The sequence below is a fragment of the Ostrea edulis genome, chromosome 5, assembly GCF_947568905.1.
Source record: "Ostrea edulis chromosome 5, xbOstEdul1.1, whole genome shotgun sequence".
Taxonomy (NCBI): domain Eukaryota; kingdom Metazoa; phylum Mollusca; class Bivalvia; order Ostreida; family Ostreidae; genus Ostrea; species Ostrea edulis.
In genome coordinates, this window is record NC_079168.1 from 94,012,691 (window position 1) to 94,156,869 (window position 144,179).

The following is a 144,179-nucleotide window of genomic DNA, read 5'->3' on the forward strand; positions in this document are numbered from 1 at the left end:
AGTCGTATCAGACAATCCATCTTATTTTCAATGGCAAAAAGGTTTCCCAAATCGTACTCTCAGGACATATGTGTCTCAGCTATGGATGGCAAATGGATATTACCTAAGCATCTCACCTTTAAAATGTCTATGCACCATCTGACGAGAAGTACTAAGTTAATTACACTATCAAACATGTTATGTTACTGTAGATTTGATTGATTGTATCTTGCTTAACATCCCTCTCAAGAATTTTTCACTCATATGGAGATGTCACCAAGACCGGTGAAGGCCTTCAAATTTAGGCCTTTACTCGGCGCATACGGCCATTGAGCAGTGAGGGTTCTTTAGCGTGACACACCTACTGCGACACGGGACATCTGTTTTTAAGGTCATCTCTGAGGACTCGTGACATTCACACCTGATGCCGAGCGTTTGGCGATGCAACTGTCACTACCTGTTTTAACAACTTAGTTTGTCGCGGCCGGTTGTAGAAGTTACTCACAGACTCAAGAGTTTGAAACTTCTATTTGCAATGCGATTACAAATTCTGGATTAATATTGCATGCAAGAATATTTCTTACTAATAACTCAGTAATTCATATACCTCGCCTTAATGTCAAACAACTTGATATATAAACAAAGGGTTAAGTTCTTTTTTTTTGCAAATGTCCCCATCGTGTTTGTAAGATTCTCGAAGTTTTTCCATTTTTAAACAATATTTTAATTACTTTCATGAGTTTGCCCCAAAACTTGAAAAGGCCTCCTTGCATTAATGTCAAACAATCTTTCTCAGAATTCGGGGGTTACATACTTTCAAAAAATAATTGTTTTCAAAGGTCCATATTATTTATAAATGATCTGAAGAACGTTTCCATTTTTCGTCGATATTTAAAGAAGAAAAAATCATGTTTTAGCCTCAAAAGTCGTAAACATCCCCAATTATTTATGTCAAACATCTTGTCAATCAAAGGGTTACATAAGTTCACATAATACTTGTTTGTAAATGTCAATGACATTTATATCGGATGTGAAGAGTTTTTACCAGTTTTCGGCTATTATTTTTACGAATTTTTGGTTTTTGCACCCAAAAATCTAAAAGGTCTCAGTGTTAACAATCTGATTTATTGTTAAAGGGTTACAGACTTTCAGAAAATAATTGTTTTCAAATGTCCATGTCATCTATATAGGATCTGAAGGAATTTTCTATTTTTCGTCGATTTTTAATGAAAAAAATCATGTTTTAGCCCCAGAACTCGTAAATGCCCTCACATATTTATGCCAAACAACTTTATATATAAAGAAAGGGTTATATTCGTTCAAAAATACTTGTTTGCAAATGTCATTGACATCTATATCGGATCTGAAGAGTTTTTCCAGTTTTTGGCTATCATTTTTACAAATTTCATGTTTCTTGCCCCAAAACTCGTAAACGCCCCCACGTAGAAATGTCAAACAACTTAATTTATAATCTACTGACAATGTACTTTCAAAAAATACTTGTTTACAAAAATCCCTAGGGGGGTACCCCATTACCTTTACTAGCCCATGGTCTATAACCTTTAATCTATTATGACCTACATTTTGATTGGTTAATTTGGATTTTGAATTTCGAAATTCGAATGTCGTATTTTGAATTTCAAATCTCTTATTTTGAATTTCGAATCTCGATGAGCCTTCTGGGCTTTCGTAGATATGTCTTAGAATTGTGTCGATACGGGTGGACCCATAGTGTACTATTTTTGCATACCAATCAATGAAACTATTGGGAGATGTTTCTTGCAAGTCTCCTGAAACAGCTAAAGAGACTTAGTAATACATACAGATAGACAGACAGTTTGACAGATATATATTTTATTTTAGTATTTCATATAATTCATAACTAAATAAACATTAAATTCATAACGAAATAGATAATAAATTATGTTTCAAAAAGAGTTGTGGAAGGAAGATATTTGTTTTTAAAGAAGTCCCTATACTATCACCACAAATATATATTCTTGTTGCAGATGACGTAATGCACTGAGCACCAGGTCTTTGTTCGCTGTTTTCCACCCACCGCTTTTGACCCTCAAGGTGAAAAAAACTCTCGAAAACTAATTGCTCATCTAAAGGGCACCACCAATCATCTCCCAAAAGATGATTTGGCTTTTCATAAAATGAAAACCCCAATTGATCCCAGGGTGAAAACGAAAATTTTGAAACCTTATTGCACATGTATATGAAACCACCAATCATCTTCGAAAAGATGATTTGGCTAGTACGTAAAACTGGGAACCAGAGTTATTTTTGTCGAAAAAATTTCAGTTTGTTTTACCCCATTTGGGTCCCACTGTAAAAATAAAAATTCCGAAACCTTATCGCACTTTTATAAAACACCACCAATCATCTTCCAAAAGATGATTTAGCAATTACATAAAATATATGAAATCTGGGAACTAGGTTTTTTTTTTCATAAAAACCCCATCATTTTTTAACCCCATTTTGTTCCCATTAGTATCTCGTTCGCACGACATAATATCTCGTTTGCACGACTTTTAAAATATCTCGTTCGCACGAGATAATTACATGTATCTCGAACGACATAATTTCCCTTTTTTAAAAACCTTTTATATTTGTGCAGTCATTTTTTATTACCAATCAGGACTGTATATTTCTTTAATATGAAATTTCACTCTGGAAATGTTTCGTTAATCATGAAAACTCAAACTGAAATATTAATAAAGAAGGTCTTAATTCATTTAACGGCTATAGCAACATTCAACTTTCTATAATTGTGTTTAGAATTTAAATATTTACATATGTTTTGCAGTATGCACCATGCTTTCTGAATGACTGATACCTTTTTTATGTTATTATGTATCATTGGTTTAAAGTCTTCAATACCCAGGTCCGTAGAAAATCCTAGCTTAGGGGATTTTGCATTAGGGGGGAGGGGGTACAAATAATTTCATATTCAAACAAGGTTAGGTTTAATCATGAGTGAGGGGTGCAAAAACTCAAGCATAGTTTGTGACTCGTTTTAAATTAGTTACCATTGTGTATATTCCTGTTGTGTTGGCTTCCAAAATATGAAATACAGAAAATATGTTGTTTTGTGTGAAATAATATTACATGGAACATAAACTATAACCAATCAATTGATCAATCATGATGTTCAAGACGAAAGTGCAAGTGAATTCATGCACATCTTTTATGCAGAGAATTAATATAAGGACAATTCAAGTTGCAGAATTTACACTCTCATGACTTTTTTTTACTTTGACACCACCATCTTCGTTCAATGAAATCAAAAAACGTATTTTTGATAGATAACTGAAGGGATGTGTCTTTTCTGGTAAAAGAGGAAAACATTTGAAAAATATCTATTTAAAATAAACTCTAACAAATTAAACGTGTACATGTAGTTCATTTCTTTTGTTTTGCAATGGTCCTTCTGTTTTTCGAAGAATTAACTAGTTAATTCCATTTACACAAAGAGTACTATTAAAGGCACATAATCAAATATTACAACTTTTCCCTCATCCATAATATATACTGTTCAAAGTCAACTTCTGAATATCATAGACTTTGGTCAGTTAAGTATATAGTAAGCACAAAGTAAAAAAAAAAGTACAAAAACTTATCTCGTGCGAACAACATAATAAGTCATGCGAACGAGATATTATGTCGTGCGAACGAGATAATAAGTCGTGCGAACAAGATATTATGTCGTGCAAACGAGGTATCATCTCGTGCGAACGATATATTATCTCGTGCGAACGAGAAATTATGTCGTTCGAACTACATAATATTTTCAAACATAAGAAGGGAAAAAAATAGTTGCATGTCCTAAATATACCACCGTATTGTGGCGTTAGTAAACCTAAATATACCACCGTATTGTGGCGTTAGTAAACATTGGCAGAAAATTGTTCAATTTTGAAAAGATGTTGGTTATTTAACACATAACATTTAAACAACCAGAAACGAAGTTGCAGTAGGAAAAAATGTGGTAGATCTTCCAATCAAGCCAAGAATTCAATATTCAGTTTGTTTGGAAAAGGTGTATGTTTATTTGACTAAGTATTCATGTTGATATTATTTTGTAAAAGCTGGAGTCCATTTGGAGTCATATAGATATTAGTATATTATCTATTTATGTAAGGGTAACTAAGTCCTACTTCTTGAACCGTTCCTAATCGTGAATTGTTTCTTCTGTCTTCACATTATACAAGTTTACATCATCGCTAAAAATAGACCGTTCTTCATCGCTTCAGTTAAAGGTCATAGGAGACGGTTTTTAACAATACGTTTTCTCTCCATAATTATCAACTTTGTTTCATAGACTCCTCATAAAAATACTTTTTAAAGATTAAAAACGATATTAACTCGAAGAAATTGAAGTGCAAAGGTAGTCGGAATAGAAAATCGTTACACGATTATCGTTCCTGATTTCCTGAATTTGTGACGTCATAAGAGACCATACTCGGATTTGCGAATCAAAACAAAAGCACATCCATAGACGATTTATTCGCAACTGGAGGAGTTTTTGAATGGGGAACCATAGTTTGTTATACAAGGATATCACTTTGAACTCATAATTAATGTAAATGCCAGCCACATCGACGATTTTTCTTCGGAGGACGAAGAAGAAGATCGATCAAGATCCTATTTATTCTGAATCGGTTGAAACAATACTCCACCCCGACTCGGATATATTTTATAGCCAGATCGAAATTTCCTTTACACACATCGTGAGCGCCGTTTTTTAAATTTATTTTCATAGGATTTTTACAAGTATCGTGTACAGCTATTTTAGTTTAACAGGTGAATCTAATAAATATGAATGGCTTTAACATTCTTTTACAATACAATTTGCGACATTAGGGCCTATATGAAGAATAATTTACCATAACATTAGACGCTATAAGGGCTCTTTCTTGCGTATAATGGTTGGAACTGGAAGCCAGAGGAAGAACGAATTCTAAGACTTCGTCTGGACCAGTTATTGAAGGAACTGTCGAAAAATTCGAATTGTAGGCCATGCGTTATGGACGAGTCACACAGACAACTTTAGGTAGCCAAAGAATTCTGGAATATATTGAGTCATCGTGGGGTGTGGGACGATGATCGGTTCATAAGCTGTACATAGCCAGAAAATCTGCACAGTATGCAGGAACTCAGGTCGGAAACTGTATGTTTGGCTGTTATACATCGTCGGATACTGGGTATCCGAAGAAGGCAGTCAAATGGATACAAGAAAACGTAGAAAAAAGAATAATCTGCCTAATTTATCAATGGCTAACGTTCTCATTTATACAAAATAAATTTATCGAGCTTTAATTCTTACATGTTGATTCATTCAACTGACCGGTTGTTCAAAACCCTCGGCCTTAAATAACGTTATTATTTGTTTAATTTTTTGACCCTAATAAGGAAACCAACGTGCAAAGTGCTTCATTTAAAGGGGGGGGGGGGGAATCATCCCACAACTCTTGCATGACCGTAAAATTGGTTTATTTCACCCGATATAAAAACTTGTAATTTCAATATGTTCCACCATTTGCTTTAAACATTCTTTTTCAAACAGAAAAGAGGGGGGGGGGTCTGATAATGCAACTTTCAACATATAAAATTAGACCTATTCATCTTCAATTTATTTACTTATGTATTCAGAGAGACAAATTCTGATCAGAAGAGCTTCATATAACTATTTCATAGTCAGATTTCATTTCTAAACTAATCAGATTATGCATGTTTATACTAAATTATGAATATCTGTACTACATGTAGTCTACCGTCATTATATACAGTCAACGTTTTGCAGGATTTTCTCGTCTTCGCCGTGCCTGCCGTTGGTTTGTAGCCTAGTCGAAAATAGTTAGAACTGCATCTGGTCGAAGATTTCATTTCATAAATCCATTAGTTTTTGCCAAAGTAGAGTTAATACAATAACGAAACTGATCCTCATCAACCCACGTAATCGCGTAAAATGATTGTCAAACAACTTCGAGTTCTGTGTTCTCGGTGAAGATTTCACACCCAAGTCTTTCTGAACGTTGGATCATTTAGACAAAAGTATATAGAAATACCTGACTTGCTAAATTACAGTTGAATGTAAGCACATTGAACATTTTGACGGCTAAAACCCGCAGTTGTTAGTATAAACAAATACACATTTGCGCCAGGCTGGTCTCTTTTGACGTCATCAAGCAAGGGAGATAAGTCATCTTACTATTTTGATACTTCACACCACGGCAACATTTGACGGTCTGTAGCGCCTGTTACCTTACGATTTTTTCTGAATGACTTCTTTACATATGTTAAGTAATTAAAGAAGAACACATTTTCGTGCAAAACAAATATTTTTTGAAAATCGTCTCCTATGACCTTTAAGTTTATTTGGAATAGTACATGAGGTACATAAAAGACGTAGTATATACAATAACATGGTAATGATCAAACAGAGAGTACATTTAAGTGGGTAGAGCAGACAATTTTCTCCAGTTTTGAGAATCTGTTGGCGCAAATCAGTTTATAATAGATACAATAAAATGGTTATACTATTCCCCATGATTCCGTATGTTACAATGCCTCAACGTATAAAAATGAAAAATAACAAATGTTCTATGAAAAGCGAACAGTTTGTAGATCAGTCTATTTCAGATCTGTTATAAAGCGGCTGAGTGGAGGAAATCCCTTCCTAGCCTTATGTGGTTAGTCCACTCGGTGTTGTCTTCCTAGCCTTATGTGGTTAGTCCACTCGGTGTTGTCTTCCTAGCCTTATGTGGTTAGTCCACTCGATGTTGTCGAAAATAAACAGACTTATCCTGGACCTGTTATTTTTGTACAAAATGACTTTAAAGTTGCTTCCTGGTATAATTCAACTGAAACGTGGCCGTAAAATTAAATATGGTAAAATTTTAATAAATTTCAACAATAATTCCAAATCACTGTTGTATCCCCCAGTACCCAGACTCCGTCACCATAAGCGGAAAACATCCGGCCCGTATTACTTTTTTTGCTAACACTCATTATCCAATATCTACAGACCGATAAACTCGCTTGTTTTGAATTTTCTGCCATCCGGCAGCCAGGTTGACCTACTGACAAGATCTCGCTAAAAGGTCACGTAGGGCCGACTATAAAGGGTAAGGAGGTTGATAAGATATACAGGTTGGTAAAACAATATGTTTAGAATTAGGGAATGGAAGGTAGTTGGTTGACCAATGCTGGAAAGTGGAAACGTGCACAGAAAATATTGCGCTGTAAATTGCACAAAGACAAAAATATAAAACTATAGTGCTACAGTTCTGCAGCGAAGTCCGTGTTATGCATGAAAGAATGAAATCATGTGTTAAATTTGCAGGTACATGTATGCTGTCAGAATTTTTTTTGAAGTAATGTACGACTTTTACAAGGAGAAATGTCATCAAACTTGTTTCTCTCTATGTGAATGATCTAGAAGACGAATTTAAAAATAATAATGATGGTATACCTTTACATTTATGAGAACTGAATCTGTACTGATGTATGCAGATGATGTGGTAATTTTTGCTGAGAATATACACGAGTTTTAAAATATGTTACATGTGTTACATATGGACGAATACATGGGATCTTTCTATTAATGTATAGAAAACAAAAGTAGTTATTTTTAGGACTGGAGCTAACATTAAACCGACAGAAAAATGGAATCTGAACTTGAGATTGTTGACAAATTTGTATATCTTTGTGTTTTACTTAACTTTAATGGTACCTACAATTGTACACTAAAACAATTAGCCTGTCAAAGTAGAAAAGCCAAGTTTTCATTGACATCTAAGGTTAGAAATATGTGTTTGAACACAGAAATACTACTTTCACTTTTAAATTCATATGTAGCAAGTATTCTGAACTATGGTTAAGTTTAAGGTGGTCACGGTGTATTTTGAAACTGGGAGGCTACCTATGAAAATTATTCGCTTTTTAGGGTGTTCAAATTTTGGTTTAAAGTGTTAGGTAGTGAAAATTGTATAATAAGAAATTGTTATGATGAATTATATGTTAACTGTGATAGAACGGGGAAAAAAAGGAGGGGGGGGGGGGGGGCTTATTGTATTAAACAAAAATCGTATGTTACGGGTCTAGGATATATTTGGTGTGAACAAGACGGTGCTAGATGTAAAAAAAAAAATCCAGTTATAAAACAGAGATTAGTTTAGTTGAGCAAACTAGCTGTTCCTCGAAACATATTGTTTATAAGCATGTTATTGATCACCTTTCCTTTGTATATTACCTTTGTAAGCCTATACCTATTATGTACAAAAAAGCAAATTAGTCGTATTAGACTATCTTCTCACAATCTTGAAATTGAGAGAGGACGTTACAACAATGCACTTAGGGAAAATATAGAGTATGTAAATTTTGCAAAAATGACTTGGAGGAAGAATACCTCTTTGTGTTAATCTGTCCTCACTTTGAAGAACTTAGTAAAATATATCGGCATAAACCATCTGTATTCATTTTATGCAAAGCATTATTGTTTTCAAAGTTTTAAAATTCAAACTCGGTACCTATTCATGGTCTCACAAGTGTGGGGGACCAAACGTTTCTCACATCACCCATATTTTCTTCTCTCTCTTAAAGCTGGCTTGTTTTTAAAGCGATAAGTTTTGAAATGTCGTGATTATTGATAGAAGAAAAGACCGAAATACATGTTTGTGCAAACCATTTTTGTTTGTTAATTTTTTAAAAGTTGAAACAGAAATTTTTCAGAGTCCCGCGAGTATGAGGGACCAAATATTTTTTGCGTACCCTAATGTTTTTTGTTCCTCTCTTCAAGCTGGTTTGTTTAATTGATAAGTTTATTATATTTTGATAACTCAATAGAATAAAGGAACGGAGTACATTAAAGTGGCAACTATTTTTGGTTTGTTCAGTTTTTAAAGTTGAAACACAATACATTTTTATTGTCCCGCGAGTATGAAGGACCAAACGTTTCTCGCGCCCCTCATATGTTTTTCTCTCTTCAAGCTGATTTGTAGATGTGATTGGTTTGGCAATTTCATGATAAATCATAAGGACAAAAGATCGGAGAACATTGCTAATCAAACCCTTTTTGTTTGGTTTTTAAAGAATTCTTTGACAGTTGAAGCAAAGTTCTTTTTCAGAGTCCCGCGATTATGGAGGACCAAAAGTTTCGTACGTCCCTTATAAATTTTTCTCTCTTCCGGCTGATTTTCTAACAGTGATGTTTGGGCATTTTACGATAATTCAATACCTTAGAAGAAGGGTATTAACATTTATGTGCAAGTAATTTTTGTTTTGTTGAGTTTTTAAAGTCGAAGCACAGTACTTTATTATAGTCCCACAAATGTGGGGGACCAACATTTTCTCGCGCCCCTTGTTTTCTTCTCTCTTCGTGCACACTTTCAAAAGTGTATTTTTTTTTATTATCACGCTGTTTTATTATTTTCGTAAAAGACTGCGATGGCTGTGTATATAATTTTTAAAAGTATTTTTGTTTCCTTTAGTTGTTTACAGCAGATTCTACTTATATCTCCATTGTCCAGTGAGCAGGGGGACACATAGTCTCTCTATGTCCCCCATAAAACAACTCTCATCTCAAAAACTAATCAGATTTAAACATCCACAATATGTGTACAGATTCAAGAGGTGGAGTGTAATTTTTCTGTGATCTTGTTTTTAGTGTGGGTACCTTTTTCTTTTGTCCCCCAAAGTACATACGGTTTTTATGTCCCCCAAATTTCACCTCAACCAGAGAGAGAGAGAGAGAGAGAGAGAGAGAGAGAGAGAGAGAGAGAGAGAGAAAATGTCCTGCTTCGATGTACAATTTTTCTTTTCACAGAAGGAAATGAAATCAATCATTGATATATATATATATATATATATATATATATATATATATATCCTCTTCGTGCCCGGTGGTACATAAGACTGATACCAGATCCCTCCATTTGTTTCTATCCATAGCCATCTTTTCTACTTCCTTCCAGGTTTTCCCCATCTTCTTTATATCACTTTCTATAGTCCTTCTCCATGTCTCTCTAGGTCTTCCTCTGCTTCTCTTTCCTTCTGCTGGAGTCCATTTAAGTGCTGTTTTTGTGATGGATTCATTTCCTTTTCTGATGACATGACCAAGCCATCTAAACTGTCTTTGTTTAATCATTGTGATTAGATCTTTCTGCCTATATATATTAAAAGAAATAGAATAAACAGTACACAAAGTTAAAATTTTAACGCAAGCGCTTTCATTTTATAATCCTCAGGCGTTACATTATATATATGTGTGTGTAAATGTATATATATATATATATATATATAAAGCACAAACAAACAATTATAACACCCAACCTTACGTTTACCCCTAGGATCTAAACGATACATGTGAAAATCAATTAATTAATATATAAAGCACTAAATAATCACAACTAGGTACTGAAAATTTTCGCCCTAGCCCGGGGTCGAACCAGCGACCTACGGCACCCACCACCTAGCAAGATTGTCAAACCAGTGCGTAAGTCCACTCGGCCACAACGACTTCCCTAAAAAGGAAGCTTTGTTATGCTCCTAAAGCGCTACTTATACACACTGATGCAATCCCACACAGTCGCTGTGTCATTCAGTGTTTAAGATATTTTATAAGGAGAGTGGATCTCTCGATGCAATTGTATAGAATATTTAATATAAAGCACAAACAAACAATTATAACACCCAACCTTACGTTTACCCCTAGGATCTAAACGATACATGTGAAAATCAATTAATTAATATATAAAGCACTAAATAATCACAACTAGGTACTGAAAATTTTCGCCCCAGCCCGGGGTCGAACCAGAGACCTACGGCACCCACCGCCTAGCAAGATTGTCAAACCAGTGCGACTGTGTGGGATTGCATCAGTGTGTATAAGTAGCGCTTTAGGAGCATAACAAAGCTTCCTTTTTTATCAATCAAAATTTCTTGATTAAATAACTAAAAATGTATAAAGTTTGTACATATAATTTTGAAATCTGTTAATAGAATGCATGTTCAGTGGGAGTACAATGTACTGGACGGAAACCTCATCAAAGGTCCAAGAAAATACAAACTAAAATAAAGCAATGAGAGAAAGGTTAGTATCTTTGTATTTCGAGTCTTTATTGTTCATTGTAAAGAAATAAGTATAGATTAAAAATATCACCTCATTTGCTCCTCAGCTGTGCAGTGTGACTTTCGAGGTGATAAACGTGTCTTTTTTTAAATATTCATAACTGCTCGTTGAGACAGCAGGTACATAAATTATTCAAATTCATATTACTTTCAGATACTATAAAGCCTTGCAGAGTTGTGAGTACATCTACAATTAAGCAAGGCGATTTCTCTGTTCCCTCCAGTGAGGATGAAAATGAGGACAAAGGAACAGACAGAGAATACTGCCCGGAGTCAGCTGATGAACTTGAATCATCAGAAATGTCCTCCAATGATGGATCCGACCAGTTAGTTAAATTATTGCTTAATTCTTTTTTTCATTTGGCATATTGATTTATGTGATATATATGATATAAAAATATATTCATTTAGAGATGACAATCCATGCCAAAAAACAGATAGGAAGTACATAGTATCTGAATCCAAGTTAGTACAATTGTTTTCAATTTGTACAATTTGTGCATCTGCCACACGTTGCCAAATTAAACAAGTTTTAGGCACAATGATCAAGATAGACCAGTTCTGTGGTATGTGCGGATTTCAAAGAACATGGGACAGTCAGGAAATGATTGGAGCCCTACCGTCTGGAAATCTGTCCTTGTCGGCAGCCATTTTATTTTCAGGTATGTTACTTGTATGAATATGATCATTCCTGGTAAGTAAAAGAAAATATGCTTAAACAATGTATTATTATTCCTTATTCATTAGGCCTCATACCAAGCAAAGCTCTTCGTTTTATGGATCATATGAATGTTGCTACCATAGCATTAAGTACCTTCCATCAACACCAGAAATATTATCTACAACCAGCTGTGTCAACATTATGGGAAGATTTCCAAAATAATTATTTTAGTCAAAAGACAGAGCAAGGTGACTCCTTAATACTGGGTGGAGATGGCAGGACTGATACTCTAGGACACTCTACTAAATATGGCAGTTATGCTATGCTCGACATGGATCTAATGCTGGTCATATATATTCAACTTGTGCAGGTTTGAGTTTGATGAAGAGAAAATTGTATTATGATTTTGTTTAGTGAAAAAAGCTATATTCATCTATCATTTTTATTATATGTTTTTATAGAGCAATGAAGTTCAAGGTAGCTACCACATGGAAAAGGAGGGGTTTATTAGAAGCATCAATAACATCGAGGGGAAAGGATTGAAGATAGAGAAATTAATAACAGACCGTCATCTTCAGATCCAGAAGCATGTCAGAGAAAACATGCCGAATACAACCCATAACTATGATGTGTGGCATGTTGCCAAAGGTACGATTTATAATATCTAATTTTGTCTTAAATGATATTGATATACATTTATGCCATTGTATTTAAATACACTGTAGTAATAAGAAATACAAACAATAACTAATATACCATAGAATTATTTGTTATCAGGTTTTAAGAAGAAATTTACCGCTCTATCTAATATTAGGGATTGTGAGTCCCTGCAGCCTTGGATCAAGAGCTTATGTGACCATCTTTACTGGGTTCCAGCATCAACTCCAAATGGTCATAGGCAATTGATGCTGGAGAAGTGGCAGTCTGTCTGTAATCATGTTCAGAATATCCATGAGCATGATGTTGACATTTTTCAATCTTGTGAACATGGACCGTTGGATGAGCAAGAAAGGCGAAAGAAATGGTTAGAAAAAGGCAAGTATTTAAAGAAATATTTCAAATCATAATCCTGCAAAACTAAACTATGCAAAACCCAAATGATAATTAAATTTTCTGTAGGAAGCAAAGCCTGTGTTAAGCTAGAGGAGCTTGCAATGTCCAAACAAATGCAGAAAGACATTCCAAAACTCTCCCCAGGAGCCCAAACAGCAAGTCTGGAAGGCTTTCATTCCGTAATCAATCACTTTGCTCCAAAAATGTTTGTATTTTCATATCATGGGATGTTAAGCAGGTAAATTGTGAATTCACATCTGCTTGGGAATTGTGAAATATACTAAATTCAGTCAGTAATTATAAATAACTAGGGAATAAACAAACATCTTATTTATGATTTTATTTCAGATTAAAAATTGCTGCCCTTCATTACAATGAAAATGCTATGCGATAGCAAGCATTTACCAAAGATGGACAAGCACAATATAATATTGTGTATCCAAAGTTCAAAAAGGGTGGATTCACAGTTCGCGAGGTGAAAATAGGTTGCACATGTGGTAAGTATTATTAACAGAGTTATTTATCTAATTAATCTTCAAATTTATAGTACATTGTATTTATCATTATCAACGTAAATCTTATGTGTATATCTTGTAGGTTATGTCAGCAAGCTTATGGACATTGTGTTTTCCAATGCCAGAGAAACTAAATTAAGTCATGTAGAAGTGGACGGAATTGCAGCGCCTCCTTCTCTCTGCAGTTCATTTGAAAAACCTGACAAAGCGTCAGCGATTCTAGAGATGACATCGCGTTATACTAATAATAGACAGGCCGAAAATCATGAAATGGCTGATGATGGTTGCTGTTGATGGTTAATCGTGATCCTGAAAACCAACATAAGCATCTTGGGGTGAAGGAAAACGACTTGGTATTTGGTTAACAGCACATGCTGGCAAAACCACCCTCACATGCTTCACAAGGTATCCCCATGTCCATCTCACGAGCTGCCTGTAGCTAGTATACCTATATCGTCTGAAAAGGACATTAATTATTCAATTTTATTCATGTTTGCTAAAACGATTTAATTAATATTTTTACTATTATTTATCATAGCAACTTACTCTGGAGCATTCAGGATTTCGTTATTGTATTGTTGCTTATACTGGTTGTATGCTGTGGCCAGTACATATGTGTTCAAGCATACTGGGTCGAATCCCTGATGATCTGTTATGCACTGGACACCATCATTTTCCATAAGGTCAGATATAGCCTTCACTTCTGTGCAACATATACATTCCTTGGCTGAAGGCATTGGAACACACTGACCACAACTGCACCTGCCATATCATATGTGTTTAAAATGTTTGATATATTTTGTGGCATTGTACATATTTGGTATTTCATATGCAATGATGCATTCATTGTATTTATACTTAGTCATATTGCCCATGTCTTTCATGTTGTTAACTCATCTGACATAAATTGAAATACAATACGTATATGTGTATAATAGGAGGGGGTTGCATGTCTTCGTGAACAAACTGTCAGTAAGGTATATGTTATATATAATTAAATTCTAAAACTAAAATGTTCATAATTCATGGTGATTACGTATTCCTTTAGCATATAAACTTGAAAAAGAAAAAGAAAAGAACAGTACCAGTCTGTGTTGTTAAGCCGACTATCGGCAGAATTTCCGTCATCCTGGCCATGCTGAGTAGGACTTTCTAAATCATTTTCATCAGAGTCCGATAAATATGGCTCAAACTGATATGGAGTCACCGCAGGTTTCTCCAAAACAGTTTCTAATTCCTCTTCAAAGCTTGAAGATTCACAGGAAAGCGATAATGATAACTTTGAAGTTTCAGAGCAATTAGAATCACTGGGCGATTCAGTCATTCTCACTAATGTGACGTCACAGAAGGGGTTTCCCAAAATACCGGAAGTCGTACTTGACCGAGTTATTGATTTTTCAACAGGTGTGAATGCGTAAGTTAGATGACCCAATACTCGGGTTTGCACGCGTTTTTTGAAATCGGGTTTTCGACTACGTCTTTTCAGACACCTAATAATATCATTCACGTTCATATCTAAAAATGATGGATAAGCTCTTTAAAGAGAAGCAAATCAGGGTTACGGTTAGATGTACACACCACATGAAGAAGATAATGGTATATTGCTACATAAATATGGGAAGTTGACGACGGAGAAGTTGAAATCACCGAGTTTGTCATAAAGTTGAGGTGTGAGTTTGTCGTTAATATATACTTTCAATAAAATATCTAAGTATGAAGCAGAAGTGGACGACTCTGTGCTGTCTTTTATTTCGAGTTCACTGGGATATATAACTGAAAATTGTTATTGTTAATAGATAACATATCGTCGATATATATAAATGTCGATTTGAAGGCAGCAGCAAGAAATGTTTTCTTCTCAAATAGAAATTTTTGAATAAATTCTGCTTCATACGAATTTAAAAACAGGTCAGCTAACAAAGTAGCACAATTCGTGCCCACGGGGACTCCAACAGACAGTTGGAAGACCTGATCACCAAACACCACGAATATATTGTCAATGAGGAACTCCAGCATATTTTAAATTATAACTTCAAAGTACTTGTGCGTGGAATCAGAGTGGTGTTGGACAAAGTAATGTTTTGGATGACTGATCACTAGATATGAATATTTCCGTTTTCCATTTTTGCTGACGAGACAACCCTAACCTTATGTTGTTGAATTGAGAAAAATGTCTAAAGTCAAGAATTTATAACAACAACAAAAGCTACATAAAGTTAGTTACCTTTATCATAATTTGTTAAATCATACGATCCACACAAAGAACATTACCGAGATACGCCTACAATATCGTCAAATTAGCGTAAATTAAACAACCACTCATGCATGCATATTAACAAATGAACACACACACACACACACACACACACACACACACACACACACACACACATATATATATATATATATATATATATATACAACAAGCACACATGTTGGACATTATATTCAAGTAATTATAAAAAAAGCATGCTCCAAAATCGTCAAATGTGACGCTGCATGCTGGTATACTTCACGTAGCGCTTTTGAGCTTCATGAAAAATATACTGGCGTGAAACGTATATTTATATTTTTTCACCTTGGGCTCCTGATCCCAACTCCGACATGTTGAGGGATCTGTGATTGTCCTACTCTTAATATGATCGATGGAATGCTCCAGCGATCTTTCAGTGAATGATTCATTCCCATTTACATGACCTTCAGAGATGTGAAGCTTACATTGATGATACTATCATCTACAGCGACAAGAGAGGAAATTCTCCGAATCATGCGTGCATTGTTTGACATTCTGGCAAGAGAAAGCGTAACAGTGAACCTTTAGTGAGTATTTAGGTCATAAAGTAGGTCAGAGTTGTGTTACCCGAATTATGGCGAAAGTGGAGGGTATATCAAAGTTCCAGATTCTTACAAAGAAGGCAGAGTTTTTGGGCATGATAGGTTTTTACAAAAGATTTTATCAAAATTTTTCTTCAACAGTTGGTCCACTTAACAACTTATTGCAAAAGAGAGCTAAATATCCCTCAACTGATTTGATACACAGGGGATTGTTTTGCGTAACTCAGTTCTTAAACTGCGACAGGCTACTTAAAAATGTTAATTGTGCAGCGGTTTCAACAGTCTCGTTTAAAGTCAGCATTTTGAAAATTCTATGGTCATTATAACGATCTAGTTTATCAATACAACCTATCATTGGGCCAAATGCTGTCTGACGTGTTTTATACCGATTGTTAAGCCGTTCTTGGCATGCTGATCTTGACTACGGATAACTCCTTTTACCTGATCGGGATATATGACTCACGGCAGGTGTGACCGGTCGATAAGGAATGCTTACTCCTCCTAGGCAACTGATCCCACCGCTGGTATATCCAGGGATCCGTGTTTGTCAAACTTTCTAATTTGTATTGCATATAGGAGTTATGAGATTTGATCACTGTTCGATATCTTTACGTTTCCTTTCTCAAAATTATCAAACACAAAGGTTGAATTTGTCACATTGAAATCCAAGCATACTCAAGTTGTACGGGTATTCGAACTATGACCCCAATATGAAGTATAGGGGAATAGGAGTGATATGTAGCTAAAGTTAATCAATTTTGGAGAACTTCTAAAGTACGTATAGTGAATTTAAAATCAAAAACATTCCCAAAATCAACAGCAATACGTATTATCATTATTTTATTCATTTATAAAGCACAAAATTACACAATTTATATAGTTTCTATGCGCTGTAAATGTTTGTGTAAATAATCAATAATAATATACCAAACAAAACCTGCAAGAGGTATAAAGTAAATGATAAAACAATAGAAGGACATGTTTGTGATAGTCAAGGTGGGAAATTTCTGTTGCATTGAAGACCTTCGCACACGTTTCCTGGTTGAGATGGTGTTTCATCTTGGAGTTCTCCTGATGTTGAAGTACATCTTTCTTACTTTGAAGCTGACTTGTATTTCCATTGATAAGGTGGCGTCTAGGGCAGCACCGATACTTGGAACAGTAGACTTAGGTGTCAATATTGCCCCACCTATCTTCAGACGGACGGACCATTATCTCAGTATTACTTTTCAAACGTATGACACGAACATTCCGCACGATGAAATGAAGACTGTTTTTTTTTTAAATATCACAGCCAGCTACTTCTTCAACAAATACGAAACATAGAAATATTCATATCTTCTGATCAGCCTTTCAAAAATTACTTTGTTAAACACTGCTCTGGTTCTTCGGACAAGTACTCTGACATTAATGTTAAAAAGAGTTCCTCACTGACAATATGTACTTGGTATTTAAAGATTAAACCATTCATCAGTCTGTTGGAATTCCCATGGGCACGAATTATGCTCCTATATTAGCCGACGTGTTTTTGTATTCTTATTAGGCATAATGTATTCAAAAGCTTCTACAAAAGACGAAAACAATCTCTAATTTTCTTGGCCTTCATCGCAACATTTTGGTAGCTCGACGACGTTTCATCTATCAAGTCTGCTCATTTTCATTCATATTTGATTCGATATAGCCATGTGAAAATTCCGAGAATCCCATATCTGCATCATGTATGGTTAATTTATTGAACATATATGTTAACGACACAATGATAACTCAACTTTATGAGAAACGGGGTGATTTCAACTTCTCCATCGTCAACTCCCATATCTATGTAGCAATCCATGTGGTGTTCATATCTAGACTGATTCGAAATGCGAGAGCATGTTATGCCTATGATCAATTTTTAAATCGAGGCAAACTACTGACAAGTTGATGTTACATAGGGTGTCAAAAGTCTTAGGATATATCGAATCGTGATATGAATGAAAATGAGGATTGTTTGTAGGTAATGTTATAAAGAAGAATATTTCAAAAGATGTTTCCTACGTTGATCCCCCTATTGTGGTCCATCCTACTCATGTGGGTCACGATTCTAACACACGTGAATACACTGTATGTCAAGAAGCTTTCACGTAACTTTAAACCTTAAGCTCATGTGTGGTAAAATTGAAAGCGAGACAATGCACTGCATGTATTCGTTTTTATACTGGTGGGCCTCAACGATAAGCACTCCCCCAATGTCTGGTATAGTGTTGAGACGAGAACTACAATAATATGGGTTGGTTGCATATAGTTTAACATCCTGCTCGAGCAATTTACTGAAAATTACATGTACTACATAGAACTAATAATAGATGATATTGTTTACTTTCGTGATGTCCAAATTTATTTGTGTGTGGCATGGCACGTGAAGGTACAACATATTGGGAATGTTAACGCAAACTGCTACAAATTCCTGTTTTAAAGTTTGAACTTCCGGATGTCAATAGAGATTTGTTTTACCAATATTCCATATAAATAGTTTATATAACGAGTTTAATCCTAGGTCATAATTATTGCAGTCTTAGATTACCACATACGATGGATATTCGATAAATGCTATTGAAGCTGAGTTCTGGAATTTTTGTGTGGAATTGTTTCAACCAATCCATTCTAAGCTACACGGAACATTACCAAGTCAATATAATTTCCTGTGTCGTCCCCATTCTGTTATTCAACCCTCACACACAATCAGAGGAGTCATATCAGGAAAGATGAGATTTATTTTCTACCTCGTCTGTGTTCTTGGTGAGATGTAAATCTAACTTACAAAAATGAACTGACTTAAATGATTTAAGAGTCTTTTAAAAATGTATTTCTTGTTCCCTTAGCAAAGAACAAATCAAGCAATGTTTATATCATTAGATATTATGTACGCTGCTTTACGTAATAAGTTTCAACTATTATCATTCAAATTGTAGATTATTTTACATCAATATTTTTTTGTTTTTTTTATTATTTCATTATCTCCTTATTGATTCAGACATGTTTTGTTTGATTCGAAATGCTTTTGGAGGATTATAAAACTATCAGCATTTCACATATTTGATCTAAATTAATTGTCATTCAGCACATTCCCTATGTTTTATCAAGATATTCTATTTTTGATGACTTTCAGTATCCGTGTTTTCGTATGAATCAATGCAGGCCTCTTACAACAGTTGGCAGAATGGTTTACAGAACTGCTTGGACAATGACAATGGCATGCCTGTAACTGCTGAAGATGTCTCGCTATTACAGAATAACTCGTGGGTGTATGCTGCTGAGTTTAGGATTAACACAGGTTGGTGTCCGAATCCATTCCATATATATATACTGTATAGACAAAGCAGGTTAATATCTGAATCCAGTCCATACGTACATTGTATTAACACAGGGTAATGTGTGAATCCATTCGATGCATGCATTGTATAGACAGAACAGGTCAATGTCTGAATCCATTCCATGCATGCATTGTATAGACAGAACAGGTCAATGTCTGAATCCATTCCATGCATGCATTGTATAGATAGAACAGGTCAATGTCTGAATCCATTCCATGCATGCATTGTATAGACAGAACAGGTCAATGTCTGAATCCATTCCATGCATGCATTGTATAGACAAAACAGATCAATGTCTGAATCCATTCCATGCATGCATTGTATAGACAAAACAGATCAATGTCTGAATCCATTCCATGCATGCATTGTATAGACAGAACAGCTATGTCTGAATCCATTCCATGCATACACTGTATAAACAGAACAGGTTGATATATGAATCCAGTCCATGCATACACTGCATATTCAGAAGTGAATTCATGTACATGTCGACAGGGGATGCTTTCGATTCCTAGGCACCTGATCCCACCTCTGGTCAAGGTTTGCCGAACTCTCTATTTTGTATTGTTTATAGGAGTTATGAGATTAGTCACTGTTCGTTATCTTCACCTTTCATTTATTTATGTGCAGTTTTACATTCAGTAAGTCATCGCTCATGAGGTTTTCTAAATGTCATTGTTGATAATCAAAGTTGTATCGGTGTTATCAATAAACATAGGGAGTATATCTCAAGCACGAGGGGTGTGTAGTATACATGTGTGGACGTTGAGTGTATATTATATAAGCATGCTGCTTTTTAAGATATGATACGTCCTATATTTTGTTGTGAGATACATATTGCTTGTCGTCGATATGATACATATGTCATCAGATGACCATTTTTCAGAATTACTGTACTAGTAGAGTCCTCCCGTGAATATCAACTTTCCAACGCAAATTCTTCATTAATATAAAACCAAATTATAAATACTATAAAACGTTAGGAAATCAAAGCTGAAAGGTACTACCTGAGGTAAGTGACATTTTTGGTTTTGTCCAATCTAAATGAATATTTTGCAGTAACGTATGCAACAAAGGGTGGTGGGTGCTGTAAGGGGAAGGTGACGCATGATTCCCTTTTTGTGCGCAGAACATAGAAACAGGTGTATTTATAATATGTCATACAAAATATATATATAAATAATCAACTGTCAGACTTCATAACTTTATTAATGGAGAGTTTTGAATCGCCAGTTCGCGAAATTTAGCAATCTATCCCTGCATATCTGTACACACCGCCCTCTCTATTAGAGCTCCACCCCTAGGAGTATCTGTACACACCACCCTCTCTATTAGAGCTCCACCCCTAGGGGCATTCAGTGAAACCATTTACATATCTGTACACACCGCCCTCTCTATTAGAGCTCCACCCCTAGGGGTATTCAATGAAACCATTTACATATCTGTACACACCGCCCTCTCTATTAGAGCTCCACCCCTAGGGGCATTCAATGAAACCATTTACATATCTGTACACACCGCCCTCTCTATTAGAGCTCCACCCCTAGGGGTATTCAATGAAACCATTTACATATCTGTACACACCGCCCTCTCTATTAGAGCTCCACCCCTAGGGGTATTCAATGAAACCATTTACATATCTGTACACACCGCCCTCTCTATTAGAGCTCCACCCCTAGGGGCATTCAATGAAACCATTTACATATCTGTACACACCGCCCTCTCTATTAGAGCTCCACCCCTAGGGGTATTCAATGAAACCATTTACATATCTGTACACACCGCCCTCTCTATTAGAGCTCCACCCCTAGGGGCATTCAATGAAACCATTTACATATCTGTACACACCGCCCTCTCTATTAGAGCTCCGCCCCTAGGGGCATTCAATGAAACCATTTGCAGGGATTATACAGAATGCAAAACAATATGACAAAAAATAAATTTAATTTTCAAAAGGACATGTGTCATGTTTGTTGCCAGTGAATACAACTTTAAAATTCATTTTCCGTTACAAACTTGTATAAAATGTCAGTTGTGCTCATCTTTTCCTGTAATTTTACCAGGAAATATGATGTATAAGTTATCTTCCAAAAGAGTTCAACCTCTACTTAAATAATTCAGCCAATACTTTTATCTGGGTAACGTTATTAACAAGTACAGTCATTTAATGTTTTGCTTACTTCTCTATACTATGGTTTATGATCTTTGTGGTAACTTTATTGTGTGATATTTGTATAGTATGGTGTGATGTAACTTTAGATGATTAAAAAGAGAACATGAGGAAATGTTAAGTTGTTGGTTGCATATTATTTAACACCCCCGCTCGAGAACTTTTCACTCATGTGGAAACGTCACCATTTCCGGTGAAGGGCTGCACAATTTTGGCCTATGCTCAGCGCTTACGGTCTCTGAGCAGGGAGGGGTCTTTATAGTGTCACACCCACTATGATATGGGGGATCGGTTTTTTGATATCATCCGAATGAGGATCCCATTTAGTCGTCTCTTGCAAGCAATGTTCTATTCTAACGTTGATCCCTACGAGACTGAAATCTTGGCCTAATTTCTGAAGTAACTGTTAATTAACTAAATCTTTAAATTGCCCCGTCAAAATTGTATATATGAAAGGCGACGATAGCAAAGATTGACAATTCTCATAATTTCTGTAAGCAATACAAAATACAGAGTTGGGCAAACACGGACCTTAGATGAAAGGTTGGATGGAGTGCCTAGGTGAAGTAGGCACCCCTTATCGACCGGTCACACCCACCGTAAGTACTATACCTTGATCAGGTAAACGGAGTTATCCATAGTCAAAATCAATGTACCGCGAGCGGCCTAACAATCGGTATGAAAAACGTTAGACAGCATATGGCCCTATGCTGGGTTGTATTGGCAAATTAGATCGTTATAACGACCATGAAATTTGAGAAATGCTGACTTTAAACGAAACTGTTAAAATCCCTGAACCATCGACATATTTGTCAGTAGCCTGTCTCGGTTTAATAACTAATCATCTGTAGAACAAACTCTTTCGTATCGAATCAGTTGACATATATACACACCATATGCAGGTGATAATGGAATATTGCTACATAAATATGGAAAGTTGACGAAGGAGAAGCTGAAATCATCCTGTTTGACAGAACGTAGAATTGTTAGATTGCCGTTAATATCTATTTGCAATAAAATATTTAAGTATGAAGCAGAAGTGGATGAATCTGTGTGTCTTACTTCGAGTTCACTGGGATATATCGAATCGTCATATGAATGAAAAATATTATTATGTCGAATTGAAGGCCACAGCAAGAGATTTTATTCTTCTCACATAGACGTTTTTGAATAAATGTTGCTTCATAAGAATATAAAAACAGGCCAGCTAACAATGGAGCACTATCCACGCCAATGGTAATTCTGACATACATAAGATGAATTTGACTCGCACACGGGTGTGGCCGATCGATAGTGGATGCTTACTCCTCCTATATACCCGATTCCACCTCTGATATAATCAGGAGTCCGTGTTTACCCAACTCTCTATTTTTGTATTCCTCGTGGGATTTTTTATTACTGTTCGCTATCTTCGCCTTACATGTAAGTATAATAGATAATACTTTCATTTGACAATGCTGTGGTATGGTAAATCACGCGTTTTCTGCGATAGGTATTTATAGTATTATTTATGTTGTAAAAGGTTAGCATGAAATGATTGTACGTATAGAAATTGCTTTGCATAAACTATTTGCGTTGATGATGTGACGATCCTTTTCTTTCTCAATACGCAATCATGCTACATTGCAGTATGGATTATAGTAAAAGTATCATCCAATATCGACATACTAAATGCATTGCAATGTGTTAAAAACTTCATACATTTGTTTGACCTACGACCATAAAATATAACGTGCGGTTTTTGAAAAGATTAAAACCAAATCCGGTCTAACATTTTTTCTTTTGTTTTCCTGAATTGATTCTTTACGTAGATGATATAATAATATGTGCCTTTTTACAGTCTTTTATAACTAGAGCATGAGAATTTTGAATTAAATATTTTAAATGCAGTTTTAAATTTTAAAAATATTTGACAAATGTTGTTTTCAATGAACATTACAATGGATAAACAACCACGTGAAAAATTTATAACCGGTCACTATATATTGAAATCTACTGACTCTTACTTGCAGGTGGTATTATCATAGTTCAGATGAGGAAGGTGGAAGATAACAAGATATGTAAGATTTCGTCATTTTTATCAGTTTCGCATGTCGTGGTAATTTGACAGTGCAATGCTTCGTACGCGGCTATGTGTAAAAATTAAGTCATGATCCTGTTTCCATTCAGTTTAATTTCAACATCAAATATTTACTACCCTTATTCATAAATCATAACAACATATCTATAGATAAATGTTCCAAAACTTGCGTATTCATTCTAATAAAGTATATATCACGCCAAAACTGTCTTGCTGTATTTAAAAAAAAACAAACGACAGAAATATATCTGCAATGACCTCCATTCCGCATCTAAATAAATGATAACACACTGATAATAACACAATGAAAATACAACGCGTGTGCGTGTAATAAGCTAAATGGGTTAACGGGTGGATGAAAAACGGTGGGCCGTCTTGAGCTTGAACGACGAGAAACCGAACCTGCTAGTCATGTCGTATATATAACCCGCTGTACATGTATCGATACGCATAACTTAAGTATATAAACTATAAATAGAAAACCACGTGTTCAAAGACAATAGTGAGATTTTATTAATCTGGAATGAATTTAAACGTTTAACATAGGAGAGTGACTGTTCCTTCGTCAAACATGAAACTTTAGAAGCGAAGTACACGAGTCTGTCGGACATTATACGATAAAGGACACTGTTATATATTTAACACGATGCATTAATTTGTTCAAGATTTGAGTCATTTCACCTACAACTGGTCATATATTTAACGGTGAAACATTCTGGTCATATATGTAACAGTGAAACATTCTGGTCATATATGTAACAATGAAACATTCTGGAATGGGACGTAAATATCTCCGTTTTTCGTTATTTCACAAAGAATATAGTTTGAACGTGTTTTATTGACATCAACTATCAACAAAAGAATTAGGATAAAAGTTAAACCACCTTACTAATGCATTCTCCAGTTAGTAATTAGTACAAGTATCACGATGACATATAAAATGTATTGAAATATAGTAACAGTTTCCTATTATGATACAATAAAGATATGTTGGAGGTGGAGGGCAAGTGAATTGGGTTGGAGACACTCGAATCCTGTATTTCGTCCGTATAAATGAAGCTCACTGTATGCGTGCAGCTATTTTTTGTAAAGATATATCTTTATATGTGAATCGTTTGGTATTTGTAATGTATTTGAAAAGAAGCAGTTCTAGGAGATGCCCTGCTACTCCAAACGACATTAGTGTTACTAACAGACTTTTATGCCAAACTCTTATCAAACGCTTTTGAAATGTCGCAATAGACTAAACATTTGTTTTCACCATTTTCCCTGTTTGCAAATATATTGTGATATATTTCTATTAGTTGATGGATAGTTGAATGATTAAGCAAGAACCCAATTGCATATTATGTAAGAGAGAATTGTCTAAGGCAAAATTATGTTAAAAGATGATTTTTTTTCAAATGATTTCCACATGGTGCTTAAAAGTGATTTTGGCCTATAATAATATGGTATATGTGTATTTTCTTTCTTGTATATTGGTATTATAGAATACAGTATTAATTATAGTTCGTAGAAGGCCTTGCAACATTACATGTACTGGTACATAATTTACATAGCTTTCCGTATCAGGCAAAGGCCACTTAATGTCACTTAAAAAACAACAGGATCGACGGTTGATCCACTTTACATCACTTCAACAGCCATTTAGATCGGTGGCTGATCCACTTAATATCTCTTGAACGGCTATTAGGATCGACAGCTGATATAAGGTCATCAATAACTTGATGCTTAGTCATGCTGTTTACATAAACCAATATTTCGTTGATAATAAATTTACGTTGTTTCTGTGTATTTTGTTTTAAAAATAAGGTATTTAGGGCTTTATGGAAAATTTGATCGCGTATCAGCGCGTCCCAATAGAAATTTTAAAATGATATCTTATAACTAATATTTACATTTTTGATCGATAGTCAAATGTTGCCCACTTGTGTGAACAGCAAGTTTTTGTACATTTCACATTGTTGACCTACATAACGCTTCGTTCAAAATGACGAAAACACAAAACAAAGTTCCATCAAATGAAGAACTATTTTAATCATCAAGACACTGAAAAGCAATTATATCAACACCGACATATGCATTAACCCAGGAGCATATAATTAAAAGCTACCTTGTCTAATTTGGTAATTTTGGAAAACTGATAAAAAAGTAGGCCAACTGTGAAATGGAGTGCGCAACGTTACAGTTTTGATGCACCCTTTCACCTAACCCTAACCCTGAAAGTTGAAGACGCAGCTGTTAAGACCGACTTTGAAAGACATTCTACGGACATTACGGAGTTAACAGAAGACTTAGGTTGAGAAACATGAATAATAGGGCGGTAGTCGTCATGTGTAGACAAATAATTTATAGACGGGACAGAGGACGCAGATGAATCTCCTTAAAGAACTGACATCTCAAAGAATGTGGAAGTGCAGGAAGGTAAGGAATGGTTTTTATTTGGATTTGTAATTGTTGACAAACATGAGATCACTGAACGCTTCTGTTGACTTGATAAATTTCTATTACAGGTTTTCAACGACGCCTCGAAATCGGTGCCTCGGCATAGCATGATTTGACGTGCTTAGAAACCGTTATCACTGTTGTTGCACGCAGGCGGTGCGGTGTGTAGGTCTAAATGCACGCTGACGACTTACAAATATTGGCCATAAACCCTGTGAATTACCTCTTTGCTAAAGGCCAAATGTCTTGTCTAACAGAAGGTACAATTCCGCACCACCCACATCAAACTTGCCAAATGTTTGCCATTGATTACATAAAGTTGACCAGAGGTCAGTGTAGTAGACAGCCATAAGGAGGACATTGTTTTACAGAAATGTTTTTATTATTGATGAAAGTCCACTGTTTGGAATAGAAATAAAATCATAAACACATCTTGTGATGTTGATTTCATCTATTGATAGATTTTCTGTAATAAGCAGAAGTAATGGCTAGATTTGTATTGCCTTAGTAAGAGTATTACCACTAACCCAATTTTAGCAAATGTTCATACGCATAGCCGTGACCTCTATTGACCCCATTTAGGCATTTATACAGTTATAAATACGTAATGCTCGTAATAGTGTTATATAAGAGAAAACAATTGAAAATGTAAATATATGAGAAATAAATTTTATGACGGGATGACCTGCAATGCTTCACGCCGGCGAAAAATTGCAGTTCAGCTCCTCAATGAAATTTATTTTTTTATTTACATTCTACTTTCGTTTATGTCGAATCCCAGTCGTTAAAACAGATATATTATATTTATCAAGATTCATTTAAGCATTGAATACAATGCAGCATATTCAAGACGAAATGACTATCATTACAATTTGCAAAGATGTCAAAGGCATGGAAATTCGAAATATACATATGTGACGATAAACACGCCTACCTTTTAACTTGAAATAACACCTACCTTTACAAAATGTATAGAATGAATCCTAGACAGCTTGTATTATGGAGAAAACTTGACATTTTCTGCACAATGGATGATCATGACAAGATGGGAGATGTGAGGAGCAAAGGGTTATGTTACAATGACATGGGTAACTACTGACAACTTAAAAAGAGAAGTGGGTGCTTAGTAACACGGAAGGATTGTATTGTATATTTCATAATAACTGATAAATTTGGCATATAATTTACAAGGCACTACATAGTACATACCCACCGTCTATAACTATAAGTTAATTTTGTGCAATTAAAATCACACCACAAAATTAACTAACAAATCAGAGATGGCTTATGTAACATACAATCTAAAATAGATAAATAGAAGTAGAACAAAGACGGTGGGTACTTGTATGCATGGAACACACAGACACATTTATCATGACACATAACCTCTTTTTCGTGCGGAGCCATAATATATCTATTCTCTTGATTATATGGACCCACAATATATATGTTTAATATGCATATAACTAGTGACTGTTGGACCGAGCGAAGTATGAAATGGTTATTGACTTGTCCCAAGTGATAATAATAATTCGGTAAAGTACGGTAAATTAGAATCCACTTAGAAATAAATAATATGCATGAAATCCCCTTTGCGCTTATCATACAGTAACATTTAAAGACAAATATATGAGGATAACAACAGGATCGACCTATGCATTTATTGCGGGGAATTTAACGCCAGCCGACGTAAACAGTGCATTGTAAGGTTACAATTACCCTCCACTTTTTTCCTTCCAAATCAAAAACAAATCATCCCGTATTTTTTAATTTAAAGGACATGAAAAACTAAACAATAATAATAAGCAAATTTACTTGGGTAAAAAAAAGTGTAAACATATGTCTATTTTGATTTAAAGAAACATATGATTTCGTTCATCTATTAAGTCGTATTACTGTTTTTCTATTTAATGATTTGCTTAAAACTATTACAATGATAATTATACCATTCATTTTCAACAAATTGAGTGTTTGAATTCCAAATAACACATCAGAGTATTGTATTTTTGGCATTCCAAATTAAAACACGAATAACCGTTAAAGTAACGGATGACACAATAATGGCGGCACCCATATGGATAACAAAATGTTCGGTGAACGTACGTAGATATTAGATCATTTCTTTTGCAGATTTTGTCATTTTTCATTTTACATACGTGTTACCTTTACAGCATTGTTTCGCGGACGGACCTTTGCCCGAGCTTTGCTCGGTATAACATGCACCTCTTGTTCAAGCGGGTCCACATCATATCTTTCTTACAAAACATGGATCATCTGCTTGTGTGAAACTACAATTTATTGTTTTAGAACACGTGGATTTCTTCGATTGATGAATCTATTAAATAAATCATAATATAGTTTGAAAGACCGTGGATTAATGTAGGTAAAATTTGTTGACTTGCATATCATTCTACATGCATGTTTTATATTGTTATGCAGTGATAACAAATAATTCAATCTATATGTATCTAAGGCAAAGAGAATTGCAACAAGACTTGTCAAGCCTGTGATACAGATTTTGTCTTTAACGGCAAGAACAGATCGTCCCTAAGAAGTCATCAAAATACCATGGATCATGGGATACATTACATTATGAAAGATTCTCATTTCGATGGTATGGATACATTATCTAATCTCGAAGCGTAAGATAGAACATCAGCTATAACTTTGTTTGATTTACAAATATCTATGTTCATTATCTGATTGAATAACTCTGCGCTTTCTGATTGACCGCGACCAACAATTAGAAACGAGACAAAAACCGACGCTTTGAACTACACGTGCCTTCAATGTAAATGTAACGTTTGATTTGTCTAACATCGGACCAACATAAAATTGGGAATATCCAAATTGATAAGATTGGTAAGACATATGCTTACTCCAACTAGGCACCTGATCCAATCTCTGATATGTCCAGGAGTCCGAGTTTGCCCAACTCTTTATTTTGTATTGCTTATAGGATTTATGAGATTGATCACTGTCCGTTATCTTTGCCTTTCAGGTTTTAATATTTTGTAGTTTAATGAAAACCAGCGTCTCTATTAATTTTAGCTAAGTCTTGCATCGTAATAATAACAATCTAGTTTGCCAATATAAGCTGTCATAGGGTAAAATGCTCTCTGACGTCTTACATCCTTGTGAGCTCGAAATAGAGGACACCATAGAGTCGTCCACTTCTGCTTCATACTTAGATATTTTATTGAAAGTACACATTAACGGCAAACTGACAACTCATCTGTATGACAAACGGGATGATTTCATCTTTCCCATAGTCAACTTCCCATATCTGTGTAGCAATATTCCATTATCACCTGCATATGGTGTTTATATATCTCAACTGATTTAATATGCAAGAGCTTGTTCTTCGTATGGTCAGTTTTTAAATCGAGGTAAGCTACCGACAACCAAGTTGATGGTACAGGGGTTTCAACAGTCTCGACTGAAGTAAGCATTTCGCAAATTCTATGGTCGTTATAACGATTTAGTTCGTCAATACAACCTCGCATTGAGTCAAATGCTGTCTGACGTGTTTCATACCGATTGTTAAGCCGTTCTTGGCACAGTGATTTTGACTGCAGATAACTTCGTTTACCTGATCAGGATATAGGGCTTACGGCGGGTGTGACCGGTCAACAGGGGATGCTTACTCCTCCTAGGCACCTGACTCCACCTCTGGTGTGTCCAGGAGTCCGTGTTTGCCCAACTATCTATTTTGTATTGCTTGTAGGAGTTATGAGATTGATCACTGTTCGTTATCTACACCTTGCATCCCGATTGTTAGACCGTTCTTGGCACACTGATATAGACCACAGCTTTCTAGGTTTACATGATCAAGATATAGGGCACACGGCGGTTGTAACCGTCGACGGAGGATGGTTACGCCTCCTAGGTGAATTCCACTTATGGTATATTCAGGTGTCCGCGTTTGCCCAACTTTTAGTTTTGTATTCTGTATAGGAGTTATTAGATTGACTATTGTTCATTACCTTCACATTTTCATTGTTACTAAAAAGATACGATTTCTATCGCAAAATTGAGGAACCATTGTTGAAGTACAGGAACATCGATCCCGATATAAATCTTACTAAAGGTATCGTTTGGTATATGCAATTTCTAGTAGCCGTTTTTATTTCTAAAATTATGTAATCATAAAATAGACAAAACCTTCTAATCAGTTTTGCCTAGATCGTACAACAATTTGTATCTGTATCACGTTAAATTATATAATATTCAGCTCAGAACAAATCAAAGTAAAGCGAGCCAACCAATCATTGACGTCTTATCCACCAATAAAGCTGACAACAGTTGATTAATTTAGTCTAGAAACATCCATACCTGTGGCGGGAATGTTTCCTTAATATAAAGTATCAGTCTTATTACAGATTATCCAGATCCTGATGAATGTTTAGAATACGAATTTGCTGTTAGAAAACTGGTAGCTAGAAACTGCAGTGACTTTCGTCAAGTTCAATGTATTAACGGTAAGGTATATCTCCCCCTATTCTTATAAAACTTTGTTTGCAATAACCGGAATCGTGAAATTATAATTATATGTTACTAGCTTGAAAATACGGATGTATATTTAATTGCTGTTATAAAATTTAGAAATCCATTTCAAAATTAAGGATTATCTCCCTCATGCATAGCTCTTATCCTTGGACGAATTTGGCTCCACTTTTTTGGGACGCTGTTTTTGGCTATATTTAGCTTTAGAACTTCATACTTATTTCGGATTTCAAACATTTCGGTTGAGCATCACTGAAGAGACATTATTTGTCGAAATGCGCATCTGGTGCATCAAAATTGGCACCGTATAAGTTTTACATGTATAGTTATTTTGTAAAATCAGTAACCGCTTTTTGTCTGTAAAAGGTCCCAGAGAAGCTTATGTAATGACGGCGTGTTATCAGGTCTCAGGGGAGGAATCATGCTTACCAAACATTGAGAGATTGATGACCACTGATAGCTACGGTAACAATGTGTTATATCACCTACGGAGAATTATTCTTCACTATTATGCACCATAATATTAAATTGACACTTTGCGATTAGGATGATATTGTCTAATAGCACGTCCCAAAAACTATTTAAATATTTCAATATTTCTAAAAGCCATATTGAACCCAAAAGTTTCCCATGAAACCATTTGGTTTTGCATTATTCGTAAATATTTAATTAGAAATTCAAGTAAAAAATGCTCAAAAATGCATTACATTAAAACCGATTTTTATTGGTACATTTCATGTATTCCTGACCATTTTATCTTATAGTTTCATCAAATGACAGAAAATGTCACGTAAAAAAAAGCAAAATGCTACTTCATTTGATGCTTAAAATATTTTGGGTATCTTATGATCTTAAGTCTGCATCGTAAGCAGATTTTATGATTAACATTGAATGACATCATACCATTGTAGGCCCACAGGAATGTAGATTTCCAGCCTCTTGTCTCGAGGGATCCTTTTGCCAGATCATTCTTACTGGAGGGATTTTGTTTATAAGTACCATATTCAGCATAGTTTGTACAAAATGGTAAAACTTTAATTCTGCGGACTAATTACTATTTCAAACACTGTAAAATTGATAAATGTAAAACAGATAATATTGGATATTTCAGCTGCATTAAGTACCAAGTTAGAAGAATGCTGAAGAACATAAGACACGAGGAAACCACAACAGATCAAATGGACCCCAAGATAAAAATATATACCTACAACTATACTGACGAGCATCACCGCGCCACCCACAGCACGAGTGTCTAATTACAGAAAACACGACAGATCGAGATCTCAAGATAAATATCTATACTAACGAGCATCACCACCCCGCCCACAGCACGAGTGTCTAATCATAGAAACCACGACAGATCGAGATCTCAAGATCAACTATACTGACGAGCATCACCGCCCCGCCCACAGCACGAGTGTCTAATTATAGAAAACATGACAGATTGAGATATCAAGATAAATATCTATACTAACGAGCATCACCGCCCCGCCCACAGCACGAGTGTCTAATCATAGAAACCACGACAGATCGAGATCTCAAGATCAACTATACTGACGAGCATCACCGCCCCGCCCACAGCACGAGTGTCTAATTATAGAAAACACGACAGATTGAGATATCAAGATAAATATCTATACTGACGAACTTCACCGCCCCGCCCACAGCACGAGTGTCTAATTATAGAAAACACGACAGATCGAGATCTCCAGATAACAATACTCACTAGGATCTCCGCCCCGCCCACAGCACGAGTGTTTAATTATAGAAACCACGAGAGATCGAGAAAATCTCAAGATGGATAACTATACTGATTAGCATCTCCGCCCCACCCACTGCACGAGTAATTAACTATAATTCCAATATTATTGAATACAATTGTTTTGATTGGACAAAAATAAATCTCAACCAGAATTTACACATCTGTAAATCCAAAAACGCTATGTATACATACACGCCTGATAAGGAATAACAGTGCAGGGAAAATATTCAAATGTTTAACATTGATAATATATGTATAAACTCAGGACATTTTACCTACAAACTTAAAATAAAAGTAGTGTGCAGTTTAATTTAGCTTGTGAGTAAAATGTATGGAGATTACACATCGATTTTTTTTTCAAAACGAATGTTTAATCCTATAATACAAATCATCTGGTTCTAGAAGACAAATCATGAATGCAAAGATTTCAGATGATTGGCGTAAATTGAAGAGAAAAAAACTTCATTCTGATCAATGTAATGGAAATCGCAAATAAGTTGAAGGAACCTGTGAACAAGGCGGAGGGAAGACTGCTGGACAACTCCCCCCCCCAGACAACTCGCCCCATTGTTGGGACAATTCGCCCCCTCTCAGGACAAGTCACCCTCTCTCAAGACAAGTCGCCCCTTCTCTTGAGACAACTCGCCCCCAATATTATATATGAATATATTATCACACTTTATTCTTATTTTGTGTTTGTACTTGTACAAAAATTTACACTATTGACTGTATAAAGATACGTCTCTTTATTTCATACTTTTACACAAATGGTAAATTCTAATACACAAATCTAATTAGTGTATTTAAGAAAAACTAAAAAAAATTTCATACTTCAATTGATTAAGAAAATTGTATTTACTGATCTTCAGGTAACTGATTAAGTGTCCCCAATATTGAGAACAAATGGGGGTTGGAGGGTGTTTGTGTGTGTGCGTATTTTATCGATACAGTGTGTATACTACTTAAGTGTAAATGTGAAGCATGAATATTCTGATACATGTAATTATCTTTTAATTCGTCTCTCAACTAATTTTCGTTGAAAATCAAAATTCCCAATTTCGAAATTTTATAGCGGCATTGTTTCAGTGCTTCTTTTTATGGAGCGATTTCAAAGTGAAAAGTACTCTGATGATAATCACTTTAACTTTGGAAGTAAATATATAACAGCTTGGGGGGAATCAAACAATTAGATTTAACAACAGACGCAGATTACTGATAATTATTTAGTTAATACTCTCCCTACCAAACGCTAACTTGTTTCCGCTGAAATTATATATCTTACATGTAAATAAAAGTGATGACGAATTTACGGAACCCTAACACTGGATTTTCACTTAAATTTTTCGTCTTGCATAAAACGACACGACGTTCGGTGTCCATGTGAACATGTCTTTTTGTCTGTGATGTATGTACATGTACTATCTATGATAAATTTATTAATTTGTGCTAACACATCTCTTGGGTTTAGACCAAAAATAATAATTGTAAACATGCATGCTATGAAGTGGTTAGTTATCTCAAGAGAGGGGGCGAGTTGTCTTGAGGGCGAGTTGTCTCAAGGGCGAGTTGTCCCGATGAGGGGGCGAGTTGTCTTGAGGGCAAGTTGTTTAGGGGCGAGTTGTTTTGATACCGGAGGGAATGATGAATGTAAATAAAAGACAGTGTAAATCAAACAATAATTGGTGAACTATAACTCTAACTCCCGATGTGTTAAATCATTGTACTAGCATAATGAAAGGTGAAGATAACGAACAGTGATCAATCCCATAACTCCTATAAGCAATACAAAGTAGATAGTTGGGCAAACACGGACCCCTGGCATATAATAAAGATAAATTCATCACCATTATTTGACACTCATTATAAACTATTCAACCCATCTTAGCGATTGATACTTAACTCAGAAGAATTGCAGCCAATGCAATTAACTAGATTTGTATATATCCATGTTTTTGTTCATTGAACTCATTGATTTTTATGTGTGTATATTTTAAGATGCACCAATTCATTATGTAACAGGTTGTAACATTATAAAGATATTTCACTATAACAATTAGCTGCAATATATGTATCCCTCTCCGTTTTTTGTTGTTTTTTTGGGGGGGGGAGGGCTACAACTCCTTAGCATTTCCGTAATGGTGCGAATGCAGGAGGGATTCACTCCGTCAACATTTTCGATCAGTCTAAACAATTGCTGACTTTCTTTACGTAAATAAAATGATATTCTATGTTTTTTAGTCAATGTACAAATTTAAAACCCGCAACTTACGATTTGTGAGGCCCTATTCTACCATTATCAACAATTTCGATAAATTCCAATTTCTCGCTTCATATTTGTGCGCGATATTTAATGTACTGAAGTTTCAACTTTCGATTGTCTAGTTATTTGCATATGCCATACAAAGTAGTATTTACATCAATGAATGAGTACGCAGGAGAAAGCTATTTCGCCGGTATTGAAAAGATTTGAATTTAATATCAAGTTAAAAACCGAACAGCAGAGTGTAAATTCTTTCAGCAAGTATATGCTTTTTCTATATTTGTCGAAATGGCTCGAGTAACTACATTTTCGTGCTGACTGTCAATGTTTAGGTTTTTCAGTAGATCCACCAACGAGATCTCACGATAACAAGCATGACGGAGCAGAAGGAAAACAAATACATGCTGTGCATGATATTTAATGAAAAACACCTTTATTAGACATGTCCGAGCGCAAAGTTTGGTGTAAACAACATTTGGGACTAAAGCACATAGGTTATTATCGATTATGCATAAAAATCATTTCACACCATAACGGAGATCCTATGAAATTGTAGCCCTATCCTGAAAAACCGGATATGGCTACATTATTGCAGCTATATAACAACATGCTGAGTGAAAGGCATTTGTGATATATCGACCTTAACACATTTACTCCCTAATTTGTTCACATGTACTTTTCACGCCTTACCCATCCACTTCCTCTATCATTACAATCTCTTTAAAGTCATATCAGGGAAACAAGTATATAACAGTTACAAAAATAATGCTATATTTGTATTTCCAATGGTTTCCCGATTTTTCTATTTATAAATGGCAATAAAAGCCATTTCTTCATGAAAGCATTGCAGTTGGGAACAATACGCGTATGAATCTTGATAAGTATAGCACGTCATTTAACGATTAGAAATTCCGACTGAATAATATAGAATGAAAATGTGATTTTCAACCCTTAAAGCAAACATACTTTTCATGAAACGCTAACACACTTCATGAAGAATGATGGCGCGAAGCGTCATGTACTTTGAAAATGAAATTTATTTTTTACATGACACCAATCAATATGGAATACCAGAACCATTATTTCGTCTCCGTTGTGCTTTTTATACTTAGTCATATCAGGGAAATAAGTATATAACAGTTACAAAAATAATGCTATATTTGCATTTCCTATGGTTTTAGTATGTCCAAAGAGATTACCTTTTCAGTTAGCAGGCATATGCTACTTACTTACGATCAGCTATAATGAGTTCAGGCACAGTTTAGCGTCGTTTTTGAAAGTTGAGGAGTGGGGAAGAAATTGAGAAAAAGTGCCGTTATATTTAGCTGAAAATTCTTAGCAGGAAAAGCAGTTCTGCCCAAACCCCAAATCGTAAAAGGGAGATAGGTTATCCTTCAGTACATGTCTACGAGTTCAATTTATCGGCTCAACCTTGCAATTCCAATTCACAGCTATTATAAGAAGTGACCAGATAATAGATTGATCTTTGCATGTACTAATAACGAATGTTGTGATGATAACGCGATGTCAAGAAAGAAGGAGAAGGGAGGCAGGTGTACAGACATTTAATCCAACAACTCAACATATTTGGTACCAGGGTATTCATGAGTTGTCTTTATCCAACACATTTTTTGTTTTACAAGAGTTGCCCAAGGGAGGCATAATTTTCGTAACTTCCTTTTTCTGAATAGTTCCAAAATATTTTTCTAGTTCCGATATCCAGTATTTGACAATTAATCATTATCAAATATATGATAAACAAAAACACCGAGTAACCTATTTAATATCTATAACGACAGATGGACGGAACTGAAGACTATAAAAATAAACTAGACATCCTCATTTCAAACGTTCATATTTTCATTGTATTGTCAGACTAGATTTTCCTTTAATGCAAGATGTCGATCGGTGATACATTAAGCGACATTTACAGAGTCAGAAATGTCCCCTTTCCTCTATTGAGAGTCCATCCGTTTCGTCTACTTCACTGTGCAATGGCCTCATGTGACTGGGAAAACTACGTGGGCGATGCTGGTCCAAGTTAGACGGTGATGATGATTGAGGATGTGTGTCTGTTTTGTTGACCAACCAGTAAGTATACATTTCCCCCTTTCCCTGAAATAGCAGAAGGTATTTTTACAATTAGTCTTGTATTGTGATTTAAATGACCCCTCCTCTGCTATATCTAGGGGTCCATTTTTGGAAACTTTTAATTTTGTATTCCTATGAAAGACGAAGATAACGAACAGTGATCAATTTTCTATAAACAATACAATATAGAGAATTGGGAAAACACGGACTCCTGGATAAATCAGAAGTGATATCAGTTACCTAGGAGGAGTAATCATCCCCTGTCGACCGATCACACCCTCCGTGAGCTCTTTATCTTGGTCAGGTACGCGGAGTTATCGGCGGTCAAAATCAATGTGCCAAGAACGACTTAACAATCGGTATGATACACGTCAGACAGCATTTGACCCAATGATAGGTTGTAATGGCACACTAGATCGTTATATCGGCCATAGAAATTGCGAAGTGCTGACTTTAATCGAAACTGTTGAAGCTCCAGCACCATGAACCCGTTTGTCAGTAGCCTCGCATAGGAGTTATGAGATTGGTCACTGTTCGTTACTTTAATTTTTTCATGGGTATACTAATAAAATTGCACCTAATATTAATTTAAGATTAATTGAATTATTATGAATTTAGCATTAATGATGGATTATTGTCATTATTCAAACAAATTGAGGTATTGTGTTGGTCATCCATAAATGAACGTTAATTGGCCTAACATTTATTGAACATAATTGAATATAACGTTATTCTAAGTTGAAGATAACGAACAGTGATCAATCTCATAACTCCTATAAGCAATACAAAGTAGAGGTAAGGTAATGTTAAATCACTGTTATTCAAACATTGAATGAACGCTTATCAGGCGTTAGACACAGTTGTGCAGAACAGTGTTATTAGTCTTAATTTGTGTTTGCTAATTAACTGAGTTCATCAGCATTTTGATGATTCTTCGATGCTTGATGCTACAAGTAGGCTTAGACTTTACTATGCTTTTGCACGGAAAAAGGTTACTCTATTTCACTTTGCAATGAAAATGAATTATCTAATTTTATACTTGTTTGCCCAACTATCTATTTTGTATTGCTTATAGGAGTTATGAGATTGATCACTGTTCGTTATCTTCACCTTACTTGATATTCTTGCTATAAAGATTATTGTCGAACACATTTAAACAAGAGAAAATAGTGTACCATTAAAGTTAGCAGTATGATGTCATCTTATTTGTGTAGTCATCGAATTTCGTGTAAATACAGGCAGTTATCGTCGTATTTCAAAGGGATGGGGACATCCGAAGAAGTTGGAAAATGACTTCCCAAAAACTTTAAATTCTTGACAACCAAAGAAAAAAAATCCCTATCTTCAAAATCTTATATCGAGGAGGGGAGGTTTGGCGGAAATTTTGAGTTTCTATCACTCCGTAGATACCAGGGATGGAACCAGGTGTGTAGGAGGAGTAAGCATCCCCTGCCGACCGGTCATACCGCCTGCAAGTCCTATATCTCAATCAGGTAAATTCGTAGTCATAATCAACGTGTAGAAAACGACCTCACTTGGTATGAAATATGTCAGACAGCATTTGACTCAATGACAAGTTTTACTGGTGAATTAGATGGTCATAATGAGCATAGAATTTGCGAAATCCTTCTAACCCTAACCCTGACTTTAAGCGAGGCTGTTGAAACCCCTGTAACATCGATTTGGGAGATCCGTAGTCAGAATCAGTATGCAAAGAACGGTCTCAGTTGGTATGAAACAAGTCAGACAGCACTTTATCCATACGTTTTACTGACTACTTCTATCAAAAATAGTTGGGGCCAGTCACCTAATATATGTGTATTTGCATTCGGAAATCACAGATATGTTCATTGTCAAGACAAGTGGGTGGGGTTGTCCTTCCGATTCTACTTGTCTAAAATTTGTAAGAAACATAGTTTGAAGCAATTTATCATTCATTTATATGTTTGATATGTAAGTGATATTAAAGCATCGGTCACAGGAAAATGTTATGTTGAAAAACAGTGATCAATCTCACAATGTCTGTAAAAAATACAGAATATAGAGCTGGGCAAAGACAAACCCCTGTGCATACCGGAAGTGTAATCAGGTTCCGGGGAGGAGTAAACATCCCCAGTTGACCGGTCGTGGCTCGTCGTGAGCCCTCAGTTTTGATCATATAAACGGATACCTTAAAAATGCTAATTCTATTCAGAATAAATCAAAGGTACAATTGCAACCCATTTTAATTGATTTTGAAAAATTCTAATAAGGACGTTACGTAGTATACCTTAATCGGAATATTTCCTCGATCTACTATCTCATACCCTCCAAGACTCATCAGTGCACTTCTCGTCATCTGTGTGATGTGTATTTTCCCACCTGTTCAAACAATCACTTCAATGTTTCAAAACTTACAATTATGCAGATATTTTATCTACTAGATCGAATGCGTTTGGGTAGTATAAAATTCATGAAATTTAGACCAGTAACTTCATCGTGCGAGTCGTCTTTCTCACCTTCTCCATTAGACTCCATCCGGGAAGCTGTGTTCACGGTGTCGCCGAACAAACAGTACCTTGGCATCGTCTGTCCTACAACGCCTACAACAACAATAGTTATAAGTAACACAACACCTATAGCAATGCCGGTTATAAATAACATCTCCCAATACCGACATGATCTCAGATGTAGTTACTGTCATAATCTTATATTTCTCTACTTTGTGCCTTTCAATAAATCATTAGTGTTGAAATCAGGGTTTTTGGAAAATTGTAAACGGTATGTAGTTTTACCGCACCCTTTCATTTGTAGAATTCACTGTTTTCATACAATTTTGACAAAAGTAATAGAAGAAATTTGAGAAAGAGAAGGAGAGAATGAGATAATTAGATGAACATTCTCCCTCAGTTCTTTCTTACGTAACAGTCTTCGATACATTTATCATGGATTGAATATCAATGTAAGCATATCGTGTTCGAATTCTTTAATATCTGTTGATGTAAATGTTTCATCGTTATATGTTGTTTAGCGAAAGTATGTTTTGATGCATTAAATGATGTCAAATGATTACTACATCAATAGGAAGAAACAATATGTAAAATTGCTTAATCAGTGATTCAGGTAAAATGTGTAATTACACATTAAGGTAAGATTGTTAAATTATACATCATGATGAAATTGTTTAATTATAAAATTTAAGTAAATTGTTTGATTATATATAGTTAGACATTAAGGTAAAATTTCTTAATTAGACATTAAGGTGAAATCGTTTCATACCTGCGCATACTGGGCCAGTGTGTAGTCCTATGCGGACCATAACTTTTTGTTCTGGTATTGCCTTCAATTTAAATTGTTTGAGCTGTTTCAGTATGGCCAGAGACATGCTACCTATCTGACCACTGTGGGCGTTTTCATTCCTCTCCGGCAGACCGCTGACTACCATATAAGCATCGCCAATTGTCTCCACCTTAATGCAGAAAAAATAAAGCACTGTTGGATTCCTATTCATTTCTTAAAGTTCATTATTTCCTTATTACTTTATTTGACTTTGCTTAGATATAGCGTGATTATTCTTGATATCGATGTGCAGGCGCATTGTGATAATTTGTCTGCAATCTGTTTCGAGTTATTTCCACAACAGATGTGAAAATGATTACAAGAGCTACACATGATTGGATATATCCTCTCGCATTGAGTGTCTACTAAATTTTCAATGAAGTATCATAGTGACCTTAATCTTTACCCTTTTGATCACAAACTCAGGAGGCCTCTTCATCTCTTGATTGCAAATCTACATGTGAAGTATCCATCGAGCAACAAATGTCTCCTTTAGAGTGTTTATGTTTTTATGAAGTCCTGTAGTAACCCTGCCCTCTCTTGATAGCAAAGTTACATTTGAAGTATCAAATGATTCGAGCAAGAAATGTGGCTTGTAGAGTGTCTAAAATGTCAGTGTTACATATACATTTACACCTCTGACAACACTGTAATACCGAGGGGTTCGTGTTTGCCCAACTCTTTATTTTGTATTACCTATAGGCGTTATGGGAGTGATCACTGATTGCAAGGCATCACGTGGTATATTAATGTAGTATTTAAAAAGAAACTATTTCTCTTTCTGATTCCGGAATACGTCACGCGCTTAAGCTTAAGTAACAATGACAGACGATGGAAACAGAGACTTGTCAGCTATAACCAGACACAGAGTAAAGTGAAAATATGTTTAGAAATAAATAAGTAAATCAAATACAAATGAAAATTCCTGATGTTTTAATTATTTTTAAATAATAGTTATAATTTATGCCCTAAGTCTCCATGATACATACCATCCCCCCTGTTGCAAGACCGGATATGTAAACGCGTCATTTTGAGCAAAAAATATTTAAAATTGTAATCATACCTCTCTTAAGTACGTTATACATAGATTTAAATCACTTTATTTTGGGTTTGGAAATTGAGGGAGTGTACTATGTAACGTGGATGTTAAGAGAATTCAAAAATGTGTATTTTGAAAAGCAGCACTTGCTGTTAATATCTTTTTCTCAATTACTTCAGTTATTTCTTATGATATAGAAATAAGAATGTTTTGTTGTTGTTTGATAATCGCTTAATTTGAAAGGAGAGAAAAAACAACGTTGCAGGTAAATCGACGTCGCAATGCACAGTTTACAACCGATGTTTTATATTTCCGGTGTTTTTAACATACACTTTCAGAGCATGAATATTGTAAGTAATTTCAAACAGAAAGTAATAAAAAAAACATCTCAAAAGCAACAGTTCTATCATTCCATGTGGAATAAATTCAATAATAAACATCAAAACATTTTTATATTTTCATTTTCAACATGTAAGATGCATATTTATTGTAATTATTACTTGCAGCATTTATGTGAGGAAGAGGAGGGGATGACTATACTGCTTTTAGCGCCATAGTAAACATGAAAACCATATTGATACTTTCAGGAAAACTTCCTGCTAACATATGTAAAACATATTTAAAAATTAAAAAAAATACACTGGTCATTTATTTCTCAGGGAATGAAAATATGTTTGCTTTGGTGAATAGTTGCCTTTTAAAAATTGCGAAATTGCTCATAAACAGCCCTGCTTCTACTTCATATGAAAATAGACGGACATATCAATACAAATTATAAATCAATTAAGACTTTAACTTCAATTTGATATAAAAGTATCACTTACTATTTTTGTATCATTTTTAAACACCACCTGAAACACCTGTACCATTTATTAAAGAAAGTCGACAAGTGGGGTTACTATGACAACCGTGGCGTCACAATTCCCGTGAAAACCATATATGATACTTTCATAATGAGTTACAAATACTGCCAGCTACATAATATGTAAAAATTAAAAACAAAATCATAGATTCATTAATTTTCGAGGACCCATGCAATCACTACCTTAAATCTCATATTTTCTATAGAAATACAAAAGTAAGAGTAGGGCAAACACGGACCTCTGGCCAGATTTATATCATTGAATATGTATTTTATCAATTACAACATACATGAATATTAAAATGGCAGAATAGCTAGTTCAGCCTAACCCTAACCCCATGCCGGTTTTGACCCGTGGTGTGATACGAAGAGTTAAGTTTCTCCTTTCTTTCGGAGGTCTGGATAAAGTGCAAACTTGCAATTCAGTTTCATGGGAATAATACATTGGACTGCAAATATTATAGAGTATTGTTTTTCCAAATTACCTTATATACGTCAAAAGTAGAGATGATATCGTCAAATAACGTGTAAATCTCGTTGAGGAATTGCACGACATCTATTGCTGTGATTTTAGATGCGATGGTGGTAAATCCTACGATGTCCGAGAAGAAAATTGTAACTGCTTCGAAAGTTTCAGGATCAACTGATTCCCCTCTCTTTAATTTCTCGGCCACAAGCCTATATAATTACGAGTATACTACATGTGCACAAATATCATGTATTCCAAATAAAAACTTCTCATGGAATAATACAACACAGAATAGATAAATGTATTACATCAGGGATGTACTTTTCGCATTCTTATCCTTAGATCAGTGCAAAACCGAAATAAAACATAAGTTAAAAGTGTTGAAAGAACGACTCGGTAAGTACGATGAGTTGGGGGACTTTTACTAAAACATCGTGTCTGTGACATGAGATCTTACCTGGGTAACATCCGATTTAAGAGAAGATCTGTCTTCTCTTTTTCTTCGTTCAGTGCGACCGTCCTCTCTTCCACGAGGTCCTCCAAGTTGTTGGCATACTTCTCCAGCATGTTGATCATGTTGTCTATTATACTCACACTCCTACGAATCGAGGAATGTCGCAATCAACAATCATCTTTGTAGTATCATCAGACTAACACTAATTGCAGTCATATTACTCTAGCAATTAGGGTAATCGAGGATTAATTTCGGTGCCTCGTCAAACCGTTTAACCCTAACCCTGCCACCGGTACTACATAAGTAGATAATGTTTCTTCGCAAAGTGACCGGTATCAGAAATGAAATTCAGTTGTCTTTTATATACGTCCTTAAAAACAAAGGTCCTTTTCATGGCAGACGATACCTCGAAAACGAACCTTCGGTGCTATTTGTGTCACTTTAACTAAATTGGTGATGTATCTAAGTGTATGAAAAAGCACGAGACATACAATTAAAACACGGTGGTAATGTTGTGCATGTTTGTTTGATAACAAGAGAACACGAATAAAGGCTATACTAAAACATCACACACAATATCTCCAATCCCTCTACGAAATAAGTAACTTCGATTTAGAATCGTCATCAACTTTTCAAAGTGGTCATTATTTACATCCATATCTAAAAGGAATCGTTTTTATTCCATTGAAATCATAATCAGAAATTTGGTGCGGTTGATTTAGAAAATTTACATTTGATCACAAGTACTTCCTAATTAAACTGGAGATGACTGTTTAATAAATATGTGTACGGGTTCCATAACGAATTAGTTTACGATTTGTCTTTAACACGACTTAAACTTTAGTTTTTCCTATTATATTAACTAAAGATACGATAGTTGTTATGATCTTATTTGGGAGAACGAGGAACAAACTCTTTAGAACGAGTTAGTATTTCGTTATAGTAAATTATTGTTTTGTTATAAAGAGTTGATTATCTGGAAATCACTCGTTCGTTATCTTGTGATAAAAAGTTGGTATCTTGTCATGCCAATAAAGTACAGGTAGTCATATTTTACATTGCCGGACAGTTACCTACCCTACTGGGTATCACATCCACAAACAGGTAGTTATATCTTACAGTGCCGGACAGTTACCTACCCTACTTGGTATCACATCCACAAACAATTCTATCATTTATAAGTGGACAGTTACCTACCCTACTGGGTATCACATCCACAAACAATTCTATCATTTATAAGTGGATTGACATTACATTGTGTAAATAGATATTTATTCGATAGAATCTGTATCTGAGCTGCCTGATTTTTGGAGGTAAAATACCGAATTAGCCCTACAATGCTGGCAAACCAATGTTTTACAATTCGACTAGTTATCAAAACGAGAAATAAAATTACGTTCATTCTCGATAACGGACACTCGGACTTTGTGTTCCATTCAAGAAAATATAGTCAACAATTCATTTGTTTGGAGCAAGAAATGACCTTTTTCACGTTGTTTGTTTTACAAACATGTCAAACGAAAATGTCAAACATTGTGCATTCATATTGAGACGTCATCAACTGTAAGTGAACTGCCTCAGATTTAAACCCATAACTAGCACTATGGACCGTGACATTGAAAGTTCTTTAATATGCCAACGCCTTTCAGGCACAGGATTCCGTTTTAATGTCATATCCAAATGACGCATAATTTTCACTTCTAAATGCCGAGTGTGTGGTGAAGGAGCAATTACTACTTATATTAACGTCTTAGTTGTTACGTGGTCATCGTACGAACGGGGTTCGAACTCACGACCTCCCATATACGATGCGAACGTTCTACCACTGATGTTGTGTGTTGCTATTTGACCTAGATTGTTCTAGAGAGTGATGTTTACTTGTCATTGACATCTCTGACCAATATTGTTCTAGATACGTGTTATTTTTAGTACAAAGATTACGTAATGGTTGCATCATTGTCTTTCAAGATTGTACTAGAAAATGCATTCCCATTATAAATACAATGAAATTCTTATGATGAAAAAAAAAAGTCTGGTTAGACACTTTTCTATTCATTTGGATTTTATACTGGGAACTACGATTTCAGATAATAATTTTTGTGTGTTTGGATTTATTGTTCAACTACCGCAGGCTAATATTTTGCTATTGTAACAATTTTCTTTCAATTATTAATTGCAAAAAAAATCTTATTAATTGTTTAATTGCCTTTTGTTGGTAAATTCTGCTGCGCTATATCAATTGTTTGTTCCGACACATAACACTGACCTACCACGATCGGTAAACCTTTTCCAGGAATGTTTACGACGATTAATTGTCTTACATCATAGGCATTGTGAAATTATCGTTTAGAAGTGAGTTATTTCATTGGTTTCATTTTGGGTGAGATTAAATAATTTCTACTATATGCTACGTTGATGTTTTTAGGTTTAGAAAGACTTTTCTATAGATGCTAACTCACAGTAAGGGTATACTAATGTGTTATAACAAATTAACTAACACGTTTTCTTTTATCTTTCACAGAAATTAGCCCACCTGTGTTTTGCAGCGTTTCAAGTATTTTTGTTGATATTTCAAGATATAGATCGAATTTAGTTGATATATTTCATCCCCTCACGGGGTGTGTGATTACTCCTCCTAAGCACTCGATTCCACCTCTGGTGTGTCCAGGGGTCCTTGTTTGCCCAACTATCTATTTGGTATTGCTTATAGGAGTTATGAGATTGATCAATGTTGGTTATCTTCACCTTTCATCATCTAAAGGTTGTGGATTGGGGAACTGCTCGAAGATCACAACCACACTTTGGAAATAAGATACACCATTCAAAACTTTGGTAAGCAACGTCTGTGCGAAGCTTTCTCGTAAAGGAATGCACCATATTATAGGAAAGGCTGTCTTATGTGGGTATCAGACCCTAACCCTAATCCTGTAACACCAGGTGTACAATGTTGCACCAAATAAATGTTATTTATCAACAGTTTATAATAAGCACTTTAAGATATCGTATACCTTTGCAAATAAATGTTCCTGATATTATACATCTTCAAGAGACTAGGGCGTGTCTTGCAGTTGAAGATGATATACACATTCCTCTTATTCACATAGCACATATACTTTTCTCTTGAGTTATATTTCTTAGTCTAATGAGAAAAAATCAACAGTCGACAAGATCCACATCCTGAGAGTTGGTAGTAATGTACCATGTATCTCCAATGTGAAAATAAACGCTATGCTTCGTAGCTTTTTTCAATGAGAGTCTAAAATCTAAATGGGACAAAATAACTGTAGTTGTGAGATGAACTTACAAAGATTTGCTGCGTTGTGTGTTTTGCTTAAACGAAAATTTGTAATCGCGCTAACTTCGATTAGTCTCAATGTACAGACTTACGCCTCTATGTTCTTCTCGCGGATGGATCTGAGAATATTCGTGAAATCCGGTCTCTGCTGCCAGTCATCGTCCCAGCACATCTTCATCAGCCTCACCATCTGAATCCTGATGTCATCGGAGTTATCGATGTCCGGTTTATAGGAATGACCATTGTATATCCCCAAAATTATATCTAAAAATATAATGTACATGTATTATAATCAGCCATACCCCAAAATAATATCTATAAATACCATGGATCTTCATCGGCCACATTCCAAAATCATATCTATGGATATTATGGAAGTTAATCGACCGTAATATATATTGACCGTTGTTCGTTATCTTCACCTTTCATTCTATAATCTTACAGATCTAGATTCACAGCAAATTATGCATGTAGTAATTTCTATTACAATTATTTTGTCACAAATTATCTCGATCTGTTAATTCAGCTTCACTTTTGTCTCTACTGACGTCTGAATAATAACAATCTTGAAAAATGGTGAAAAAAGAAGACTTTAACCATTTTTCCTATGTTTTTCATATATAGAATAGGCAAAATGCGTTCCCTAGTAATAAATGGTATATGATCACTGTTCGTTATCTTCACCTTGCATATGGGAGAGACTTGCTATGATATTTATGAAGTTTTCTTGAATTCATTCATACATTTGTTTATGTTCACCAATGGACTACCCTGGATTATCTTATAAGATAAGGACTATATGAAAGGTGACGATAACCAAAAGTGATCCATCTCATAGCTCCTACAAGCAATACAAAATAGATAGTTGGGCAAACACGGACCCCTGGACACACCAGAGGTGGGATCAGGTGCCTAGGAGGAGTAAGCATCCCCTGTCGACAGGTCACACACGCCGTGAGCCTATTATCTTGATCAGATACACGGAGTTAACCATAGTCAAAATCAATGTACCAAGAATAGCCTAACAATCGGTATGAAATAACCTCATTCACAAATCTAAAAAGATTCAAATACTTAGGTTGCATATGATGTGGAACTTAAAAAACAGTACAATATGTTTTCTTCAATTTTGTTGTCAACGTTTTCTTTTGCATCCATTCCATATAATTTATAATATCATCCATTAACTTTCTTTCTATCACATCTAAAGATTTATCAAAAACATCTTGCGTGGTATCATACAGTACCTGCAACGTTATTCTTGCCATGGTGAACGACAGAACACGATACACGCACGATAGGATAGGATACACACACGATACAATAGGATGCACGCACGATACGATAGGATACACGATAAACCTGATAAACACAAAACTTGATAAACGATCTTCACGATAGACCTGATAAACGCAAAACACGATAAGCGATCTTCACGATAAACGGAAAACCTGATAGAAATGTTGTAAATTTAGAAGCAATTTAGACCGAACCAAATTTTGATACCTACAACATAATTACATTATGTTGATAATGATATTGAAAGATTTCAATATTCATTATACACATAAAACGCATAATTTCTTTAGTACATGGTCGTACTTTAAAGACAAATTCTAATTCAATTGTTTGCGCCATCACAGCTAAAATCAGAAAATTAAACTGAATACGGTTTTTAATTCATTATTTGAAATCAATATGAATTGATTCTAAAATTATATTGTCATCTAATGTTTAATACAAAAACATTACACTGGGAATTAACTAAATTACAATGTAGTGGTACCATGATTCAGTAGCTCTCGAATTCTATTGTCTATTATCTTGAATGTGAAATAAAACCAAGTAATATTTTGTGTGTAGCGAGGAGGGGGTTATTTTGCATCAAACTCTTAAGTTCACCGGTCATTCAACAATTACAATTATTTTCATCATGACCGCTTAAAAAAAATTCACTGCACCACACCAAATCTTCATAAGTTAGATATGTCTACACTATAATTGATAATTGATAGTCATAAGTAATTGGAACATATGTATTTGAATCGATATCTTGATAACAAAAATAAACTATGAACAAAAGAAACAAAACCCGGCTTTTTTAAATTCACAATTTTGAAACGCTTAAAAAATTTTGTGTTTAGTATAACAAAATTCAAATAGTCATCAAAACGGGCATCAATTTTAAGTATCTACTCGTACGACTATTGGTACATGTAAAAGTAAGGAAAAAAAACAATGACAGCAGAGTCGTGCCCAGTTGAGCAGACTTTTGGGAGATGCAACACCATTGTACCCTTTTAAAACGTAATCTTCTAAATGTGTCAAATACAATGTCCCCGAGAAACACAGGTGATACACAGATGCTCACAAGTTCAGTAGCTGGTATATAAATAGAATACAGGTGGAAAAAATCGGAAAAAAAGAACCTTTATTAAAATGTATGTGATAAACAATGTAATTTACTGATTTTTCCTTTCAAATCCAAATATCCTATTTTTCTGTTAGTGTTAATTACAAATAATTGTTTCTAGACAAACAAATGTTTATGAACTTCAGATGAAGGAGGTTTCAGGTTTACTGTAACCGGTTTGCTCGGCAAACCACTGCCTACTTTTTATACTACTTAGAATGAAATTGTGATAAGTTTTCACCCTCTCTGGACAAATAACTCTTCTTCTGCCTTAAAATCGCCACCTTTATTTTCTCCTTCAAATCTACTGTCTTATCTCGATTCCTAAAAATAGTTTCTTTAACAAAACGAATAAAGCTTTCGAAAAGTATCTTACTTTATCATTATATTTAATATAAAATACCGATATTTTCCGAAGCTACACGATAAACGATTTTCACGATAAATGGAAAACCTGATACACCCAAAAACGATAGACCCGATAAACGCAAAACACTATAGAAAACGGAAAACCTGATAAACGCAAAAGACGATGCAATAGGATACACGCACGATACGATAGGATACATGCACGATACGATAGGATACACGCACGATGCGATAGGATATACGCACGATACGATATAATACATGCACGATAGAACACGATAGAAATGTCAACAATAACGTTGCGGGTACTGCACGCATAGATGTCTACTGTAGAGTGTTTCAAACATGTTAGATAGTCCTTTACAAACAGAAGACCCAATATAAATCCCCGAGGGATCGTTTTCCTTTAGATGGTCCCTTTCCATTTGAGACATTGCGAACTGTCATGGAAATGAGAATGAAACAATATAGAAGTCTTCACAAATACCAAAAGATAAAAGTTTGTGTATCAATATATCATGATCAAGTGTCTTAAATGATTTGCGTATACCAATAAAAAGTACAGCAGTAAGTTTCTCTTTATCAAACTTCTCAAACTATTTGTGAATGATATGCAAAACAGTGTCGTAAGATTATTTTGGTTTGAACCTGATGGATGCTCTGTGAAAAGCTTATTTGTATTTAAATACTCGTATGAAGTGGTACAAACATATCTTTCCCTAAGTTTGCTCATGATAGGTAAATCAGATACAGGTCCATAATGATTAACATGGAAATTATCCCCAAGAAAAGCGGGGTAGCTCTAGCTTTTTTCAGTCATTTACAAAGTCTCCCTCCATTACAGAGGAATTCATGATGAAACACAATATGTCAGCTACAACATCAACACCCGCTTTCAGTAATTGTACAGAAATTTTCATCATACCTATCGCTTTTAAATTTGACATGTTCTTCTTTCTTTTAAAAATTCTACAGATACATTAGAAATTGTAGATAGGCCTTTAGGCATTAGTTTTTAATTTTCGGGAGTGAATCATTCAATAATTAACTGGGAACAAGTGCTTCATTGTTATCTGATTGGTTTTGTATTCTTTGGAGGCAAATTTTATTCAAAGCTTCTACATGAGAAGAAATCTCTTCCAGTGACTTTTAATTCGTAATTAAGATACATCGACCGATATTTCATGTATTCAATATTCAGATTCATTCATATATCAATGTATCCCAGTGGACTCAAAATAAAAGAGACAAAAGAGTCTTCAATATTTGTTTTATACTTGGATATTTTACAATACATATGAGATAACTAATACCTCAGCTTTATGATCATTGCACGCTATCCACAATCAACTTCCAATATTTACATAGCAATATACCATTATTGCTTGCGTGTGGTATTTATGTCTCTCAACTGATTCAATACAGAAGAGTTTGTTCTGAGTGTGACCAAATTTTGAATAGAGACATGCTACTTAAACTAAGCTGATGTTACAGTGGTGTCAACAGTCCCGTTTAAAATCACCATTTCGCTAATTCAAAAGTCGTCTTAATTATCTTAATTGCAAGTACAACATGACAACACATCTCAGTTGAGGCGCTTTGCAAGGATAAGGAGAGGAATAAGTCAATAAAACACAATGAAATAAAATTAAATAACAGTATGACATAATATCTTATATTTGTAAGATATCCAAAATGAAATAATATAATTAAGATCAATAGCTAATTTTGTTTTGATTATATAAGTCGAGCACCATGCAAAGTACACGTATTAGAAATCAACGAAATGAAACATTAAGAAAATATAGAAATTTGCATTAAAATGGTCATCGACAAAAAACTTGTACCGTGTAAAAAGTTTAAAAATAAGGGGAACAATTTTTTTTAAAAGTGGCTTTTAGCATTAAAAAAAACGTTAATGCTTTTGCAGCTTTAACATGTTGTGGAAGGTCATTCCACAAACTTGCTGCAGTCCAACTAAACGTGCGTTCTCCAAAATACTTTGTACGAGTATTTGGCACAGTGAGTGTCAGTGATGTTTCAGATCTTAGTGGTCAAGATGAAAAATACACGTCAATGAGAGCACAGAAGGTAAACGCAGAATTGTGAACGAAAGCGCACTGAAAGCCAAAGCAATTGCGCTTAGACTTGGGAAATATGATCCCATGTCGTTGTTACAAACCTGGCTGCAGTGTTCGGTATCTTCTGTAATCGGTCGAAGGTGGTCGTGTTGATCCCAAACAGAAGTGAATTTGCATAATCAAGCTTTGGTGTAATGAGTCTGACAATTGTCTTATACGCTTCTGTAGTTATGAAAGGTGAAAATAAAGAAAAGTGATAAATCTGACGAATTCGCCTAATATTGCCAATATGCTTATGATTATTGTGAGCTGCAGTAAGTGTAAAAGTGCGATGATATACAGTATGTGGTGGCGTTTGTGAGCTGCAGTAAGTGTTAAAGTGCGATGATATACAGTATGTGGTGGCGTTTGAATGCTTATAATTATTGTGAGCTGCAGTAAGTGTAGAAGTGCGATGATATACAGCATATGGTGGCGTTTGAAGTTGATTTATCTATATTCGTATCACATTGATGAAAGGTGAAGATAACAAACAGTAATCAATCTCATAACTCCTTTAAGCAATACAAATCAAGATTTGGGCAAACACGGACCCCAGGATATACCAGACATGGGTCCAGATGTCTAAATAATACTATGCATCCCCTGTCGACCAGTCACACCGGCAGTGAGTCCATAATCTTGATCAGGTAAACGGAGTTATCCGTAGTTAATATATGAGAAAAGTATTAGAAGCAACTTCTGACACAAAAAGAAACCCCTTCCCGCAGCTGATTATTTCTTACATACTCTAATTTTTATTTTTTTTAAATGCTTCATTAGATGTATTTGTAAAATATCATTCATTTATCGACAAAGTTGTTCCCAATACTCTTCAGTTAATGTAAAGTAATGTAAAAGTTATAAGGTACGAATTTTGATGCACCAGATGCGCATACGCTTTGTTCTTCAATATAAGAAAGGTTACCTGTATATAGTCGCTATCATTGCACTTTTGCGATTATGAAAGCCTACTAGTTACCGTATGAACATCGATTCGTTATCGGATTTTTTTCATGGACTAATATCCATGTAAAACACTTATGACTGTTTTATGTAGAATGGATTGAGAATAGGGCTGTCTAATGTGTTTCTTACGAATAGCTAGATCACTATTTACATGTAGATTTGTCCACACATATCTCTGTTTACCTGAGGAAGAGAATCCATGTCGGATGTGACCGACAAACAAGAGATTACTTCTCTTAGGCATCTAATGCCACCTCTGGTTTATTGAGGGGTCCTTGTTTCCCTTAGGTCCAATTCTAAACAGGCTGTATGTACGTTATCTTTATGTCTACATAAGTTTGATCACTGTTCATTCCGGTTCTTTCACGAACGCAAATGATATCCTTACCAAGATGTCAAACAGTTTTAGTTCTTGTGATGAGAAGTGAAGAGAGTGAATATCGATCAATCTCATAAATTCCATAACGAATACAAAATCAAGAATAGGGTTAACATGATGTGATTAATTTCGATCGTATCAATGCTGGCGTTGTCAAATCATTTCTAATTACCTTTCGGTGTCTTTCCTGCGACCGGAAATGGTCCACAGCGGTAGAAAATCTCATGTAGTATGATACCGTAGCTGTAGACATCACCAGTCCGCGTCCCATTCCTGGAGCGAATGTCGTCCGACTTCAGGATTTCCGGAGAACTCCATAACAAATCTGTAGATCAACAGGAAATTAACCAGATTAGTCAAATTCAAAATATGACTTTCTGACTTTGATCACATGAAGGGTTAAAATCAGCAAGAACTATATTGATATTTCGACGTGATATATCATTAAACGTCTGCTTCATATTAACAGAACACGATATATGGTCTATGACATTATAAGATCATTCTAATGTGTCGTTACTATATTCATGTATGGGATTTGCAATGAGAGTTACTTTAGAGCACTTATGCTACGCGAGTAGTAGTATTCCATAATCGCAATTCAGATTTAATTTCGAAAGAACGTAAAATTCCGGGTGATATATCGTAAGCGCTCTCATTCTACATGTATCGCTGTGTATTTAGATTAACCATGATTTTCTCAGTGATAAACCTAATCTAGTATATTGTATTCAATCGGTAACTAAATTTTTCAACTTCACATAAAACAGGATAGTTATATATTCCAAAATAGAAGGAATAAATGTGAATGTTTACATCTTGTGGGATATAAAGCTAATAAAACCATGAGATACATTGTGATTTTTGAATTATTGAAAACTACTCCATGCCCATGTTTCCATTCCTTTAATGAGAAAAACGAAGATAACGAACAATAACCGATCTGGTATTTACCATAACAAATACAAAATAATGATAATGGCATAGAAGGACCCCTGGGTACACTAGAGTAGAAATCAGGTGTCTACAAAGAGTAATCATTCCCTTGTAGATCGGCCACAACCGCCGTGAACCCTATATCTTGATCAGGTAAAAAAGATGATCCGCAGTGAAAATCACTATGTAAAGAACAACATACCTATACGGGATTCCTAATCTTCATAAAAAGCCTTACAGAGATACATTGCTGGATCCAGTAAATGTTCTACCGACCCCTATCTTTGCTTTTCGCGAAAATATTGACAGTTGTAAAGGAGTGGTGTAAATCAAATATGGATTTTAAAAAATTCTAAAGAAATTTCAATGAACTTGAAATCACAAAACTTTTCTCAAATCAACAACATAAAGATGTATGACAGCTCAACTCTTTACACGACCATTCCTCACGATAAATTAAGGACCAGACTTTTTGACCTCATAGACAGCTGCTTCTTCAACAAAAATGAAAAACGCAAAAATTCCTATCTAGTGATCAGACATCCAAAAAATTACTTTGTTAAACACCACGCTAATTTCACGCACAAGTACTCTGAAGTTGAAATAAAAATATGCTGAAGTTCCTCATTGACAATATCTTCGTGGTCTTTGGTGATCAGTTCCTCCAACAATCTGTTGGAATCCCTACGGGCACCAATTGTGCTCCTTTGTCAGCTGACCTGTTTTTATATTCCTATGAAGCAGAATCTATTCAAAAACTTCTACGTCAGAAGAAAAATATCTTGCTGTGGCCTTTAATTCGACATTTAGACATACCGACGATGTGTTATATATTGACAATGATAATTTTCATTCATGAAAGGTGAAGATAACGAACAGTGATCAATCTCATATATCAATTCACTATATCCCAGTGAACTCTAAATAACTAATACCACTGAGTCGTCGACTTCTGCGTCATACTTAGATATTTTATTGAAAGATTTTATTGAACGGCCAACTAACAACTTAACTTGTTGACAAAGGGGATGATTTCAACTTTTCCATCGTCGACATCCCATATTTAGGTAGCAATATTTCATTATCTTCTGCATATCGTGTTTATATATATATCAACTGATTCGATATGCAAGAGCTTCTTCTGCGTGTGGTAATTTTTTTAAATCAAAGTAGGTTACTGACAAACAAGTTGATGGTACAGGGGTTCCAACAGTCTCGTTTAAAATCACCAATTCACAAATTCAATGGTCGCTATAATGATCTAATTTGCCAATACAACTTGTCATTGGGTCAAGTGCTCTCTAAGGTGTTTCATGCCCATTGTTAGCCCGTTCTTGGTACATATGATTACTACGGATAACTCCGTTACTTGATCAAAATATAGTGCTTACGGCGGGTGTGATCGGTCGATAGGTGATGCTTGTTCCTCCTAGGCACCTGATCAACTATCTATTTCATATTGCGTATAGGAGTCATGAGATTGATCACTGTTCGTTATCTTCACCTTTATAAGAGTTATGAGATTGATCACTGTTCGTTATCTTCACCTTTATAGGAGTTATGAGGTTGACAACTTTTCGTTATCTTAAGCTTTATAGGAGTTCTGAGATTGATCGCTGTTCGTTATCGTCACCTTAATATGATTTATGAGATTGATCACTGTTCGTTATCTTCATCTTTCATGAAAGCTGTTACTCCTCTTAGGAACCTGTGTTTGCCATATTTGTTTGTTTTGTATTCTTCATGACATTTATGAGATTGTTTTCGGCTATAATAGCTCTAAAATTTCATTGTTATTTCGGATTTCACACATATCGGTTGAGCATCACTGAAGAGACATTTATTTGTCGAAATGCGCATCTGGTGCATCAAAATTGGTACCGTATAAGTTTTACATTGATAAATTTTCGTTGTCTTCATTTTTCATATCATTCATAGAAATGAAATAAAAGAAGAAGCATGATTTTGCGTTTCTATATAAATACAAACAGATGAAGTTTCTACTTGTACCATATTTTCATGCAAAACTTGGTAATAGTTTGATTTAAAGATTTATTTTCACACGTCCCTCTACTTTATTGTAAGTATTAAACACATCTGATTATTTTATTTGTTCTTATGCCTGAAACTAAAAAAATATGAAATAATTGATAAATAACCCTAACGTAAACCCAAATAATTGATTTTTACAGGAGAATGAGAAATCTGAACTCATTGGAGAACACGTTTATTCTCTAAAACATCTTTTATACTGGTTTCGATTAATGCTAGTATTTACACATGTATTGTATTGCTTGTAGGAGTTATGAGATTGATCACTGTTCGTTATCTTCACCTTGCATGTATACAAGCCACATGCGAAATTCTGTTTTACTCCAATATATCATATAACCGATTCCTATACCAAGGAATGAAGGCCACTGTATATGAAAAATTCGCTGATTTTGCCTGAATTAAAGCCAAAACGTTAAAAAGTCATATCATAATAGTATATCAAAATCGTTTAAAACATTTCTTGTTCTACTTAAAATCAATATATAGCACTTCTTTTTGTTAGAACAAAAATTAATTCCGACTACGGATATCACATGCACAGTGTTATCTGTCAGGAAAATTTAATACTAGCTAGGGAAAGTATCAAATTAATTGGCCTATATGTTTGGAAAATTTGATACCAGCTAGGGACAGCATCAGATTAATAAGCCTATATGTTTGAAAAATTTAATACTAGTCCATGTTTGGATTCTTCAACACCAGACTATAGACTGAATTCTATGATTATGGATATCGTCAAAGACTCTTTAGATCACAGCGGCTTATGGATGACAATCATTCCGAATCATGCCGTGAGTTCCTTAATCTAAAATTTATTAAGAAATGAATAGATGCAGTCAACATCAGCAATATTCTTCGTCATAAAAATGTCTAGTCTTGTGTTCCAGCATATTTCAAGTTGAAGTCCACATCCTGTATTTCCTATAATCATACTTCTACTATTAAATCTAAACCTTTTGATCAGAAAAAACCACTTTTCAGTGCCTAGATGTAGATCATGAAAGGCGAAGATAACAAACAATGATCAATCTAATAACTCCTATAAGCAATCATCTTAAATACAATCCGTCTCGTGTTCTTTGTTTTTATTTTCAACTATAGTCTACCAGGACATGTCATCACTGGTAATATTGATATACAGATTTAGTGGAAAATAGGGAAATGAAGTAACTGTTTTAAAAGGTCCTAAATCATGATAACTCCAGTCTTATGAAAGTCGAAGATAACGAATAGTGTTCAATCTCATGACTTCCACAGGTATAAAAAATAGAGAGTTGTGAAAACACGGACCCCTGGATATACTAGAGGTTGGTTCAGATGCCAAAGGAGTGTGAAGGTACCAAACAGAGACCAATCCCATAACTCCTATAAGGAATACAAGATGGATCACTGTTCGTTATCGTTATGTTTTATTATACTCAGTGAATAAAGTTCCTAAAACAAAGTTCTATCATAAACAAAGTTATCTTAAATCAAGATTTTGTATGAACATTTGACATCACAGAAAAACTACTTATTATGAAAGCCTAATTGAAAATATTGTACTGTCATTTCATCTATTAGTGAGACTCATTTTGTCATATTCATGAAAGTGTGGTATAAGTAAAATCCTATAGGGTAGTTTTTCATGTTAATGCAAATATTTACTTTTAACTTCTAGAATTGACCGCACTCAATATTACATTTAAGATATTCAAGTGGGAACAATCTTATGGCTTTCTACACCCCGTCAAGAGAGTTAACTAGTTTGTATATAAATATCTGCTTTATGGAGTTATATGAATCGGACAGTAGGGACAACATCAGATTAAAGTCCTATCTGATAGGCAAATCTAATAACAGCTTGCAACTGCATCAGATTAATGGCTATCTAGGGAAAGGACCAGATTAAATGTTCTATCTGTGAAGGAAATTTAGTACTAGATATTGGAAGCATAAGATTTATACCCTTCTATTTTCGAGAAAACCTATCTGTAGTTTTCTCTCACAGAGAAAATTAGGAACTACATCTGATTTTTATTTATATTCATATGACATTATTGTGCATTATGTCATTTTATTAAACACAACCCTTGAAATCCTCCATTCGCTTGATGTTTGCCAGTTTCTTATTTTCGTAGAATGTAGATACGCCATAGTCGGTTATTTTCACCGTCCATCTGTTGTCAATGATGCAGTTGGAACTCTTCAGTCTTCCGTGTGACTTCAAGACTGATAGGTGGATATAGTGCATTCCCTGAATTTACGAAACATCAATAGCATTATACTGAACAGTGTAGGTGTGTATTTACACACTCCAAATAAAGAATCCATGTCAAAGAGAATTCAATTGGTTAAACTCACCATGGCAATGTCCTTCAGAATTGCGACTTTGAATGCCCACTCTAATTTGATGTCATCATTTTCCAACACATCCTTAGGAAGACAAAAATCATAAAAAACCATAGAATACAGTCTTTTTTTTATTACAATAGAAAATCTAATAAGTATGATTGATTACACCAGCACTTTCGTCATCAATTTCTGACTACGTCTTACGCTTTTCTTTTGTAACAATAGAACATGAAACGATTGGGTTCATCCGTGACGTCACACATACCTGGAGGCTTCCTTTGGAGCCATACAAAAATAGGAAGCAGATATCAGGGGATTCGATACAGGCTCCGATAAATGGGTTCACATTGGGATGAATGAAGTCTCGCATCTAGAATTCAAACATTACGTGTACTTTTTATTGCTATCACCGTCAATGATACACACAAATTTTGATAACGTAAATAAATGTACAAACATTTAGGGTGTGAAAATGGGATGTTTGACGAACATTTGAAACTGCATCTAGATTCTAGAAACTGTGGATTTTCCTCAAGAAATTCTTTAGCATATATTGAAATGGGTGAATGAGAATGTGAATATATCGAACAGTGATCAATCTTATAACTCCTATAAGGAATAAAAAAATAAGCGTTGGGCAACCATGGACCCCTGGACATAACAACAGGTAGGGTCAGGTGCCTAGGACAAGTTTGCTTCCCCTGCCGAATATGACCAATTGAAGATAACGAACAGTGATTAATCTCATAGATATTTTTATTGACGTAATGAAATATTTGGGAATTTTTGTTTACAGTCAAAAGACATTTAAAGGAGTGTAATTTAATGGGACCGGGAAGAAAAACAGTATCTGCTTGATGTGTAATATACACTGTACATTGTAGATTTACATTCAAGTGAGGTTAAGTGCGGGAATTTTAAAACTCAATGCGAGTTTAAATTAAAACGGCTAATAAATTAACATCATGGCGGGTAAAAACCCTAAAACACCAAGTTATGATAATGATAATTGATATCATTAACCATTGTAAGAGTGTAACCTAAAATGAGACCACAAAACGTAAATAAGTTCATTATGCAACAATTACCGCTCTAAGTTCCACCAGGTCTGTCATAGAAAGCTGGACTGTCGACAGGGGGCTGATTCTGAGAGCCACAGTCTGACCGTTATACTCCGCCGTTTGTGTAAAATTCTGGTTATTAGTAACAATACTACTGCATTCACGGTCAGCCAGAGATAATGCACTCAGCTACAACACAAAGAATTGAAATGAAAGATGTTTCAACAAATAAAATGTATGTGAATGAATTCTATAGCAATATGAAGTTTTCGAGCTGCTGTTTTATCAAAAACGCATTAGAGGTCCTCGCTGACAATGTATAATTCGTCTTTGGTCATCAGGTGAATGGTGAAGATAACGAGCAGTGATCAATCTCATAACTCCAATAAGTAATACAGAATAGAGAGCTAGGCAAACACGGACCCCTGGATACACCAGAGGCTGGACCAGACACCCAGGAGGAGCAAGCACCCCACCGACAGGCCACACTCGCCGTGAGCCCCTCACCCCGATCAGGAAAACGGAGTCATTCGCAGACAAAATCAGTGCGCCAAGAACAGCAAAACAATTGGAATGAAACACGTCAGATAGCCTTTGAGCAAATAATAGGTTGTATTGGCAAACTAGATCGTTATAACCAACTAATCTGTTAAATGCTGACTTTAAACGAGACTGTTAAAACCCCATGTACCATCAACGTGTTTGTTAGTAGCCTGCCTTGATTTAAAACGCTCACCACATGCATATCAAGCTCATGCGTATCGAATCAGTTGAGAGATATAAACACCATATGTAGCAGATGATGGAATATTGCTACATGAATATGGGAAGTTGACGATGAAGCTGAAATAATCCCGTTTGTCATAAAGTTGAGTTGCCGTTAGAATCTAACTTCAAGGTCTTTATCCTTTTCTCTTTAAAATTGAAGATAATATAGAACACCATTAATTATTGTTTTTAATACATGTATCTCTCTCGTTTGCGTACAAATACAGCATCGTGTATAAATAATGCATAAACAATGTAAGTATACCTAAAGTAAATTATAGTGTGGAGATAGGAAGGTAACCGCACATATCACATAATATAACTACATACTTTCACGTCGCCTGAATACTTTGAAATCATTATTGATTTCCTCACATATGTTCCTACTGTGTCAATATTAACAGTACAGGCAACGCAGATCTCTTGTTTACCGCGTATCCGCGATGGGAAAAATCTATAGGTAACTCAGGTAAACCGCGTTCTCATCGCGGGATGACTATCAACTATCTTTCCCCGTCACGGCAACATATGTTAAAAAGATTGATCGGTTTTGTACCGTAAACAAATGCTAGTTATCTCCTCCGATTTCATAATGAAATGCTTCAATTCGGCTTACATTCCATTATGGATTTATTCATTTTGTTTGCTTCATTTATTCAATGTATTGTTAATCCATCTATCAAGTAAGGAAGATGATTATTCTAAAGTCATCAAGGATTGGGTAGTTTTAAAAATTCACAACGAATTGCATCGCGAATTTCGTGTAATGCATGACTACATTTATATTAAACAATGTATATATTCTCGTGCAAGGTTAACAGAAAACATCATTCTTATTGAGAGAGAGAGAGAGAGAGAGAGAGAGAGAGAGAGAGAGAGAGAGAGAGAGAGAGCATTGGCGGATCCAGAACCCTGTTCAGCCATGGGGGCACATGTCCTCCTATACACATATCCCCACCTACCCACATTCACACATATACAATTACACCATAACATCTTGCTGAATTACAAATAATATAAATGTATTCACGCAGTACTTATCCTAATGCAGCTCACGGGCAGTCGGAGAGGACCTTCCAAAACAATCATTTGATGTGTCCTGCATATGGACTGAGTGAAACATTTTACATGACATTTTAAAACTGAATGTCCAGTCAATAGTCAGGGTGAAGACATTTTGAATATTTGCGTACAAATGGTGTGATGTCATATAGTTATGTCACATAATTTTATTAGACATATTTCAGTCCTGAATATTTGGTTGATTCCAATATGACTTATTTTCAAAAAAAGTCAATAAAAATATTATTTTGAATGAAATTAAAATCAACATGTTTTAATTTCGTTGTGTATTTTGATTGGGTTGCTATCTCAATATTTATTTTGATTAGCTATTGCTACAAAATCCCGGTGTTGTCTAATTAGAGCCCCTTTCCGCTCCCATTTCCTGTGTATTTCAGTAACTTGTTTGCGAAGCGACTCTCTTCAAAACTGTGATAGTACATGTAGATGTATGTCAAAACTCACAGGTAAACAAGAAGTAGTATTACACAAGCTCAACATCACACTGCACAACATATTAGCGAGACAAATAAAGTCAGTCACAGACACAGTTAAAATCTAACATTCTATTAGATTACATTTACATATACCAGTGAGATGTACAATTTCCAAAGAATGAAATGATATGCAAAATGAATGTAAATTGAATATTTAGGTTTTTTCGCAAGTGAATTCATTAATTTATGAAATACTGTCGTAAACTTAATATTTTGCTTAGATAAAATAATCAAAGTACTGAAAGTTCTGAAAAGCGCTAAGTTGACTTCACGAATCCTGTCTGTGATGTTAATGAGCAGGAACAACAGATCAAGCTTAGGGAGTCAGCCAGTGAAATTTCCATAATTAAATCACCTACATTTTATATACTGTAAACTCACATACGGACTATATACCTATTTGGTATCATCATTTTCCGAAAGGGGAGAGGGTGTTTTTCTCCATAAACTTTAATAAAAATCTAAAACTAACAATGCTCCTGTTAGAAATAATAAAGAGGCATCTCGCCGAAACAAGGTGATTTTTTTATGTGAAAAGATCATTCACAGAAAAAATGTGGGAACGAGGAACACAGACAGTAAAAGAATGCTTCCTTTGTATGTTTTGAAATAGCATAAGAAAGGTGAAGATAACGAACAGTGATAAATCTCGTAACTCTTACAAGGAATACAAAATAGATAGTTTGGCAAACACGGACCCCTGGACACACCAGAGGTGGGATCAGGTGCCTAGGAGGAGTAAACATCCCCTGTCGACCGGTCACACCCGCCGTGAGCCCTATATCCTGATCAGGCAAACGGGAGTCATCCGTGGTCAAAATCAATGTGCCAACAATGGCCTGACAATCGGTAAGAAACACGTCAGACAGCATTTGACCCAATGCGAGGTTGTATTGACGAACTAGATTGTTATAACGACCATAGAATTTGCGAAATGCTGACTTCAATCGAGACTGTTGAAACCCCTGTACCATCAACTTGTTTGTCAGTAGCTTACCTCGATTTAAAAACTGACTATACGCAGAACAAACTCTTGCATATCGAATCAGTTGAGGTATATAAACACCATATGCAGGTGATAATGGAATATTGCTACATAAATACGGAAAGTTGACGATGGAGAAACTGAAATCATCCCGTTCGTCATACAGTTGAGTTGTCAGTTTGGCGTTAATGTATATTTTCAATAAAATATCTAAGTATAAAGCAGAAGTGGACGACTCTGTGGTGTCCTTTATTTCGAGCTCACAGGGATATATCAAATCAACATATTGACTGAAAGTTATTATTGTTAATAATATACCTGTTATTGTCAATAATTTATGTTTGAAGTAAAACAAAATTAATAACACGATTACTTTTCATTGTGTGTTGCATGATGTGGACCGCAAACCATTTTACATGCATGCTTGACACAATGACAACCTTTCTAACACTAATCAGATGTACACGTATTTCAGTGAACAGCCCTCGTAAAATTCCAGGCGGTGTTTTGAAACCGAGACATTGTCTTTCGTAAACGCAGACCTATAATTTTTATCGTTTGTCTATTCCCTCCCGTAAAATCTTTATTCTGATCTTTGAAACTATAAAAAAGTCTGACACCAGATGGCGACAAAAAAGGTTTCCGGTTTCACTTAGAATAATTGGTAAATACAGTATCATGGATTATACATATGACCTTGTTATATGTTTATATGTTATAAATTGAAAAAATGTTGAAAAAATAGCAAAATGTTCAACTCCATTAATTTCTCCTGTCAGAGACTAGTAAATGGGTATACTTATATGATTTGCAAAAATGTCACCTTTTTTAGGTATATTTTATCCATTGTTCAACGAACTATATTTCCGAACAACTGATAAAATTTCCCCTACGGATATGAATGTAAACCTCGTTATAGGTCGGTTGCAAAATTACGACTAATTTAAACTCGACTTCTTTACTACAGCGATGCGTGCATTTGCCTGTAGGTGGCGATAAACCAGAAACGTGATGACGAAAGCAATATCCAACTGGCGACAATAAAGCGCTGCTACGCTTAGCGCTTTAAAAAGACATGCATATGCCATTGAAATGTTTGTTTTCTAACAAATAATAAAAGGATATGTAACAAGAATGTGTCAAGCTTAACTTTCAATATTCTTACAATGATAATGAGAAGGGGGTGTCTCCAACCTTAATCTGACCACATTTCGGGTGATGTTTGCAGAGAAGCCATACTGCTTCAAAGGGACTTTTCCTCATAAAACCCATGAACGAGTATTTCAAAACTCGGATCCTCGGGTAGACAGGAAGTATTACGCAACCATAGATCCACACTATTTACAACATAAAAAAGATGACTACGAAAATTCTAACATTGAATTTATCTTCCAAACAATAATCTGATATGCAACAGGAATGTTCTAAACAAAAACGAGAAGATTCAAGTAGAATTTAAATTTATGTTCCATTTTACAAACGACGTTCTCAATTCGTGTATTATTGAAGACCGAGTTTTTTGTTAAGATCAATGATTTTATTTTAAAATTTCGATACTCAATAAAAGAATTATATGTATCAAACAAATACACATGTCCCATCAATTTTAGTCCCAATATAAAATATTCGCCATGGTTTCGCTTTCCAACTAATTTTTGGGAGTTGAACTATGTTCAATCTCCCTGGATCATCACGCACTTTTCTGTGCAGTAATTTGTATTGATTTGTATAGTGGTCGTCAGCGGGGGTTCTGTGTCAGCTGATTTACTCCTAGGTAAATCAACATAAACTTTTATAAACATCCGCCATTAAATAATCCATGTAACTTTTCTGAATTAATCTAATTTTGATAATTGACATGTAAATAAATGCAATGATATTGTATTCAAATCAATTTGAATACAAGATTTCGATCAAATTAATACTGATATACATAGAAAAATAAAAGATAAGGTTGAAAATTGTCGTTTGTAGCGCAGCGTCACCTATAAACATTGATAGGGAAACGAACGACAACTGCACACAAGCCCTATTGACACCGTGGCACAAAATATCGAATATGGTGCGAAACCTTAGAAAATTTACAAGAAATAACTCTACAACATTGTGTATGTGTATATATTTGTGGTTTTTTTTTAATGTGATATAAAACATGCTTGATGTTACATGTAGATTGAATTAAAACACGTCATTCCCAGTCAACAACTTTCGATTGGGATCGGAATACGAAATAAAATTTCTTATATCCGGTGGCAAAGTGAAACTGCTTCATGCTTCAAGTTATTGAATTACGTAGTAATTGCACGTTACACATTAGAGAACTGTTCCTTTTAATAAAGAAAGTCACAAAATAGATACAAAATGAGTGTACCTTATTCAGTACTGTTACCGAGCTTTCGTCGACTATACTCTCGAAATGGCGTGTTTCGCTGCGCTTGATGACGGTAAGGTCCACATTTTCTACGTGAGTAGTGTGATATTTGTTTATGAATTTTTTGCGCATACATGGTATGTCTCGGCTAGGAATAATGGAAACTTTCTCACCTATGTATGTAAAGACACATTAATCTCTATTTTTAAAAATGTAGAACACTTTTATCAAATGACAATGTTTGAAAACGCTTAGAGCCCCGATGTCAGAATTTCCTTTTCCAAGACATCAATATGTCAAATTCATTATCCTTTTTGAATAGTATGTACCATATTTTGTACCAGTTATCCATTTTGAATCCCCGATTACAATGGGATTTTGCTGCACTCTGTAATGTTTGAGTGGATGTCATGAGTGTGTGTCAAACAGAAATTTTAAGAGCATGGAATAAGGTGCTGCCATGTATTACTTCACTATCAAAGTTTAACCCAGTTGCCACAATGTTGAATTTATGCTGCAAAAAGGATTGGAAATTGCTCTGGTCAAAACACATTGTTTATTTGTCTACAGATGAAAGAGACATGAGGATTCTCCCTCACAAACTGAAAAAAAAATAGTTATGGATCTTGTACATGTATAGTTTATTAATCACTATAGATTTCCAGCATCACAAGTCTGATTCCACTATATGCTTTCCATACTGTCAGGTTCATTCACCCCCTGTTTGAGCCAAAGTATAATATCCCAAATACCTTGGCAATAAATAACATTATTTGACTAGTGTTTCATTTTTAACGGAGTTGCGATGAAGTCGAACTCGGCTTATGATCTGATGAAGTGCCTTTGGGCGGGCAGGCGGGCACGCATCAACATTTCATTTCCGCACCATAGCTCTTGAGCAAATTATAGGATCTCATTCAAACTTAGATGGATTGTCACCCTCAGTAAGATGAGGAAACCTATCGATTCTGGGGTCACTAGGTCAAAGGTCAAGGTCACTGGCTATAAATTGACTGAAATTTGGAGAAAATTTTGTTTTCCGCACCATAGCTCTTGAACGAATTATAGGATCTCAATCAAACGTAGATCGATGAAGTAAGACAAGAAGCCTATCGATTCCGGGGTCACAAGGTCAAAGTCACAGTGGCTATAAATAGACTGAAATTTGGAGAAAATTTTGCTTTCTGCACTATAATTTTTTAACAAATTATAGGATCTCAATTAAACTTAGATGGATCATCGCCCTTGATGAGACAAAGAAGCCTATTAATTTTGGTCAAGGGTTAAAGGTCAAGGTCACAAAGGATTTAAGTCGGCTGAAATTTAAGTATGCAAAATTTTGCTCCCTGCTTGATAATTCTTGAAAACTTTTCTGCCGGTTCCCTCTATGCCCATTCCTTGCGCAACTCGGCTTGTGCATTTCCGATGCCCGACAATTTTTAATTTTTTTGCATTTCATTTATTTTGAGTTATTATACAATTATTTACCATTCCATTGATCCTCTACAGGACTGTAGTATACTCAGGTGACAGTTTAGCATATTGGACTACCTTTTCAAGTAATGAATCCTTAGAATTAGCTATAACTAGGATTAAACTTGAATGTATATATACAGGAGAAAAACTTCTTCATAACTGCAAGGCATTGATAACCATATTGATTTGAATGTTTGGGCCATAATATGTGGTCACATTTTTCATGAGAATATAAAGGGGTGAAATTCTAGAAAACAACAACACGACTTCAGTTACTCGAGGAGCGTTGTGGCCCATGGGCCTTCCATTATCCATGTTTGCTGTTGTAACGCTTTGAAAAACAACAACAGTTGATTTGTATCTAAAATCATGATAATATTCAGTCATTTATCCCCCTACCCTTCCAGTACTGTCTTTTCTAACTGAATTTCCACAATGTTCAACTCCCACGAGTACTTTAAGTACTTTGATTTTTATTATCACGACTTTTCGTGCAATGATTATCAAGGAAATATCTCAGTTTCAGAACTGGGTTTTAATTTTATCTTACTCATTAACACATTCAATAAATACTGTACTGATACTGATTTTCTTAAAATCGATGCAATTATTTCTTTTATTTTTCTAATTTCGAAATTCAATGAAATGGAATGTATGCAGAAGAAAGATATTTGTCCATGTATACGTGCAATTTGCGGTTTCCAATTTGCATGTTTGATCTCAGCTGACTAGAAATCTACACGGTAAGTCATGATCTGACAGGAATACAGAACCGTCAAGGTACAGATCTCTTGGACATATTATCTAATATTTTCTAAACTCTAGTTTCAAATTAATTTCTATTAAAAAGATGTTTATAAATACCGATTAACTTTCCGGTGATCATCACTGACAATACGAAACCTAAATCTCTGAAGTAAAAAAATAATGTTTTACATTGTCGATTATACGAATAATGCACGTATATATTCGTTCTGAAATACTGCGAAAATTTTAATTCACAAACATACATGTATAAGTTTTAAATTGCACTTTTCAATTGATTCTATCCATTGGAAGTAACTGTCATTGGAGACAAGATCCAGTATTCAGACCTGTTATCAACTGTAAAATTACAGGTAGTTTACCCCGCCGCGGTATAAACGTGGTCCCGCGAAGCCCCGCTATGAAAAACCGCGACGGTGTAATGCGGAAAGGATTAAATTTCCTTCGCGGGGACGCGGTAAATAAGGGATCCGCGTTGGCTGTACTGTATCATCAAACATTTAACAATGTGCCATTCGAGTTAAAATCCGAAAGCTTCGATAAATTTCCCTTCATATTGCCATGTCATTTTCAATGGAACATTCATAAAGATTTGAAAGTGTGTATTAGCACTGGTGTAGTGGGGGAATATGATTTAAAATATTTGATATTAAAATCCTGAGGGGGAAAAATAAAAATATGGATAGAAGTTTCATTGAAAATAAAAAGGTGTCTTCTTATATATGGTGGATTAAGAGTACTGAGGTAAACCCCCCCCCCCCCCCCCCAGGACTGCAATTTTACGAACCTCAACGCAAACAATACATATGAATCCATTGTTTGTTAGGCTTAAAGATCATTACAATGTATTTCAAGATCAATGACATTTCATGTGTTTAATGTGTTCATATAAAATGTTCACACCTAATTAGACTTCCCGATGATCGAGGAAATAATAAATTAATCAAAAAGAATCATTAAAAGAAAGCTGATGATTGATACACCTGATATTCCATTAAATCCCTAATTGCGTAAGTTCTATTACCTGACTCCCAATTCCACGTTTTTTTCTTTTCATGTTGATGTCACTGAAATTGATTTTCCAGGCCATCTTTAAAATCTGCGTGTCATAATTCCTTTTTCTGTAGAAATGAATTGCATAACATAAACGTCATTGTTATGGGATAACCAACAAAACATTATTTCAGTAGTATGACAAGCAACTCTGATCCCGATAAGAAAACATTCAATTAGTATTTACGTCTGAATTACAAGAAGAGACAAATAATAAGTATTATAACCCAACACTTTGCATGTAAACAAGAAGTATCGCATGTAAACAAGAAGTATCGCATGTAAATAAGAAGTATCGCATGTAAACAAGAAATATCGCATGTAAACAAGAAGTATCGCATGTAAACAAGAAATATCGCATGTAAACAAGAAGTATCGCATGTAAACAAGAAGTATCGCATGTTGATGATGCAATAGTGTATCTTTCAAAGCCGCAGAATATAATTGGCTTTAGATTTTGTACTTGTGATTATTACATATCGTACAAGTAATTAGTTAAAGGTATGAACTTTTAATATATGTAAAACTTATACGGTACCAATTTTGATGCACCAGATGCGCATTTCGACAAATAATGTCTCTTCAGTGATGCTCAACCGAAATGTTTGAAATCCGAAATAACAGTTTTAGAGCTATTAAAGCCAAAAACATCGTGCCAAAAAAGTGGAGTCAAATTCGTCTAAGGATAAGAGCTGTGCATGAGGGAGATAATCCTTAATTTTGAAATGAATTTCATCCATATCGCAACGTTGTTGTCTAGTTTCAAACAAGAAGGGATGGATACATTATCACCTGCATAATATGTTGTTTATATATTTCAACTGAATCGATACGCACGAGCATGTTCTGCTTATGAGGGATTTTCAAATCGAGGCAGGCTACTAACAAATAAGTTCATGTTGCAGGGAAGTAAAATATTATCACTTAAAGTCGGCATTCGCAAATTCTATGGCCGTTATGATAATATAATTTGCAGAAAAATCCGCCGTGTTGTATGCCAAATTTCATGTCGTTCATTATATACTGATATTAACATCTTATTACTCTTTTTACCTATTCAAGATAGATGATTAAGGTGGATGTGACCGGTCAACAGGGAATGATTATTCCTCTAGGTAAATAATGAAACCCGTAGTTAAAATCAGTGTGCAAAGGACGCCTTAACAACGGGAAATGAAACAGGTCAGAGAGCACTCGACCCAATGGTAGACGGTATTTGTATCTTTGATCGTTATTACAAACACATTTTCTGCTTAATGTCACTGAGTAATGGAGATTGTATCTTTGATCGTTATTACAAACACATTTTCTGCTTAATGTCACTGAGTAATGGAGATTGTATCTTTGATCGTTATTACAAACACATTTTCTGCTTAATGTCACTGAGTAATGGAGATGATGCTAAAATATGCCTTTTTCTTTAAAGTTTAGATTCCATCTATTATAAAGAAAGTTGCAGTGGTCATGAAATTCACAATCACCTAGTTTTAGAAATGATGTTGATTATGTTCGAATGGTGACAATGCGAAAAGACCCGAATGAACTCCCATTAGGAATACAAAATTAAGACACCGGGAAACACGGATCCCTGGTATCAGGTGCTAGGAGAATTAAACATCTTCTGGTGACCGGTCCCACTCGCCATGAGTCCTAAATTTACGGATACCTGGTATCAGGTGCTAGGAGAATTAAACAGCTTCTGTTGACCGGTCCCACTCGCCACGAGTCCTAAATCTACGGATCCCCGGTTTCAGGTGCTAGGAGAATTAAACATCTTCTGTTGACCGGTCCCACTCGCCATGAGTCCTAAATCTACGGATCCCTGGTATCAGGTGCTAGGAGAATTAAACATCTTCTGTTGACCGGTCCCACTCGCCATGAGTCCTAAATCTACGGATCCCTGGTATCAGGTGCTAGGATAATTAAACATCTTCTGTTGACCGGTCCCACTCGCCATGAGTCCTAAATCTACGGATCCCTGGTATCAGGTGCTACGAGAATTAAACACCTTCTGTTGACCGGTCCCACTCGCCCACTCGCCATGGGTCCTAAATCTACGGATCCCCGGTTTCAGGTGCTAGGAGAATTAAACATCTTCTGGTGACTGGTCCCACTCGCCATGAGTCCTAAATCTACGGATCCCTAGTATCAGGTGCTAGGAGAATTAAACATCTTCTGGTGACCGGTCCCACTTGCCATGAGTCCTAAATCTACGGATCCCTGGTATCAGGTGCTAAGAGAATTAAACATCTTCTGTTGACCGGTCCCACTCGCCCACTCGCCATGAGTCCTAAATCTACGGATCCCTGGTATCAGGTGGCTAGGAGAATTAAACATCTTCTGTTGACCGGTCCCACTCGCCATGAGTCCTAAATCTACGGATCCCTGGTATCAGGTGCTAGGAGAATTAAACATCTTCTGTTGACCGGTCCCACTCGCCATGAGTCCTAAATCTACGGATCCCTGGTATCAGGTGCTAAGAGAATTAAACATCTTCTCTTGACCGGTCCCACTCGCCATGAGTCCTAAATCTACGGATCCCTGGTATCAGGTGCTAAGAGAATTAAACATCTTCTGTTGACCGGTCCCACTCGCCCACTCGCCATGAGTCCTAAATCTACGGATCCCTGGTATCAGGTGGCTAGGAGAATTAAACATCTTCTGTTGACCGGTCCCACTCGCCATGAGTCCTAAATCTACGGATCCCTGGTATCAGGTGCTAGGAGAATTAAACATCTTCTGTTGACCGGTCCCACTCGCCCACTCGCCATGAGTCCTAAATCTACGGATCCCTGGTATCAGGTGGCTAGGAGAATTAAACATCTTCTGTTGACCGGTCCCACTTGCCATGAGTCCTAAATCTACGGATCCCTGGTATCAGGTGCTAGGAGAATTAAACATCTTCTGGTGACCGGTCCCACTCGCCATGAGTCCTAAATCTACGGATCCCTGGTATCAGGTGCTAGGAGAATTAAACATCTTCTGGTGACCGGTCCCACTCGCCATGAGTCCTAAATCTACGGATCCCTGGTATCAGGTGCTAGGAGAATTAAACATCTTCTGGTGACCGGTCCCACTCGCCCACTCGCCATGAGTCTTAAATCTACGGATCCCTGGTATCAGGTGCTAGGAGAATTAAACATCTTCTGGTGACCGGTCCCATTCGCCATGAGTCCTAAATCTACGGATCCCTGGTATCAGGTGCTAGGAGAATTAAACATCTTCTGTTGACCGGTCCCACTCGCCATGAGTCCTAAATCTACGGATCCCTGGTATCAGGTGCTAGGATAATTAAACATCTTCTGTTGACCGGTCCCACTCGCCATGAGTCCTAAATCTACGGATCCCTGGTATCAGGTGCTACGAGAATTAAACACCTTCTGTTGACCGGTCCCACTCGCCCACTCGCCATGGGTCCTAAATCTACGGATCCCCGGTTTCAGGTGCTAGGAGAATTAAACATCTTCTGGTGACTGGTCCCACTCGCCATGAGTCCTAAATCTACGGATCCCTGGTATCAGGTGCTAGGAGAATTAAACATCTTCTGGTGACCGGTCCCACTTGCCATGAGTCCTAAATCTACGGATCCCTGGTATCAGGTGCTAAGAGAATTAAACATCTTCTGTTGACCGGTCCCACTCGCCCACTCGCCATGAGTCCTAAATCTACGGATCCCTGGTATCAGGTGGCTAGGAGAATTAAACATCTTCTGTTGACCGGTCCCACTCGCCATGAGTCCTAAATCTACGGATCCCTGGTATCAGGTGCTAGGAGAATTAAACATCTTCTGTTGACCGGTCCCACTCGCCATGAGTCCTAAATCTACGGATCCCTGGTATCAGGTGCTAAGAGAATTAAACATCTTCTCTTGACCGGTCCCACTCGCCATGAGTCCTAAATCTACGGATCCCTGGTATCAGGTGCTAAGAGAATTAAACATCTTCTGTTGACCGGTCCCACTCGCCCACTCGCCATGAGTCCTAAATCTACGGATCCCTGGTATCAGGTGGCTAGGAGAATTAAACATCTTCTGTTGACCGGTCCCACTCGCCATGAGTCCTAAATCTACGGATCCCTGGTATCAGGTGCTAGGAGAATTAAACATCTTCTGTTGACCGGTCCCACTCGCCCACTCGCCATGAGTCCTAAATCTACGGATCCCTGGTATCAGGTGGCTAGGAGAATTAAACATCTTCTGTTGACCGGTCCCACTTGCCATGAGTCCTAAATCTACGGATCCCTGGTATCAGGTGCTAGGAGAATTAAACATCTTCTGGTGACCGGTCCCACTCGCCATGAGTCCTAAATCTACGGATCCCTGGTATCAGGTGCTAGGAGAATTAAACATCTTCTGGTGACCGGTCCCACTCGCCATGAGTCCTAAATCTACGGATCCCTGGTATCAGGTGCTAGGAGAATTAAACATCTTCTGGTGACCGGTCCCACTCGCCCACTCGCCATGAGTCTTAAATCTACGGATCCCTGGTATCAGGTGCTAGGAGAATTAAACATCTTCTGGTGACCGGTCCCATTCGCCATGAGTCCTAAATCTACGGATCCCTGGTATCAGGTGCTAGGAGAATTAAACATCTTCTGGTGACCGGTCCCACTCGCCATGAGTCCTAAATCTACGGATCCCTGGTATCAGGTGCTAGGAGAATTAAACATCTTCTGGTGACCGGTCCCATTCGCCATGAGTCCTAAATCTACGGATCCCTGGTATCAGGTGCTAGGAGAATTAAACATCTTCTGTTGACCGGTCCCACTCGCCCACTCGCCATGAGTCTTAAATCTACGGATCCCTGGTATCAGGTGCTAGGAGAATTAAACATCTTCTGGTGACCGGTCCCATTCGCCATGAGTCCTAAATCTACGGATCCCTGGTATCAGGTGCTAGGAGAATTAAACATCTTCTGGTGACCGGTCCCACTCGCCATGAGTCCTAAATCTACGGATCCCTGGTATCAGGTGCTAGGAGAATTAAACATCTTCTGTTGACCGGTCCCACTCGCCCACTCGCCATGAGTCCTAAATCTACGGATCCCTGGTATCAGGTGGCTAGGAGAATTAAACATCTTCTGTTGACCGGTCCCACTCGCCATGAGTCCTAAATCTACGGATCCCTGGTATCAGGTGCTAGGAGAATTAAACATCTTCTGTTGACCGGTCCCACTCGCCCACTCGCCATGAGTCCTAAATCTACGGATCCCTGGTATCAGGTGGCTAGGAGAATTAAACATCTTCTGTTGACCGGTCCCACTTGCCATGAGTCCTAAATCTACGGATCCCTGGTATCAGGTGCTAGGAGAATTAAACATCTTCTGGTGACCGGTCCCACTCGCCATGAGTCCTAAATCTACGGATCCCTGGTATCAGGTGCTAGGAGAATTAAACATCTTCTGGTGACCGGTCCCACTCGGCATGAGTCCTAAATCTTGATCCGGTACAGGGAGTAATCCATAGTGAACATTAGTGTATAAAGAACTGCCTAACAATTGGTATGAAATACGTCAGACATTTGTCTCAATGAATGGTTGTCTTGACGAACTAGATTTTTATAACAAACACAGAATTTGCGAAATACTTTTAACGAGACAGTTAAAGCCCCTGTAACATCAACTTGTTTGTCACCATCCTGCCTCGATTTAAAAAAAAAGCTGATGATACCCAGGACAATACACAAAATATAAATATAACTCCAAACCTGATATAAAATCCCGTGGTGATGACAGCGATAATAAATACGAGGATCCCACAGAGAGAGACGATGATCTTTATGGTATTGTCTGTAATATCAAACGTATAAAGCTGATAAACTAATTCTCATAACAAACGTTTAAAGCTGACAAACTCTTTCTCATAACAAACGTGTAGAGCTTATATACTAATTCTCATAACAAACGTTTAAAGCTGATAAACTAATCTTCCTAACAAACGTTTAGACCTTATATATTAATTCTCATATCAAACGTTTAGAGCTGATCAACTAATTCTCATAAAAAACGTTTAGAGCTTATATACCAATTCTCATACCAAACGTTTAGAGCTGACAAACTAATACTCATATCAAATGTTTAAAGCTGATATACTCATTCTCATAACAAACGTTTAAAGCTGTCAATCTACTTCTCATAACAAACGTTTTGAGGTGATAAACTAATTCTCATAACAAACGCTTAAAGCTGATAAACTCATTCTCATATCAAACGTTTAGAGCTTATATACTAATTCTCATAACAAACGTTTAGAGCTGACAAACCCATTCTCATAACAAACGTTTAAAGCTGGCAAACTAATTCTCATAACAAACGTTTAGAGCTGATAAACCCATTCTCATAACAAACATTTAGAGCTTAGAACCAATTCTCATAACAAACGTTTAGAGCTTATATACTAATTCTCATATCAAACGTTTAAAGCTGATAAACTAATTCTCCCAACAAACGTTTAGAGCTTATATACTCATTCTCATAACAAACATTTAGAGCTTATATACTAAATATCATAACAAACGTTTAGAGCTTATTTACTAATTCTCATAAAAAACGTTTAAAGCTGGCAAACTAATTCTCATATCAAACGTTTAGAGCTGACAAACGCATTCTCATAACAACGTTTAAAGGTGACAAACTCTTTCTCAAACAAATGTTTAGAGCTTATATACTAATTCTCATAACAAACGTTTAAAGCTGATAAACTAATCCTCCTAACAAACGTTTAGACCTTATATAATAATTCTCATATCAAACGTTTAGAGCTGATCAACTAATTCTCATAAAAAACGTTTAGAGCTTATATACCAATTCTCATACCAAACGTTTAGAGCTGATACATTAATTCTCATAACAAATGTATAAAGCTGATAAACTAATTCTCATAACAAACGCTTAGAGCTGATAAACCAATTCTCATAACAAACGTTTAAAGCTTATATACTAATTCTCATCACAAACGTCTCAAGCTGATAAACTAATTCTCATAACAAACATTTAAAGCTTATATACTTATTCTCATATCAAACGTCTAAAGCTGATAAACTAGTTCTCATAACAAACGTTTAGAGCTGATAAACTCAATCTCATAACAAACGTTTAGAGCTGAAAAACTAATTTTCATAACAAACGTTTAGAGCTTATAAACTCATTCTCATATCAAATGTTTAAGGCTGACAAACTCATTCTCATAACAAACGTTTAGAGCTTATATACTAATTCTCATAACAAACGTTTACAGCTTATATACTAATTCTCATAACAAACGTTTAGAGCTTTTATACTAATTCTCATATCAAACGTTTAAAGCTGATAAACTAATTCTCCCAACAAACGTTTAGAGCTTATATACTAATTCTCATATCAAATGTTTAAAGCTGATAAACTAATTCTCATAACAAACGTTTAGAGCTTATATACTAATTCTCATAACAAACGTTTAAAGCTGATAAACTCATTCTCATATCAAACGTTTAGAGCTGATAAACTAACTCTCGTAGCAAACGTTTAAAGCTGATAAATTCATTCTCATATCAAACGTTTAGAGCTGATAAACTAATTCTCATAACAAACATTTAAAGCTGATAAACTCATTCTCATACAAATATTTAGAGCAGATAAACCCATTCTCATAACAAATGTTTAAAGCTGATAAACTCATTCTGATAGCAAACATTTAAAGCTGATAAACTCATTCTCGTAAGAAACGTTTAAAGCTGATAAACTCATTCTCATAACAAACGTTTAGAGCTTATATACTACTTCTCATAACAAACGTTTAAAACTGATAAACTCATTCTCATATCAAACGTTTAGAGCTGATAAACTAACTCTCGTAGCAAACGTTTAAAGCTGATAAATTCATTCTCATATCAAACGTTTAGAGCTGATAAACTAATTCTCATAACAAACATTTAAAGCTGATAAAATCATTCTCATACAAATATTTAGAGCAGATAAACCCATTCTCATAACAAACGTTTAAAGCTGATAAACTCATTCTGATAGCAAACATTTAAAGCTGATAAACTCATTCTCATAAAAAACGTTTAAAGCTGATAAACTCATTCTCATAACAAACGTTTAAAGCTTATAAACTCATTCTCATATCAAATATTTAGAGCTGATAAACCCATTCTCATATCAAACGTTTAAAACTGATAAACTCATTCTCATATCAAACGTTTAGAGCTGACAAACTCATTCTCATAACAAACGTTTAGAGCTGACAAACTCATTCTCATATCAAATATTTAGACCTGATAAACCAGTTTTCATATCAAACGTTTAGAGCTGACAAACTAATTCTCATATCACACGTTTAGAGCTGACAAACTTATTCTCATATACCACGTTTAGAGATGACAAAGTTATTGTCATATCAAACGTTTAGAGCTGATAAACTAATTCTCACAACAAACGTTTAGAGCTGATATACTAATTCTCATAACAAACCTTTAGAACTTATATACTAATTCTCATAACAAACGTTTAAAGTTGATAAACTAATTCTGAAATCACACGTTTAAAGCTGATAAACTCATTCTCATATAAAATATTTAGAGCAGATAAACCATTCTCATCACAAAAATTAAGAGCTGATAAACTCATTCTCATAACAAACGTTTAAAGGTTATAAACTAATTCTCATATCAAATATTTAGAGCTTATCAACCCATTCTCATATCAAACGTTTAAAGCTGACAAACTCATTCACATATCAAACGTTTAAAGCTGATAAACTAATTCTCATAACAAACATTTAAAGCTGTTCAACTAAATCTCATAACATACGTTTAAAGCTGACAAACTAATTCTCATAATAAACGTTTAGAGCTGATAAATGAATTCTCATAACAAACGTTTTAAAGCTGATAAACTAATTCTCATAACAAGCGTTTAAAACTGATCAACTAATTCTCATAACAAACGTTTAAAGCTGATAAACGCATTCTAATATCAAACGTTTAGAACTGATAAACTCATTCTCAAAACAAACGTTTAAAGCTTATAAACTAATTCTCATATCAAATACTTAGAGCTGATAAACCCATTCTCATATCAAACGTTTAAAGCTGAAAAACTAATTCTCATATCAAACGTTTAAAGCTGATAAACTAATTCTCATAACAAACATTTAAAGCTGTTCAACTAAATCTCATAACATACGTTTAAAGCTGACAAACTAATTCTCATAATAAACGTTTAGAGCTGATAAATGAATTCTCATAACAAACGTTTTAAAGCTGATAAACTAATTCTCATAACAAGCGTTTAAAACTGATCAACTAATTCTCATAACAAACGTTTAAAGCTGATAAACGCATTCTAATATCAAACGTTTAGAACTGATAAACTCATTCTCAAAACAAACGTTTAAAGCTTATAAACTAATTCTCATATCAAATACTTAGAGCTGATAAACCCATTTTCATATCAAACGTTTAAAGCTGAAAAACTAATTCTCATATCAAAAGTTTAGAGCTGACAAACCCATTCTCATAACAAACGTTTAAAGTTAACAAACTAATTCGCATAACAAACGTTTAGAGCTGATAAACACATTTTCATATCAACCGTTTAGAGCTGACAAACTCATTCTCATATCAAACGTTTAGAGCTGATAAACTCATTCTCATATTACATGGTTAGAGCTGACAAACTCATTCTCGTATACCACGTTTAGAGCTGACAAAGTCATTCTCATATACTACCTTTAGAGATGACAAACTTATTGTCATATCAAACGTTTAGAGCTGATAAACTCATTCTCATATCAAACGTTTAGAGCTTATATACTAATTCTCATAACAAACGTTTACAGTTTATATACTAATTCTCATAACAAACGTTTAGAAGCTTATATACTAATTCTCATAACAAACGTTTAAAGCTGATAAACTAATTCTCATATCAAACGTTTAGAGCTGATAAATTCATTCTTATATCAAATATTTAGAGCAGATAAACCCAATCTGAAAACAAACGTTTAAAGCTGATAAAGTCATTCTGATAACAAACATTTAAAGTCGATAAACTGATTATCATAATAAACGTTTAAAGCTGATCAACTAATTCTCATAACAAACGTTTAAAGCTGACAAACTAATTCTCATAACAAATGTTTAAAGCTGATAAACTCATTCTCATATCAAACGTTTAGAGCTGATAAACTCATTCTCATAACAAACGTTTAAAGCTTATAAACTAATTCTCATATCAATATTTAGAGCTGATAAACCCATTCTCATATCAAACGTTTAAAGCTGATAAACTCATTCTCATATCAAACGTTTAGAGCTGACAAACTCATTCTCATAACAAACGTTTAAAGTTGACAAACTATTTATCATAACAAACGTTTAGAGCTGACACACTCATTCTCATATCAAATATTTAGAGCTGACAAACTCATTCTCATATACCACGTTTAGAACTGACAAAGTCATTTTCATATACCACAATTAGAAATGACAAAGTTATTGTCATATCAAACGTTTAGAGCTGATAAACTAATTCTCATAACAAACGTTTAGAGCTGATAAACTAATTCTCATAACGAACATTTAGAGCTGAAAAACTAATTCCCATAACAAACGTTTAGAGCTGATCAACTAATTTTCATAACAAACGTTTAGAGCTGATAAACCCATTCTCATACCAAACGTTTAGAGCTGACAAACTCATTCTCATAACAAACGTTTAAAGTTGACAAACTATTTATCATAACAAACGTTTAGAGCTGACACACTCATTCTCATATCAAATATTTAGAGCTGACAAACTCATTCTCCTATACCACGTTTAGAACTGACAAAGTCATTTTCATATACCACAATTAGAAATGACAAAGTTATTGTCATATCAAACGTTTAGAGCTGATAAACTAATTCTCATAACAAACGTTTAGAGCTGATAAACTAATTCTCATAACGAACATTTAGAGCTGAAAAACTAATTCCCATAACAAACGTTTAGAGCTGATCAACTAATTTTCATAACAAACGTTTAAAGCTGATTAACTAATTCTCCTAACAAACGTTTAGAGCTTATATACTAATTCTCATATCAAACGCTTAAAGCTGATAAACTCATTCTCATAACAAACGTTTAGAGCTTAAATACTAATTCTCATAACAAACGTTTAGAGCTGATAAACTAATTCTCATAGTAAACGTTTAGAGCTGACAAAATCATTCTCATATCAAACGTTTAGAGCTGATAAACTAATTCTCATAACAAACGTTTAAAGCTGATAAACTCATTCTCATATCAAATATTTAGAGCAGATAAACCCATTCTCATAACAAACGTTTAAAGCTGATAAACTCATTCTGATAGCAAACATTTAAAACTGATAAACTGATTCTCATAACAAATACAAACGTTTAAAGCTGTCAAACTAATTCTCATAACAAACGTTTAAAGCTGATAAACTCATTCTCATAACAAACGTTTAAAACTGAAAAACTCATTCTCATAACAAACGTTTAAAATTGATAAACTCATTCTGATATCAAACGTTTAAAGCTGAAAAACTAATTCTCATAACAAACGTTTAAAGTTGACAAACTAATTCTCATAACAAACGTTTAGAGGTGACAAACTCATTCTCATATCAAACATTTAGAGCTGATAAACCCATTCTCATATTAAACGTTTAGAGGTGACAAACTCATTCTCATATCAAACGTTTAGAGTTGACAAACTCATTCTCATATCACATGGTTAGAGCTGAAAAACTCATTCTCATATCAAACGTTTAGAGCTGATAAACTCATTCTCATATCACACGTTAAGAGCTGACAAACTCATTCTCATATACCACGTTTAGAGCTGACAAAGTCATTCTCATATACCACGTTTAGAGATGACAAAGTTAATGTCATATCAAACGTTTAGAACTGATAAACTAATTCTCATAACAAACATTTAGAGCTGATAAACTCATTCTCATATCAAACGTTTAGAGCTGATAAACTCATTCCCATATCAAACGTTTTGAGCCTATAAACTCATTCTCATATCACACGGTTAGAGCTATGTGCAATTTCATTTCGTTGAAACGTGTTATGTTTTGTATCATCACGTGATGTTTGCTGCAAATCAAGAGACTGTCCATGAAAACGCCAGGCACAGGAGGCACATGTCTACCCCATAAAACCGTCAATTTGCAACGTAGTAATTTCTTCGCACGTTCTGTATCCTGTCATGGACATCGTTCATATGAAAGACCAAGGATAAATGATGTCACGATTGAGTCACTTTTACCTTACGTGAACAGACAATTAGGTCTACGTCATATTCGCACAAAACTTTACTCTGTTCCATTGAGAGTTTTACATACGTTATTTGAAGAAGCTACAGCTAGTCTATACTTGGATTTTTCATCACCTGAATATAGACTGAACTCAATGATTATGGATGTTGCCAATCACAGGCTCTTTAAACCAGCACGGGCCTAGGGCGATATTCCTTCCAAATCATGCAGCCAGTTCCTTAAACTCACGAACAAAGGAATAGATGACGTCAGCATCAGTAACATTCGTCGTCATAAAAGGGTTACGTCGTGTATTCCAACTTATTTCAAGTTTAAGTCTAAATACGATAGATAGAGAGTTGGGCAGACACAGACCCCTGGACATACCAGAGGTGGGATCAGGTGCCTAGGAGGAGTGAACATCTCCTGTCGACTGGTCACACCCTGCGTGAGCCCACTATCTTAAATAAGGTAAACGGAGTTATCCATAGTCAAAATCAGTGTGTCATGAACGGCATGACATTCGGTATGGGACAAATCAGACAGTATTTGACCCAATGATAGGTTCTATTGGCAAACTAGATTGTTATAACGACCATAGAATTTGCAAAATGCTGACTTTAAAGGAAATTGTTGAAACCCCTGTAACATCAATTTATTTGTCAGTAGCCTATCTCGGTTGTTAAAGTGGATATTATTTGTCAGGCATATTTAAATTTTTCATTTATTTACATGTCAAAACATTAATACTTGGTATCAAAATGTTCAGACAGCAAAATCAATTGATTGATTAAATATTGTTTTACGTCCCTCTCGAGAATACTTCACTCATATGGAGACATTACCACTGCCGGTGAAGGGCTGCAAAATTTAGGTCTATACTCGGCGCTTATGGCCTTTGAGCAGGAAGGGATCTTTATCGTGCCACGCCTGCTGTGATATGGGACCTCGGTTTTTGCGATCTCATCCAAAGAACCGCCCCATTTAGTCGCCTCTTACGACAAGCAAGGGGGTACTGAGGACCTATTCTAACCCGGATCCCCACGTGTTTGTTAGAGGTGACCTGTATCTCTGTGATACGTCATGAGAGCTGTTACGTCCCAACGTCAGTTTAGTTTCTGTGATTTGCTTGGTTACCAAATACATGTATTTCAGCAGTAATGATATTGATTTTTCCGTCCCGAATGTATTGGTTATGATGCGAAACGGTGTTTTTGTACATGCCTACAAATTTCAATAAAGTGACAAGATTTATCTGCACATCAAAACGGTTATTATGGTAACCTTCGTGGAATAGTACTTAAAATTTAGGAGTTCAAAATTGAATTCATCAAATGAAAGGTGAAGATAAAGACCAGTGATTAATGTCATAACTCCTACTAGCAATACAAAATAGATAGTTGGGCAAACACGGCCCCCTTGATACACCAGAGGTGGGATCAAGTGTCTAGGAGGAGTAAGCATTCCCTTTCGACCGGTCACACCCCCGTGAGCTCTAAATCCTGTTTAGGTAAATGGAGTTATCCGCAGTCAAAATCAGTGTGCCAAGAACGGCTTAACAAATATGATTTATATGATTTATTTTTGCAAAGAGCAAATGTCTTCCAAATTCCCCAAAATGAAAGTGGTCTAAATTACCCCCACTCCTTTAAAGAAAGTTTAATGTACTGCAAAGTATGGAAAAAGGCGTGAGAAGGAACATAAACATTGTGAACTGCACTTTGTGCATCAAGGAAAGAGTCAACATTGATGTGAACAATGTCATTGTTGTATATGATACAAAAGCAATGACTGTTTTGCCAAAGTACCAGTAGTAACGTGAACATGACAAGATCCGTAGGTAAAATATCATTAAATAATAATGAAGTATGGTCGTTATAACTATAACCTATCATTGGGTCAAATACTGTCTGTCGTGTTTCATACCGATTGTTAGGACGTTCATGGCACATTGATGTTGACTATGGATAACTCCTTTTACCTGATCAAACAATATGGCTCATGACGGGTGTGGCCGGTCGACAGGGGATGATTAGTCCATCTAGGCAACTGGTCCCACATCTGGTATATTTAGGGGTCTGTGTTTGCCCAACTTTTTATTTTGTATTGTTATAAGAGTACTGAGATCGATAACTGTTTTCTTCATCTTTCAATGTGCAAAATTCCAAGGCTCTATGGTAAGCTATAGAGAAGAAGCAGTGTCTAGATCCTACACCCACTCCTCTTACATTCACTATAACTCTAATGATTCAATTTGATGCTCCTGTCCCAACATCTGCCAATAGCAATGCAGCGTTGTATGAGGCTTCAAGTCTTTCCAATGAGCTACACAGGAGAAGCACTCCCCAGATTTTATGGCAGAGATATAAAACACAATAAAGAAGAGGGGGTACATGATGATAGATTTATATTATATATGGATCTAGTTTTACATTTACCAAACATTTATCGAGAAATCGACGCGTCATTTTTACTTCAGCCTGATTTGATTATAAGCAGCGCCTCAAATGAATGCAGAATGTCCTTTGATATTACTATTCTTTCACGATAAACATTTTAGTAAATGAATGATACACATGTACAATGAACTTTTCAAAACAAGTGAAGAAAAATAGATTCGGATACAATTCATTTGAATATCCAGGTGTCTTTAGTCTCATTTTACGATTCATTAGTGCAGGTTTGAAACAATGGGTGATTATTTGATATGAATAACCTCTGTTAGAAATACATGTTACCTTCGATACTCGGTGGACAAAATTCATTAGCGAAGCCACACAGCGGAATGCTCGGGGGTGGATTCCCGTCAGGTGTCGCCCATAACGGGTCATGCCAGATAGTCACCATCTACAATGTCAATAATATGAACCATTGCTTACTGAAACTGGAATTAATTCGTGCTAGCTTTCGGATGCCAGTCTTTGATTCTACAGATATAGCACCACCTTTACTTATGTAATACACCTGTACACGTAAGCCCTTAAGAGAGTTTATAGTACAGACACCAAGGCGACACAACACATACCCTACGTAACACAGTCTACAGATCATGACAATACATGACATATTCTCCATTTTGTCTTCTTTACAAGTTGATTGATATCTTCACTTTTTCATGAAATATAGTTTTTATATACTTATTTACTTAGTAGATTCCTAGGATTGTTGACACAAAAATGTTAGTCACCTTCTTATTTCCATACAGCAGAGTTACAAACGGATATAATAAGTTTTCCGTGCAATCACATGTTCATTGGCGTGTGTGGGGGTTGTATTTCAACCTAATTTACATCTCTTACCCAATTTAATTTAGGATTAATTAAAGAAATTATGCATTGCATACAGACGTAAGTATATGTTATATATGTGGATAAATGCAACACGACTTGTTTTGTTTGTTTTATGTTTTATTGGAGATTTTTTAACTTGGATAAAGACGCCACTAGTTTTAAGTGTCAATTTTCAATATTGACCAACCTCTGACTTCTCCAGGTACGTTTCTACAATGGCAAAGATCCTGGAATCGTCGCTCGTGTTCTTCAGGTCCTCTACCCAGAACATGGGCTGCTTATCTCCATTACCGTCAAAGTGAATCCTACCACTTGTACCTTAAGATAAAACGCTTGCCGTGAACTACGCATATTCCAATGGAGTGTCTATTGCTGAATAAGTAAATATTAACATATTGATATTTGGTTCCAAACGAAAATGCCGGGATAATTCGGCAAGTCTCGTCTCTAATCATGTTGTTTCCAAAACAATACCTTATGATTTGATTATCATGCAGCACATGATCAAGAAAAATAGAAATTTGCGTACATTTCGGTTTTTTTAAAGATCCCTTTGATAATTTTACACCTATATTGAGACGTCACCAGCTGTAGACGAAGCAACACAAATTTAGACCTATGCATAGCGCTCAGGGTCGTAGCAATCAGGGTCCTTTATCGTGCCAACGCCTGTGGAGACACGGGACTTCCGTTTTGAAGATCATATTTAAATAATCCGTGGTTTTCACTTCCAAATCTCCAGTGTTTGACTAAGGGATAATCACTACCTATGTTTATGTTTTAAGATTTACGTGGCCATGACACAATCGGGGCTCAGTCGTATGACCTCTCTGTTGCGAAACGAGTGTTCTACCACTGAGCTACATCGACTGATTGATTGATCATAATACATAATAAATTAGAAATATGACTTGGACACATCATAATGACAGTTACTAACATCGTCCTAACATTGCAACTGTAACTTCACTATGGGGACTGCTACTGTTACAAAACTATACTGATATAAGACTATACTGGTACAAGACTACACTGATACGAAACTATACTGATTTACGACTATACTGGTACAAGATTACACTGATACGAAACTATACTGATTTTAACGACAGGTTACTCCATTTACCTGATCAAGATATTGGGCCCATAAAGAGAGTGACCGGTCATCGGGGGATCTTAGGCACCTGATCCCAATTTTGATGTTTCTAGGTGTCCGTGTTTGCCTTTCTTTTGATTTTCATTCGTTATGGGATTCATGAGATTGATCACTGTTCTTTATGTTCATCAACTGGGCATTGAGCAAATCTCATTTTTGCTTACTGTGGTATCATGATTTGTCAGGGCAAAGGGTATTTGTAGGACAAAATTGTCTTATATCATATGAATTGTATTGGTGTTAAACTTTTTGTTTAGATGTATTGTTTTGCAAAACATTACCAGATCAGATATTGTCCTTCCAACATTTGTTCGGCGATATTTTTCTTTCGAAAAGAAATGAAAATTTAATAATATTGCCGACTTTTAGAATATCCCGCCGCTAGTGAAGTTGAGATTCGCGCATACCGTATATCAGGGTTTTTCCGCGTGGATCTAATTTCCGCTTTGTTTGCGACGATTTCCGAATCGCGGAAAATAAATCCGCTTAAATTTGATACAAAGTTTTGTTTTTATAATAGAGTTATATAGCATACGTGGAATAGTGCATTGAAAGTTCCGTGTTCAGTGTGCTTTGTTTCCCCTGACAAGCGCCATGTAACAGGTATGTAAGTCTCGGTGTTTATTTAATAAAGGACAAACTAATTAAATAGACCACGTTCTTTGCTTCCATCAATGTACAATCATATCTGAGCTACTCATACATGCAACGGTACATGGTATATGGCTATTTTAAACTGAAAATAATTATCGATACATATTTAACATTAGTACCATCACAACTAACGAACAGTGATTTACGTTACTATACCGCCAAGTCGTACATATTTAAATATACGTGAGTGTAATAAAAGTGCAAAATTGTTTTTGAAAACTGGTGTGTGATCAGTTGAGTGCGTCTCCCGAAATTAGGAGGTAAAGGTCGACCTATATCTCACCTGAATGAAGCCACTTGGAGCGAAATGACCGACAAGCCAAAGCTCTATAATTACATGCGAACACAACCCGAAATTGTCAGAAATGGATTCAGAGAAGCAGCAATATCATCCATATTGAGATTTGATTATAATTGCGACAGTAGCCCAGAAATCGTGTAAATCGTTTCAGTGACTGAATCTTTGCAGAGTTATACATATAAATGCTGGTTTTACTCCCAATTCCTACATAAGTTTAAATGATAGGGAATCATATTTTCGCTATGACTTTGAAATAGCGAAAATTTGATTCGCGTGAATTTAAAATGCTGTTTTAGGTTCTGAAATGTAGAAAAAAAAACATGACTCGGAAAAAAACCCTGATATCCGATATGTGGGATACATAAATAACAACAGCAATTTCGGTTTACAGTATTTATCAGGTTTTAAGAATCATTTGTTAAGAAATGGAAAATAGAACTTCATTCGTTCCTTATACGAGTGTTGCTCAGGCTTAGCTCGCCATGAATCTCATAGCGTGAAAATTATATTTGTTCTGGAAAGCTGTAATTTTTGTTTAAAGGAGTATGGACAAGATATTTTGATCGATAAGAAACGACAGCTTTTTTCTCATAGATAAAAAATCTGTGGAATTAAAAAAAAAACATTTTTCACATGGTACATTGCATTTCCATAAAACCCACTCCCCCAAAATCGGGTTTTACACATTTTGTGATTGTCTAAATCTAGAATGAGACAAATGCGTACGCTTTTCATAGGAATGTAAACACACGCTTGTATTAGGTAGGAAACCACGTGTGGAAGTGAGAACGTCACTATTTTTAAAAAGTATGTCAAAAGCATTCTACATTTCGACACAGGTTAATAATCAATCAATTTCGGTGAATGTACAAAAAAAAAAAAACCGCTTGAAATATCCATTCTAAAAGGGTTTTTGTTTTCACTGAAGACATGAAAATGAATAAATTTATTTTGTAAAACGTAAAATTCGTATTGCTCTAAAGGTTATTTAAATAGCAATAAAATAAGTAAAATAAATTGTATAAGAACATATTACTAATAGGTAAAAAAAAGGAGTCCGTTGTGGTTGCATAACATAGTCATCTTAACTTAAGAGTTCATCTGCACATACTAATTGTAATGAATTGCAAACAGATGAGTCTTTAATCTAAATTTAAAGATACAGAGACTAGCAGCAGTTCTGATATGATATGGTAGAGCATTCCACAGTTTAGGGCTAGCCACATTAAAAGCTTGAGTTTGAATAAAAAACGAATTCGTAAATGGCACTTGTAGTAGGCTTTGATCACTGGACCGCATAGTTCCTGCAGATGGATGGGATGGAACCATGATGTTGAATGTTTTATACACTATCACCAATGTCTTTGCTGAAGTGGCAGCCAATGGAGGAAGCGTAGTACTGGTGTAATGCTGTCATATTTGCGGGTGCCCGAGATGATTCTGGATGCAGCGTTTTGGATGTATTGGAGCCGCTGGATCTGCTTTGATGGTAAGTTGTAGTGGAGAGAGTACAGTAATCCAGCTTTGTTGTTATGAGGACATGAACAACACATTCCAGCGATTCCCTGTCCAGATAGCTCAGGTTTTTAAGGAGGATGAAGGCTCATCTGCACACTGATGATATGTATGCCTCCATGGTCAAGTGAAGGTCTATGGTTACACCAACGCCCTTGGCTTTATTAAAAGTATCAACTTTGACGCCATGTTGAAAACACAAACAAGACTTGTGTCTTGCTTTGAAAATGAAAACTTTAGATGCCTTGAATACATCTGTGCGTCAGTTTTTGAAATTTGTTTGTTATGTTTTACACGTACAGAATAATATCATATTTTCAATTAATTATTTCATTTTTTTTTCACCAAAATAATGTCCTTTTAAATGTGGTTTATCTGAACATTCAAAATGGGATATCAAAAATTACAGTACTCTTTATACCACTGTGCATATAAATTCACATAATATGTAAATTGTATTGTGTATATGGTGTATGGTTTGACTTCATAATTTCAAAGCTGAAAATACACAGCTTAATTTCGTCTAGGAAATTGAAAACCAATTACAATACTGTCCATCAAAATGCTAGTTTTTCCAAGCTTACCCACCTTTGATAATCATCTTCACTTTATCTGGTTCCATTGCTTTACTATCATTTTTTCATTAAGATGTTGTCGCTGTTATATTTAAAGTTAACATGCTACAATATGCTCTCTGTTGATATCGTATTATTACGCTTACGCTTAATGACTATCCTTTTCGTGATGGATATCAATAAGCTACTTTACAATTGATATGTAATTGTTCCTTTACAATTGATATGTAATCTATGTTATTGCTGTGTTATTGTTATTATATATACTATATGCTACTTTACAGTTGATATGTAACAGTTGCTTTGACATACTAAATGGCATGACAATGAGTGAAAAATTCTCGGCGGAACGTATAACAAACAAAACTCATGGCTTGCTGTACAATGTATATGTACAATGTATATGTACAATGTATATGTACAATGTATATGTACAATGTATATGTACAATGTATATGTACAATGTATATGTACAATGTTTATGTATCATGTATATGTACAATGTATATGCACAATGTATATGTACAATGAATATGTACAATGTATACGTACAGTGTATATGTACAATGTATATGTACAATGTATATGTACAATGTATATGTACTATGTATATGTACAATGTATACGTACAATGTATATTTACAATGTTTATGTACAATTTTTACGTACAATGTATATGTACAATGTATATGTACAATGTTTATGTACAATTTTTACGTACAATGTATATGTACAATGTTTATGTACAATGTATACGTATACTGTTTACGTACACTGTATATATAAAATGTATATGTACAATGTATATGTACACTGTTTATGTACAATGTTTATGTACAATGTTTATGTACAATGTATATGTACAATGTCTATTTACAATGTATATGTACAATGTATATGTACAATGTATATATACAATGTATACGTGCAATGTTTATGTACAGTGTTTATGTACAATGTATAGGTACAATGTATACGTACAATGTATATGTAGAATGTATATGTACAATACATATATACAATGTATATGTACAATGTATATATACTATGCCCTAAATCACTACGCTACCACTGCTATTTCTACCATTATATGTACAATGTTTACATTTGTAATATGCCCTAAATCACTACGCTACCGCTGCTATTTTTACCATTATAAGTAAGGTTATTTGTGAACTCGAACAGCCCTGTTCCGTTCCGATGATCCAGACCGTTATTATAGCAATGTTCCCACCATAGAACGGTAAGGTACATAGAATCATGCAGAGTAGGAGAGGACGTCGACGGCTGTAGAAAAGAAAAAAGCGTTAATCAAACAGAATTTTTTTTCGCCACTGTATGTTAATGCAATGTTTCATACTAACGTATATGTACAGTAAGAACACTATCTATTTACTAATATGCCCTCATCAAGTGCTATGGAGTCATTCCAGGGCATCTCAGTCATCTTTTGTGGTATTGCTCTATATAGCTCCAAGTGTCTTTGTTTGCTGGACTCGTCATACCATCTAACTTGAGTTACCTGAATTGAAAAATTCAATGGGCTCACTTATTGACATTGAGAATTCCTAATAAGAATAACATTAATCATAAATTGATTTGCTGTACAGCGCGTTATTTTGGTGAATGCTAATTTTGGAAATCTGAATCACCACGATAATACTCCACAAATTAAAACCCTTCGTATCTATACATAATATATCTACATAGTGTATATAATTTCAATCACCAAATCTAGTTGTAGAAATAATTTTCATGACTTTAATTGGATCTCGTTCCTTCGCCAAATCTTAAACCCGCCAAAACGCGTTATACAATATATGCGTTTTCATCGAGCTTTTTCATTCCGGAACTAATGGGTTTTATATCAAGCAAATGTTATACCTTAAATGTACTAGGAATGAATAAAACCTTTCTGTCTTAATCCATGGTCAACACCATTCATTCAATAATAAACTCACATGAATAACGTGACGAAATGCTTCTCGTGATATGACGTCATTGGAATCGTTCTTGTACCACACCCTGTATCGGTATAAGTTGTCATTCGATTTAAAGTTGGAATCAATAAAGACATAATCTCCGCCGGTCATGTCGCTGTGATGAGCTCGTAACATTATGTTACGGAAATTATTTTTCTCTGCACACATAAACACAACTAAACAAAGAAAATACCAATGTTATACAAATCATTGTGTTCCTTAGAAGAGATCAGGGTCTTAAAATCTCAAGATATCAATATTAAAAAAACTCATCAAAGATTCAACATCGAACCTATTTAAACTTCAAAGAGATTTTCTGCAATAAAATTGCAATTAAAGATGTTTTAAAATATTACAATGTGAGTAAAATCAATTATACAGTCAATTTTCCTACTTCTCGCTGATTTCTTGATAATACGCAGATATTCATCAATCTGACTGTCTGATGGGTCTTCATCAAAACGCTGATAGGAAGCAACAGTTATATTATACTCTGAAACCTTGGTAAGGAAACCATTCATCGCATGCAAACACAAATCTGTAAAATAGAGCACGCAAGACAAGAGGTTAAACCAAGCTTACCTTAACCCTTCAAATCATATCAACATTAAATTATTTAGGATTTACTTTCCACGAAAGTGCACAATAATTTACATGTTCAGAAATATATTCACCGCTAGATGCCTGTATCAATATTGCAGTTATATTCCAGTTGAATTTGGTGAACAGCGCTGCCACAGCTAAACCGGCCTTGTTGAACGTTGCGGAAAGTCGTACAAGGGTCCGAAAAATGTGCTTCTTCTCGAAAGTTGGATCATTACCTTCCCAAGTGATGTGGGGGAAATTGTAGTATGGTGTCACATAGGCGGCCCCAAGATTACCTGATTTATCAAATAAGATAATGAAGACGTACTAAAATAAAACTGACTGAAACTTGAATGCACATCACACAACAATACACTTCTAATAAAAAGACACCAGTAGTGCAAGTATTTATTTCACTGTTTGTAGTCCCGAAGGTATTCATATCATTGACAATATTTCGAAATCATAAGAGAAATACCGGTAAAGAAACATATGTTCTTGCCGACAACAATTTGTCTTCAATTTGTTACACACGTTTTCGTTTATGATTTATAATATTAAGCATGTTCTGCGTATGATCCATGATAAATTTTGAAATCGAGACAGGCTATTGGCAAATAAGTTGACGTTAGAGGACTTTAAAAACTATCGTTTAAAGTAAGCTTTTCTTAAATTAAAACATTATCCAAGACAATCAAATGTATTCCCATATCTTACATTACTGAACCAAGCAAAATGAGTTTTGCATGTAATTTGGGAATCAAAAGTTTATATGTGATTTGTCCCTAATTGGAGAGGTATGTCGTGAGTTTTGGTAGATATGGGCCTGTAATTAAGAACTGTCCATAGTCATGATAGATAGGGCATGTGATGACGGGCTGTCATTTGTCATGGTAGATAGGGCCTGTGATGACGGGCTGTCATTTGTCATGGTAGATAGGGCCTGTGATGACGGGCTGTCATTTGTCATGGTAGATAGGGCCTGTGTTGAAGGACTGTACTTAATCATGGTAGATTTGGGATTTTGATGACGGGCTGTCATTAGTAATGGTAGATTGGGGATTTTGATGACGGGCTTTCATTTGTCATGATAGAGAGGCGCCTATGATGACAGGCTGTCATTTGCCGTTGTAGATAGAGGCCTGTGATGACGAGCTGTCATCTATCATGGTAGATTGGGGATTTTGATGACGGGCTGTCATTTGTCATGGTAGAGAGGCGCCTGTGATGACGGGCTGTCATTTGTCATGGTAGATATGAGCCTATGATGACCTGCTGTCATTTGCCATGGCAAATGCAAAGTAGCACAAAACGCAACAACTACTGTTTCTTAATGAAAGGCTAAGATAACAAACAGTGATCAATCTCATAATAAAGAAAGAAATAATGATTTTTTTTTTCAATTTCCCCACCCTGCATCTCAATGTTGAAAATCCATTACCTTTGTTACTTCTGCTAATTGTTTATATGGTGTAAGTAGCAGTGGACGAAATTTTCCAGACATATTCAAAGGGAATGAAATGGTAAAAGACAGTTTTATTATCATGACACAACTCTGTTTTCGATGGCGAATGTATTACAAAGGGAAACAATGACACGTGTGAGATCAGGCACTTGCTGTTGTGCAAGCAGGCGTCAGTGAGCATTAAGTAGATAGCCATTGTAACATTCACCCTTGCACAATATTTTATACGACACCATCGTCACAGAAATGATTGCCCACGAGTTTTGACAACACAACATTAACAAACGCTCAAAATGCAATGATATGGGCCGGACAGCGGATAGCTCAATACCAAGAAAGAACACCGGTCTTGTTTTCTGAGGACTGGAGAATCAAGATTCAACGTCAGTGATGTGGACGACAGAATACGAGTAAATGAACACTATGTATACTATGCGTGATTGAATGAGACTTGGTGGAGGTAATATTATGGTTTAGGTTGCGATTAACACAAATTTTCGCTCCTTATTGGTCATTTTGTACGGAAACTTAATTGCTTAGCAGTAAGTAGAAGACGTTCTGCAGCCTGCATCGGTACCATTAATACAACAGAACAGATAAAGCAACATATTTGTTTTAAATCAGGACAATGAGCCCGCATATTGCGTTATTGATACAGAATTTTCTTTAAAGAAACGATATCAATGTCATTGATTGGCCTGTCATGTCCAAGACCTTAATTCCATTGAACATGTTTGGCACAAAATTCGTATACGTGTGCACAACTGCCAGTAACAGCCTCAGAATCCACAAGAACTGGAAAGGGTATTGGTTTTTTAATGAGTGACAGGATATTCCTTGAAGAACCATTCGGACTGTTTATCAGTCAACAGAATGTCTCCTACACGCATTCATGACCACTAATGCCATGTGTCAGTCAACAGAACGTCTCCTACACGCATTCATATCCACTAATGCCATTTGTCAGTCAACAAAACGTCTCCTACACGCATTGATATCCACTAATGCCATGTGTCAGGCAACAGAACGTCTCCTACACGCATTCATATCCACTAATGTCATTTGTCAGTCAACAGAGCGTCTCCTACACGCATTCACATCCACTAATACCATTTATCAGTAAACAGAACGTCTCTTACACGCATTCATATCCACTAATACCATTTGTCAGTCAACAGAACGTCTCCTACACGCATTCATAACCACTAATGTCATTTGTCAGTCAACAGAACGTCTCCTACACGCATTCATAACCACTAATGTCATTTGTCAGTCAACAGAACGTCTCCTACGTGCAATCATAACCACTAATGTTGGTATTAATGAACCAAATCAGAATGTTTAGCCACCCCTTTCGCCTTTGACTTCATTTGTAGCTTCTGGGTGACTAGAAATGACGTTTTTAATTGATAAATATATGACTTTATCTATCAAACATACATTATAGACCAGAAATACGATATGTTTTAAATTTACGAAATTAAAAAGTTAAACAAAAAATGACCGAATTCTGTGAATTAATTCCTTCAGTACACATGCCCCATTCAATATAATATTCTATTCTAGATCGGTTATCGTCCCTATTAGCGGAAAGACAGGTAAACGGCACACGATACGTGCATCACAGTCTATATGATGGAATTGCAACGATTTCACTGAAGGATAGACAATCATCATTTCATAAAGAAACAGAATATTTGGCACGTGAACATCTCCGGTCTGATACTGTACTTTTCAAAGGCACTTTCCACTTTACAAGAGGTATAATGAATACCGGATAAAACTTTGTATATACTGATGATATTCTACAATCAAATATAATTCTTATATGGATGCAAAACTTATACGGTACCAATTTTGATGCACCAGATGCGCATTTCGACAAATAATGTCTCTTCAGTGATGCTCAACCGAAATGTTTGAAATCCGAAATGGATATCAATAATTAGAACCAGAGTTGATTATGGTATCAAATAAAACTATAACTTTAAAATCAAATGAACATCTAATTCTACAATAATCAATTTTGAGCAAAAATGCAGCTATAAGATGCAAGGTCAAGTTTTACAAGAAAAATAACAAAAAAATTACGACTAGGATTTTCAATTTATGAATAGGTGATGATAACGAAAAGTGACCAGTCTCTATATGGATTTTATTCTTTACATTGATTAAAGTTTGACAGGGGATTCTTACTCCTCCTAGGCAACTGATCCCACCTCTGGTGTGTCCAGGGGTCCGTGTTTGCCCAACTATCTATTTTGTATTGCTTGTAGGAGTTATGAGATCACTGTTCGTTATCTTCACCTTGCATTAATGTGAATAAGGATTTTGTTAGGTAAGTTTTTAAAGTATAATCTTACAAATTAATAAAATTGACTAGTTTTAGGTGTGTGTAACATTTTTAGTCTTAGTTTTGAGTTCTTTAGTAAAGCAGCGACCTGGATCTTTAACCATATGTTATACTAACTTTGCTCAACACACCTGCAAAATGACATAAAAACTTTCTTCTATTTGTCAATAACACCTACGGTATCATCGGGTCAAATACCATGTGACTTGTTTTATAACTCATACAAATAATACAGAACTAAAAGTGGGGCAAACGTGGATCCTTGGACATAGAAGAGGTGGGATCAGACAAACACCAACCCCTGGACATGCATGTACCAGAGGTGGGATCAGACAAACACCGACCCCTGGACATACATGTACCAGAGGTGGGATCAGGCAAACACCGACCCCTGGACATGCATGTACCAGAGGTGGGATCAGACAAACACCGACCCCTGGACATACATGTACCAGAGGTGGGATCAGACAAACACCGACCCCTGGACATACATGTACCAGAGGTGGGATCAGACAAACACGGACCTTTGGACATAGAAGAGGTGGGATCAGACAAACACCGACCCCTGGACATACATGTACCAGAGGTGGGATCAGACAAACACGGACCTTTGGACATACCAGAGGTGGGATCAGACAAACACCGACCCCTGGACATACATGTACCAGAGGTGGGATCAGACAAACATGGACCTTTGGACATACCAGAGGTGGGATCAGACGAACACGGACCCCTGCAGATATCAGACGTGGAATTAACTGTCTAAGAGGCGACTGTCGAATGGTTAAACCTGTCGTGAGCCCTATATCTCGATCGGGTAAACGGTGTAATCCGTAGTCAAAATCAGTGTGCAAAGAACGACCTCAGTTGGTATGAAATATGTCGGAACATTTTTTCCAATGATAGATATAGATGACAAACAATATTTCTGGTGCGAATGAAATGTTTATTGATATCTATGTTGTTTTTCTTATTTTTATTATATTTTCAGCTTTTAAGGTGGAAAAAAGGATTTCAATCTCATTATCCTCCGAATTAAATCTGGTTATTTATGTTGATGTTTTTATATGACTAGGATACTGTTCATATCTTATGAAACCATTGAAAAAAGCCAATGGTAGGTTTTCTAGAGATCAATAGGTACCTTACACACCTCTCGTTTATGTATTGTTGTGTTTTATGTGATAATAATGCAAAATGTGTGTTGAAAATTTAAATTAAAATGTTTATTCGGTATATACATACAAACATACAAACATACATAAATAGGTATCAAGGATAACCCATGAAGGCTCGAAAGCGTATTTCCATTGGGGTCCTTTATTGCACTAATGTTTGTGCTAGGGGTCATTTATGTGGGAGGAAACGGGAGTACCTAGAGGAAACCCATGTGTCCGAGCGGGCCACCACCATGCCCTATCACATACAACCACTGCCGATCACGGGGACCGAACTCGGATTGCAGCGGTGAGAAGTGAGAGCGCTACCTCTACGCTATCCTGACACCCAATGAAATCAAGAGAAGAATAATTATATCCCCTTGGAATACAGCAGGGTCCCAAATACGATCAATATAACGACCATATAATTTGCGAAATGCTGATTTTAAACGAGTCTGTTTAAACCCTTGTAACATTAATTTATTTGTCAGCATCTTTCCTCAATTCGAAAATTGCTCATATGTAGAAAATGCTCTCGCGTATATAATTATTTGAGAAATATCAACACCCTAAAATGAAATGAAGCAAAGGATAAAACAACAGAAAAGTTCGCCCAATACCATCCTGAAATATGAAAAGAGAAAAGAAAAGACATGATTTTATCACCGGAATTGTTTACGCCAGTGGACAATCTAATTCGAATAAGATGTTATATCTGGTCGCACATTCGATGCACAAACACCTGTTTGTCTTCTGAGTAGGTGAATAAAGCATTTTTCTAAATCCTTTTTATTATGATTACCTAGAACAGCTTGGTTTTGTTTGCCTGGCTATGCATTACATTTGTGCTTGATAATATTGATTGATACAGGTGATGTACACAAGATTCTGGGCCTTCGCTTTTTAGAATTCAATAGAAAGGTGATGGAATACCTGTTTACTGATATCCAGAATATTGTAAATGTTATAGCAAGGACTCTTGAAAACTACATTGGATATTACATTACAGGTGAATGTATTTCAAGGCCGATTTCGGCAGCTCTATAAACAGTCTTATCATCTTGTGTGAATTCAGTTCACACCTGAACACACAAAGGACACTGTTTTGAAAACTTACAATAAATTAATTTGTTTTTCATTAAGATATTTATCTGTAAATAACTCTAAATAGATTGTTAAAGTTTTAGGTCACCTGATTAAACACAGATGACCTATTGCAATACACAACTTCCGAGATGTCAGCTCTTCTGTGATAGATGTATGTTATGTGTTATGTTGAACGCTTGGATGGGTACAAGATGTATATTTGTATACTCTAAACTAGCAGTATGAATACGAAAAATAATGAAAGTGTAAATTGTGTTTATATCAGCCGTTGGTATACATTAAACTGACCATATCAAGAATAATATTTGATTGAATTAGGGGATTGAATGAAATATGAATATTTTTTTAATTTCCTCTTCTGCACGAGAGATATTTTGATCAAAGAAAATTGGTTATTATCGATATTTGTTTGAGCTATTTTATTATCAAATACTAATAAACTTTCCAATATCGTGTGTCTCTGCAGTTTGGATGGTTGTTGGATGTCTGATAATCGGCCTTAGGGCAATATATTAAGGCAGCGATAAACATTTGTACCCACTGCGTGTGGACGATATTATATTTTGTGTCTCACTGTACGTAAGAGTTACACAAAGGGAAAGAACTATAGGGCAACTCGGAAATTGCATATCATATGTTGTCGCATTAACAATTAAACATTTCTAACTTCTTCTTAATAAGTAGCAATCCAATTCTTTTCAAATTTGGTATGAGGCATCTTTGGGACAAGGGGAACACAAATTGTAAATTGAAGGGCTCCAGTTCCCCTGGGGTCTTGGGGACGGGGCAAAACTGTCCAAAATTGACCAATTTTCAAACATCTTCTCCTCAAGAACCGCACACATGTAAGAAAAACTGAATGCATGGTGATAGATAGCAGGGAGGCCTCTACCAAACTAGTAAATTTCATAATTACCGGAGTAGGAGTTCTGAACCCAGGGCGGGGCCAAACTTGTTATATAGTGTTTTTGTGTAAACACTCAAATAACATGTTCTTTAGTGCTGTTAATACTATATTGAAGATAAATAGATATTTAGAAAGAGCAGGTAGTCCTTTCCCAAATTGTAAATTTGATGATCCCAGGGGTAGGGGTTTTAGTATCAGGATGGGGCCAAAATGATCAATTATTAAATGTGTGAACAATAGACATTTTCAACTTTGTCTTGATAACTATCACTTTCTTTTCATATTTGGTATGAAACTTCTTTAGGCCAAGGAAGAGAAAAATTGTAAATTTCAGGATTCCTGCACCCCTGGGGCCTTAAGGGCGGGACAAAAACTGCACAGAATTTACCAATTTTGAAAAAGCTTCTTCTCAAGAACCACACACATGTAAGAAAAACTAAATGCATGGTGACAGAAAGCAGGAAAGCTTCTACCAAAATTGTAAATTTCATGTTTCCCAGGGCCTGATCCCAGGGCGGGGCCAAACTTGTTATGTACTGTTTATGTATATAACACTTAAATAACATGTTGTTTAGTGCTATTGATACTAAATTGAAACGTAATGGATATTTAGAAAGAACAGATAGTTCTTTATCCAAATTGTAAATTTGATGATCCCAAGGGTAGGGTTTTTTGTATCAAGTTGGGGCCAAAATGATCAGTTATTTAATGTGTGAACAAAAAACATTTTTAACTTTTTGGAACAAGGAGGATGCAAATTGTAGATTCCAGGATTCCTGCACCCCTGGGGCCTTAGGGGCGAGGCAAAAATTGACCAAAATTGACCAATTTTCAAAAATCTTCTCTTAAAGAAGCACAAAATTGCAAGAAAAACTAAATGCACAGTGATGTAGAACAGGATAGCCTCTACCAAAGTGGTAAATTTCATGACCCCCGAGGTAGGGGCTCTGACCCCAGGGCGGGACCAAACTTGTTATAAAACGTTTTTGAGTAAAACACTTAAGAGACATTCTCTGTAAGCATCAAAATTTTTATTATAGGGGTGGAAAGGTACCCTCACCGATTTTGCTGAAATTTGGCATATGGTGATTATTTGATACTCTCCCATAGACTTTGGTACCAAAATTCGAAATTGAGGTACCGTTGCCATGGTAACAAGAACACTCTGAAAACAGCTCCCAAGATGCTTAAAAATGCTCGATTTTGGCCTATTTTTGATTAAACATAAACAAATTAATTTTAGTGATGTACAAATTTCTCTATTGCTTGTTTAAAGATTAGGCTCAGCATAATAAATTCTTAATAAAACATCAATAAATCAAAATTGGATTACCTATTGTTCCTGAGGTTGAAATATCAATGTTTTAGCATTTTGACTATTTTTGAAAAAAATCATTTTTAAGCCATTTTATGGCATCATTTACAAAAAAACACAACAACACACATCAATGAAAGTTATATATGATTTAATTCATCCCATTATGTGTAAAATATAAAAAAACGACAAATGTCTTATTTTGCTAAATAAAATTATATAGCTTGAAAAATTGGTTGCAATGGTAATATGAAAAATCTCATAATATGAATATATGAGACAAATTTTAATAATTTATCAATATAATATCCTTAATCTATTAAATTTGGCATAAACAATGATAACTATCATGAGTTCTCATGTTATGCAATATTTCAGTTGCCATAGCGACCATATTTCAGTATTTTATAACAAGGTTTTACTAAGTAAACTAGTATGCTAATTTGTATCAGAAAGCATTACAGCTCTGCTTATTACCATGTGATAGTGTAAACTCATTGTCATATTATTTTTGAACATATAAATTGATGTAAAAGTCTGCTTAAATTAGCAATATAAATGATTAATTCTTTTGTTACCATAGCAACCATTATAAGATACATATATTTGGTTCCTTTAAGTTTTGAAGAAAAGTGCTGACTATAAAACTGATTTGTGTCAGGAAGCAGAAATGTGTGTGCCTATTATTAAGTGAAAATGTTCCATGGATTAGTCATAAATTGGATTAGTTGGTGTAGCAAACATTTAAAAAAATCTTCAAGTCAAAAGGCATTGGTAGAAGATTATTACATTTAAAATGAAAATTATTTTTTTTAATGTGTTTGAATTGCTTTGTATTGAATAGAATTTTTACTTTTCACAAGATAAAATTACATATTTATCTCTAGGTATTTTCTGTAAAAACATTATATAACTCTGTTTAATCATTTAAATTTAATTATTACAAAGGGGGAAATATGAAGAAAAATGTGTTACTATGGAAACGATAGGGCCAGCAACCATAATCATTGAAAACAATTTAATGTACGTGTACTTCAGTAGATTTATTCTATAATATCATAACTTTATCTTTGTATTCATAGGCTGGTTAAAATATACTAATTAAGAAGGAATTCAATTTGTAGTTTTGTTGCTATGGAAACCTACTTCCATGGAAACATTATGTTGGCGATTTAGATTTCTTTTCATTTTAAACTACAAGTATTTTACCTACTTATACTCAGTTAAGTCAGTTTTGACCAGAGATAGCTAGTCCAAAAGTCCTGTTATGAAAATGTTGGTAATCTGACTATTTTGTCTCCATGGAAACATTAAATAGGAACTGTAACAGCTACATGTAACTGTAGTATATTAATGATTGGGTATGCATTATTTTCCCAACATTTTCTTGACACTGATTTTTATAAGCTACCCACATACATATGTACTAACGATTTCTAAATTGTTTTGTGTGTCAACTAAAGCTGCAAGGTACCAGAAAGATGATGTTACTTAGGTCATAATCTACTTACACCAGTACACCACCCTTTCATTTCATTTCTTTATTTCTCGATTAATCCAACTTTAGTAGGGGGAAAACAACTGAATATGGATGGTATTTTGGCTTGTGTGTACTTTCTTTATAAGTACATTAGTGCAATTTTCTAATTACTTTGTTGCAAATAATTGCATTCATTTCCATGAATACTAGATTCTGTGATGATGGCATTAAAAAATATTTGCAATGCAAAATCAATGCCCATTAAAATTCCCAAAACATCCATTGTTTATAACAACACAATTTACAGGGGTGGGGGATTGCTGTTGTTAAAAACAGGTTTTGGATTTGTATCAAAATTATAATATGGGTTTATGTGTCATACATGTAGATGAATGACTTATAAGATGCATGCATTACAAAAAATACTGCCCAAATTCCAATTCGGGGTGGGGTGGGGTATTATTTTGTTTTTAAAAGCAAATTTTGTGTCCATATTGGTTATATTAAGAATATGAATTCAAAGTTGTCCTGTTTCTGTCAAACTTATCCTGATTGTTTTCTATCAGATTAAAATTGTACATTTTAAATTGCAGTCTGTGAAGCTCTCAGTCAGTGCAGAAAATAAATAAACAATCTTCAATTATATGCTCAAGCTTTATCTAAATATGAGTTTGTAAACAATGACTAACACACTATGTTTGTTTTTGAATATATATCAGTATTTTTCTGTAAACTATGGACATATACAGTTGCCTTGTTCAGCTGAGTACATTTCCTTACATGAAAGGGGACGAGAAATTAACAAAACAGGTCATCAAATATTCTCCAACAGTTTCAGCCTCTGTGATTTTCTCAGTGGACACATTTCAGCTGAACAATCTTTAAACAAGTTCCAGCCATGCTGGATCCACTTAAATTTTAATGACCCACAATTGTGTTGTCATAATGATGATGCTGAGTCTTGTACATTCCTCACAGAAAATAGTTCTGTTTTAATTTCATTTAGAACATCCAATCTTGAATCTGCACCCCTGACTGTCAGAGCTACAAATGTATATTAACAATAATAAATATTTCTTGCTGATTAATAAGTTTAAATAACATCAGAACTTCAAAATGAAATTAAATTGACAGATTTATGAATATTTACAAATGTTAAAGTTAATGTGATAAATCTTATTCACAAACACCTATCGGCACATGCATTTCTCATGTACAAGATTTTGCTTGAAGTTTATATTCAACGGTAAATTGCATATGGAATTGGAAAGATTTATATATTTCTTTATTGTCTAGTTATTTTACAAACTGAGGCAAAATGAATGATAGTAAAGTACTTACGGATCTGAATTGTTATGACAACAGCATTGAGCACATTTAATGCCACCAGTGACCTGTGCGTTTCTTTTTCGGCTAATCTTCTCGGAAGTTTTTGCATACAAGTTTTCCCTGTTGTACTCACGATCGCAGCGTAAATCCACTGATACATCATCATTAAAAGCTACCCATCGAGAGCATAACGTCTCCGACAAACACTTAAGTATCAAATATAAAATTCTAGTTGATTTAAAGACTTAAACCAGCTCAAAATATCCAAATCATCACTCACGAATTTCTACTTTCACTTCAGAAAAGGGACGTAACTTGTCTTGACCATGAATATACTTGGAATACGCATTGCAGTCAAGAGTCGAGGTGATCTAGATTTCGGAAAAACTCGCATATTTTCGCAATCGCGCAAATTTTAAAATCAATTTATTTTCTTAAATGAAATATGACATCTCTAATTTTTTGATATGTTATTCTAGTAGATACGATACACAATTATCAATGTAAGAACAATCCACCAGTGGTTGTGTTTCTGCACAAAATTGAAACTATTTTCTCTCATTTTCAGTGGGATTTTGGGGTATTTGAGGGCATATATTTCATGTTATGGCGTTGCAGCAAATCAATTTTATTTTTAAAAATTACACACAACATAGCTTAATTAAATAACAATGGAAATCAAATGAAAAATGAACATACACATTTTTATAAAGGAAAATTCAGTATTTATTGAGGCTCATGTCTTTGCGCAAAATCGGATGTCTTTTTGCCATGGAAACACGAGTCAAAGCCCATTTTTAAAGGTGTCATAATTAAAGGACTAAAGTATGTATACTTTGTGTAAAATTTCGTCAAAATCCGTGTCGGTCGTTTTCCACATGTTTTGATGCTTACAGAGAATGGCTCTTAAATAACATCTTCTTTAGTGCTATCCTAAATGGATAGATCAGGTAGTGCAAAATTGTAAATTTAATGCTCCCGAAAGAAAGGGTTCTGAACCCAGGGTGAGGCTACACTTAGTATTTATGTGTAAATTTGCTGATACTATATAAAATCAAAATGCATACTTATGAATAGCAGAAAAAGATGTACGAATATGGCGATTTTTGATCATAACCCAGGGTTATGACTTTAGGATGAGTATAAATTAGTCATACCTTTCCATATTTTGATGTCAATACACCTATTATTTAAAGCCTTTCATCAGTGTATGTACTTTTGAGACTGTTTGTACTGCTGCTGAACATTAGAATTTACCTTAGATATTCAGAACAGGAAATCATTTCTAGATCCCATAGCCCATGTAAGTAGTGATACATTTTCACTAGTATTCAGGTGACCTATAAGGCATGTGGGCCTCTTGTTTGTTCATGTGACTAATGCTAGTTGTCGATACATTCTGACAAATCAGCATGTCATATGACATGAATGCAGTTTGCAATAAACTGTTATCTTATTCAGCTTTATTATCTGCCTATGAAATTCTTTAGATCATACTTAGGAAAGCGAAATTATGAATTTCAGAAATCTCACAAAAGTGTAAAAGTTATAGCAGCGTAGTGTAAAACTTGAAATTTGTCAATGAAAGTGGCGAATTCAAGACTTTTAAAAAATCAAACTATCGGTCTCTCAAAAGTTTATTAAGATCTTCTGGACCCGGTTTTTCGAAAGCTGGTTAACTTTAACACAATGTTAACTCGGTGTTAACTTCTGTGTTAAAGTTAACTGTTTTTCAAAATACGAGTTTGCGTGAACACTATGTTAACGTTGTGTCAACTTTAATCCACATCCAGTACCTGTATTAAATCTTAAAACAGTGGTTAAAAATGGCCGCAGACTTCATTTTCTGTCCGCCTCAGACCAAAAATCATGAAAATTTCAAAGGTTCAGACATTCTGAAATGTGTATTGATGCTGAACTATGACGGTGTGTTGTTTATGTTGTCATAAATTGATATATATTCTGCAAAAAATTGCAAAACTTGTGATATACTGATCACTAAAAATTCATTTAGTAGTAATTTAACTGGACGTAGTTTCTGTACCAAAACGTTTGATAATCTGACTTGTAAATCTTCTAACGTTGTCTACGCCATTGAGTGTAACCTGTGTGGCTTAATTTATGTGGGAGAAACCAAGTGTTCACTTAATAAAAGAATATCGGGGCACATATTTCAAATTAATACTGGTGGTAACCAACTTCTTTACAAGCATTTTAATGCATCGGACCACTCCATCTTGTCCACGAGGGTAAGGATTTTAGAAAAAAATTACCATCACACAAACAATCCTACATTAAGCACCCCTTTTCGTAGACAACGAGAAGAGCACCGGAGCAGGACCCTAGGCACTGTATTTCCATATGGATGCAATGATAATGTATATGATGTGGGAAATTTGACTAGTCCACAAGGAAATAACGTTAATGTGATGAGACTCTTTCCCAATACCCAAAGACGAAAACGCAGTCACGGTCATCATTCATATAAAAGACCAAGTATAAATGATGTCACGTTTGATTCACTTTTGCCTCACGTCAACAGACAATTGGGTCTACATCATATTCGTACAAAACTTTACTCTATTCCATTGAGGGTTTTACATACGTTATTTGAAGAAGCTATGGCTAGTCTATACTTGGATTTTTCAACACTTGAATATAGACTTAACTCTATGATTATGGATCTAACATACGTTTACTGTTCATGTATTGGTTAATTTCGAAATACATGACAGTGACTGTGAGCCATGCACTTAAACTTGTATAAATGCATTTATTAGTCTCTTCAAGTTAAATAAACATAAAGGTATTAGAGCATTATATAATGATATATACTGGGCCTTTAGAAGCCTAGTTGAGAAAAACGGTGCTTATGTTGTAGAAAGCAGACTCATTGCATACTTTATCAAAGTGGGGGTTTATAGGGAGTCGAACAAATTGACTTCACAATTGTCTGAAAATACTTGACAAACCAAAACAAAATAATTTATACACCCTCCCTTAAAATGCTTATATTTCAACTACCAATCACTGGTGCTATGATATGAAAAGGCGGAGAAGGAGGGTGTCAGACTTTGCATGTAAAAATAACAGTAAACGTATGTTGTCAGAAATAAGGGGGTGAGGTGCTACATGTTTTGGACTAGGAAATAAAACATATGGTTTTCTATTTTGTTTGATTCATAATTGGGCAAAATTCATGGGAGGGGTTTCATGTCGTTGCTAGCCTATAAAAAATTCTAAATTTCTAAGAATATCTAACTTTTTTTTTTTTCAATACTCTTTAAAAGTCTTATTTTCCCCAAAACAGTTAAAAATATTCATGAAGAAAATGATAAATAAATTTATCTTATGATAGTTTGTTCACATACATATCTATAACATTTTATATCTATGTTCTTTTTATGCATTTATTTATTTTAATATTCTTTTTATTTTAAACATAACACTTGATCCACCACTCCATTTCTACTAAGGGAGATTAATCTGGAATATCAACAATGAAAAACTCTTCTTCCTTAGTTTATGTTAACAACTATTCTGTATTAGCCTGAATTGAATACTGTTCATATTAGATAGCCTTCAAAAAATAAAATACATGTATGTACGTTTCATGCATGCAAATCTTCATTTGAATCAGTTGTAAATGATACAAGGGATTTTCAAAAGGTCAAGACCAGTGCAAACGATAGTGTTTTTAAAGTTGGTGTTTCAATGGAGATTATCACCAAGAACTAAGGGCCTGCATACACTTTGACATTTGGAAGCCAAAATTAGGTAAAAGTCTATCTTAAGCATGGGTCCTGTTGCAGGATTTCATATAAGTGAATATAATACGAGTTTTATTGACACCCCCCCCTTCTTGAAAGTTTCTGCCGAAAGTATCTATAGATGCGTGCAAGATATTGCCACTGACAGCAAAGTGTAACACCATCATCCAACTGTACTAGTTTTTTTCCATTAGCTGTTCCCCTTAGGTAAATTTCATAAAATTTGACGAATATATCAATTTATGACAACATAACCAACACACAGTCATAGTTCAGCATCAATACACACCTCAGAATGTCTAAGCCTTTGGAATTTTCATGATTTTTGGTATGAGGCGGACAGAAAATGAAGTAGGCGGCCATTTTTAACCACTGTGTTAAGACTTAACACAGGTACTGGAGGTGGATTAAAGTTAACACAACGTTAACACAGTGAAAACTTCAATTTTGAAAAACAGTTAATCATATGGTTAACTTTAACACAGAAGTTAACACCGAGTTAACACTGTGTTAAAGTTAACCAGCTTTCGAAAAACCGGGCCATGTTTATTGAACTCAATACATTATGTTAACCAGTATTAACGTTGTGTTAACTTTAATCCACCTCCAGTACCTGTGATAAATCTTAACACAGTGGTTAAAAATGACCGTCTACTTCATTTTCTATCCGCCTCAGACCAAAAATCATGAAAATTTCAAAGGCTTAGACATTCTGAGGTGTGTATTGATGCTGAACTATGACGGTGTGTTGCTTATGTTGTTATAAATTGATATATTCGTCAAATCTCATGAAATTTACCTAAGGGGAACAGCTAATGGAAAAAACTAGTACAGTTGGATGATGGCGTTACACTTTGCTGTCAGTGGCAATATCTTGCACACATCTATAGATACTTTTGGCAGAAACTTTCAATAAGCGGGGGGGGGGTGTCAATAAAACTCGTATTATATTCACTTATATGAAATCCTGCAACAGGACCCATGCTTAAGATATAATTTTACCTAATTTTGGCTTCCAAATGTCAAAGTGTATGCAGGCCCTTAGTTCTTGGTGATAATCTCCATTGAAACACCAACTTTAAAAACACTATCGTATGCACTGGCCTTGACCTTTTGAAAATCCCTTGTATCATTTACAACTGATTCAAATGAAGATTTGCATGCATTAAACGTACATACATTTATTTCTTTTTGAAGGCTATCTAATATGAACAGTATTCAATTCAGGCTGATACAGAATAGTTGTTAACACAAACTAAGGAAGAAGAGTTTTTCATTGTTGATATTCCAGATTAATCTCCCTTAGTAGAAATGGAGTGGTGGATCAAGTGTTATGTTTAAAATAAAAAGAATATTAAAATAAATAAATGCATAAAAAGAACATAGATATAAAATGCTATAGATATGTATGTGAACAGACTATCATAAGGTAAATTTATCTATCATTTTCTTCATGAATATATTTAACTGTTTTGGGGAAAATAAGACTTTTAAAGAGTATTGAAAAAAAAGAAAGTTAGATATTCTTAGAAATTTAGAATTTTTTATAGGCTTGCATCGTCGTTAAACCCCTCCCATAAATTTTATCCAATTATGAATCAAACAATATAGAAAACGATATGTTTTATTTCCTAGTCCAAAACATGTAGCACCTCACCCCCTTATTTCTGACAACATACTTTTACTGTTATTTTTACATGCAAAGTCTGACACCCCACTTACCCGCTTTTTCATATCATACCACCAGTGATTGGTAGTTGAAATGTAAGCCTGAACTGAACCCGTATATTTTACTGATGAAGGATGACACCGACCCCCTCCCCCATCACGCAACTTAGGATTTTAGGTTCGGCTCGTACAGAACTCATTTTAGGGGGGGGGTGTATAAATTATTTTGTTTTGGCTTGTCAAGTATTTTCAGACAATTGTGAAGTCAACTTGTTCGACTCCCTATAAACCCCCACTTTGATAAGCTATGCAATGAGCCTGCTTTCTACAAGATAAGGACCATTTTTCTCAACTAGGCTTCTAAAGGCCTAGCATATATCATTATATCCAATACCTCTATGATTATTCAAATTGAATAGACTAATAAATGCATTTATACAAGTATAAGTGTATGGCTCACAGTCACTGTCATGTATTTTGAAACAAAACAATACATGAACATTTCATCAGCTATCTTCCACAAACAAGACTTTTATTTACTCATGCATTCTTATTGTTTGCATAGTAAGTACATGTGCATTATGGGTATTCAAATGATTAGCAAGTGGTTGACTCGGTTAACACAGTGTTAACTAATCAATGTGTTAAATTGCTTTCGAAAAACAGAATTTAACCATTGTGTTAGCTAATCACTTGGTTAGGATTTAACACTGCGTTAAAATTAACCACTGTGTTAAAGTTAACCAGCTTTCGAAAAACCGGGCCCAGTTATTTATTTATCACAACAGATTATGTTAACTGTCTGTTTACTTAAAACAAAACATTATGTTAACCGTCTGTTTACGTAATTTAACGCATTCTATTAACCGTCTGTTTATTGAACACAACACATTATGTTAACCGTCTGTTTATTTAACACAGCGCATTGTATTAACTGTTTGTTTACTTAACACAACACATTATGTTAACCATCTATTTACTCAATACTACACATTATGTTAACCGTCTGTTTATTTAACACAGCACATTATGCTAACCGTCTGTTTGCTTAGCACATTATATTATGTTAACTGTCTGTTTACTTAACACAAAGCATTATATTAACCCTCTGTTTATTTAACACAACACATTGTGTTAACTGTCTGTTTACTTAACGCAACATATTATGTTAACCTTCTGTTTACGTAACTCAACACATTATATTAACTCTCTGTTTATTTAACACAACCCATTATGTTAACCGTCTGTTTATTTAACAAAGCGCATTGTATTAACCGTCTGTTTACTTAACACAACACATTATGTTAACCGTCTGTTTATTTAACACAACATATTATGTTAACCGTGTGTTTATTGCACACAACGCATTATATTAACCGTCTGTTTATTTAACACAGCGCATTGTATTAACCGTCTGTTTACTTAACACAACCCATTATGTTAATCGTCTGTTTATTGAACTCAACTCATTATTTTAACTGTCTGTTTATTGAACTCAACCCATTATGTTAACCGTCTGTTTATTGAATACAACCCATTATGTTAACCGTCTGTTCATTTAACACAGCACATTGTATTAACTGTCTGTTTACTCAGCACAATATATCATGTTAACCGTCTGTTTATTGGACACAGCACATTATGTTAACCGTCTGTTTACTTAACACAACACATTATGTTAACCGTCAATTTATTTAACGCCACACATTATGTTAACAGTCTGTTTACTTAGCACAATATATTATGTTAACTGTCTGTTTACCTAATACAAAGCATTACATTTACAGCCTGTTTATTTAAAACAACACATTGTGATAACCGTCTATTTACTTAACACAACCCATTATGTTAACCGTCTGTTTATTGAACTCATTACATTATGTTAACCTGGGCCCGTTTTTTTTCGAAAGCTGATTAACTTTAACACAGTGTTAACTCGGTGTTAGCTTCTGTGTTAAAGTTAACCATGTGATTAACTGTTTTCAAAATGCAACTTTGCATTAACACTGTGTTAACGTTGTGTTAACTATAATCCACCTCCAGTACCTGTGTTAAGTTTTAACACAGTGGTTAAAAATGACCGCCTACTTCATTTTCTGTCCGCCTCAGACCAAAAATCATGAAAATTTCAAAGACTTAGACATTCTGAGGTGTGTATTGATGCTGAACTATGACGGTGTGTTGTTTATGTTGTCATAAATTGATATATTCGTCAAATCTCATGAAATTTATCTAAGGGGAACAGCTAATGGAAAAAACTAGTACAGTTGGATGATGGTGTTACACTTTTCTGTCAATGGCAATATCTTACACGCATCTATAGATAACTTTGGCAGAAACTTTCAATAAGGGCGGGAGGTGTCAATAAAACTTGTATTATATTCACTTATATGAAATCCTGCAACAGGACCCATGCTTAAGATATAATTTTACCTAATTTTGGCTTCCAAATGTCAAAGTGTATGCAGGCCCTTAGTTCATGATGATAATTTCCAATGAAACACACACTTTAAAAACACTATCGTCTGCACTGGCCTTGACCTTTTGAAAATCCCTTGTATCATTTACAACTGATTCAAATGAAGATTTGCATGCATGAAACGTACATACATGAATTTTCTTTTGAAGGCTATCTAATATGAACAGTATTCAATTCAGGCTAATACAGAATAGTTGTTAACACAAACTTAAGAAGAAGAGTGTTTCATTGTTGATATTCCAGATTAATCTCCCCTAGTAGAAATGGAGCGGTGGATCAAGTGTTATGTTTAAAATAAAAAGAATATTAAAATAAATAAATGCATAAAAAGAACATAGATATAAAATGCTATAGATATGTACGTGAACAGACAATCATAAGGTAAATTTATTTATCCTTTTCTTCATGAATATTTTTAACTGTTTTGGGGAAAATAAGACTTAAAGAGTATTAAAAAAAAAAGAAAGTTAGATATTCTTAGAAATTTAGAATTTTTTATAGGCTTGCATCGTCGTTAAACCCCTCCTATGAATTTTGTCCAATTATGAATCAAACAATATAGAGAACCATATGTTTTATTTCTTAGTCCAAAACATGTAGCACCTCACCCCCTTATTTCTGACAGCATACGTTTACCGTTATTTTTACATGCAAAGTCTGACACCCCCCTTCCCCGCTTTTTCATATCATAGCACCAGTGATTGGTAGTTGAAATGTAAGCTTGAACTGAACCCGTATATTTTACTGATAAAGGATGACACCGACCCCCTCCCCCATCACGCAACTTAGGATTTTAGGTTCGGATCGTACAGAACAACTCATTTTAGGGGGGGGTGGTTATAAATTATTTTGTTTTGGTTTTTAAAAGTATTTTCAGACAATTGTGAAGTCAACTTGTTCGACTCCCTATAAACCCCCACTTTGATAAACTATGCAATGAGCCTGCTTTCTACAACATAAGCACCGTTTTTCTCAACTAGGCTTCTAAAGGCCTAGTATATAGCATTATATCCAATACCTCTTTGATTATTCAAATTGAATAGACTAATAAATGCATTTATACAAGTATAATTGCATGGCTCACAGTCACTGTCATGTATTTTGAAACAAAACAATACATGAACATTTCATCAGCAATCTCCCACAAACAAGACTTTTATTTACTCCTGCATTCTTATTGTTTACATAGGAAGTACATGTGCATTATGGATAATCAAATGATTACCAAGTGGTTGACTCGGTTAACACAGTGTTAACTAATCAATGTGTTAAATTGCTTTCGAAAAACAGAATTTAACCATTGTGTTAGCTAATCACTTGGTTAGGTGTTAACACTGCATAAAACTTAACCACTGGGTTAAATTTAACCAGCTTTCGAAAAACCGGGCCCAGTTATTTATTTATCACAACAGATTATGTTAACTGTGTGTTTACTTAACACAAAACATTATGTTAACCGTCTGTTTATGTAACTCAACGCATTCTATTAACCGTCTGTTTATTTAACACAGCACATTATGCTAACCGTCTGTTTGCTTAGCACAATATATTATGTTAACCGTCTGTTTACTTAACACACAGCATTATATTAACCGTCTGTTTATTTAACACAACACATTATATTAAATGTCTGTTTACTTAACGCAACATATTATGTTAACCTTCTGTTTACGTAACTCAACACATTATATTAACTCTCTGTTTATTTAACACAGCACATTATGTTAACCGTCTGTTTATTTAACACAGCGCATTGTATTTACCGTCTGTTTATTGAAACAACCCATTATGTTAACCGTCTGTTTACTTAACACAACACATTATGTTAACCGTCTGTTTACTTAACACAACATATTATGTTAACCGTCTGTTTATTGAAACAACCCATTATGTTAACCGTCTGTTTACTCAGCACAATATATCATGTTAACCGTCTGTTTATTGAACACAGCACACTATGTTTACCGTCTGTTTACTTAACAAAACACATTATGTTAAATGTCTGCTTATGGAACTCAACACATTATGTTAACCGTTTGTTTACTGAACACAACACATAATGTTAACCGTCTGTTTATTGAACACAACACATTATGTTAACCGTCTGTTTACTGAACACATTATGTTAACCGTCTGTTTATTGAACAAAACGCATTATATTAACCATCTGTTTATTGAAACAACCCATTATGTTAACTGTCTGTTTAATGAATTCAACAGATTATGTTAACCGTCTGTTTACTTAACACAACACATAATATTAACCGTCTATTTACTTACACAACACATTATGTTACCCGTCTGTTTACTTACACAAAACATTATGTTAAATGTCTGCTTATGGAACTCAACACTTTATGTTAACCGTTTGTTTACTGAACACAACATATTATGTTAGTCGTCTGTTCACTTAACACAACACATAATGTTAACCGTCTGTTTATTGAACACAACACATTATGTTAACCGTCTGTTTACTGAACACATTATGTTAACCGTCTGTTTATTGAACAAAACGCATTATATTAACCATCTGTTTATTGAAACAACCCATTATGTTAACTGTCTGTTTAATGAACTCAACAGATTATGTTAACCGTCTGTTTACTTAGCACAATATATTATGTTAACTGTCTGTTTACTTAACACAACACATTATGTTAACCGTCTGTTTATTGAACACAACATATTATGTTAGCTGTCTGTTTATTGAACACAACACACTATGTTAATCGTCTGTTTATTGAACACAACATATTATGTTACCCGTCTGTTTACTTAGCACAATATATTATGTTAACTGTCTGTTTACTTAACACAAAGCATTATATTAACCGTCTGTTTATTTAACACAACACATTGTGTTAACTGTCTGTTTATTTAACACAACACATTATGTTAACCGTCTGTTTACTTAGCACAATATATTATGTTAACTGTCTGTTTACTTAACACAAAGCATTATATTAACCGTCTGTTTATTTAACAAACACATTCTGTTAACTGTCTGTTTACGTAACTCAACACGTTATGTTAACCGTCTGTTTATTTAACAAAGCGCATTGTATTAACCGTCTGTTTACTTAACACAACACATTATGTTAACCGTCTGTTTATTGAACACAACATATTATGTTAGCTGTCTGTTTATTGAACACAACACACTATGTTAATCGTCTGTTTATTGAACACAACATATTATGTTAGCCGTCTGTTTACTTAACACAACACATTATGTTAACCGTGTGTTTATTGAACACAACACAATATGTGTTATATATATATATATATATATATATATATATATATATATATATATAAAAGCTCTGAAAAGGCCACGACACTGTTGGTTATTTAAAACTCAAATTTTTGACGCAACCCGCGTCTTTATCAAGAGACATAAATTACATAAACAAATAACACACAAAAACGACAAGTATCGATAAACTACATTGGTGAGAAGAGTGATACACTATTGTACTGAGTGATAAAAATGGTGGTGGTTACGTTGTAAAGCGTGTTTACTGACTATGGTTTAGAGAGTTTGTACCATGGTCGGGTCGGGATGAAAATAAAATTATTCTTGAAAAATTACAGAAATCAGAAAAATTTAGAGGGAAATCTTACAAAACAATGTGATTATGGAATAAAATGGTGGGAAGATAATGATATGGAGTGATTAAGTTCAAAACAATATTAGGTAGTCCGTACCATTGATGATTCGGATATGGTGAACAGCGAAAAATAATGATTGCCAGAAGAACACGATTAAACAACAAACAAAGTCAATCAAAGGACACTGATCTAGCATTAAAATCAACAATCGAATAGGTGAATGGGAGAGAAGTCTAAGGAAAAAGATTCAATAATATTTTTATTTTTCAAGGTAATATATTTTTCAAGGTCAGACAAATTGAAGCCGTATTCTAGAAATTCTGATATCCCAACATAAAGAGCTATGCGAATCCGAATTTATGTTGATTTAGAATAATGTTTTACCATAGTTTAGAGGTCTTAAGATGATATATTAATAAAATACTAGTCTTCAAGGTCAATACATTTTTTCCTTTATTATCATCCCCCCCTTTTTTTTATTTTAAAATTTTAAAAATAAGAGGGAGAGAGAGAGAGAGAGAGAGAGAGAGAGAGAGAGAGAGAGAGAGAGAGAGAGAAAGAGCTATACAATTTCATAATTGTAATGATTTCTTACGATGTTCTAACATAATTAGGAAGTATTGAAGGTCAAACAACAATCGCAATCCTGGGAATCCTCGCTATGGCTAAACAGGGAACTCAAGGTTAAATAAAGGAACTCAAGGTCAGAGCCTTGAAACCGGGGAAACGAATTGTATTTATATTAATCAAACAAAATAAGATATCTTATCGGGTGAATTTTGGCGATTAGGCTATGGAAACTGATTTTAACTAAGGATTTATCCTGGATTCATGCGCGTGAAATCATTCAAATTATTCATTCCACCTGGACGGAATGATTTCAAACGGTGCATCCAGGATTTTTCCGTGCTCTTTCTCTCTGCATCGGTCTATAATGGGTTATGATCAATAACAACCACTTGCATGTCTTGCCAAATGTGACCTTCTTTGTTGAAATGTTCCCCTACGGGTTCGGTCACGCGTTTGGTTTTGATGGTTGATCGGTGGTTGTTGGTCCTAAGTCTGATGTTTGTAGTTTCCCCAACATATTGTTGTCCACATTGTTTACAATTGATGAGGTATATGCAGTTGTTGGTTTTACAGGAGAGTTGACCCAATATTTTATACGGTTTGCCTGTAGTGAAGCTTTGGAACGTTTCTGAATTATGGCTAAATTTGCAAAGCAAACACCGCTTGTCAGAGCAAGTTGAAAAGCCTCCATTGGGTAGGGGGTTGTCTAATCTGGCCCTTACCACCAAATCCTTGATATTCCTGGGTCGTCTGAAGGACACCATTGGTGGCTCACCAAATTCTCTTGCCAATCTAGGATTATCCAAGAGTTTCGGGAAGTTATCCTTTAGGATTTTGTTTAGGTCCTTCAATGCAGGGTGGTAAGTGGTGACTAGAGGTACTCTACAGCATTTCGTTTTCTCCCTGTACTGCAACAGTGAAGACCTGTCGATTGTTTTAACCTCATCAATGGCATTAGTGACAGATAGCGGCTTGTAACCTCGTTTGCATAAATGATACTTTATTTGTTGACCCTGTCGTTCATAGGATTCCTCACTAGAACAAATTCGTCTGGCACGAATTGCTAGGCCTTTCGGTAAACCCTTGAAAATGTGATGTGGGTGACAGCTGGATGGCATTAGATATAAATGGGCGTCGGTCGGTTTGGTATGGAGATCAAATTCAATTTCACCATTTCTAAGAGTGGATTTTGTATCAAGAAATGTATTGGTGGTATCTGAAATATCCGCTGTGAACTTAATATTATGGTGAAATGAATTGACAAAGGACACAAAATTGTCCAGAGTTTCCCTTCCTTCGACCCATTTGATTTGCAAATTTAGCCATAATTCAGAAACGTTCCAAAGCTTCACTACAGGCAAACCGTATAAAATATTGGGTCAACTCTCCTGTAAAACCAACAACTGCATATACCTCATCAATTGTAAACAATGTGGACAACAATATGTTGGGGAAACTACAAACATCAGACTTAGGACCAACAACCACCGATCAACCATCAAAACCAAACGCGTGACCGAACCCGTAGGGGAACATTTCAACAAAGAAGGTCACATTTGGCAAGACATGCAAGTGGTTGTTATTGATCATAACCCATTATAGACCGATGCAGAGAGAAAGAGCACGGAAAAATCCTGGATGCACCGTTTGAAATCATTCCGTCCAGGTGGAATGAATAATTTGAATGATTTCACGCGCATGAATCCAGGATAAATCCTTAGTTAAAATCAGTTTCCATAGCCTAATCGCCAAAATTCACCCGATAAGATATCTTATTTTGTTTGATTAATATAAATACAATTCGTTTCCCCGGTTTCAAGGCTCTGACCTTGAGTTCCTTTATTTAACCTTGAGTTCCCTGTTTAGCCATAGCGAGGATTCCCAGGATTGCGATTGTTGTTTGACCTTCAATACTTCCTAATTATGTTAGAACATCGTAAGAAATCATTACAATTATGAAATTTTATAGCTCTTTCTCTCTCTCTCTCTCTCTCTCTCTCTCTCTCTCTCTCTCTCTCTCTCCCTCTCATTTTTAAAATTTTAAAATAAAAAAAAGGGGGGGATGATAATAAAGGAAAAAATGTATTGACCTTGAAGACTAGTATTTTATTAATATATCATCTTAAGACCTCTAAACTATGGTAAAACATTATTCTAAATCAACATAAATTCGGATTCGCATAGCTCTTTATGTTGGGATATCAGAATTTCTAGAATACGGCTTCAATTTGTCTGACCTTGAAAAATATATTACCTTGAAAAATAAAAATATTATTGAATCTTTTTCCTTAGACTTCTCTCCCATTCACCTATTCGATTGTTGATTTTAATGCTAGATCAGTGTCCTTTGATTGACTTTGTTTGTTGTTTAATCGTGTTCTTCTGGCAATCATTATTTTTCGCTGTTCACCATATCCGAATCATCAATGGTACGGACTACCTAATATTGTTTTGAACTTAATCACTCCATATCATTATCTTCCCACCATTTTATTCCATAATCACATTGTTTTGTAAGATTTCCCTCTAAATTTTTCTGATTTCTGTAATTTTTCAAGAATAATTTTATTTTCATCCCGACCCGACCATGGTACAAACTCTCTAAACCATAGTCAGTAAACACGCTTTACAACGTAACCACCACCATTTTTATCACTCAGTACAATAGTGTATCACTCTTCTCACCAATGTAGTTTATCGATACTTGTCGTTTTTGTGTGTTATTTGTTTATGTAATTTATGTCTCTTGATAAAGACGCGGGTTGCGTCGAAAATTTGAGTTTTAAATAACCAACAGTGTCGTGGCCTTTTCAGTGCTTTTATAAATTTCTTTACTGGCCTTGTATCTTCTCAGATCCGACACTTTAAGAAAGTAGGGTGTTGTTGGGTTTTTGTGCTTTTATATATATATATATATATATATATATATATATATATATATATATATATATATCTTACGTTTTGATAAAGGGTGGCCTAGAAGCAGGTTAACTTTATATAATATTTTATGTAGTGCAAATATGTATCTTACGTTTTGATGAAGGGTGGCCCAGAAGCAGGTCAACTTTATCTTCCATGATCATACGGACGGTCTCTCCAGCTGACTGTGACATGTCACTCACAAAACGCGATCCCACACTAAAACAGATCATCTCTATTAACATTGCTTCACACAAAACGTGATCTTACACTAAAATGAATCATTTTTATTGACATTGCTTTACACAAAACGTGATCTCACACTAAACAGATCATCTTTATTACCATTGCTTTACACAAAACGCGATCCCACACTAAAACAGATCATCTCTATTAACATTGCTTCACACAAAACGTGATCTTACACTAAAACGAATCATCTCTTTTAACATTGCTTTACACAAAACGTGATCTCACACTAAAACGAATCATCTCTATTAACATTGCTTTACACAAAACGTGATCTCACATTAAAACAGATTATCTCTATTAACATTGCTTCACACAAAACGTGATCTTACACTAAAACAGATCATCTCTATTAACATTACTTTACACAAAACGTGATCTTACACTAAAACGGATCATCTTTATTAACATTGCTTTACACAAAACGCGATCCCACGCTAAAACAGATAATCTCTAATGACATTGCTTTACACAAAACCTGATCTCACACTAAACAGATCATCTTTATTAACATTGCTTTACACATAACATGATCCCACACTAAAACAGATAATCTCTATTAACATTGCTTTATACAAAACGTCATGTTACACTAAAACAGATAATATTTATTAACATTGCTTTATACAAAAAGTTTCTCTTTTCATAAAAGGTAAAGATAACGAACCGAACAGTAATTAATCTCATCACTCTTATAAGCAATGCAAAATTGATAATTGGGCAAACACAGAACCATGGACACATCAGAGGTGGGACTCGTTGTCTAGGAGGACTTAGTATCCCCTGTCTACTACTCACATCCGTCGTGAGCCCCACATCCTGATCATGTTATCCATAGTCAAGATCACCGTGCCAAGAACGGCCTAACAATCGTTATGAAACACGTCAGACAGCATTTCGTCCAATGATATGTTGTATTTACGAACTAGATCGTTATAACGACCATAGAGTTTGCAAAATGCTGACTGCTGAAGCCCCTGTACCTTTAACTTGTTTGTCAGTAGTTTGCCTCGATTTAAAAATTGGCCATACACAGAACAAGCTCTTACGTATCGAATCAGTTGAAAGATATAAACACCATATGCAGGTGATAATGTAATATTGCTATATGAATATGGGAAGTTGACGATGAAGAAACTGAAATCATCCCTTTTATCATACACTTGAGTTTTCAGTTTGAAGTTAATGTCTACTTTCAATAAACTATCTACGTATGACGAAAAAGTAGACGACAATGTGGTGTCTTTTATTTTGAACTTACAGAGATATATCTAATCAACATCTGAATGAAAGATAATATTGTTAATAGACAAAAACGTCGTCGATATATCTAAATGTCGAATTGGAGGCCACAGCAAGATATTTTTTATTCTTACGTAGAAGTGTTTGAATAAATTCTGCTTCATACGAATATAGAAACAGGTCACCTAACAAAGGAGTAGAATTCGTGCCCATTGAACTCCGAAAAAATGTTGAAAGACCTGATCACCAAAGACCACGAAGTTATGGTCAATGAGGAACTCTAGCATATTTTCTATTTAAACATCAAGGTACTTGTGCGTGGAATCAGAGTGGTGTTTAACAAAGTATTTTGTTTTGGATGACTGATCACTGGATATGAATATTTCCGTTTTCCATATTTGTTGAGGAAGCAACTGTCTATGATGTCAAAAAGTATTGTCTTTAATTTATCGTGAGGAATGATCATGTAAAGTGCTTAAAAGTCATAGGTTTTTATGTTATTAATTTGGGAAAAGTTTTGCGATTTCAAGTTTACTAAAAGCACATTTGATTAACACCACCTCTGGCATCTGTAGTCGAACATTAAGTTTGAAGTTTCTCTTTCACAGCTGTTAATGAATGTAAATGGAGCAAAGATAGGGGCTTGGTAAAACACTTAGTGGATCCAGCAATGTATCTCTGTTTGTAAGGCTTTTTATGTAGTTTAGGAATCTAGTGTAGGTGCAATAACTCATATTTATTCGACCCATTGACTGGGATATTGAATGTGTCTAAAAGGAAGGCATGGTTTTGAAGAATTTCATCTTTTGAAAGGGCAGTTTAGTATAAGTGCGATTACCAAAAGTGGAATTAATGCCAAGGTCGTTTAAAATACAATTGTAATGATCAGCCTTACAAAGACAATGTTGTTACAAGCTTTGTCAGCTGGAACCAAAACATCTTCCTCATGTAACCTATGTAAAGCTTATACGGTACTAATTTTGATGCACCAGATGCGCATTTCGACAAATAATGTCTCTTCAGTGATGCTCAACCGAAATGTTTGAAATCCGAAATAACTATGAAGTTTTAGATCTAAATATAGCCAAAAACAGCTTGTCAAACAAGTGGAGCCAAATTCGTCCAAGGATAAGAGCTATGCATGAGGGAGATAATCCTTAATTTTGAAATGAATTTCTAAATTTTATAACAGCAATTAAATATACATCCGTATTTTCAAGCTAGTAACGAAGTACTTAGCTACTGGGCTATAGAGACCCTCGGGGATTAACAGTCCACCAGCAGAGGCCTCGACCCAGGGGTCATAATGTAAAACTTATACGGTACCAATTATTTTTTATCACTTCTGGTTTACAAATAAGGATAGATGATAGATGGTACGTACTTTTGTTTTAATATGTCTAATGCGGAATTTTGATACTCCTCTTATGCTTGTATCCCATTCTGACAATGCATCAAGGTCTTCTTTTTCATGTCTATCCCATCGTCTGGCATAATCTTCGACATAATTCATAATATAGATGAAGTTCCCTTGCCAATTGAAAGACCAAGGTTCTCTGTATCTAGGACCTTTTAGAATAAGTAATTTGAGGTTCTCATTTTCAACTATATCAACATCACCAGTAATTACATATCCAGCTACATGGTGAGATCAGACTTCTACTGCCAGATACAAATTACTACATAGCAAAATGAAATTTCTACTCCCAGATACAAAATTACCACATAGTAAAATTAGACTAGCTATGGATTCTTGGAATAACGTATGTAAAACTCTCTATGGAAGAGAGTAAATTTTGTACGAATATGATGTCTATTTCCAAACTGCCAGGTATAAAAATACCACATAGTATACTAAGCTAACTATGCTGTAATTTCACAACATATCAACAGTCATCATCGAATTACCGGGGTTGTCCACATTCTTAGATATATCATACCGTTAATATACAAGAGAGAAATTGTTCACCGCACTTGTCAAACGCATACATATTTCTATATTATATATCAGAAAGATTCATATTGGTTTTTTTATAGCAGATAAACCTGAACTTTGCCACTGTTTCTGTAGTATGAGATTATTTATGTACATGAGGGAATTCTTAAACGCATTAGTCATTCAGATCGGGGACGATTTCATGGTCACAATATAATATGAATATCACCATCGTTCACACTACATATTAAACATGGAGAATGATTTGATAGATATAATGATTTGAAAAGAAATGTTTCACGTATACAGGTTATCAATTGACAACAGTAGTAAATAACCACAAAATATTATGGCACTTTCCCCACGATACAACTATCAGAACATGTACGCTGTGACGTACTTTTACATTGTGACGTCATATGGTGCGAAGTGCACAGAAGTACATTTATAACAGCACTGTGATTGTTCTTGGATAGCCTTAACTGAGCTGCGTATTTCATAGCTTACGTTTGATTCGCTTTTCATGGGTCCCAATTGAAAACAACTACAATGACTTTGTAACCTTATACACACGCGTTTGTCGATCTCTATCTGAAAAAGTGATTGTTCAATCGCCAAACGCTTGGCAATTAGAAGTGAGAATCACGTGTTTTTCGGACACGACCTTAAAACGGAGGTCTTGTGTCGAGACAGGCGTTGGCAATACCGAGGTCTCAAAATGGTTGAAAATTCTCAATGGGACGTAACACAACCAACCAACCTCATCGAAATATTTTATGTTAGTGAGGATAGCTGTTTTAAGCCATTGTCATGATTTGTTTAAATTCTGTTTAAATAAAGGGCGACAAATTGTGTTCCTTTCTAAAAACTGAGTAATATTTCTTACTGTATCATTTTCTTCTAGATTGACAGGGATACAACAAAATATGCTGATTAGTTGATTATTTACTGATACCTGTAACAAACTAAAAATAAGAAAATATAATAACAATAAGTGATAACACTACAGGATCAGTCTTGGAAGTTGTTCATAAGATGATTTTAGTGAAAGAAAATATGAAGTTCGTTTATTTTGGGTTGCTGTAATAATTGACCGTCAAATATATCCGACAATTTACAGTCAACGTTAGAATTATTTAAATTTCTTTCTTGAAACGACCATGGAATGTTGCAGATCAAGGCAAATGGACAACTGACGTTCAAAGATTTCGGCAGTCGACACGGGACCCCCCCCTCACCTCCTCCAATTGAAATGAAACTAAAAAATACCTGTCCATACAACCTATCATTGGATCAAATGCTGTCTGACGTGTTTCACACTGATTGTTGAGCCGTTCTTGGCACACTGATTTTGACTACAGATAATTCCGTTTACCTGATCAAGATATAGGGCTCATGGCGGGTGTAACCGGTCAACAGGACATGTTTCTTCCTCCTATAGGCCAATCCGAAAACATCAGTTATCTTTCCTTGATCCGGGACGTAGTGCGCTTGCGTAACAGTAGTTTAAGACTTCCGGGTAGTATATTCGAGAAGCGTCATTATGAACAGTGCCGAAGGCAGCAAAGATATTGCTGTATAATTTTACAGTTATCACGCCAACAAATATTTTAACATTAATAAAAAAATCCCAAATGCATAGGTTTACTTCATACACGTGAAAATAAGCAACTTTGCATGTAAAAATAATACAAAATTAATGTTTTAAGTAGAGGAGGACCCCCCCCCCCCCGATAGAATGTTCTATCGTTAAAGAGAAGGGCCTGTCCCGAGACGCAGTTAGATTATTCTAACTAACACCCCCCCCCCCATTTTCCAGGATTTTACGTGTTTTATGACTGAAATTAGTATATATCATATATTGCATGCATTTCCTCAGAATCTTTAGCCCGTGTTTTAATACAGTCAGATTTATAATAAAATATCAGAAGTTACTTGTTCAATATCAATGTAGTACATTCAGCGATAAAAGTTCTGTCACGTCTAGTTATGTCGAACTGACACCTCTGGATTCTGAAAATGTCCATCTCTTCGATTGGCGAGTAAAATTTATCCCAGCTTGTACTTGTAAGTGAGAGGCCACTGACAGATTTCCAGCTGTCTGCCCACTTGTAAACTTTATACAGTTTCAAATACAAGTATAACCATAAAGAAATTCATCGTCACAAACCACATTTAGACATGCAATGTTTTGAAAATAAAATAACTTAAAATATAATTGAACGCCCTGAATTTATAGTCGGCAAGAGTGTGTACCTGTATACAGCCATTTTGGGTTAAATATTTGGAGTTTTACTCAAAAGTATTTTGTAAATTTGTGGTGAAAAGGGGGGTCTAAATCTGAGATTGCAATTTCTGTTATGACATGATACGTGCCTATACATAATCAAGTACATTTCAAAGGAGCTAAAACGAATAAAAGAGGGAAGGTACAGAGACGTCAAAAGCATTCTATCGGGGGTTAAACTTACCTATCCTCCAAAGAGTACATTTGAGAATATGGCAGCCCCCCCCCCCCCTGATCACACAGATCTATGAAAAATGATTTATATCAATCGAGCAATATTGAACAAAATTAATTTTAAATTCTTTATTTAATTACCTATTTTTCAGTATTTTAAACATATCAGTTGATATTAACAATTCCAGCTTCATGTTGCAGTGTACAAATGATTTGCACACAGAATGAACACGTCCAGGTACTTTGGAGAAAGTTACCCAAACATTGCAATCTGGTTTATTTTTGAAAGAGTCGATTGGTAGTGGTGGAATAATTTTAGCCCTGATAAAACAACGAGAGCGTTGATTTCCTAATCTAATTGATTGTTTTATTATTTTGGAAAGGGGGGGTGTTATGCAAGATCTTTGCACGTGTCGATCCTTGTAAAAACCCGAGCTTTGAGTTGATGAGATGCCATCATCTCTTGAGAATCAGAAGTTCTGTTTTCATACAAAATAATTGTCAGTCGTTATTGGAGACATATGTAAACAAATGAATGTCTGCGTGATTTCAAATTTAATTTTTAAACAACCCCTCTCCCCCCGAAAAATCACACCCGACTCGATCAAGAAATTCGTTTTTGTTTCCATTAACATTTTCTTACTCTCTCGTACAAATAATTTCAACTGTTTTCGATTTTGAACAGCACCCATACTAATATAACTCTTATAATATATGCGAAGTATGAGTGTGTTACTACCCGGAAGTTGTCATATTCACACTAAATGTAAGAATACAAAGAGAGATAACTCACGTTTTCGGAAAGGCCTATGTACCTGATACCACCTCTGGTATATCCAGGGGTCCGTGTTTGCCCAGATCTCTATTTTGTACTACTTATAGGAGTTATAGGATTGATCACTGTTCGTTATCTTTACCTTTCATATGTATATGTAAAACTTAAACGGTACCAATTTTGATGCAACAGATGTGCATTTCGACAATTAATGTCTCTTCAGTGATGCTCAACTGAAATGTTTGAAATCCGAAATAAAAATGAAGTTTTAGAGCTATTACAGACAAAAACAGTGTACCAAAAAATGGAGTCAAATTCGTCTAAGGATAAGACCTATGTGTGAGGGGGATAATCCATAATTTTGAAATGAATTTCTAAATTTTATAATAAGGAGTACTGCGACAAGTTTTCCTTTCTGCTTGGCGCTCCTAACCCTAGCTCATTAGTAAATTATTTGCCACATATATGCACTTGTTTGCTAGTATTGAAGTCTTTAACATTCATCTAATTACATTTAATTGATTTGTGGCCAAATTGAGACGTTTTTTGTATCGATAGTGATCATAGATACACGCTTTGTCTACCGGGCCGTACACATATACTAGATAACGTATGACACGACGATGGAAAAAATAAAATTATTCAGGAGCTCTGTCAGTTTTCATCGGTATATTGTGTTGATCAATATTGTACATTGATGTTAAATGAAATTGTATTATTTTTTTCCGAACGATTTTTTTAATATCTAGAGAAAGACTTACGTAAACGTATGGTTCAGGAAATGTCCGTCTCTTTGGGCGTTTTCTACGGCTATAGAAATGGCACTGGCTTGCAGTTCGTAGCTAGCCCAATTTCTTTCCCCCCGTAACATCATTAGTCCAAGATGAAAGTTCTTGCAGAGAACGACATTCATAAGCTCCAGAATGACAACACTCACCACACTACAGATCCACAGCGCCATTTCGAGTCCACTATCGACAATTCTCTAATTTCATATCAACACGGCGTTATATATGTACATGTATGACAGTAATGATCTGAACTGTCGTTATTTCATTAATAGACATTTCTGGTCTCTTCAGCCGAATAATATATGTCATTAAAGACAAATCAGTTGGGAAATGGTTTTCTAGTAAGTTTTCATCTCTATTGAAAATTAACGAGATTTGTATCATTAGTTTGAAATTCCATAAACATTCTACTTTGTTATGATAGATGGAGTTCAGTGCAATTTGTAAAAGATTAGAAATCTCGAAATGTATGTGAATGCTGTCTTCGATAATTACTCAAGTGAACTATTCATTATAGGTCACAGAGAGGCATGGGGCAGCCGGAGAATAGAATATCGATTTGGAGGCCTTGTTTAAAATTCTTGACAAGAAAAATAAAATAAGAATGAAATATAACAAGAGACCCACAGGCATTATCGGTCACCTGAGTATTAGTTGAAATGTGCTCACATTGTCCATATCCTACATTGAATGACAATGTTACATATAATTAATGACAACGATATGCATAAAATATAACAATTTCGTATGCCTTAGAGCTGTATTGTATCATTATCAAACATGTAGATTGCACATCCCAAGTCATATGTAATATTGCTTGGAAATGTAAATGATGTTAAATATCAAATCAGAAACCGTTTCATTAAATAGGGCTTGAAAACAAGTTTTACGCTATTAAGTTGCATCAAAAAGCGTATTTTGACCAAATGCCTATGTTCAAAGGGGGCATAACTCCCATGAATAAAAGTGAATAAGAATCATATACAAATATGCACCTCTAAACACTACGCCCTTATTAACTACAAAGTTTCATGAAATTTTGTTGTGAGGTTTATGAGGAGTTTGCTGGGTCCCTGTAAAATGCGAAGCGAAATCGAAACGAATCGAAGCGAAATCTACCGAAACAAAACGAAACCTATCGAAACAAAAAAGAATGTAGAACCAAATTGTGCAATCATGATAATAAGAAATGGTATCTCAGGTCCTTGTGAAAGTTACCACATATAAATGAAATTCTCTTCCTTGTTGATGTGGTCTTTCAGTTTGACTGATACATTTTTCAGCGGTCCATCGGTTAGCATCAAGCATTGCTTGAATAAGCTATATAGTGTCTGAGAAAGTTAAAAGCAGGAAGACGTTTAACCTCTTCTTTTATCTCTATAACTGCTGAGGTGCGAGTACTTTCAATAATGAAAAAAAATCAAATAATATACCATATTCTATGAATGAAATTCGGTAAGATAAATATACATGTACTATTAGAAATCATGATTGATATGTAGTAAGTCTAAAGATAACTCTAAAGATAACTCCATGTATTTGGGATGCTGCTAAACGGGGAATTCAAAACGGAACGGAAAATATGTTATGCAATAATATCAGGAGGATATCAGCATTTTGCAAATCAAAAGACTTATGAACAAGAGATGCAGAAATTATAAAATGAACGGGAAACATACGCAGAATCCACCGTTTGATATAACACATACAAATACACAATATCCACATGTATACATAGATTTGTCTTTAGAGCAAAAATATGGAAACATGTATGTATGCCCAAAGGCGGGTCCAACGCCGACGACACCACCCCTCGTTTAGTGTGTTTCCCCAGACCTCCGACCTGTGAGACTGTAACCCCCCCCCCCCTTTCTGAAATTTCTGGATCAGAAACTTATTGCGTATGGTATTGATATACTTTCAAAACTTTGTATCAGTCAACGCGAAAGCCTACACAAAAGTGGAGGCGAATTTTATTTTTATGTGGTAGCTATCACAGGGGCCTGAGATACCATTTTGAACTATCATAATTAGAAAAGTTCGGTTATACAATCTGTTTCGTTTCATTTCGGTAGGTATTGTTTTGTTTCGATGGGTTTCGTTTGGTATATTTCGTTTCGTTTCGATTTCGATTCGCACTTTACAGGTATCCAGTTTTGATTACAAGAACAGGGCTGTCTAAAGGACAGGTAAAAGTATCATATCATTAATGACAATGATAATAGAATATTTATAGCGCCTTATATAAAACAAATTACTCTAAGACGCATTACAAGGGTAAGAAGAGAAACGCACCAATAAAACAATTAAATGAAAGGTGAAGATAACGAACAGTGATCAATCTCAAAACTTCTATAAGCAATACAAAATAGATAGCTGGGCAAACACGGACCCACGGATACACCAGCGGTGGGATCAGGTGCCCAGGAGGAGTAAGCATCCCCTGAAATTAAATGACAGAATGACATAAGATCTTATATCTGTAAAATTATTTAAATGGAACGCTATTTTTAAGATCGATAGCTGAGGTTTTTTTTTTTACAACTAAAACAGTCGCAGTTTTATACATGTTAGAATCTAAAAAGCTAATTTACAGAAATGAGTTTTAAGACATTTTTTGAAAATTGCAAGATACTCTTTGATGCCATCTGAAAGATCAATTCAGAGATGTGCTGCAGGCCACCTGAGTTGGCGTTGTCCGTATTGTTTGATTCTGATTTTTGGACCCACAAGTCGTGATTTCGATTCTGACCGTAATGGTCGACTTGGCTTGCATTCATTTAAAAGACTTGCGATGTATAACGACGCAGATCCTTGGAAGTAACAGTATGCATAGGTCAAAATCGTGAATTCGGATCGGTAATGGATCGGAAACCAATGGAGTTACGCCATAATCGCAAATATGTGGTCCAGTATCGGCGACCTTGTAACTAGACTATCAGCAGTATTTTGCACCTGATGCAGCTGTCCAATGTTTTTCCCAACTCCAAAATCTAGACAGTTTCCATAATCAAGTTTAAATGTTATAAAGGCGCTCACAAGGGTTTGTAAGCGGAGTCTGTTAAGTAGTGTCTTATCCCGCTGTTAATATCTGATGGTGACAGATGCTTTTCCATTGTAAGATGTTGATCAAAAACACGTCTAAATTCTTCACACATGTTGTACTCTTGATAGTGTGGTCTCCTAAATGAACAGTCACTAACTATATTAGACGTCTTAGGTTTGAACAGCTACTAACTATGTTAGACATCTTAGGTTTGACATTGTAATTAACAATCGAATGATCTTACACTAACATTAATGAACAGACACTAACTATATTAGACGTTTTAAGTTTGACACTGTAATTAATAATTGAATGATCTTACACTAACATTAATGAACAGACACTAACTATATTAGACATCTTAGGTTTGACACTGTAATTAATAATCGAATGATCTTACACTAACATTAATACAAAAACGAGTACAGCTATGCTCTATAAGAATGAAAATAAACCATCCCTATAGAATTTAAAATAAATGACTAAGCAACGCTATTAAGATGATTGCTAATATGTGTTATCTATCAATGATATAAGCTTTATTTGGAAGCAGGCAAACTACATGGCATCAAGTATTGTGAACTCAGTCAAATGTTGTAATCAGTAGTATATTTAGGGAAAATGTAATCACTAGTAACATCAGGGAAAATGTAATCACTAGTAACTTCCAGGAAAATGTAACTAATAATTTCAAGGAAATTTTATTTTTTTGTAATCTTAGGAAATAGTTGTAATAACAACAACCTCAACGAAAACGTAATCCCTAGTAACCTCTGGGAATATGAATTATGTGCATATATGAGGGCGAGTCAATAAGTAACAAGCCGAACTTATTGTCGGTTGAGATCCACCTCTTCTTTTTAAATGCATTTGCCCTCTGATTTGAACATATTTCATTGTCTGGATGTTATTACAAACAGATTGAGCACAAGTTCTTAAAACATAGAACGCAATGTAATTTGCCCTCTAGTGTGATGCAATTAGACCAACAGTGTTCAAGTACCATTAGCTCAGAACTGAAAAAATCAGGGTCCTTTTCATTGACCCACTCCTCAACTGCCGTCATGACCTTTCCGTCGGACCGGAAGTGATGTCCACAGGTGTCCTTTTTAAGTGTTTGGAAATAGGAAGAAGTCGCTAGAAGCTAGGTCAGGCGAATAGGAAGGATGTGGTATTAATTCATACCCGTTTCGCTCCACAGCATCCATTGCAACTTTGTAAGTGTGGACTCTCGCGTTGTCCTATTGCAGGTAAACACCTTTGGAGAGTTTACCTCGGCATTTTTCACGATGGTGGTTTTCAGCTGATCTAGCAAGTTTGCCTAGTACATTCCAGTTATTGTACTTCTCTTGGGTAAAAACCCCAACATAATAATACATTTTGCGTCACAGCATACTATGGCCATCACCTTGCCAAGATGCGTCTTGAATTTTTTTTTTTTGGCCTTGGGGACCCAGGCCCTACCTACATACAACTCTGAGATTTATTTTTTGGCTCATAATAATGAACAACCCAAATCTAGTCTACAGTCTCCAGACGCAAAAGAAAATCCCCTTTTGACCTAAAACGCTTCATCAAGGCGCTGCATACTGATGCTCTGATTACCATTTTTCTCATCGTTAAGGAATTTTGGGACCCAATGGACCCTAAGCTTGCGCATACCTAAACAATCATGTAAGATTTTTGAAACGATGCCATGAGAAATGCCTAATGCCTCTGTTATTTTGTTCTACCAGAATTTGCCAATCAGAGTATACCAGATCCCGAACTTTCGTACACATTTCTTTGTTGGTGGCATCCAGTAGGCGTCCAGAGCCGCCTTCATCTTCTAAAGACGTTCTACAGCGTTTGAATTCCCCTACCCAGTATTTAACTTGAGTATAAGGTGGTGCATAAGGCCCATAAACATCGGCTAACTCGACGTATATTTCCTTGCCTGTTTTACCTTTTAAATATAAGTATCGCATTAAGCACGGTACTCAACTTTAGATTAAAAGCATGTATTTGCATCATTAACCATGTTTGACATTCAATACCTCATTAAAGAATGACTCAATACGTGTGCAATTCATATATGCATAAACATGTATAGAAACAAGGCATGAAAATCGTGACCGTCTCAGTCAATCAGAAATAGGATAGGCTTGTTACTTATTGACTATATTAAAAAAAGACTCGAAATAAAAGGCACTACAGAGTCGTCCACTTCTGCTTCATATTTAGATATCTTATTGAAAGTAGATATTAACGACAAACTAGCAACTCAACTTTATGACAAATGGGATGATTTCAGTAACACTATTTCATTATCACATGCAAATGGTGTTTATATCTATCAACTGATTAGATATGCAAGGGTTTCTTCTTCTTATGGTCAGTTGTCAAATCGAAGCAGGCTACTGACAAACAAGTTGATGGTGCAGGGTTTCCATCAGTTTCGTTTAAAGTCAGCATTTCACAAATTATATGGCCGTTATAACGATCTAGTTTCCCAATACAACCTATCATTGGGTCAAATGTTGTTGAACGTGTTTCATGCCGATTGTTAAGCCGTTCTTGGCACACTGATTTTGACTACGGATATTCCATTGATCTGGCCGGGATATGGGGTTCACGGCAAGTGTGACCGGTCGACAGGGGGTACTTACTCCTCCTAGGCACCTTATCCCACCTCTGGTATATCCAGGAATCCGTGTTTGCCAAACTTTCTATTTGGATTCTTTGTAGGAGTTACTACATTGATCACTGTTCGTTATCTTCACCTTTCATTACCTATTTTAAACTTCGTATGTGCGGAACGTCATACTTGGATAAACCGATAGATCAAATTGTACGAGAGCAGTCGCTTAAGACAGTTGATTGAACGTATAATTTTTGAAAGACATCGGGGTAGAATGTAAATTTTAAAAAGTAACATTATATTTGAAAAAAAATTGAAAATACATGGGGTATAAACTGTAACGCTACATTTCTTAAATAAATCAATCTGAAGAAATGTACAATTGTTTATATAAATCGTGTTTACCGAATTTGAATTTTAAATAAAATTCATTTTGAAATTGATTCCTTCAGGATTTTACATTTCTTGAATATGAACTTTCGAACTAAACTTGACTTTCATTTTCATTTGTACAGATGTTTTTAACATATCTAATCAACTCCATTTCATGATGAAACATTAGTTGTAATCCACGGAGGTATATGAAATTGTATCATGTAATCAAATTTCAAGATGATTACTGTTTCATACGTAAGAATAAAATAATTTGATTTCAGTGCCGGCTCATAGTCACGGGAACCTTCACTCGATAAGAAATCGATATTGCTTTGAATTTCTAATTTCCTGTGTACATGAAGGCTTGCCAAAGATTACAGGAAATCAGTTCATCCGAATTTTTTTCATTGTTCAAATTTACCTAATGTTTACAACCTCTAGATGGTTTTTTAATCATATTAATGATTTGTTCAATTTGTTTGGCTTTACAAAGCATTGTTTATTGAGTAGATTTATTGTAATATCTTCATTTGCCATCGGGATCACTTCATGACACTTTTTAAAAGTCTTTTATTTCCATATGTTTAGAATAAGATTCACACACGGAGGTCCCCTTTTTAGCAATATTTACTTGCTGGCATATATATTACAAACTAGTTAATGCTTCTAATCTAAAACATTTTCAAAAATTGTGGACTATTCGAAACTCTTCTGAAAATTAAGTTTTCAAAATCATGCGTCATATGGGCAAATTTTTAATACCTACAAAAGTACATATATGTAACCTACACAAATCGTATATTATCTAAATTCGTCACAAACTGCAGCATACGTTTTGAAATTTGATAAATAAAGTATATGCTCCGATATACGAAGAACCAGGATGACTTCCACCGTGGTTGACACTCCGTCGTTATGTTGCTAAGCGAATCCTTGCGACCAATTTCTATTTACTGTTTACGAAATGGGATTAAAATGTTTGCATCTTTTAGTGTTGAAAATTAAAATATAAGGAATGAATTTAATGTTCAAAAAATATTTCATATGATATAAATTTGTATAGGGCATTTTACGTTTGTTTATAAACCGCCTCGCAGTTGGTCCTTTTTTAAATAAAGATAAGATTGTTAGTTCACAATAAAAGGTTTTTTTTAAAAATCCGAACGCCTCTTTTCTCCTCTATCGTGTTAAAGGTTCGACCTCATTTTTGTTGCCATGGTGATTTTGTGTTCGTGAAATGAAAACAATGATATCATCGCTCAACATTACACTGTGTATTGTATGAAAACTAGATGAAACTCCGTGCAAGAGCGGGAAAGCACAATTAAATTATATTGCATTGAGGAAAGACTTTGATGCATGTCTGAATTGTTGTGTACATAAATTGAATGAACGAAACCCTTAATCAAATGAATTAAGAACGCTTATTTAATAATTCCGTGCCTTGAGTTACGTTCTATTTTTTTTTTTATAATTTACAGTAAATTAAACTTAATTATTAGAAAAGCACTTGAAGTTCCAAATAAAATGTTCCTTATGTAAGATAAATGATCTTTCTCCGAATTAAAAAATAGATAATGAAAGTTATATATAGACTGTTCCTTCTTCACCAAAAACTGAAAACGGAAACATTTCTATTTAGTGATCAGTCATCCGAAAAATTACTTTGTTAAACACCACTCTGATTCCAAGAACAAGTACTCTGAAGTTGAGATTAAAATTATACTGGAGTTCCTCATTGAGAATATCTTCGTAGTCTCTGGTGATAAGGTCTTCCAACAGTCTGTTGGTATTCCCATGGACTCGAATTGTGCTCCTTTGCTAGCTGACCTGCTTTTAATATTCCTATGAAGCAGAATTTATTCAAAAACTTTTACCTTAGAAGAAAAAATATCTTCCTCCGGCCTTTAATACATCATTTAGATACACCGACAATGTTTTATCTATTAACAATAATAATTTTCATTCACATGTCCATTCGATATATCCCTGCTAACTGGAAATAAAAGACACCACAGAGTCGTCCATTTTTGCTTCATGCGTAGATAATTTTATTGAAAATAGAAATTAACGGCAAACTAAGAATTCAACTACAGTATATATAATAAACAGGATGATTTCAGCTTCTCCATCGTCAACTTCCCATATTTATTTAGCAATATTCCATTATCACCTGCATATGGTGTTTATATATCTGAACTTATTCGATACGCAAGAGCTTGTCCTGCGTATCATCAGCTATTAAATCGCGGCAAGCTACTGACAAGCAACTTGATAGTGGATTGGTTCCAACAGTTTCGATTAAAGTCAGCATTTGGCAAATTTTATGGTCGTTCTCGTGATCTAAATTGCCAATTCAGTCAATCGTTTGGTCAAATGCTGTCTGACGTGTTTTATACCAATTATTAGACCGTTCTCCGCACACTGATTTTGACTACGGATAACTCTGATTACCTGATCAAGATATAGGGATCACGGTGGGTGTGACCGGTTGACAGGGGATAATTACTCCTCCTAGGTACCTGATCCCACCTCTGGTGTGTCCAGGGGTCCGTGTTTGCCAAACTATCTATTTTGTATTGTTTATAGGAGTTATGAAATTGATCACTGTTCGTTATCTTCACCTTGCATCCATTACAAATCATCTTAAAATGATAAATATAGGTTTAGTCAAAACTATAAGTATAATTAACACTGAACACCTACGCAATCTTATGCTGATCCTGTTGTAAATCAATCGCAACTTAACGGGTTGTTTTTCGACTGGCCTGGTTCTAGAGGCCTTCCGATGTGCACGCCACATGCTGATTCATTACTGGATGATGAAACGAACAGGCATATATCATTCGTTCAAAAGTTATCAAAACATTCCTTCTGTAAAATTGATATCAAGCATTTATACACAATGGATTTACTTCATATCATATTATATTAAGTTGCCCCCCTCCACCAAGAAAACCTAGCTTAGATCCGGCAAAGTGTGTCCACCACTTAAGGACGACAGACCTAATTCGAAATTTTGCACTTCTGCGCAGAAAGCCGTGCACATTGCTATTTACAGTCTCCGTGCATTGTGACGTCGCTTTAATTGTTTCATCATATGTAGCTAAGTACTTCGTTACTAGCTTGGAAATACGGATGTATATTTAATTGCTGTTATAAAATTTAGAAATTCATTTCAAAATTAAGGATTATCTCCCTCATGCATAGCTCTTATCCTTGGACGAATTTGGCCCCACTTTTTTGGCACGCTGTTTTTGGCTATATTTAGCTCTAAAACTTCATAGTTATTTCGGATTTCAAACATTTCGGTTGAGCATCACTGAAGAGACATTATTTGTCGAAATGCGCATCTGGTGCATCAAAATTGGTACCGTATAAGTTTTACATTATGAACATGCGAAATTTACAAACTGAACTTGAGACTGTATATTTCTTTCATCATACAAGTAATACATCTTATTTTAATCCATATTTCAAATAAATTCTTCAACAAAGTCGATTTATAGCATTTCCGTAACTTTTGTATCTGTGAATCATCTATCTGTCCGTGACTCTGCCGTGTTTTATGTGCAATTTCTGGGATTCCGTAATTGTCCGTGTTTTACAACCTCCCGCGCATATGCCATGAATCAAACTGTCATAGGTATGCACAACGAAGTAAAAAAAAAAAAAAAGCAGACTCTTTCGTTATTAAAATTTTACTTCTGAATATAGTTTATATCATGAATATTCTTATCAAAAGTAATTACTGTATTACTCCATAAACAATTAACGATTTACGGTATGCACCAGAAGCGTATTAATCAAAAACCGACGATAATTTCTTATTACAACCAACTGCGGAACAGAGGGTAGAATTATATTTTGAAATCTTTCGACCATTCACTAAACCGACACACAAAAAATGATTGAAACCGTATCAATCAACAACAACAACAACCAAAGAACAGAGGCAGGGCCGGGGGGGGGGGTAGTTTCTCTCTCGGCTGACAATAAACACGCTATCGCCCCTACCCATTGGATAGATATTTTATTATTATACCAAAGCAGAATAATTCCTCTTCTGACAACAAAGCAAATCGTTCCGTCATAATGTTGGGAGCAGCTGCTATAGTTGTGACGTTGGATACGTCGCTGGGCTTTGTATTTGACGTCACAATGCTGAATTGCGCGGAAAATCAATGCTGACGGTGAATAGTTTGAAGACTATCACCCTAGCGCAGATCTTAGCATAGAACCGATCACACGGCAGAGATACATATATTTTGGTGAAAATAGTCGGCTTATCGCATCTTTTGATATAGAGAAAAATATATTCAGGTAGAATAATGCTTTAGTTACTCATGTCTGAGATTGCAATTGCCAATCAACATGTACCACGTATTATATAAACATGTATATGCATTTACATTCAATACAAGTACATGTACATGCAGAAATGTAAGAATTACTTTATTAAAATAAATTTATGCTACTCTGAAGCTTAACTTATAAAAATGTTTCAGGGAAGAAAATTCCATTTTGTTTCTGAGAGTGTTCATCAGAAAAAAATCTTATAAATGATGATGACACTTGAAGTACATGTTAGATCCTATCTTGAAACTGTCCGATAAGTCATGTACTTGATCTCTTATCAGTATAAAATATGTATGCTTTTATTCAAACATTTGAACTTTTAAAATTTATTTAGAAACGTTAAAGATAAAGAAAATGAAAACAAAATGTGCGCATTACATATACACTATATACAAATCCGTTGTCCTAAGCTGCATACTGAGCTCTATATCGGATTTATTGAATTTGTGACAGTTCATACATTACATATTTTGACACCACCCCTGGAATATCATGCAATGACTCAGTGTTTACATATGATTGGTGAACTTTTTCCTAATCCAAATGATTATTTAGTATAAAGGAAAAGTATGAAACTAAAAGTAGAAAACCTATCCATTTCTTATTTAATGTCATTTTCCTTGAAAACTGCCCAAAAATCGTCCTCCTCACGAAAATGTTAACAGCGGTGTAGGAGAAACTTCAAACTTACTGTGCGACTACATATGCCAGAAGTGGTGTTAATCAAATGTGGATTCTAAAAAATTCTAAAGAACTTTTAGTAAACTTGAAATCACAGAATTTTCCCCAAATCAATAGCATTAAAACCTATGACTTTTCAACACTATACACGACCATTCCTCACGATAAATTAAAGACTAGACTTTTTGACATCATAGACAGTTGCTTCTTCAACAAAAACGGAAAATGGAAATATTCATATCTAGTGACCAGTCATTCAAAAACTTACTTTGTTAAACACCGCTCTGATTCCACGCACAAGTACTCTGAAGTTGAAATAAAAAAATATGCTAGAATTCCTCATTGACAATATCTTCGTGGTCTTTGGTGATCACGTCTTCCAACAGTCTGTTGGAATTCCCATGGGCACAAATTGTGGTCCTTTGTTAGCTGACCTGTTTTTATATTCATATGAAGCAGAATTTATTAAAAAACTTCTACGTGAGAAGAAAAAATATCTCGCTGTGACCTTCAATTCGACATTTAGATATATCGATGACGTTTTGCCTATTAACAATGCTAGCTTTCATTCATATGTCGATTTCATATATCCCTGTGAGCTCGAAATAAAGGACACCACAGAGTCGTCCACTTCTGCTTCATACTTAGATATTTTATTGAAAGTAGACATTAACGGCAAACTGACACTTCAACTGTATGACAAACGGGATGATTTCAGCTTCTCCATCGTCAACTTCCCACATTTATGTAGCAATATTCCATTATCACCTGCATATGGTGTTTATATATCTCAACTGATTCGATATGCAAGACCTTGTTCTGGGTATAGTCAGTTTTTAAATCGAGGTAAGCTACTGACAAACAAGTTAATGGTACAGGGATTTCAACAGTCTCGATTGAAGTCAGCAGTTCGCACATTCTATGGTCGTTATAACGATCTAGTTCGTCAATAAAACCTCGCATTGGGTCAAATGCTGTCTGACGTGTTTCATACCGATTGTTAAGCCATTCTTGGCACACTGATTTTGACTGCAGATAACTCCGTTTACCTGATCAGGATATGGGGCTCACGGCGGGTGTGACCGGTCAACAGGGGATGCTTACTCCTCCTAGGCACCTGATCCCACCTCTGGTGTGTCCAGGGGTCCGTGTTTGCCCAACTATCTATTTTGTATTGCTTGTAGTAGTTATGAGATTGATCACTGTTCGTTATCTTCACCTTGCATTCCCCCCTGAAAAATAATTGCCGATGACCCATACTTTTTTTCTTACAATTAGTAATCTTATTGTTTTGTTTTTTTAAATCATTCTTTAATTTGGATTAAAACTCTATAGTAGATTTTTTTTTAATTTTAACTTTTATATTATACATTGAAAATTTCCCTAGATTTCCTTTGCAATTACGACTACTTCATAGCCAACTTTTGAAACGCCCCCCGCTGAAAATCAAATACGATTTTCATTTGTTTTTTCATTGATTTTAACTCATTAATGCATGCTTTACCTTATATCAAAATTTGAATAAAATCTCTATTGTAGAAACGAATTAGGTCCGTCACCCTTAACGCATGGTTTAAAAAAAAAAAAAATCATGGTATTGTATCAAAAAGTAAAGTCAGTTTTTAAATGAATTTCGCGATATTTACTATTCAAGTAAGATTGTATAACAACTTACGGACTTCACCTCTTATATTAAACAATAATAAATGTTCATGCAGTAACTCTGGTTCGGGCGTTTCGGAGTTTATTGGCAAAATTTGATAATTAAGAGGTTTAGATTCAAAAATAGAGAAAAGTTTGAAAAATATGATATATAGACCAAATATCTCATGGCCGTAGTTTAAAGATTTAGGAACACTCCTATTGCATAATCCTGTTTTACAGACTACCGGTCAAATTGATAGCTGCGGCAGAGAAAGGCTGAATACATTGAAAGATTTGTGTTTTGTTACATAATCAAACTAAAAATATTTCAGTGACTTCCTTTAGAGAAAACAGAAACTTGACAATGCAGGGAGAGAGAAAGAGTGTTTGTTTGTGAGCTCTTGGTGTTATACAACTAACCAAAAATCATTTCCTTCACGTGCACTTTCGTTTATTCTTTTTATAATTCACATCCTTACTTTCGTGATGAAAAATTCACTTTTCATAAAAAGGAGATCTTATTTAGGCTAACCATTGGTGTGATTTTTCTTAAATTAACTCAATGTGGTCCGTCTCATGCAGGAAGCAATAAAGTTACCATTGCTGAGAATGACAATTCATCAAATAATCAAAGCTTTTCCTATTTGTTATATGAGTTTCCATGGTAGGCTATTGTGATTTTTTATGTCAGTCTCGGAGAAGACGAGCTGAAATCATTTGATTCCTTTTGCCACAAAATCTAGTCTTCTATTTTTACATCTTTGTCGAATGCAGCCACTAACGAATATACATTTCATTATGATTTTGTTGAATGCCTTCGCTAAATAGATACATATTTCATTATTACCGATCGTGTCTATTTTGTTGAATACCTTCACTAATATATATATATATATATATATATATATATATATATTGTTTCTCTTTTGTCGAATACTTTCACTGATAGATATATATTTCTTTATGACCGAACGTTTCTCCACTTGTAAGTGAATACATGTAATACTTGTGTTTAGAAATATTACGAAGGCTTGGTGGATAAATGAAACGTGGACATATTATTGATAAAGTATCGAAATTATGAACCAGTTCACCACGTTATCGGATGTCTGTCTAAATTCAGGTGGTAAATATATTTTGACGCATTCACTTTACAAAAAATGACTCATTTGCTTCAAATGAAAAAGCTGAAGATATCTCCTTTTAGCAAGGCGGATATCGGATTTCGAAATTTCTGAAATCCAAATCATTACAGTTATGTATTTGAAATTTTCTACAAACGTTTTCTATCCTGAGTTAAACACGTTCTTACAATAATTACTGCAGAATACTACCGCGCGTTCGAGCCATTTTCACCTAGTAGATAAATAAATAAATCGTTTCTACGATTTAAAAAGCAAAACTTGCTACTCGCCATGCAAAGACGCATTGAATTAAATGAAATAATGTAAGAACAAGAGACGATATTGGCCAAAATTGGTCGCGTTTCAAAAGTCGACCATATCTTGCAGGTAGAAAGGTGATACTTTTCTCGTTTCATTTATATACAACATATACCATTTACTTGTTCCTGATATTGAGAAAATGACGTTACAATATAGGATTTACAGTCCCCTGATTCTTCTAAAATATTTTATCTAAAAGTTACACGGTATTAGTGTAACAGGTATTAGTTATTCTTAAAATGAACTCTGGGAAGTTATTTGAGTACGTATATAGAAAAATGTGGTACATCTAACTGCTTTTCCCAGGCACGTAGAATCGTATATAAGGGGGAGGGGGTGGAGGTGTCCCACTTTGTTTTGTCAACGATCAATATTTGTTATTTTCATAAACGAATACAGATATATTGGGTGATATCCCCACCCTTTTTGATAGTAGTTTTGAATGAGAAAAAAGTAAACTTGAAAATCATAAATTGAATTGGATGAGCTTTCGCCCCCTCCTTCTTATGATTATGATCTGTTATTTTCATATGCAAATGAAGATATGTTGAATGACACCCTAACCAAAAATTATGCCACATGTCTGTTTCCAAGAGACAATCAATGTAACTACAACGGAGGTTTTTGAAAACTAATTTTAATATATATCATGCATGTATTTTTGTTTTTCAATGTGCGGACCAAGTATATCTACAACATATTGAGATGAGACGGAGAGAGGGATATATATATATATATATATATATATATATAGAGAGAGAGAGAGAGAGAGAGAGAGAGAGAGAGAGAGAGAGAGAGAGTCGTTAGATGTATATGCGTGTCTTTGATTTGATTTTTTAATTCAATTTATTCTTAAATAATTTTATTTTGAAAAGACAGGGCGTCCAAATATATTCCCGTCATCCTTAAAAACGAAAGTAGAATAATTCTCATTCAACATGCAGTGGATTTTTCATCCGCCTCCGTAACTTAAAAGGCAGACATCTTCTGCATTTAGTATGTGCAGATCTTTTTGGCGAATTAGGTAAAACATTATTTTTTTTTAAATTTTGTTTGCATCCAACAACCGACACCATATTAATATTGATAGAGGAGCATTAATGGATAATTAAACATGCAAAATATAAATCTGGTTGTGGCATGCAAAAGTATTTGTTTTAGTTTAAGTTTATTCATATTTTATTTCAAAACAACAGATTCTGGGAAACAACTCATCTTTAGCGTATATCCATGACGTCATAATAAAATATTACGTTATTTTCATGTCAGTTGTGTAAATAAAAATTAAGCATGGTAAAGTTGAAAAAATGGGGAAAAAATATCGGCGGTATATAGCTAATAACGTCCCTTATTTTTTACTCCGAAGCAAAATAGTATACGATATGATACATTTATAATCTGATGTGGTAATTTAGTGACCGAAGTTGTGAATCATTATATGAGTTGTAAATAATTTGTACGATTTACTAAATTGTCGAACGATTTTTCTTCTTCATATCTTCGAAATAACTCTTCCTACGAAGGAAGAAGATATACATGTAAAAAGTAGTTTCAATCATTTAAAAACAATCTTTTCGTAAATTTAGTAAATCGTACAAAGGATTTAAAACTCATTAAATGGTTCACCTCAGTTTCCAATCCTTACAGGTAGTGGTGAATAGTGGGCTTTACCCGGGGGATTCTATTTTTTGTTTGCCTACTATAAATATGCCCCTGCAGAAGAATATTAAAATATCGCATTTGACATATTAAAAAAACGTACGTACCATCTATCATTGTTTGTTTAGTAGACAAGGAGTGATACAAGAATTACATAGGTTACATAAGGAATATGTTTTGGTTCCAACTGACAAAGCTTTAACAACATTGTCTTTGTCTGTAAGGCTTATTCAGAATGAACTTGTCATTGATCCCACATTTGGTAATCGTACTTATACTCAAACTGCCCTTTCAAGATATTAAATTCCTCAAAACTATGCTTCAGCTTTAAACATATTTAATATCCCTGTCAATGAGGCGAAGGAATATGAGTTACCATAAGTATGCTGGATTCCTAAAGTACATACAAACCCTTACAAACAAAGATACATTGCTTGATCCACTAAGTGCTCTACCAAACCCCTATCTTTCCCCCTCACGAAAATATTAACAGTTGTGAAGGGGAAACTTCAAACTTGCTGTGCGACTACATATGCGAAAAGTGGTGAAAATCAAATGTGGATTCTAAAACATTCTAAAAAAGTTTTGTGTAACTTGACATCGCAGAAGTTTTCTCAGATCTACAACATCAAAACCTATGACTTTTCAACACTTTACACGACCACTCCTTAAGATAAATTAAAGACTAGACTTTTTTAAATCATAGGCCGTTGCTTCTTCAACAAAAATGGAAAACGGTAACATTCATATCTAGAGATCATTCATCGAAAAAAAAAAGTTTTTTTAAACGCCGCTCTGATTCGACGCACAACACTGAAATAAAGAATATGTTAGAGTTCCTGATTGATGATATCTTCGTGGTCTTGGTGATCTGGTCTTCCAACAGTCTGTTGGAATTCCCACGGGCACGAATTGTACTCTTTTGTTAGCTTACCTGTGTTTATACTCATATGAATCAGAATTTATTTAGAAACTTCTACGTGAGAAGAAAAATCTCTTGCCGTGGCCTTTAATTCGACATTTAGATATATCAACGACGTTTTATCTATTAACAATAATAACTTTCATTCATATGTCGATTCGATATATCCCTGCGATAGACATCATGTTGCCTGTCAAACATTTCTGATGTTTAGGATATATAGAATCGTCTAACATGTTTATCATGGAATATAAAACATATCATTTCCTCTCATAGAATTCATGAAACAATGTTGGGACAGATTTCTCAGTTTCCTGTTAGCTGACTTATTTTCTTATTGTAATGAAGCACAAGTTTTTCAAAAACTTCTACCTGAGAAGAAAAAATTTCTTGCTGTGGCCTTCAATACGTCATGTAGATATATCGACGACGTTTGATCTATTAACAATGATAATCTTTATTCATTTGTCGATTCGAGATATCTCTGTTACTTGAAATAAAAGACACAACACAGTTGTCCACTTTTGCTTCATACTTTGATATTTTATTGAAAGTAGATATTAACGGCAAACTAACAACTCCACTCTATCACAAACGGGATTATTTCAGCTTCTCCATCTTTAATTTTTCATAATTATGTAGCAATATTCCATTTTCACCTGCATATGGTGTTTAGATCTCTTTACTGATTCAATACGCAAGAGATTGTTCTACGTATGATCAGTTTTTAGATCGAGGCAATCTACTAACCAACGAGTTGATGGTACAGGGGTTTCAACAGTCTCGTTTAAAGTCAGCATTTCGCAACTGCTATGGTCGTTATTACAATTTAGTTTGCCAATATTCGGTCAAATGCTATCTGACGTGTTTAATACCGATTGTTAGACCGTTCTTGGCACCATAATTTTGACTACGGATAACTCCATTTACCTGATCATGATATAGGGCTCACGGCGGGTGTGACCGGTCAACAGGGGATGCTTACTCCTCCTAGGCACCTGATCCCACCTCTGGTGTATCCAGGGATCCGTGTTTGTCCACCTGTCTATTTTGTATTGCTTATGGGATTTAAGAGATTGATCACCGTTCGTTATCTTCGCCTTTTTGAAGCATCAAAGGTGAAGATAACGAACAGCGATCATATTCAAAACTCCTATTAGGAATACAAAATAGGGAAATGGACAAACATGGATTCCTGGATAAACCAATGGTGGGATCAGGTGCGTAGGCGTAAGCATCCCCTGTCGACCGGTCAAACCCGCTGCGAGCCTAATATCTTGATTAAGTATATAGTATATGCTAATATATTCCAAATTGTGTTACCTGGTAGAGCCGGAAAAGGTTTTAGTATATGTGATAGTGTAGGCTTGATAATGAAATATTGTAATCATTTTTCGGATATTCGAATTAAGAAAAGATCTTTTATTTGACAACGCTAAGCATAGTAAATAGTGCAGAATTTCAAACAGTTACGAATAAGGTGAACATTTTTGGAACGTGCGTGATGGTTAAAATGTATAGTTTAGACAAACAGTTCTTCGGTATCCGATTAAATACTGTTAATTCATTTACAAAGGAAATATTTGAGAATACATGCACTTTTCAGTAGAACTTAAAAATTTTGAGATTTCTCGATTGATCTCAATATATCATTTCTCTGTTCATTATCCTCACCAGCTCATTATCTTTGTAATATTTGATTGTTTGGGTATTTACTGAAATATCTAGTATCTATATCAAATTAATGGAATGATTATTCAAAAAGTTTCGTTTCTGCAGGTTGTGTGCAAGAAAGTTACTCTACTCAACCTGCGGATCAAGTCAAATGATCACCAGAGAGTATAAACATCACCGACTGCAGTGATATGCAATACATCTACATACACATGTGTGGTGTGGACGAGTTATTCATCTTTCAACATACATTGTCGGAAATATACGATGTCATTCAAATGTATGAGTGTCAATCGTTGTGCAACCGCCGAACTGCAAATGTCTCACTAATTCATGAGCAGGTTAAATAAGTTCAAATCAGTTATGATGCAAAACTTGACCCATAAAAACCCTTTAAGTTTAAAGTTTTGTCGACAAATTGTCCGCTTCCTAAAGATGCTTTGGATAACCACAACATGTTCTACAATAAACATCTGTGAATCTTTTTATGTTTTTTCCCTCTGTAGATTTCTTCTTAAAAATGTTGGGTATGATATGCTTTTCCCTCTAATCTCCATCAGTAAAGTTTCCAAAAAATAACTGATCATTTCTTGTGAAAAAATCTTTATCTGGAATGTTGTCTATGGATTCAATATTGTAAATTGGCACAACATACTGTTTCCACACTTTCTGTATAACGTCATTTATACAATCCACATAACCTTTATAACCCAAAAAAGAGTTATTAAATTTCTAATAGCCTTTTCCTTTCTGAAAATCATTGAAAGAAATTTACAACAGTATCATGGAATGGTAAGATATGTAACTGCATTGGATTGAACATTTATTCAAACTGGGTACCAATGGCTCTGATAAAAGAAACACATCTAATGTACTTTGATTAAAGGGCCTCTTCTTACGCCAAGAATAACGTCTTGCTTAGACTCGTCTTGAGATATTTGAGCTCTAATAAAATATGTTTTAGGTTTTTGTCAGGGCTGTGAAGTTTCCCTTCGTGCCATTCTCGCTTATGTTTTCAGCAGAGTTAGTAGATTTACTCCCTTGTCTCTCTTCCTGCGACATGTTTTCAAGGACACTCTTCTCACTTCCTTGAGGTTACAAAACAATGTTCTAGCAGACAGCACACTTTGTAAGTGATTTAAAATTTCGATGTGCACGTACTCTCTTTATGAAAACTGCTCATCATGACACACAGGCTTACACAATGAAAAGAAATACAAAATTATCCCGATACTAAATAATAAGAAAATAAAAGTGGCAACTTACTGCCAAAAAGTCCTTTTATCTAACGGCGGTCGTTGTCCACTCCAAAAACCTGAACATCATAAAAAGTGTTGTCAATATTACGGAGCCTTAATTTAAGCGTCCATCTAGCTCGGTGCCATTACCAGATTTCTGGAAGAACATGCATCGGATAGAAATCTGGCCAATTTAGAAATTAAAAAAACAAAATTTAGAAAATTTAAGAAAACATAAATTACAAGGGCAAAACATAAGAAGTAGAGCTAAATGGTTATACGAGGGGGAGAAAATCCACACATCAATTTTGTTCTCTATCATCTAGAAAGAAATTTTACAACTGAAATAATCCCAAAACTAGAAATTGATGATGGGAAAATAATAGTATAACAACATAAAATGTTGAAAGAAACAGTCTTTTTATCAACATCTGTATGCTAATTCTAACGATAATAAAAACACTGAAGATTTAGATGAGATGTTAGATTTTAATGATATTCCAAAATTAACACATAAAGAGTCATTAGAATTAGAAGGCAAATTAACATTACAAGAAGTCTCTGAAACTCTTAGAAACATGGAATCTAACAAATCGCCAGGTTCTGATCGATTCTCGGCTGAGTTGTTTAAAGTATTTTGAAAACGAATTAGAAACTTGTAGTGAGGTCACTTATGAGAATAAATTTATGTCTTTTATCTATTACGCAGAGACAGTACC

The 144,179-nt window shown here is 35.0% G+C and overlaps 3 protein-coding genes, 1 long non-coding RNA gene and 1 pseudogene across 4 annotated transcripts; 2 read left to right on the forward strand and 3 right to left on the reverse strand.

The window, feature by feature from the left end:
• The first annotated feature begins 10,987 nt into the window (after positions 1-10,987).
• On the forward strand, positions 10,988-13,340 carry LOC130055051 (uncharacterized; annotated as a pseudogene).
• A 238-nt stretch (positions 13,341-13,578) lies between these two features.
• Positions 13,579-14,668, reverse strand: LOC125649310 (P2X purinoceptor 7-like). Its single transcript, XM_048876753.2, has 3 exons — positions 14,430-14,668; positions 13,891-14,106; positions 13,579-13,801 (listed from the first exon to the last, which is right to left on the reverse strand). The coding sequence occupies exons 1-3, from the start codon at positions 14,666-14,668 to the stop codon at positions 13,642-13,644; spliced, it is 615 nt and encodes a 204-aa protein (XP_048732710.2). The 3' UTR covers positions 13,579-13,641.
• Positions 14,669-18,705: 4,037 nt separating this feature from the next.
• Positions 18,706-32,805, forward strand: LOC125650502 (uncharacterized). The gene is made up of 8 exons (XM_056139337.1): positions 18,706-18,957; positions 19,328-19,492; positions 23,715-23,762; positions 28,701-28,841; positions 30,610-30,708; positions 31,100-31,198; positions 31,645-31,759; positions 31,845-32,805. Exons 1-8 carry the CDS (start codon positions 18,924-18,926, stop codon positions 31,987-31,989), a joined length of 846 nt encoding a protein of 281 aa, XP_055995312.1. The 5' UTR covers positions 18,706-18,923; the 3' UTR covers positions 31,990-32,805.
• A 3,716-nt stretch (positions 32,806-36,521) lies between these two features.
• Positions 36,522-90,153, reverse strand: LOC125649309 (atrial natriuretic peptide receptor 1-like). The gene is made up of 20 exons (XM_056139338.1): positions 90,016-90,153; positions 89,601-89,797; positions 89,036-89,161; positions 88,791-88,926; positions 83,626-83,756; positions 82,887-82,995; positions 73,601-73,682; positions 67,868-67,964; positions 58,947-59,108; positions 58,124-58,228; positions 57,868-57,939; positions 57,595-57,760; positions 52,706-52,858; positions 46,376-46,547; positions 42,992-43,132; positions 42,551-42,743; positions 40,105-40,294; positions 39,345-39,428; positions 39,116-39,207; positions 36,522-36,870 (listed from the first exon to the last, which is right to left on the reverse strand). The coding sequence occupies exons 1-20, from the start codon at positions 90,140-90,142 to the stop codon at positions 36,691-36,693; spliced, it is 2,715 nt and encodes a 904-aa protein (XP_055995313.1). The 5' UTR covers positions 90,143-90,153; the 3' UTR covers positions 36,522-36,690.
• A 10,478-nt stretch (positions 90,154-100,631) lies between these two features.
• LOC130046695 (uncharacterized) lies at positions 100,632-101,646 on the reverse strand. Its single transcript, XR_008795700.1, has 2 exons — positions 101,335-101,646; positions 100,632-101,037 (listed from the first exon to the last, which is right to left on the reverse strand). It is a non-coding gene; the product is annotated as an uncharacterized LOC130046695 (long non-coding RNA).
• Positions 101,647-144,179: the final 42,533 nt, after the last annotated feature.

What these genes read in the sequence shown, in the direction of transcription:
- LOC125649310 (XM_048876753.2), bottom strand. Translation starts at nt 14,668, where the DNA reads ATGACTGAATCGCCCAGTGATTCTAATTGCTCTGAAACTTCAAAGTTA. An exon ending in CGGCTTAACAACACAGACTG is followed by an intron (nt 14,107 to 14,429) that starts GTACTGTTCTTT and finishes ATGATATGGCAG; the next exon opens with GTGCAGTTGTGGTCAGTGTG. An exon ending in GAAATCCTGAATGCTCCAGA is followed by an intron (nt 13,802 to 13,890) that starts GTAAGTTGCTAT and finishes TGTCCTTTTCAG; the next exon opens with ACGATATAGGTATACTAGCT.
- LOC125650502 (XM_056139337.1), top strand. Translation starts at nt 18,924, where the DNA reads ATGAGATTTATTTTCTACCTCGTCTGTGTTCTTG. An exon ending in GGTGGAAGATAACAAGATAT is followed by an intron (nt 23,763 to 28,700) that starts GTAAGATTTCGT and finishes TATGTATCTAAG; the next exon opens with GCAAAGAGAATTGCAACAAG. An exon ending in AGCATAGTTTGTACAAAATG is followed by an intron (nt 31,760 to 31,844) that starts GTAAAACTTTAA and finishes TGGATATTTCAG; the next exon opens with CTGCATTAAGTACCAAGTTA.
- LOC125649309 (XM_056139338.1), bottom strand. Translation starts at nt 90,142, where the DNA reads ATGAATGGTTTCCTTACCAAGGTTTCAGAGTATAATATAACTGTTGCT. An exon ending in ACCACGGGATTTTATATCAG is followed by an intron (nt 67,965 to 73,600) that starts GTTTGGAGTTAT and finishes TCATTTCTACAG; the next exon opens with AAAAAGGAATTATGACACGC. An exon ending in GAGGAAATATTCCGATTAAG is followed by an intron (nt 36,871 to 39,115) that starts GTATACTACGTA and finishes CTGCTATTTCAG; the next exon opens with GGAAAGGGGGAAATGTATAC.